Consider the following 130,460-nt stretch of genomic DNA (forward strand, 5'->3'; position numbering starts at 1 on the left):
TCTAAGAGTATTCTAGTCTTAAAGCTTACCTTTAGTAATAAGCAGATTAGGCTGTTCTTTATCTAGGGCCTCTACTATCTAGAATACCTAAGAAGCTAGAGACAATTCTATTATATTAAGAACATAACTCTTAAAGAGCTAATTACCTTATTAATTAAGGAACCTCCTCTATAGATATAGAGGACAGCAGGAGGATTTAGGGGTGCTATAGTAGATAATAATTAGTATACTAAGTATACCTATTATATCTACATAAATGCAGATTACTTTAAGAAGCACCCTAATAAGGCCCTAAAGTCCTAGGTACATAGAGGAAAAAGAGGATCTAATAAGGATAAGAAGAAGTCCTAAGATAAGAGCAAGAGACATAATAAGAAGGGAGGAAAGGGTGCTACAGCAATTAAGCCTATCTCCTCTTCTAATACAGGCTTAGGCTCTAATTTAGATAGCTTATTTATAGGAGCAGCAATTACTACCGCTAGAATACAAAGGAGTAACACTATTATCTAGGATTCTAGTATATTATACTACTTTTTTAACAATAAGTCTTAGTTCTTAGACCTTAAACCCCTAGAAACCCTAATTAGGTTCTCTTAAGCTATTAGACAAAGCATAGTTATATACTTAGGAAGTATAAGGATTATAATAAAGTACAAGGGGAATAAGTTAAACATTACCTTACAAGATGTATTATACTCTCCTAACTCTAATTACAACCTTATCTCGGCAGAGACTCTCTAGCTAAAGTGCAAGGTCTACCTAGACAGGCTATCTTTATGCATTCTAAGGAATAATAAGAAGATAGGCAAGGTTTAGTTTACTTATAATGTTCTAATCCTTTAGAATGCAACTGTCTTTCTCCCTAAGGGGAGTACTAAAGTTGCTTCTATAACTAATAGGAACATATCCTATCTAGCCTTTGCTATACCTAAGGCTAACATAACAAGATAGTATTAAAGACTAGGCTATATAAGGAACAAGATTCTTAGTGCAACAAAGGCTTAAGTCTAAGGACTTAAGCAGATTAACATATCTACACTTAAGCACTATAAGCTATGCAAGCTTGCAAGGTTATAGAGAGTAGTGTTAAGAACTCTAAGACTAATACCTTAATCCTTATTAGATAAGGTCTATATTAACATTATAGGACTAATCTTTCTACTAGACATCTTTAGATGCAAGTACATCCTTATAATTACTAATGCAAAGTTAAGAAGGAGATAGGCTATCTTCTACAAGCTTAAATTATAAGCTGCACAAATTATTAAAAAATAGACTACTAAGACATTTAACTAGTACAAAAAGATAGTTAAGATCTAGTTCTTAAATAGAGGAGGAGAGTTTAATAATAATAATCTAATTACATTTGCAGAGAATAAGGGACTAAGATAGGATTTCTTAGCTCCCTATACTCCTAAGCAGAATAGAATTGCAGAATTATCTAATAAGGTTATCCTTAATAAGGTAAGAGTAATAATAATTAACTCTAGCCTACCTCTCCCTCTCTAGAGTTTTATAGTTGTATATGCAATCTTCCTTACTAACAGGCTAGTATGCCTATTAACTAACAAGATTCCTCTTTAGGAATTTAATTAAGATCTTAATACTAGAACTCTATATATTAATCTAACAAAGGTTAGGAGATTTAGATACAAAGCATATTTGCATAATTAGGGGAGACCTAATTTATAGAAGTTCTATCCTAGAGCAGAGAAATACTAAAATCTAGGATTCTAGGAGAACACTTTAACTAACTATATAGTTTAGAAGTTTAAACTATCTACCCTTACTAGGTTTTAGTATAAGATTATAACCTCTCCTTATATAATATATAATAAGGATAAGGTATATAGCATAATACCTACTACCCTAGACTTCTAGGGGGAGAGTTTCCTACAACTAATACAACCTATTACTATAGAACAGGAAGTCTATACTATCTATACTAAGGATTAAGATTAGGGCTAGGATGCCTAAGGGCAAGATGCCTAACCTCTTACTACTTCTTATCTTTAAGAAGTAGAGAATATATTTAATACTATATAGAGAGAGAGAAACTAAGCCTCCCTTTTAACATCTTAGAGGGAGCAAATATTAGGTTAGGACATACAGTCCTAGGATAACTAATATAAGCAGTCTAAGCCTAATTAGCTAGAGGCTACTAAGTATAAAGAAGCCTCCTAGCTAGCTTAGGGGGAGTATATTTCTAAGGAAACAGGAAGTCCTAAGGGATTCTAAGGAAGTCCTAAGGGATTCTAGGAGCAGGCTAATGCCTTATTAACACAGCTACAATATTAAGTATTAGCAGAGAATTGCCCTAAAAGGAAAGACCTCTAAAATTATACTATAACTCCCTTCCTAGACATTTATATTATAAGAAAGAGGAAAGCAGGGAGAAGCCCTAAGAGACCTAAGAAATTAGGCAATAAAGCAAGTCCTAAAAGCTTAGGCATATTTAGACTCTTAAGAAGTAGAAGATTAGTTATAAGAAAAGACTATAGCAAGATCTAGAAGATAGGACTTAAAGTAACAAATCCTAATCTGTCTAATCCTAAGACAGTTAAGGAAGCTCTCTCTAGATCTAACTATAAGGAATAGGAGAAAGCTATTATTAAGGAAGCTAAGTTACTTAAGTCTACAGGATGCCTTAAATAGAAACTTATTAGCACCCTCCTTAAGGGGAGAGTCCCTCTTATAGGGAAATAGGTCTTTAAGATTAAGGTACTCCTAGATAGAACTGTAGAGAAGTATAAGGCTAGATAGACAGCTAGGGGATTTATATAAAGGAAGGGACTTAACTATATTAATACCTTTGCTCCTACCCTAAGAGCTGCAATAGGGAGAATACTTCTGTCCCTCTTAGTTAATTTTAGCTAGAAGAGGAGATAAGTTAATATTAAGACTACATTCCTAAATCTAAACCTAGATAAGCAGATCTTTATTAAGCTACTAGAGGGAGCTTATCTCTTTAAGAAAGATGCCTACAAGTACATTATATATATTAAGAAAGGACTATATAGGCTTAAGCAGGTAGCTGCTCTCTAGCACTACGATACTATAGACACTCTCTAAAAGCTTAGTCTAATAAGAACTATTAGCGATACTTGCCTCTTTTAAGGGAAAGGCATCCTTGTTCTCCTTTATGTAGATAACTTCTAGATCTTTAGATAGTTAGACTATAAGATTAACAAGCTAATTAAGGGATTAGAGCAGAAGTACACAATTAAGGTTATTAATACTAATATCTTTCTTAGACTTTACCTAAAGGAAGGGAAAGATAGCTCTATATCTGTCTCTTAGGAACACTATTCTAAAGATAAACTTTAAGGACATAGTCTTAGTAATGCAAAGAGTGTTAAGTACCCCCTTAACACCCTCCTTAAACCCCTCTAGGATAAGGGAACAAAGGAGGACTATAATCTCTTTAACAAGATTATTAGGGAACTGCAATATCTGTTAAACTATACTAGACCAGACATTAGTTTTGCTATTAACTACTATACAAGGTTCCTTTAGAACCTAGGACCTTTATATGTTTAGGTAGCTAAACATATCTAGAGATATGTTGCAGGTATAATTAACAAGTGCCTTATATTTAGGAAAACTAAGGAGCAAATTTAGATTAAAGCATTCTTAGACTCTAACTTTGCTAGTAATCCTAGTATATCTAGGTCTACCTTAGGAATGCTCTTTAAAATTGTAGGAGGCCTAGTTATCTAGAGATCTTAACTATAGAAAGAAGTAGTGCTATCTAGCACTAAGGCAGAGTACCTCTCTCTTACTAAGGCAATAAGAGAAGTAAATTAGGTAAGGAACCTTATTAATAAGCTCTAGCCCTTTACCTAGGCTAAAAGCATTTCTACTATCCTTATTAAAGTAGACAATTAATTAGCTATTAGCCTTATAGAAAACTATGCTAACTCTAAAAGATTAAGATATGTCTCTCTTAGGAACTATTACTGCAGAGAACAATATAATAAGGGGAGTATTAAGGTAGAGTTTATAAGGACAGATATGCAGCTTGCAGACTGTCTAACAAAACTAAAATCCCTAAACACTATCCTCTAATATATAGATGCATAAATCTAGCAAAAAGATACTTATGTGTCTATATTAGGCAGCTAACATAGACATATAAGAGAGGCTAATACAGGAATTAAACCTATAACCTTCTAATTTGTAGCTAGAAATTATACTACTAGACTAACTAGCCCTTAATAAGAAAAGGGAAATTACTCTTAAATTTATGCCTTAATACCTATATTCCTACCTAAGAAGGATTCCCTCCCTAGAATTACACTATTTTATTTGTTACAAAACTAAGAAGTATAACACTTAGAATACTTATTTTATTCTTATCTATATAAAGGAAAGGAGGCAACTACATACCTCTACAAAAGCATCTAAGAAACTATAAGAAAAACACCTAGCTAAAGGAAAACTTTTCTATAAAAACCTAAAAGTATTAGAGCATATCCTAGAACCTACAGCCTGCCCCCCTAAAACTACTACTAAAAGACTAAGCTAATTCCCCTAGAATCTTAACTTAAAGCCTAGGAGAATGTTAGTTTCTATTAGGGAAGAAGGGATTTTAAGGAGAACATATATAGGATGCTATGCTACTAACTACTACTTTATCTCTATCTTATTAGAGCTTAACATTTAGCTAAGAGGAGTCTAGTTATAGTATAATACAAATCCCTAAGGATTAGGAGTTATTAGACTAGGGTAGTTTTCTACTAGGAAGGCCTACTTCCTTAGGTTATACAGCTCCTCTATTACTATATTAATAAGGTCTATAGTAAAGAGATCCTTATTAAGCTTAGCTATAAAGTTATTAAAGTAAGCTACAAAAAAGAAGGGACCCTAAGCCTTAATATTTACTCTGTTATAGTATTTATTTATCTCTCCTCTAATAAGTTAATATATAGTCTAATATACTACAGAACTATCTTTGTAGATCTATAGGAGATCTCTACTACTAATAGCTCTTGCTTTATCGATAACTTGCTAGAAGGTTTTCCTAGGGATAGAGAAAGCTGCTCTTCTTCTAGAAGCTATAGCTAGTAATATAGATTATATTATTAATAGCTGTAAGGGATAGATAATAGATTAGCTAATAAATTAGCTAAATAGATAAGAGGTGTAGATTATAAAGTAGAGGAATAAAAAAGCTAGAAGAAGATGCTTTTTAATAAGCTAAAGCCGAGCATTAGCTACGTAGTAGGTAAATACCTGCTATATTTAGGTAATAGACAGCTCGTAATAATGCAGCTGCTAATAGGGGAGTGTTATGGATTATTAGACTAACTATTAGTAAAGTGCACATAACTAGTGCTAAGGCATTCCCACACACAGATAGCTAAAGTAAGAATCTCACACTTAAGATTCTCTCTATATAACAATATATACCTGCCAATCAGAGGTCTTCTTTTACTCAGCTTAAGTCCAATCACACCAGGGTCGCCGAACAGGCCAGGATTTTCGACAAGGACGGAATCAGCAATGGCCCTTGCGAACATGGATTGTCCCGCTCAGTCCGGACGATTCTGGGCTCGTGTGGTGCTCGTACCGGACCATGATGAGAGGGTCCGTCGACTGCGCCTCGATGGTAGTTCCTCTCGATCACCAACCCTCGAACCATCGTGGCGTCTCCCCAAGGACCCCAACCGATGTGAAGGCATGTTCCCGGTCCTTGTCTTTAGCGAAGCTGCTGTGCGCCACAGTTCATATCGAGGCGGCCATATCGTCCGAGTTCCGCGGATGTTGCTCAGAAGCTCTTCATGCACGACACTGCATAACAGCTGTTTGGGGCGAAGTAGATTGCAAGCACACAAGTCCGAAAATCGCTCTCATCTCTAAGCATCTTGATTATGGCTTTCAAGTCGGAGTCCTCGTACTGGTGACTCCTTGTCGAGCGGAAGAGCTTCCTAGACCTTGTTCCTTACTAGCCACGGCGACTCCGAAGTGCACTGACTTGAAGAAGGGGAGAAATCGCTGCTTCCCTGCAAAGGCTGACGTCGGGCGCCCCGCAAAATGGGACCTCGAGACAAGGATGCGCCACACTTTGGACATCGATATAGACGCGACACAAAAGCAACCTTCTAATGCCTTGCTCGGGTGGTACGGTCAGGAACAAGTTTGCTTGAGGAACCGATCAGCTTATAATCCTCCGAGGCCGATCGCAATAATCAGACCACAAGACCGGCGTCCTCCTCCGCCTCGATTTCACCGACACCCCACTTCGCAACATTCACTGTTCATCCCGTCGCGTGCCTCCACGTGTGACACACACCGGTACCTACAGTACACAGCTCTCATAAGCACGAGATCTCTCTCCCGCACAACAACAACGACCAACGCAATCTCACGCTTCCCCGACCTACCAGATCCTACACCAGGGCCGAGATACTTCGAGGACTGAAAGACCATAAGAGCCGCGGCCTACGCGCCGCGAGGACCAGACACTATGGACGAGGCTGGCAGAATACGGCGCAAGGACACCACCAAGGGCCCGCCTCTGCGCATTCTCTGCCTGGACGGCGGAGGAGTGCGTGGCTTCTCCATGCTCATCATCCTGCAAGAGCTGATGCACAAGATCTTCGTGGAGATTCACGGCCGACCGCCAAAGCGAGATGAAATACCAAAGCCATGCGACCACTTCGATCTCATCGCAGGGACGGGTACAGGAGGGTTGATTGCAATCATGCTGGGCAGACTGCGCCTCGACCTGGACACTTGCAAAGAAGTGTACGTGCGCATGACAAAAAGGGTATTTGAGACGGACAAGACCCTCTTTGGTATGCCGCTGAAGTCGACCATGTTCAAGGCAAGTCGGTTGGAAGACGCGATTCGGCAGTGCGTACGGGAACATACCATATCTGACGGAGAGGGCAACGACACCCTCGCGAATGCCACGCCAATGACACCGACCTCAGACAGTTCAAGTCCGTCAACAAGACAGAGAACGATCAGCCAGGGTAGTGATTACAGCAGGATGGGCATGAGTCCGCCAGGTGGTGGCGTCTCATTCGCAGCAGGACGATCTGGCAACCCGAATACATTATTGTACGATACCAGGGAAAACAGAACCAAGACAGCAGTCACGGCAGTACTCGCGGGGTCATCCGTCATCGGGTTGCTACGATCATATGATTCTCGAAAGGAGCCAGCACCCGACGTCAACTGTACCATCTGGCAAGCCGGACGAGCGACTTGTGCGACTCAGCTGGCCTTCAAGCCAATTCAAATCGGCCTTTCCGTGTATCTCGATGAAGGAGCTGGCAAATACAACCCATCGCCACGAATTTTGGATGAAGCAGTACAAAACGAATGGCCAGGCCGGGAGGTGGGAGTATTTGTAAGCGTCGGGACTGGTAAAAGGCCTCCGAACACCAATAAGAAGGACCATGAGTGGTGGGAGGGCGTTCTAGGTGGAAGTATGAGCGACTTTGCGGAAGCGAGAAGGAAGCTCATCGCGAAAATGGAGGGATGTGAGGATTCTCACCAGTTTATGCTCCGTGAGCATCTCAATGCAAGAGGCGTCAACCCGGAGAACTACTATCGCTTGAACTGCGAGCTTGGGGTAGGCGAAATGGCGATGAATGAATGGTACCGGCTCTCCGAAATCAGCACCAACACCAGGGCATACTTGAGCAAGGCAGACGTTCAAATCAAGACAGTGGATGCGGCGGCAAAAGTCGGCAAAATCCACTTTACTAAGGTCAGGTCAGAGCGCGCTGAAGCCAGGAAGCGAGCTGGACACGATGGACCCGAATATGGCAGGTCTGACGGGCAGCCGGATCACTCTCGAGACCACCGCTGGCCGCCCATGCCACTCGAGTCGCCCGCGAACAACTTGGCTGTTGAATTGCCTGGGGATGACCACTTCCGCCCTGGAATGTACTCGCCTACTGATCCGAACTACGTCCATCGGTCAGGGCTTGCCGATCATAAGCACAGCCTGTCCGGCGCCAGCTACGACCAAGATTGGCGTTATCAACCGCGACATGGCTCAAATGGCGGCTATTCCTCCCAACAATATCCACCACATCGACCATCCCAAGACCTTCCTCACAGCCGATATTCCACTAACTCCTACTTGGACAACTCTCCACGCCAAAGTCAGGACTTTCCCCACGCCCAGCAGAATTACCAGCCCCCATCACCTCCTCCTGTGCCGCCGAAAACTCCGGTCACAGGAGGTTTGCCGTATCCGGGTTATGGTGCGCCAGCACCTCTACAGCCAAGGACATTTATGAATATGGGAGCGTTGGGCAGTCATTTGCCGTATCCGGATATAGATGGACCGCCGCCGCCGGTGAATTTGGGGAGTAAACCGCAGATTTCGTGAGAGAATGGTACAAGCTTGCGGATGCTGAGGATTAAAGGAAAGGCGCACAGGTGTGCCAATAGCTTGGAAAAGGTAGTGAGGTTTTATGATACCCAAATTACGAATTATGATCGATCGCGTTCCTGTGGCTCGTCAGTTCGGTGGACAGTTACCTTATGTACATGCTAGGCGTGCGAGTGAATTGCTCAGACATGCAGCGTACCGTAGTCGTACAGGCGAGATGAAAGACACGGTGAATAGGCGTGCAGATGAGTGAGCAGACACACCAAATAGTCGAACAGGCAGGTAATCGAGCAGACATGGTAAAATTGTATAAGTGATTGAGCAGACACGTAAAAGAGGTAGTCGTGCAAGCAGAGTAGCAGTTAATGCTGCTCGACGATGAAAATATCCTACAGACTACAGCATTTCCGCCTCCACAAACCGCAAATCCGAACAATCTCCCAGCTACGAGGATGCGACAAGGCATGATTTCCGGGGCTTAATCAACCACGCAGCATGTCCTCGATCGGAGTGTCTGCCGTAACTTCCGCCATGATCGCGGAGATTAGTATGGAGTGGTGGATGTGAGGCCACCTAGGCATGGATGTAAGCAGAATTGCATCTCCTTTGAAGCCGTCCACAATGCGGACATTTGGTAGTTATGACATACGATGGAAGACGTGAAGTGGAGGAGAAGGAGATCTAGGCCCGCAACACAGCAAGCTTTCATCGAGTCAACAGCTGGTGCCGATCTGTGGACGGTCCGATGGTGCAGAACGGTCGGGCGAAGACGAGAGCTGGAGATTTGGTTGGACGCTGTATTAGTTCTAGTGAGGCTTGTCGTTTACAAGCTGCATCCCGAGGACCCCTCCCTTGTCAGCAGCAAACTGCTCGCTTATGCTGTATGTTTGAAGATCGCTCCCGTCTGATGATTGACGAGGTGTGCGTCGTTCGCATAGACTACATTCCTGACCATCAAGAATAGGTGATCGCACGAAACAACACTGACCACTGCGACGAGTTGACATTCGCAAGACGTCCACAGAGTGAGGTACAAACAACCACCGTTCGCGCGCAAGTGCCAGCCGTCAAACCCTCTTTCACGGCACGCAAGGCACGGTCCGCCCTGTGTGTGAGAGTGAGGGCGTGCGTTCCGTTGCGCCAGCGCCAGCTCGCTGGATACCGACCCAGTGTGTAACAACATCTGCAGGCGACCGTCGCCTCCGCCTCCGCCTTCGCGTCATTCCTCCTCCTCCCACCACCTCTCCCCTCCCCGGCGCATAGCCAGCAAGCGGTCCGTCGGCTGTCTGTGTAGGACTACCTTTCCTTCTCGAAGTCCGCCCGTCCCTCGACACGAATGTGACCGCCACGAGCGAGCGAGATATCCTACCTACCCCTCCCGCGTTCCTCGTCCTCGGTGATTCTCCCGTGCAATCCGCTGAGCCTCGATGGGCTGATGCTGCCACGCGCGCAGCGAGGAGCATGACCCTTCGTAACAGCACTGCGGATGGAAAGCGCCATGGATCCACTGGCGCCGAGTCGTCTCGTTCTGTCGATACCGTGAGAGGCCCGTTCGCCAGTTTCTCCACTGTCAAGGGGCTCGGGAAGCTGCATACTAAGAGGCAGTATGTATTTGTCCGTTTCTTTGTTCGGCCAGGGGATATGCGCGTAGCCGGCGTGGATGGGAACAGGTGGAAGAGCGTGGGTGATGCTGGGTGGGGAATGTCAGTTTCGCAGGAGGATGGTTCAGATGCACGTCTGTTGTGGAAAGATCAGGGTGCTGGCATATGCGCAAAGAGATGAACACATGAGCTTGGGCGGGATCTGTCAGGTGGTAGCCGGCTGCGTGCATATCAGTACTCGAATGGGCGGGATATGAGAGACACCAATGCTAACAATAGCTCATTAGACTCGAACGACAGGACTCAGAGGTCTCGCCGAGCACGCTCGTTCCCAAACCTACCCCAACCAATGCTCGAGGCGACATTGCACCATGGGAGAACACTCCACCCCGAGATGAGCAAATGAGCAAGCAGCCACACATGAGCACACCTCCGGCGAAAGATCGAAATCGAAGACATCAGCCTCCCGCGATGCTCCCGATGCCCGCTTGGGCGACCGACAAGACCGCACAAGTGCCCTCTGTGTTTCAGGGCAGCTTCTTTAGCAATGATTCGAATGACAACATCGGGCAGATCTCGCCTGGATACAACCCTCCGGGCGGTGCAATGGGATTTCCTGGCGACGGCGAGGACAGACGGCCATCGATAGCGAGTCTTACGACGGTCTCGTCGGCAGGGTCCAAGTCGAGTGCGGGCGGCGGGCGTGTACACAAGAAGCTGCAAGGCTTCTTCGGTGACGATGTCACACTGCCCGGTGTGATCAACGATGCCAGCAGACAAAATTCGGAGGCCAGCTCGATTAGAAATGGCGCTTCCTCAGCTCTTGCGTCTGGTGGACAGCCGGGAATCCGGAATAATTCCTTCAACGATGCGATGATGCGGAGCGGACCTCCCAGTCCTTCATTGTCGAGACCGCGAACTCCAAATCCACAACCTGTGAGCGAAGTCACGCCATGGGTAGTCCAGGATCCTGAGGTATGTCAAGTTTGATGTTTGGGCAGGATGGGTCCGCGAGCTCTACTGGCAACAACTGCTGACATCCTTTCCCCTAGAACGCGCCTGATTCCTTCTTCCCATCCGGAACCAGCAACGGCAAATCGTCAAAGAATTCAACCGCATCCCGCCTCCACCTACCGGGTCACAGGCATAATCGGAGTAATGATGAACGGCAATCCGGCGGGTTTCCACTTCGACCTGCAACAAGCCGGGAACAGTCGTTTAGTGGTATGCGAAAGGAGCCCACGCCCACTTCGAGGAGCGCAGCGCTCAACCTGAAGCAGACCAGGTCTATCAGTCCAGCCCCGAGCGAACGTAGCGTTCGGAGCCATCAGACAGCACAGCGTTCGCCGACTAACTCCCAGGCCCCGAAACGATCGTTGTTGGATCGTGTTACCCGTCGACACAAACCACCGGAACGTTCAGGCCCGGAGACTATGCAACAGTCGAGTTCTGTGACCTCCCTTCCAGCTTTGACGCAAACTTCAACAAAGGGTCGATCAGAACGGGCCGATAGCAAAGCCGTATCAAAGCCAATGACGAAGTCCAAAACGGATCTAGCAAGCATGGGTGCGACACCGAGAAAGGAGCATCGTTTGCCTTTTAAGAGCAAGAAGACAGACACGTTCCCGACCGAAGCCAACAGACCTGTCAAAGATCCCAACGAGAGCCACGCTGTGGTTGGAGAAGCGCTGTGGCATCTGGATACGGATATGTCGCATATGGAAGGGATCGTGGACCACAAGCAGCCGCTAATGACACCTCCGACGGGAGAGATCTACGCCGGATGGCCGCCCGAACAGGAGCCTGTAGAATCAACAACGGAAGAAAAGGGTGCGTGGGATGCTCCGGACAGTTGGGCAGTCAACAAAGTCGCCGATGAGAATCTGCGGAGGCTGACGGAACTGGACGATGATGGAAATGTGCCCACCGATGACTCTGGTCCGATGTACTTCATGCGAATATTCCGAGCCGACAGCACTTTCGCTGTCATCTCCGCCAGCTTGAACACAACAGCAGCCGAGCTGATATCGATGATGGCGAAGAAGACCTTTCTACAGGACGAGTTGGACAAATACCAGATTATCATGCGGAAACAGGACACCAGCCGACAGCTTGCGCCTGGTGAAAGACCGCTGGTCATTCAAAAGCGGTTGTTGGAGATGGCTGGATACCAAGAGCAGGACCATCTGGAAGATCTCGGACGAGAAGACCATGGCTACTTATGTCGATTCACATTCTTGCCGTCCAAGATGAGCGGATACTCTAGTCTGGAGCGCGATCCTGGATTCAACAAGATGCAGCGTTTCAACCACATCGATCTTTCTGGTCGCAATCTCATCACGATACCGATTACGCTGTACCAGAAGGCCACCGAGATCATCACGCTGAATTTGTCGAGGAATCTGACGCTAGACATCCCGAAAGACTTTATCCAAAGTTGTTCGCAGCTTCGAGAGATCAAGTACACTAGCAACGAAGCGTGGAGGGTACCGCCGAGTTTATCGCTCGCCACCCGACTCACAACACTAGACATCTCGAACAACAGGCTGGAACAGCTCGAGCACGCGGATCTGCACAAGCTGCAAGGACTGCTCAGTTTGAAACTGTCCAACAACAAGCTCGCCAATGTCCCACCTTACTTTCAGCAGTATCGTGCGCTGCGCAGTCTCAACCTATCCTCCAACTCCCTGACCGAGTTTCCCGATGCACTTCGAAAGCTGACAACTCTGGTCGACCTGGACATCAGCTTTAATTCAATATCCAACATGGGTGACGTCTCGACTCTTGTCAACCTGGAGCGATTATGGGCGACGAATAACAAGCTCTCGGGTCCTTTTCACAAGTCTTTCAGCTCCCTCGTCAGTCTCCGTGAGATTGACGCACGGTTCAACGCCATCTCCAACATCGATGTTGTCTCTCAGCTGCCCAAACTGGAAGCACTCATGCTTGGTCACAACAGCATTTCCCAGTTCGAAGGATCGTTCCATTGTCTGAAGGTGCTCTTCCTCAACCACAATCCTGTCACTAACTTCGATCTCAATTCTCCTGTGCCCTCGCTGTCCGTCCTCAACCTGGCCTCCGCGAAATTGGCACAACTGCCCGACGCTCTGTTCATGAAGATGTCGGGCCTCACGAAACTCACCATCAGCAAGAATCACTTTGTCTCGCTATCACCGAACTTTGGCCTCCTCCAGAAACTCGAGTACCTCAGCATCGCAAAGAACGAACTCAGCCGAATACCACCCGAGATCGGGCGTCTGACCGAGCTGCGGTATCTGGACGTTCGGGAGAACAACCTTGGCATGCTTCCGCCCGAGATTTGGTATGCGAAACGCCTCGAAACGCTCAACGTATCGTCGAACGTCTTGCAGGACTTCCCCAAGCCGGGCTCTCCACTGCCTCCGCTCCCCGATGCGCCTGTGACACTGACGCCCAACACGCTGGTGCCAAACTCAGGCGGTAGTCCCGACTTTGAGGAGCTAGGCAAGCTGGAAGACTTTCAGCTTCGGCGGCCGAGTCAAGTGGCGGGCATGATGAGCACCTCGAGCTCCCCTGGCAGTAACTCGCGGAAAGGGTCTGTTGTGTCGTATCACTCCGGCAAGAGTAATGCTCTTGCCAGAGGCAGTACGGCTAGCAGTGTCGGTACCGTGACTCCTGGCGGTCCAGCTCGAAAAGACTCGACGCTTTCTAGTCGATTGGCGGCGACATTCTCCAGCTCTCTACGACATCTTTTCCTCGCTGATAATCGGCTTGAGGACGATGTGTTCAATGAGCTGGTCCTGCTTCCGGAACTGCGGATTCTCAATCTGTCGTACAATCGACTCTACGATGTACCCACACGCACGATCAGAAAGTGGACACATCTCACTGAGCTGTACCTCTCCGGCAATGACCTCACTTCCATCCCGTCAGAGGATCTCGAAGAAGGGTCGTCATTGAAGGTGCTCCACATCAACAACAACAAATTCCAAGTACTACCAGCCGAATTAGGCAAAGTTCAGCGACTTGCAATTCTCGACGTCGGAAGCAACATGCTCAAGTACAACGTCTCCAATTGGCCTTATGATTGGAATTGGAACTGGAATCGCCAACTCCGGTACCTCAACCTTTCCGGCAACAAACGCTTAGAGATCAAGCCGGCATCACAAGCAACCACCGAGCGCGGTCAGCGAGATTTGACAGACTTCTCGTCACTCATCAATCTGCGCATTCTCGGTCTGATGGATGTGACTCTCACGATTCCTTCAGTGCCTGATCAAGCTCCTGATAGGCGTGTTCGGCTCGCTGGCTCGGTCATCGGCACAACGATGCCTTATGGTATGGCCGACACGCTCGGACGAAATGAGCATTTGTCGACATTGGACATGGTTGTGCCGCGCTTCAGAGGACACGAAGACGAGGCGCTTATCGGTCTCTTTGATGGTCAGTCACTCTCTTCAGGAGGCAGCAAGATTGCCAAATTCTTGCATGAGAAGTTTAAGCACTACTTCATCGAGGAGTTGGAGAAGACGAAGCCGGAGGAGAATCCGATTGATGCACTTCGTCGGACATACCTCGCGTTGAATAAAGAGCTGGCTACTGCTGCGACACAGGCCATCGATGCAAAAGAACATCCAAGCAGCGCGCTCGTACACCGCGGAAGCGTCGTTGGTCCGGAGTTGGGTGAAGACGACCTCACTTCAGGAAGTACGGCTACAGTGATGTACCTGCACGGCATGGAGCTTTACATGTCCAACGTCGGCGATGCGCAGGCTCTGCTCATCCAATCTGAAGGTGGTCATCGACAGATCACTCGCAAACACGATCCTGCGGAAGCCAGCGAGAGACAGCGCATCCGTGAAGCCGGCGGCTTTGTTTCTCGCCAAGGAAAACTCAACGACCAGCTCGATGTCTCTCGCGCTTTCGGCTATGTCCAACTGACTCCATGCGTGATAGCAGAACCGTATGTGAGCAAGGTGGACATCAAAGAGTCCGATGAGATGATATTGCTTGCGTCACGAGAACTCTGGGACTACCTCACACCCGACTTCGCTGTCGACGTCGCTCGATCAGAACGCGCTGATCTCATGCGAGCGGCGCAGAAGCTGAGAGATTTGGCCATCGCATTTGGCGCCACGGGCAAGATCATGGTCATGATGATTGGAGTGAGTGATTTGCGCAAGCGAGAAAAGGCGCGCTTCAGGACCCATAGTATGAGCATGGGTCCTTCTGGATCGCCTGATGACTACTTCACCACCGTACGGAAAGCCAAGCGTGGCCGTGATGCAGTGGGAGACTCGAAGCTCGCACGTTTGGATCAAGAAGTCGATGCGCCGACGGGTGAAGTTACGCTCGTCTTCACCGACATCAAGAACAGCACGATCTTGTGGGAGACGTACCCCATCGCCATGCAGTCGGCTATCAAGATGCACAATGAAGTTATGCGTCGCCATTTGAGGATCATTGGAGGATATGAAGTGAAGACGGAAGGTGATGCTTTCATGGTCGCTTTTCCCACCGTTACGAGCGCACTTCTGTGGTGCTTCACGATCCAGAGCCAGCTGCTCGAAGTTCAATGGCCGCAGGAGATTCTCAACAGCGTACACGGCGAGGAGATGCGCGACGGTGACGGCAACCCCATCTTCCGCGGTCTCAGCGTGCGCATGGGAATCCACTGGGGTCGGCCGGTCTGCGAAATCGATCCCGTCACCAAGCGCATGGACTACTTCGGCCCTATGGTCAACCGCGCCGCTCGCATCGAAAGTGTCGCCGACGGCGGACAAATCTGCGTCTCCTCCGACTTCATCCAGGAAGTCCAACGCATGCTGGAGTCTCACATCGAATCCGACCGCAGCACCTCCACCGGCTCGGAAGATACCCTCAACGACGACATCATGTCGCAGACCATTCGGCGTGAACTCCGCTCTCTCAGCAGTCAAGGTTTCGAAGTCAAAGATCTCGGCCAGAGGACTCTGAAAGGTCTTGAGAACCCGGAGTACATCTACCTCATGTACCCGCACTCCCTCGCTTCGCGACTTGTGGTGCAGCAGCAGAAAGCGGAGGCAGAGTCGAGAGCGCATATTGCGAGTGAGAAGGAGGCGAAGAAGACGAGGAATAGCCAGTTGACGATCGACACGGATAATGTGTGGGATCTGTGGAATGTCAGTTTGAGGCTGGAGATGTTGTGTAGTACGCTGGAGAGTCCCGGGGTGAAGTCTTTGCGGGCACCGGAGACGGCGTTGTTGGAGAGGATGAAGCATGGGCAAGGGGCGGGGGAGATCACGGATCGATTTCTGGTGAATTTCGTGGAGCATCAGATTAGTAGGATTGAGGTGAGTTGGCACCCCTTGTGGTGAGATGATGGTGATGGAAGTGCTGACCTGATCTGCAGACGTGCATCTCCACCCTTGCGATTCGCAATATGATCCGGCCGTTTGCGAAGGGTATGCTTAGCCAGGCTTGTCCGATGGAGGATATCCTGGGCGACTTGACGGCGCAGTTGAGTGAGTTGAAGACGTTGAAGGCGGCGACGGCGGCAGATTAGTGAGGCAGTCGTCGGATGCCTGACTTAGGAGGTGGTTGATGTTGATGGAATTTCGCTGCTGCTGCTGCTGAAGAGCCGGTGCGTTATCGGCTTCGTAGCGGCAGGCCCCGTACTACGTTTTGTACCAGTATTCATTCTTGAAGCGCAAAGAGGGAGTTGCGTTGCGCTTCACTGCTTGCTTGCTTGTATTGGGCACGATGTCACGATTTGGATGATGGGAGCGTTGGAGTTGTTAGGGGTTATTTATTGTTCTTCTTCTATCTAGCTGATTTTTGTGGAATACCAGACTTTATTTGATTGATTGTCTGGCGCTCCATAGTCGAGCAGTGGAGATGATGAGTTTTAGTCTTGGGCTGATGTCTATGATTCTAGTCATCCTCCTCGCGCTCGTTTCTCGCGCCTTTCCTGCCCGGCTGAAGACCTCCGGCCTGACGAGAAAAGAGCAATCATCTCCTTCTGACCACGCTGAAGTTGCTGACTGAATTGAATTGCAGTCGAGCTCAGCTTCTTCGCCGAGTACCCGCAATACTCAGTCCTCTCTCACAGTCTCCTCCGCAGCGGACCTTGAGACGAATCCACCCTCGATCATCTTGGCGGTTATCTGCCCGGTGGACCTCGCGAACGAATGCGCGCACCTCGCCTCCACAAGGCAGCATGTTGTGACCAGCAAGCCTTCCATGGCCTCCACCGGGGCGTGTGCACCTGGTCCCATGATGCCTGCCTCCGGTGCGCGGTTGGAATCTGCACCTCCACAGACGCAGGCGTAGAAGAGACCGTCTCTGAATCTGATGACGATTTCGGTGCTGTTGCCATATTGGGTGAACGAGGGGCAGGCGACGCGCAAGTTTGCGAAGATCTGCTTGCGAATGCCGTCCATCTTGATGAAGTGGTGGCTAACGATGGTGGTTAATTTTGTGGCAACTGATGGGCACTGAGAAGCTTTCGTACCTGTTCTTGTGGCCTGGTGGGGACTGGTCTCGCTTGTGTGTGTTCGCGATGTGTGTCAAGTTGAAGTAGAGAGGCGGAACTTTTTCGAAGGAAAAGGACGGGAAGCAAAGCGGGTCTGCTGCGTTTGCAGGCGGTGTTTGCATTGTTTGCATATGACACATCCAGGGCACCAGAAAGTCTGTCCCAGAAAGTTCCTCAAGTATGTGCGACAACTAGTTCATCTTCTCCTTGATAGTCAGGGGTGAATTTGGGAATCGACAAAGTACTAGAGGAACGATGGCGGCTTTTGCCAGCGTAGAGCTACGGGTAGTAGAATGGCAGAAAGATGACATTCAGGGGCTAGCTCGTGCTTGAAGGACTAGCTGACGCACTGACTTTCCTTCCCGCCGATTCAAGGGCGCCTTGCAGTGTCCTCGTATCAGCCCAGACACAAGGCCTGCTCAAGTGTTCTATTTCATGACCTTCCGCTCCGAAGCATGACCCAATTTTGCTGTACGCTGGCGTTGCTGTAGGCTGGCGTTGCTGAACGATTGCGCTTAAGCTTGAAGCACACCATAGCAATCAATAAGCCGTAAAGCATCCACTCCCGTCAATCGTTTCGCCTTACTTCTTGACAGACGCCTCAAGGTCTCCACCCAACTTCGCATCCATCATCTTAGTGGTGATCGTAAGTAGCGCAGCAAGGGCTTCTGAATTGGAGTCTCGACCTGGTCCCTTGATGATGACCTTGAGTGGGAACCTGGTGATATCGATGATGAAGGCAGAGGTCGTTTGACCGGGCGGATCGCGGCGCAGAAGGGTTCCTGTGGATGAAGTGATGACTTCGAGGCCTTCGTCAAGCCGAGGAAGTGAAGGGTGGACCATGCGTATGTTCGCGGCGATTTGGTTGCGGTAGTTGTCCATCGTGATTGATTGCGGCTGATGATGGTGATTAATGGATGAAGATGCCGGAAGGTGGATAGGAACGGTACTTTTGCTTGAGCTTGATAGCCCTGCGTGTATCTGCTTTGTCTTGACAGCGGTGGTGCTGAAGGAAAGAGTTCACATTTTCAAAAGAGGAGAGAAAAGCAAGAATGCGGTGTTTGTAGAAAGCGTTTGCATGTGACACATGCAGGGATTCGTGAAGGCTGGCCAGAGAATCGTCTTCAAATGGGGCATGTTGAAGGAAGCAAACTACGCTCAGTCCTCGTTGTGAATAGTACTTAGTGAGTCGATACTGAGGGAGAGTCTTGTGATTCGGTTGAAGACCTGGCTATGATAATCGACTTCGAGCTTCGATGAACAGGGAAGCCAAGACAGAGACTTCTGAATGCTTGTAGTCTGTATTCTCCCAATCCGTGTAAAGAGTCAGGAACTTCTTTCGCGTCCCGAATGCCGCTTCACCGACACCAAGCAATTTCGTTGCCACGTGGTATTGCATCGCTTGCTGTCCCGGAGCATGCTATCACATAGACGTAATGCCTTCAAAGATCCTTCATGATCCCAGTACTGAGGGTCTTAGACACAAACCCCTTGGGCGAGACGTAGCTGTATTGCGTTGCTTCAATCTTTCTGAAAGCACCTCCGTACTTGAGCGCAACCAGTTCCGAGGTAGTCTTCAGCAGACCCTCCATTGCAGCCACGGCCGAGGTCGACTGCGGTCCTTTGATGTGTGGATAGAGTGGATCGCTGACCGTGCAGAGCCAGGCGACGTGGTGGTATCCGTCGAACGAAGTGATGATCTTGATGCCTGAGAGCTCGAAAGATGGGCGAATGACGCTCATGTTCTCCATGATCTGGTTGCGGCAGTCGTCCATAATCGTGATGGCTTGTGGCTGATGTTCGCTGTTAATTGATGATTGGCGCCGAGGGATGGAGGACGGTTCCTTTGCTGGTGTTGGAAGATCACGCTATTCCGCGGTGTGTCTCTCCGATTGTCGTTGTTGGGAAGGGAAGGAAGTCGAATTGGGAAGACAGAAGAATCGGAAATTTGTTAAGTGCAGGAACAACGCGGTATGTAAACGAAAGCATTGGCATGGATCGGCTCGGGCGGTCTCCTGCGCAAATGTTTGAGATCCGTCACTTCTCCCCCAACTCCGGCTCCGCAAAAGACGACTCCAACACCAAACCCCCATCTCCCACCTGATGGCTGAGTTGCGCCTCAAAATCCTTGATAGCGTCCTTACATCCGAGAGCAACCAGATCGGACGTCATCTCCAGCAGAGCTTCGACGGCTTTCTTGCTTGAGGTGCTGTTGGGACCTTTGAGGATTGGAAGTGGTGGCTCGCTCCAGGAGAAGACCCAAGCGTTGTAGTAGACTCCTCCAAAACTTGCGCGAGCGGTGATGACTTCGAGATCGTTGCCAGTACGGGTCAGCGAGGGGCGGATGACTTTGAGGTTGGCGAGGATTTGTTCGCGGCAGGTGTCCATTGCGGTGGTAGCTGAGGTGTGTTCGTTGGTTGCGGTGGGAGGTCGTTGTGGTTGCAGCGGTGTTGGTTCAAGTTGGAGGAATCGTTGAGCGGAGAGTTTTCCGAATGAAGCAGCAGTGAGCTGGTGACTTGCATGTGATAGAGACAGCGCATGCTCGATAGTTCTAGTTCGATTATCACATGCAAGACGCTGCTGAGTCCAGATGCGGTGCTGAACAGGCTCACTTGCATGTGACAAAGCGCGGGCCTCTGGACTTCCATCTTCTTCTCGCCATGACTGGCAAAAATATATCGAAGCGCCATTTCACCGCTCCTACCACATGACAAAACGGATCATCTTACTTCCTTCTGCAGCTTCAGTAGGCAAAACGGAGCTCCAGCCCTTTCCGATGTCCACGGAGACAGGACAAAAAGAAAAACCCCGGCATAGATGCAGGTGGGGACAACCAAACCGGCAAGACAGTTTTCAGTTAGATTCGAACATCCACGGGTTCGAAGTGAACGATCCATCGTCTCGCTGTAACCATTCGGCCGTTAACGCAAGTTCTGAACCGCGGAAGTCTTGAGAACGTACGCCGGCGGGACGATTATTTAGGTGTGCAAGCAGTGAGGCGACTTGGTGAAGTGAGCGGAGCGCGGAGAGAGAGACGTTTGCTCGGAAAAGCTGATCGATACGTGGCGGACTCTTCCTCTCTAAAACCACCACGGATAATCATCTTCCGAGGCGGGTACATCCAACGGGTTCTGCAGCGCCGCTTCGATCACCGCCGTCCTCGTGGCGGGATTCTTGGCCGCGTCGAAAGCCTTTTGCCTCCTCTCGTTCAGTTCATTGTACAGCTCATTGGCTTTATGTTGGAACCAATCCCCTCGCGTCCAACCATCCGTCTCTTTTGGATCCAGGCCCGACTCTTGAGCGATCTGATCTGCATATTCACCCGGCTGTTCGTCAACGTTACCGTTCTCTTCATACCACTGTTTCCACAATCTCAGCTCGTGCGTCACGCCCCGCCACGCCTCGCCGATGTCAAAGTACTCCATGTACTCGTCGGGCGACATGCACACATCGTACACCTCGCAGTAGCAGACTCGCGGATCCGGACAGAAGATCAGGGAGCCGTTGTTCATGATTACGTGCCAGATGTATTCGAAGATGCGTCCGACGATGAAGCTGGGGTGCTTGCTCTTGCGCAGCCAAGTTCGGATCTCGATGTATCTCTCCTTGGGCGTGACCCGAATTTGATCTCTGGAGACGGCGAATTGCGAGCAGCATGGTGTCGACAGGACTTCAGGTATAGGCTCGGATGGCCAGAGCTCTTTCCAAGCTTCACGGACTTGCACCTCTTCTGGCTTATTGGGATCCTCCACTGTCTCGTTGAGGTGGATATGCGTGGGACAGCCGGGATGCCAGTGACATCGAAGGCTGACGTAGCCGTCCCGCCGCACTTTTTCGAGGTTCAAGTGACGCACCATTTGAGAGGAGGACATCTCCAGGATGAAATTGTTGTGCCAGGCGGCTGGGTGGCCGTGCATGAAGATGGTGACTTCGGGGAGCTTGTCGTACATGTCGATCATCCAGGTCAGCCAGACCATTGCTTCGTGGCCTTTGTTCTCGGGGACGTGAAATTTGGCAGAAGGGTCGTCGGCTACGTAGATCGCTGTGTCGAGTTGGGTCTTGTTCTTGAGGAGATCGCCCAGTTCGTTGTCCACCCAGGACATGTCGTTTTCCGCTATCGTCGCTAAGACAAGAGTCGCCTTTTGTTTGGATAGCTCCGGCTTTGCTGTGAGTGCTGGGCCTTTGTGGACCGGCTTGTCGCTTCCTGCTTCAACATATTCCTTGGGCGTACTCTCCGTAGCAACTTCATGCCAGGACGCCGGAGCGATATTTCGAAGACTGTAGTTCCCTCCATGAAAAGTGGCCAGCAATAGTATCGTCGTCAAGACTGCCGAAGTCACCACAAAAGCATTTAACCGGATCATCGTACTGGCGACGCATCAACAGAGGTGTAGACTGGAAACATGGCAACATGTCCTCCGGCGATTTTGTTCCCCTCCAGAGCAGTGAGAGACCCTAGCAGGGGCCGCATAAGCACCGTCCAAGTCATCAAACCCATGTTGAACATCCTAGACGTTGCTCAATCGTGAGGGCCGGCATTGACATGGCTTGCACTTGCACATGCCATCCATCGGAGACGATCGCCATCGCTGTCGTCAGTGCTCGCGTCAGATTCCGTCTATTTCACCACGCGGTTTCCAGTCCGTTTCGGCAGACGTGGACGCTTGAAGAGCCCGAACGCGTGGTGTCAGTGTGCCGATTTGAGCCCGGCAAGGATTCCATGTTCGGCAAGACGCGACATCTGCGACCGGGTTTCATGGTCAGCACGGTCGATGATGCACAAGTAATGCCGTATCGCATGGCCCACCGCTGCAGAAGACTGGCCTAAAAAGGTCGAGGACTCGAGGTGTCGTGGGTGGCCAAGCTTCTCTCAATTTCTCAAGCTTCTCGCGTGGGGTGTGTAAATTTGGATTCCGATGTCGAATTCCTTGACCGCAATTGTGAAGCGTCGCAGCATTGACTCGTGGACCACTCATCGCTCCAAGAGAGATGGAAATGTCAAAAAGTCGTATACGGCAATAGCTGAGGTGTCATTGACAATGGTGTAACATGGCTGTGTCTTAGATAATCTGACGTCGCTTCGTCTCCTCACTCTAGCCGAATCTTTCCCCCGTGCGAGAGCTGACCGCACAAGCTTCTAAAATTGGTATCATAATCAGCAACACGAAGAGAACATGATCAGAACGCCATCCGGCTTCAATGCAGAAACCCTAGTCTTCGGGATTTCCTGCATCACCTCCCACAATTTCTTCATCCGGCTTATGAGTCTCTGCCTGCCAGTCGCCAACCCGCTCCTCGCCCTCCTCATCAGGGTAAATCTTGACCTTTTCAGCATACTCTCGGATATTCGAGAATATCGTATCTTGCACTAAGTGTCCCTTGCCACCCGCTATCCGCAAGATCAGATCGTTGAGCGAGGAGCGGCCGAGAATATCGACGTGGTCGGCGGTATTGGGTCCGCCGCGAGGGTTAAAGCGGTCCGGTTCATGAGGCATCTCATAGGCGATGATGGGTATGTTCGCTGGGTTGTAGCGTTTGAGCTTCCAGCCTTTGTTGCACATGTATCCGGTGGAAAGCAGATTGACAGTGCCGTCGCCCTCTCCCATGATGACGCCATGGTCGCTGAAGCCGTCGGAGGATGTAACACCAGTGTCTGGAGATGTCAGTAAGTTGAGATACACCGAGACTGCATGTACATACCGATCGTGGGGAAAGTAGCGTTGTTAGATGTATCAGTCTCCTCACGGTAGTAGTAGGCACGCTCAGTCGGCTTGCCAATACCGTAGAAACAGAAGATTTTCATGTTGGGCGCCAGAGGTAGTCTCGTCTCGAGAGGGTTCATCCATTTTGCTGGAATCTTCTCGTTGTCATCGACGACTTTTTTGCTGTGAGCGACACCCTGGCTGTAGCTGCGTTGCGTCGAGTCCTTGTACCATTCTTCCGTCTGGGTGAACAAATACGGAATCGAATCGCCCACAGTCAGGTTCCTCGGCGTCAAGGTGCCGTTGGACTCCTTCCAGCTGATGAATTTGCCGTATGTGACATTCTGTCCCGGCTGATCATCCGGCGCTCCAGTCTCATCGCCCCAGACGGCATCTCCGCCGATTGGAAGCATGCTGCTGATGCCGGGCATTGCACGGAAGATCTCGGCTCGCTCTTGTCGGGACAAGAACTTTTCCAATCCGTATACAGCAAAGGCATTCAGTTGAGCCGTATCTCTCATCTCGCCGGAGAGCACTGCAGGCACTCCTTTGGTGGCACCGAGCATGCACCCGGAAATGTTGATCCAAGCCTCGATATGGTCGTCCACCCACGAAGAACCTCCATTTCCGTAGCCCTCGGCCTCGACCCAATGAAAGAAGTAGAACAGGACTTGAGAACCCATGGAATGTGACAGCAAAACCGCCTTCTCTCCCTTGATCTGCTTTGCAACCTCAATGTGATTCTTCAACCGTGTAAAGTACTGGTCCCGTTTCTCATAGTTCAGATAGCTCATTCGCCAGTCGTATGCAGCCGTGAAAGCATTCGTCGGATCGTAGCCTATCGTCGCCAGATTCTCCAGAATCTTGTTCCAAATCCAGTATCCCGTGATGAAGAAGTCTGCAGCATCAAAGCCTTGAGCGGCACGCAACTTGATCCCGGGTGGATCCATTCCCGTCGTCTTGTCCAGCATGATATGCCTCTTCCAGCTCGGCTTGTCAAGTATAAGTGCTCTCATCATGCTCCATGATCCCCACAGTCTCTTTCGGAAGTATTGTCTCGACTCGTCTTCTGTGCCCCAGCTCTCCAATCCTGTCGATATGACCCCGGGAATCATAATCACCGGGTACTTCGCCACGATTCCATCTTTCTGTGCATGAAGTCCAACGGCGAACGAATCGTAGTCGACGGCTTCTTTCTCGGAAGACTACATTCAGGAAACCTTTGGTCAACATCAGCGCTGCCATGAAACAGCACGGAAGATTCATAACGAATTTGGATATCCTCTCACCTGCATATTCTGCACATCACGAACGAGTCCTTTGGGAAGCACATCGTATAGATTGTCCAAGTTCATGTCCTCCAGTCCCGCCAATTCAACAAGCTTGTCCAAGCCTCCATCTTTGCTCGCAAAGAAGCCTGCAACAACCAGTCCGAACAGTCCTCCCAATGCAAATATCCAGGCATTCCTCCTCTTCGAATTCTTGGGCTTCACGTTCTTTCGCAGTGCGTCCAGCTTCTCGTTCGATATGATCTTGAAGGCATCTCCGCCAGCTTCCTTCGGCGCGGGCGCTGGGCTCGGTTCGCGTGAGTCGTCGGGTGTGTCGCCATCTCCGCCAAAAATCCGCCGTCGCAGGGTGGACATGATAGATGAAAGGGAATCTGGATGCGACAGGATAAATCAACAAAGAAGCACGAGGGCAGGGCTGCGTTGTTTCGAACCCGACTGCTCCGAAAGGCTAGCAGAAAGTTTGACCAGGTTCCTGATCGGATGACGGAATGATCAGCCGCGTTTAGTGCGCCATGCGATCCGAGCGTCTTCTTCACATGCAAGCTCCGTTTTGGATATTCACCTTGATTCTGACATTTCCTCTTCCGGCCTAGACGACTACCGAACCACGACATACATGCTCCGCCCGATATCGCCCAGTCGTCGACCCGTCTTCCTCTGCGATGGCTGAGGCGGTGACTGCGGCCGTGGAGAGCAACATCGAGCAGGAGTCCTCCAGCAAACCAACGAAACCATCTGCGGCGAACCTCCGCTACATCTCCTATGGATACGAGAGAGAATCCCCCTTCCTTCCGGCGATCAAGCAATTGATCTCCAAGGATCTCTCCGAGCCGTATAGTATCTACGTGTATCGATACTTCCTCTACCAATGGGGCGATCTTTGTTTCATGGTGGGTTCTGACATGAGCTTTACTTCATGGACAATTCGACTGAACCATGTCTTCTAGGCTCTTGACGAGCAAGATGAACTCATCGGAGTCATCGTCTGCAAACTTGAGCCCCACCGTGGCGGTCCCATGCGAGGCTACATCGCCATGCTGGCAACCCGCTCAGAGTACAGAGGGCAAGGGATCGCCGGCAAACTAGTGCGAATGGCCGTGGACAAAATGATCGAAAAGGATGCCGATGAGGTGCGCACTCCTAATTTCCACGCAAGCAAAATCACTAACGAAGCCTTCAGATCGCCCTCGAAACCGAAGTCGACAACATTCCCTCCTTGCGAATCTACGAAAACCTGGGCTTCATCCGCACGAAACGACTACATCGCTACTATCTCAACGGCAACACCGCGTATCGACTGCTGCTGTATCTCAAGCCTGGCATTCCGTTCATGAAAACGCTGCCGCCGGATTATCTGCCGCCCATGGATGATGGTGATGGGAGGTATCATCGAAGGGAAAGTTGGGAGAGTGAGCAGGAGTATTCGTGGCAGAGAAATATGGCGGACTTGAAGCTGGGGGATGTGCATGGGGAGTCGCATGATGTTATGAGATGAAGACGATGAATCGGTGATCCCTGGTTATCGCTCTGTTGCTAGAGCGTCGTATTGACATACTCATGGCGCCTGTCAAATTGCCCTTCTGAATGTTCTGTGCATGTCCATAGTCCGACTTGCTAATGCTCCTTTACTTGGTGAGAACGGCGCCCTGTAGTGGAGAGAGTGTGCTCGTACCGCCAATTGCGACCCATAGTGGTAGGTGGACAAAGATCATGCCGGCAGACCACGCTGGTCGTCACGCTGGTCGCCACGTTTCTGGCCCTTCGAAAAGAGACGCAGCTTCCACAGCTTTCGCTTCTCAGCTTTCACTCTGTTCATCTCCTCCTTCTGCAGATCCCTTGCCAACCAAAGCAACACCGCAGTGAACAATCCAACGCCAGCTAGCGTCACGAAGAATACCCAAATCGACCGTGGGCTTTTATTAATCTCGCGAACATTCATGCCAAACACCCCCGTCACGAACGACAAGGGTACATAGAGCGTCGCCAGTTGGAGGAGACGAGTACTTCGCTTGGCATCCTGAATACTGGTCAACTTAACCGCTACACTCATGGATGCGAGGCCGGGCGAGGCGAGAGACATGTTACTGCCGCGATGTTGACTGAGTGCCATAATTGGTGTCTAAATCAGGCTTGAAGTGCATGAGGATCGAGGCGCTGGCAAGGCTGGCGTTGCACAGAACTGAGAGCGAATCGAAGTTGGGGCTTTGGCGAGCGGGAAAGGAAGGAGGGAGGGACGACTCCCATCGACCTCTCGTTAGCCTTGCTTATGCCACTTCAGCGGAGTCAGGTCCGTCTGCTTCTCCGAGGGGTCTCTCATCCGCACATGACGGAGCCGCTTTCAGACATGGAATGTTTGTGGAGAAGGGAACGCTTCCGGACTTCACGAGACAGATATTCACCACTTCCGAACCATACCAGTACACGCTCGCTACAGTTCGCCCGTCCTTCTGTTTGTTTCGCATAATTCCAGCAATCGCGATCAGGAACAATCGCATCTTCCTCCTCTCTCGCCATCCGACCAACCAGGCTATCAGCTCCCCCACCACGAGCAAGACAGCTGAGTGCTGAAAGACTTCAACAAAGAAAGGCGTCGCCAACATGGCCTCGCTTGCGGGCAGAGGCCGTGCAAAGATTCGCGCACCGCGACGGGTAAGCACATGCTTCTTGCGAGCTTCCCTGACATTCACTTCATTCACGAGCTTCTGGTAGCTTGCCTACAAGCCGGCATTGCGCGAGCACTTTGAACAACAACATACACCAATACGAAGACACTCGCTGACATGGCTTCTCGCCGCCAACAGGGACTCCAAGCCGATGTCGATTTCGAAACCACATGGTCCACACTAGAGCGCGCATTCAACGAGATCCACACAAAGAACGCCTCTGCGCTGTCATTCGAGGAGCTGTACCGCAATGCATACAAGATTGTGCTGAAGAAGAAGGGTGATGAGCTGTACAATAAGGTGGTGGAATTTGAGCAGACATGGCTCGGCCAGACTGTCCGGCCGCGCATCGTTCACCAACTGCCGCCTTCGCTGCTTCTGACAGACGGCTCTTCGAAAACACTTGCAACAGAATCAGAACGTCGGGTAGCAGGTGAGAGCTTTCTACGGGCATTGAAGCAGGCATGGGAGGAGCATCAAGTGTGCATGGGTATGCTCACGGACGTGCTAATGTACATGGTAAGCTACAGTGTCACTTCAAAGGTTGGAATTCGTGTTACTGACTTCTTGAAGGATCGCGTGTATTGTACCGACCATCGTAAACCCTCCATATACGCCAAATCAATGGGCCTGTTTCGCGACCAGATCCTCCAATACCCCGTACGACCGAACCTCCCAAGCCTACTTGATATCCTCACGAGCACGATCCTCGATCAGATTCAGATGGACCGCGATGGCGACAGCATCGACAAATACCTCATCAAATCAAATGTGTACCTGCTGGAAGGTCTGTACGAAACGGACAACGAAGTCGAAGAAGCAAAGCTGTACTTGCGGGCATTCGAGGAGCGATTCCTTAATGACAGCGCAGTTTTCTACCGGGAGGAAGGCGAGCGGTTATTGAAAGAGTCAGACGCCGGAACATATTGCAAGCATGCGAAGAGACGGATCGATGAAGAGGTTGATCGGTGTAGGACGACATTATCAGAAACCACTTCTCCGCGGATACAAAAGTTGGTGGAGGATGAGCTGATCAGACACAAGATGAAGGGATTGATCGAAATGGACAGCGGGGTGCAATACATGGTCGACAACGATAAGTTTAACGAACTTCATCTGGTGTACGACCTGGAAGCCCGCGTGGATCCGCGCAAGCCGGAGCTCACCAAAGCCATTCAAAAGATCATCGCAGATATGGGTGGGAAGATCAACAATGCGGCAGTCGCAGCTGCACAAGCTCCGCCTCCTGCGCCAGCATCAAATACAGCGCCGGCAGTTCCAGGCGGTGCAAAACAGATCAACCAGCAAACAGCGGCTGCACTACAGTGGGTGGAGGATATCCTGGAGCTGAAAGACCGATTTGACAGGATTGAGAGGACATCGTTCAACAACGATCAAGCCATCTCGACCGCACTCACCCGTAGCATGGGTGAGAACATCAACAATTTCAACCGAGGTAGCGAGTACATTTCACTCTTCATCGACGATAACATGAAGAAGGGCATCAAAGACAAGACCGATGTTGAAGTGGAGCAAATTCTGGAGAAGGCCATCATTCTCCTGCGATATCTCCAAGACAAGGACATGTTTGAGACCTACTACAAGAAGCATCTCTGCAAGCGCCTACTGCTCAACAAGAGTCAGAGTCCAGAAGTTGAAAAGCAGATGATCAGCAGGATGAAGATGGAGCTCGGCAACAGTTTCACGCTCAAGCTCGAGGCCATGTTCAAGGATATGAACCTGAGTGTCGATCTGACCAACGACTACCGCAAGCAAGTGGCCAAGTTGGGAGACGTGGACCGCTCGCGCGTCGATCTCAACGTTAACATTCTCACATCAATGACCTGGCCGCTGGAAGCATTCCGTGGTGGATCCGAAGAAGAGAACGAATCCAAAGCACAAATCATCTACGCTCCCGCACTCGACCGCGTTCGCGTTGGCTTCGAGCGATTCTACACTGACAAGCACTCCGGCCGCAAACTCACATGGCAGAGCAACATGGGTACCGTCGACATGCGCGCCATCTTCCCGAAGTCCAAACGCGAGAATGGTGCTCTTCGCACGCACGAAGTCAACTGCTCCACATACGCCTGTTTAATCCTGCTCCTCTTCAACGACAATGCCTCGACCGACTCGACCACGACTCTCACCCTCGAAGAAATCCAAGCCGCGACCAACATCCCCATGTCTGCACTCACCCGCAACCTCCAATCCCTCGCCGTCGCGCCCAAAACTCGACTCCTCACCAAAGAGCCCATGTCCCGTGAGGTCAAACCCGGCGATCGCTTCAGCTTCAACTCCTCGTTCGTCCCCAAGGCGATCAAAATCACCGTCAACGTCGTCTCTGCAGGCAACAAAGTTGAAGGCGACACCGAACGCAAGGAAACCGAGAAGCGGAACAACGACTCCCGAGCTTTCGCGGTGGAAGCGGCAGTCGTGAGAATCATGAAGATGAGGAAGACATTGAGTCACGCCGAGTTGCTGAATGAGACGATTGGAGCGTTGAACTCGCAGTTCAAACCGGATGTGGGCATGATCAAGAAGAGGATCGAGAGTCTGATTGAGAGGGAGTACCTTGCCAGAATAGAGGAGGCGCCGGTGCCGAGTTATCGGTATTTGGCGTAGTTGCAGATCGGGAAGGATGAGTGCGTTCGAATTGCATGGTGTATGGTGTTGTTACTTGCTGCGCATGGCGATGTGGACGAATGGATTCACTCCTACGAGATACGAGACACTTGCATGGCTGCATTCACAATGGGTGGGGAAAATGGGACTTTGAAGCATGGCGTTCTGAGAGGGGGCGGTTGACGAAGGGATATCGTCGATACATTACCTTTCCAGTAGGACGAAATAGCTAGGGCAGAAGACAAAGCACAGCAAAGAAGCAGTCCAAATATTGAGGGCACGTCACGTCGCACATCGCAGTACCCTGTTCCATCATAATCCGAAGAATCATAGGAACAGAACTCATGTTTCGCCCAACCGGCAGATACCCCAACAAAAATGTCGCCTTACCGTCAACATCTCCATACCTCCAATCTGCACCGAACAATCGAAGCTGAGAAAGAATGAATGGAAAATCTCCACAAGGCAGTTCAGGCCGGGACTTGTCATTCCACGTGCCGGATGCAGAAAATACCGGTCGTGCATTCTTTTCGAAGTGATCAGTGAAGGGATCTGGGAAGCGCGACGTTGGGAACATCGTGAGGTTCGGATGTGGTGGGGGGGCGAGAAGCCGGAATGATGTGGGATGCCGGCTTTCTATTCTTGAAGCCGCGATGTGATTTTTACAAGTCACTATGAGCTTTAGATGTCGAGGGTTGATGGTCGCGTTTGCGATTCGAAGCAGGAATGACGAGCGAGTGTTTGTTGATGAATGATGAGCTGTCGTTCGATGATGCGACGAACGCCGTAGGGACCACGGCGTCCATCTGCAAGCCGCACGCTGCAAACGGCGCAGCACATGGCTAACCCGCCCGGCTGCTCGATATTATGTGCCGTGCGACGCGGCACACGCGCACGTTTGCGGCGGAGAAAGACGTTGTGGAATCCACAGAGGCAATGTATTTGTGAGAGGGGTGCAGGCATCGTTGGTCGCACGGTACTTTCAGCTGGTTGAGCGGTTTTGTCTCACGTGGAGTCTCTCACCTCAGTCTCGTACCTGGCGATGTCATCAAGTTCAGAATTTCAAACGGATAGGAGTTATTAGGAATAGCAAGCAAGGTTTTGAAGGAGGTCTGGAACTCAGCGAGCAAGCGAGGTGTCTCCGATTCAAGAAGACCTTGCTGCTGGTGGAAGTCGAGAGTCAAGTGCATGTGTCTATCGTTTCACACCACGCGGAAGAGCAGCACCGCACACGGCAGGGGTCATCCCTTCTTATAGAATTTGCGTTTGGGCTGCTTTCGTGTTCGTGTTCACCGATTCTAGACTTTTGGTCCACATGGAGAAGGCAGGATAGATTAAATGGACCAGTCGTTTATGGTTGCTGTTGGACTGTGCGAACAGCATTCCGCGCGCACACTGTAAACGACGTGGCAAGTCTCACGCCCGTGGTGTCAAGGTGCGTCAGGTCTGGTTTTGGTGTCCTCGGACAAGAGCTGTATCCGATGTCGCAACCGCAACGTGACCTTTGAAGATCGTCGTAGCGATGAATCGGACCCCAATAGCACCATTTCGTTCTCCTGCATGGCCATGAGGGAGAAGGCGGTAAGGCTCAAGCGACGGCCATCAATATGCAGGTACGGGATCGTGGATGACCAGCATGTTGATTTTTGCCTGCAGATGCCATCTCACCGCACCGCCAACTATTGTGGAAAAATTGCTTCATTGGCGGCTCTGCGATGTCCGTTTCTGCGGTACGATCATACATTCTCGCGTGGCATGCGGGACTTTTTGTCACTTCGCGTTTCAGCTCTGGTCGGTTCGCTGCAGGCGTTGGTCCTCCGTGGTGGGGCGCTGCTTCCGACTTCTCGACCAATGCGCGTCGCGAGATGCACTTTTCTCGTGTTTCTGTCGTTCTATCGGTCCCACGTCACGACCGTCATCACCATCGACGTGATCCCTCTGGGTATTTGTGTAGGCGCCTGGTGTCTCATACAGGCCGGCCGTCTCGCCTGAAATACATACCACAATCTGACAGGAGGGAGACAGCATCATCTACACCAATGAACGATTGCCGAGACAGACACCTCAATAATCGGAAGAACATCTCGTATATCCCTGGGCGGCGACTCGATTCCCGCACTGCCGGCTCTCAGGAACAGGAGAAAGATCGGAGAGTTGTACAGCCGCGGAAGTGCGAAGCGGGATCAGCAGTGGATGCGCTCCTTCCCGTCTTGGGTCGATGGCCTCTCTTAGCGCCGAGAGCCAGTCTCCGCTTTTTCTCCTGTCGCGGACTTCACCCCTTTGGTCTCCGCCTTCTGCTTGCGTGGCCAACGAAACACCGACCGAAAGTCTCAACTGACATCTGTGTGGTGGTCCACTGCCGCCAGCGGGATGGACGGCATGAAACGCATACAGTAGTCTATTCACCTCCTTGGGTCTCCACAACGCTCATCCAGATCTCTGATCCTGGTCCACAGGTGGGTGGATGTCGTGCGGCACTCGTGTGCCTGAGTAGCACGACGGCGCAGCGCTTCCTACGGAGGCACGCTCCCGTCACACTACTACACACCTCCCTTTTCTTCCGTATACACGCTCTGCTTTCCCTTTCTCTCCCTTCTTCCTCCTCTTCTCCGTCTGTTCATCTCGTGAATACCGTTCCCAGGCTCTCATTGCTGTCACTCTCCTTCGAGCATTCGCTCATTCCATTCTCTCGTCTTCGGACATCCCACCCTCATTCACCACATCCAGCAATCATCGCCCTGGTCGGCCATCTCGCACTCTCAGCGCTCCAGTAGCAGCTTCAATCGAACTCACGACTTCCAACAGTACATTCAGCGTTCACGACAGCTTTTCCAACCAGATCACAATCCGAACGACCACAACAACAACAACCATGTCGCCCATCTCCAAATTCACCGTCCTGGCCCTGGCCACCTCGGTTCTGGCCGTCCCGTTTGCTGGCAACAACCATGGCCATGAGCACGCTCACCTCCACAAGCGACAGGCTCCTGCCGCCGCTGGTGGTGCTGCTCCAGCTTACGGTGCATCCTCGAGCGTCGCCAACGCTGTCCCGGCTACTTCCTCCGCTGCTTCGGCCAATGTCCCTGCGACGTACGGTGCATCCTCCAGCGTCGCCAACGCTGCTCCGGCCACCTCTTCCGCCGCGTCTGCCGTAGTGCCACCATCGTACGGTTCATCTTCCAGCGTTGCTGATGCGGTTCCCGCCACGTCGTCTGAGGCTGCCGGTACCGCTCCAGTTTACAGCTACTCGCCCGAGAGCTCGTCTTCTGCTGCCAGTGCCGTGGTTCCTACCACCTACGCTTCTTCTTCCGCGTCTTCCTCCGACACCAACGCCGTGGTTCCATCCGCTTACGCTTCTTCGTCCTCCAATGCCAACGCCGTGGTTCCTACCTCATCCGGCTCTTCGAGCAACGCTGGCTTCACTTTCGCGCCAGTCAGCAGCAGCTCTGCTGCGGCCTCTGCTCCAGCGCCGTACCAGTCATCCAGCGAGGCGGCTGCGACAGTGCCAGTGCAGTCTGCCAGCTCCGCGGCCGCTACTATGCCAGTGCAGTCTTCCACTGCCGCAGCAACCGCGCCAGCCACGTACCCAGCTATGTCCAGCTCTGCGGCCGCCAATGTCCCAGCCGAGACTAATTCGACCTCCATCAAAAGGGTCAAGACGACTCGCACCACGACTGTGTTCACGACTGTATACTTCACTTCCTCCGACGCTCAGCCCGCTGGAACTCAGCCCGCCGCACCTCAGCCCGCCGAAACTCAGCCCGCTGCTGCTCCTCCAGCATACTCTGTCCCCGCTTCGAAGAACGAGAACTCACCTGTCAACAATGCTCCAGCCAACGCACCAGCAAACGCACCAACCGCGGATTCTCAGCAGTGCGCCGCCGTCACCATCACCGCGACTCAGAAGGTGACTGAATACATCACCGTCAACCCAGCGGGCACCACCGTCGCTACTTCTATGGCTTCTGCTCCGAGTGTCGAGATTACCTCGACTGTGTACAACAACCCTATCAGCCAGGCCTCCGCTCCGGCTTATGAGGCTCCTAAGAGCAGCGAGGCTGCGGGTACTGCACCTTCTGCTCCAGCATACAATGCTCCCAGCTCGAGTGAGGCTTCTGGCAATGCACCTTCTGCACCGGCGTACAATGCTCCCAGCTCGAGTGTGGCGGCTGCCACCGCACCTTCTTCACCAGCATACAATGCTCCAAGCTCGAGCGAGGCTGTTGGTACTGCGCCTTCTGCTCCAGCATACAATGCTCCAAGCTCGAGCGAGGCGTCTGGCAATGCACCTTCTGCCCCGGCATACAACGTTCCAAGCTCGAGTGAGGCTTCTGGTAACGCACCTTCTGCGCCCGCATACAACGCTCCCGTCTCCAGCGAGGCTGCCTCTGCATCCGCACCTGCGTCCAGCGCACCAGCCTCTTCCTCCGAAGCTTCCGGCGCCTCTCCATCCGGCCACGTCCCCATGGACAAGGGCTCCAACAACAACAACACACCCTCCTCCTCCTCCTCCATCTCCTCCTCGCTCGCATCCGCCACCGCCTCCGCTCCAGCCAGCTACCCAACCAGCAACTCCTCCACCTCCGGAGGCAAGCGCGGTCTCGCCTACAACGACGCCAGCCTAACAACCTGCTTCGCCGACTCCTCCGAAATCACCTGGGCCTACAACTGGGGTTCCTCCCGCGACGGCCTGTCCTCCAACCTCAAATTCATCCCCACCCTCTGGGGCGACCGTCAAGACTTCACCTCCGTCTGGGACGCCAACGTCCAGACCGCCATCGCCGACGGCGCCGAATACGTCTTCTCCTTCAACGAGCCCGACCACGACGGTCAAGCTTGTATGGCTCCCAGTGACGCCGCGGCCGCGTATAAGAAGTACATGAACCCGCTCAAGGGACAGGCGAAACTTTGCGCGCCGTCGGTCACGAATGGAGGGGGCAGTATGGGACTCGGGTGGTTGCAGTCTTTCCTCGACTCTTGCGGTGGGGAGTGTGCGGTTGACTGTTTGAATGTGCACTGGTATGACGCCGCGAGCAACAGCGCGTACTTCAAGCAGCATGTTCAACAGGCGATTGACATGGCTGGTGGGAAACCGGTTTTCGTGTCGGAGTTTGGTGCGACGGGAAGTGATGAGGAGATCTCGGCGTTCTTGGAGGAGGTCATGGCTTGGATGGATGGCAATAAGGATGTCGCGGGGTATGCGTACTTTATGGTCAAGGATGGGGATCTGGTTACGGGGACGGAGCCGTCGGCGTATGGGAATACGTATAAGACGTATACTTCGTGAGGAAGTAGGCTTGCGCCGAAAGAGGATGACGACCTACCTGGCTGTGCTGGTTCACTGCGGGTTGAAGAACAGATGAGAAGAAACAGAAAATTGGAAGGGTTCGCAGTAGCCAGTCTGTGGGACTTGAACGAATGGCTTTGATATGATGGATTTTTTGGACTTTGGATTCGTTTTTTTTTTCTTGTAGATTCGATCGTTGTTTTGGGAAGCATTGCCTGGCATGGATTGGACGTCGGGCATGGCGATTGTATGTTCTTCTTGATCGACTGCTGTAGACTGTAGTTCTGAATGTATGAACCCCTGGTACATATGAAAATGATTTGGATGAGAAATGTGCTCCTCTTCTACCTGAGTGACAAGAGTATATCGACATCAATCTGTCTTCTTTGTCGCTTGTGCCGTGTTGTATGAGAAGTAATTGGTGAAGACGGTATGGTTGTGTCTCAGTCTCACCACCGAAAGTGCGCTGCCTGCATTTGGCGGTCGGAGCTACGTAGCCTCTCCCAAGCGCTGTTCCTCAGACACCTCCCGACGCAAGATCAATCAACTTTTTTCAACAACACAAGGAACACACTCAATTCAGCACATCCTCCACACTGCTTTGGCGGAACACGATCCCTCACCGTCGCGATGCGTATCGACCGACAAACATCACCGCTCCTCCCCCTCCTCCTCTCCGCGCCGCTGGTTCACGGCTTCTATCTCCCAGGTAGGCAACAACTCTCCCAATACCACACCTCTCCCTCTAACCACCATCCACAGGCATAACACCCACCAACTACAAGCTCGGCGACCTCGTCCCTCTCACCGTCAACCACCTCACCCCGACCCAAAACTCCAGAGACACCCAAATCCGATCCGCCTTCGCATTCGACTACTACTCCCCTCAATTCCACTTTTGCGCGCCCAAAGATGGACCTCAGGACATCTCCGAGTCGCTGGGCAGCATCCTATTCGGCGATCGCATTCAGACGTCACCCTTTGAACTACACATGCTGAAGGATGAATCATGCCGCGCCGTATGCAACGAGGTGGAATTCGAACCCACAGACGCGAAGTTTGTCAATCGGAGGATTATGCTGGATTATAACATGAACTGGCTGATCGATGGACTGCCCGCGGCGCAGCGGTATTCGGATCCTACGACTGGCACGGAATTTTATCAGCCTGGTTTCGCGCTGGGGGATTGGGATGGCGAGACGGCGCAGTTGAATAACCATTACGAGATTGTCATTGAGTATCATGAGGTGCAAAAGGGGCAATATCGCGTGGTGGGCATCTTGGTCGACCCGTACTCGAGGAAGAATGCGAAGAAGACGGGTAAAGGGGATGACCTCGCGGCGAGCGGATGTGGACAAGGACCGCCGTTGGTGTTGTCGGAAAAGGGCAAGACCAAAGCGACGTGGACGTACAGCGTCGAGTGGAGACAATCCGACACATCTTTCGCGACACGATGGGATAAATACCTCCACGTCTTCGACCCGAAGATTCACTGGTTCTCCCTCATCAATAGCGCGGTGATTGTCATGTTCCTCATCGGCATGGTCTCCACCGTCCTCCTCCGCACTCTCCGCAAGGACATCGCACGCTACAATCGCCTCGATCAACTCGGTCTCGACGACCTCAACTCCACCGGCGTCAGCGTGGAAGATGGCATCCAAGAAGACTCCGGCTGGAAACTCGTCCACGGCGACGTCTTCCGCCCACCACGGCACTCCCTCGCGCTGGCCATCCTCGTCGGCAACGGCGCCCAACTCTTCATGATGGCCGGCTTCACCATCATCTTCGCCGTAGTTGGCTTCCTCTCCCCCTCCAACCGCGGCTCGCTCGCCACCGTCATGATCCTCTTACACACCCTCTTCGGTTGCGTCTCCGGCTACGTCTCCTCCCGCGTCTACAAATCCTTCGGCGGCACGGCCTGGAAAGCCCTCTTCACCCTCACCCCCTGCGCCGTCCCCTTCATCGTCTTCGCCACCTTTTTCCTCCTCAACCTCTTCGTCTGGGCCCGCGCTTCCTCCGGCGCCGTCCCCTTCACAACCATGCTCGTCATCATCCTCATCTGGTTCCTCCTCTCCGTCCCCCTCTCCCTCGGCGGCTCCTGGCTCGGTTTCCGCCAACCCATGTCCGACCCACCCGTCCGCACCAACCAGATCCCCCGCCAAATCCCCCCTTCCACCGGCTACCTCCGCTGGATACCCAGTATGCTGCTCGTCGGCGTGCTCCCCTTTGGCGCCATTTTCGTCGAATTATACTTCATCATGTCCTCCCTCTGGAGCGCGAGGATATACTACATGTTCGGCTTCCTCTTCCTCTCGTTCGGCTTGCTGGTCGCTACCACCGCCGCGGTGAGCGTGTTGATGATATACTTCTTGCTGTGTCAGGAGAATTATCATTGGCAGTGGAGGGCGTTTGCGAGTTCCGGGGCCAGCGCGCTGTATGTTTTCGCGTACAGTTTGCTGTATTGGGCGCGGATGTTGAGTTTTTCGAGTTTTACGGGCGGGGTGGTGTATTTGGGGTATAGTGTTTTGTTGAGCTTTTTGTGGTTTTTGTTGAGTGGTGAGTTTTGATTGATGTCCTGTCCTGATGATGTGGGTGGAGTGGCTTTTGCTAACGATGGGACAGGGTCGATCGGGTTTTTTGCGTGTTGGGTTTTTGTCAATCGGATTTATGGGAGTATTAAGATTGATTGAGTCGGTCGTGGAAGGTGGGAGCAGGTGGTTTGGGAGGAGGGGGGAGAGGAAGAGGGAGAAGGAGAGGAGTAGAAATGTACGACGGAGGGAAAGACTTTGAGGGTATGTGTACTGGATTATACATATGACAGGAGAGACATCGTCGTCGTCCTTCTATCTGCTTCGGATCGTCTATCCCATGCCTTGGAATCTGCTTTCATCCCTCTCGATCTCTCATCGGATCGACTACGACATGTGAGACCCTTTTATTCAAGCTCTTACAATCAATTAATGCCCTCCTTCCTGGAGTCGGATATGGCCATGCCGCTGTGGTGCGAGGATATCAGATCAGCAACCTTGACCGGAGTGAGGAGTTTGATCATCGGCTTTTTTGATCGGCGTGCGAGGAGGAGGAGATAGATCAACAACATGTTCCACCGCGCAAGCAAAGCAAGCAAGGCAAGTTTCGCGTTGAACGATTCCACGATGAGTAGGACTTGCGATACGATTGGTTGTGATGTGGAGGAGTGCAAGCTGGCGCGCAGGTTTGAACTTTGTTGTGTTTATGTTGGAGTATGGGGAGCATAACGAACGTAGGTACAGAGGGTGAGGTCGATTATGTTCCCTTTATTTTCTTCTTCTACGTATTCTTCGATTTTCGATGTCTTAAGGTCGACTCGTTTACTTTCTATTAAATCCTCGCCAACCCACCATAAGATTATTTGAATCAATCGTGGTGTCGAGACGAGGTGGCCTGCCTGGGACGAAGAGGTAGATGGGAGGGAGGGGGAGTGGAAGTGCGCGACTACAGGAAAGACTTCGATTGTAAGGTATGTATACGGGACTATGCATATAACTGGGAGGACGTTTGTCGTTGTCCTTTTCATAAGAATACAGCCTGATCGTCCCGGCTTTTGTATTCGGCGATAGATTGATATATCCATTTCGCGTTATACTCTTCGACACGACACCGTTATCGTCACCGTCTCATATCTACAGCTCTTCGCTGACAACCATAATGGGCATACAGAGTGAGTTTCATCACGTTTTCCTCCATTTCTCTTTCTCTTTCTCAGCTCGCACCGCACCGCATCGAGCAGCGCCAAGCTGTCAGGACCTCACCATCATGAGCCCCTACACTTCCACCAGACAGCAGTGTCAGAACCAGCAATCGTCTCGCACCGGATGGGTCCCAGCCAGTGCGTTTCCCCGATCTGGAAAAGCCTACGCGGAAGTGCTACCAATCGCTGAAGTCTAAGCTCGTCGACCATGAGGACGTGGTGGAGAATTTGCAGTAGAGTTACATGCACGCCCGCGAATGAGAAGAATGGAGTGTGTTTCATGTGGGATTTTGTTGGGGAGAACGCTGGTATCGATCTCTCATGAGCGAGTCCAAGTTCACGCCGTGTGCTGAAGGGCATGCTGTACAATATCCCGCACGACAGGTCTGCTGGTCGTATGGGCGATGTACGGAGTCGGTGCAAGTTTGGCGGCTTCGCTTATGCTGGATGAGATCCCGGGACGGTTTGATGGGATGATTCAATGGCCGGGGAGTGCGGAGATCAGGTTTTGGGGAGGGGATTTTGGCGGATGCGAGGAGGGTGGAGGAGATTCGAAGGTAGGCGACATCGATGGCACGGCACGAACTGCGTTGCAGTCCTCGTTCGGTCGGACGACATACTTATCTACCGGAATACCTTCACTCCTTCACCTCCAACTTCAACTCCCTATCCTCCAAAATCGCCCCTGGTTTCGCCGGCATCATCGCGCCCTTGGGTGGACTGCTCTTCGCCTTGAAATCGTCGCAGATTTGCTCCATCGTTACCCATTCTACGCCTTCGAAAGTGTTGATCTTTTCGATGATTCTGCTACTCGTCAGTGGGTACCCTCACCATCGAGCATTCGGCTTGTGTCTATGTATCTCACCGTTCCAACATCATCAGTCCATGCGGATGCCCACACACATCCGGGTGCACGGTGACGGGGAAGACGAAGTCGTCGTATTCGCGGTAGAAAAAGGTGAATTGGTCCATCCAGAGGTCTTCGACGTCGCGGGGGTTGACCCAGCCGTGGCTTGAGCATCGTCAGTCAGCATGGGACTGGTTCCTGTTGGGTTGGATGGTATTCACTTACGAGTTGGATGCTTTTTTGATGAACATCATCGGTGGCTAAACATCAAAGGGTATAACGGTCAGCGATCTTCGGACTACACAGCAATACAGACTTGAGACCTGTAACAGGCCGGGCTGAGACAGTCTCAGGCGCCGCAAGTCTTGCACCCTTCAGAGACTTACCAGGTCGTCGAGGTACCAGGAAGAGGGAATTTCAACGAGGCCGGTCATTGTGCCGCCTTCGAGGGGCTATTTGCTACATCAGCTTGGATTCGTTGTCGTTTGCAAGATTGCAGTACCTTCATCCAGTGGTCGGGGTGTTTCTCGTAGTCTGATCAATGTCAGCGCCTGGAGGAGGTCGTTTACCAGGCTTCGGACTGACCGATTGGGATCCACTTGTCGCCTGTTCGTAACCAATAGCATTGGCAATCGTGGTGCGAGAAGGAGTGGTCGTATTCGAGGCCATATTTGAGCATAAGTTCCGCACCCTGGACAACCATCGGTCAGTCTACGCAGTATACAGCGTGGATAGCACTACTAGCCTCTTGACTAGACTCCCACCAAGGTGCTACCTTTACAGCTAACAGTCAGCGTCGTTCACATGGCCACATCAACGATCGCAGGACATACCATGCCTCTCGGCGGCTTCCCTCCCTGGAACTCCTTGATCAACTTGTAACACTATTCACACGATCATTAGCTCCTCCCAGCACCGACGACACTCACGCACCTCCCTACCTTATCCATAATAGCAGTCTGCTGCTCCAAATTCATCGCCACCGGATTCTCATGCGAGTACCCATGCAATCCAATCTCATGCCCCGCGTCCGCCACCATTCGACACTCCTCGGGGAACGTCTCCAAACTGTGGCCCGGGATGAAGAACGTCGTCTTGATCTTGTACTTGTCGAACATGGTGAGCAGGCGACGCACGCCGATGGTCCCGGCGAAGAGGCCCCGGGATATGTCCGAGGTGGAATCTTGGCCGCCATAGGAGCCGAGCCAGCCGGCTACGGCGTCGACGTCGACGGAGATGCAGGCTTGGACACCTGGGAGGGAGGAGGATTAGTTGAGGTGGTGTTGAGGGATTGGGTTGGAGGGAGGTTGTACGTTTCTTGGGCATGGTTGCTGTTTCTGTGTGTATTTCGAATTTGATTTTTCTTTCTTTTGATTCTCCTCTCGAAGATCCCGTAGGTAAGCAGTATTGGTCCAAGAAGGTATGATCGCAATAGCAGGCGTTCCAATGGCTTCTTTATAGATACCGACAACCCCTCTTCCCTATCAATCCCCCAGATGGTGGGGCAAGCGGATAAAAGGTCCAACGAGGGATTTCTACTCCGCATGACGTCTCCTTGTCCTTGTCATTGACTTCACATTGGTCGATGAACCATATCTGTAAGGCTGTGTCGATACGATAGTGCTGACATCCTGGAGCTACCGAAGATAAGAAGAGATCGCACGTTACATGCTGCCAGGGTAGAACTAAGAGGTGGCGTGAGAAGACCCAAGTTCGACAACCAAAACCTTGATCGAGCACCCATGAGCTGGTGCTTTCCTGAATGAGAAAATCACGACGACTACATTCTCGCCAGATTGGCAGGAACAAGTCACTTGAGCCAAAGGCCGCTGGATATCTCAATCACACCTGCGATCTCTCGGAGATAACGCTGAAGCAATCTTCGGCGAGCGACCCTTCCCAATATGAGTCCAGTCTGAACGCCTCCCCCCAATGAACTCCATGGCCCGTCCATTCTCCTCACTATGGCCACACCAGCCTCCTCCAGAGCGCCGTCTACCTTCGACCCAAGTCCTCAACACCTACGAACTCCTCGAACAAATCCTCTCCCACCTCCCCATGATCGACCTCTTCGCCCACCTCCGCCTCTCCAAATCCTGGCGCTCCATCATCCTCCGCTCCACCCGCCTGCAAGAAAACATGTTCCTCACTTACCCCTCTCAACCCATCTGTCCCGAACCCTTCACCTACAACGTTCAAGTCTACTGCTGCTGGAACAAAGGCCAAACATGCTACCGCCTCCCCAGTCTCACCTTCAATCCCGCCACCTCCATGATCGCACCCTACAATATCAGCGACACGACTTCCCCCATGGCGCTGCGTCAACCGCTGGCGAAGTTTCGCGTGCATCAACATCTCTTCGCTCGCTTCACGATTGAGGATATCCCCGACTTGGAACCTGAGGATCGACCTTCGTGGCGAAGGATGTTTATCACGCACCCGCCGCTGAGAGCTGTGGACTTTGAATTCTTTGCGAAAGATGATGATTTTCGGAGGTTGGTAGTGTTGTGGAATCCGGTGGGGATTACGTTTGGGGATCTGATTGATGGGAGGTGGAGGATGGCGAGGGATTATGAGGCGACGACAGGGAAGACGGCGGTGGGCGAGATTGAGTGCTCGTTTCATTTGTTGCATCCGCAGCATGATCCCATGGAGGAGATTTGGTGAGTTACATGGCGGGCGTTGTGGGTGATCGATCGTGATGGATGAAGGTTTGGCGTGGGAAGCGGGATTGGCGTGGCGTATTTGGAACTCGTCAATGTTCTGGCCAGGAAGAGTATATGCATATAGGTTTTACAGGACGTCTGCACCATTGCTTTGCCTTGTACACTGCTTCTCCTTCTCAGCATCGAGACATGTTCTAAGCGCGAGCGCCAAGGATAGCGATCGAATTGAGCAGCCGAAGGTCTGGGAATAGATAACTTATAATTCAGTCCTTTCTGCAAACCGCAAAAGCAGTGTTGCAGATGTGGCTTTCAATAACGCGAGAAATATACTACCGAGCATAGCGATGCCTTTGGCGGGGCGCTGCGTTGATCTCGTCTGCTGATAGAAGATTTGTTCCGCGCACGCGGCACCTTGGAGACATCCTTGCCGCTAGATCACCGTCGAGCCGCTCTCGTGAATTCGACAGTGGCCCGGAACATGCTTGAATTTGTCTCTTCAAGAAGCGTCAGTACGACTGGGTCACAGCCAGTGCAGTATGCAGTGGACGATGTGATCGCAGTCGAGTGGAAATCGCCATTCGAGTACACCACGCTGGTAATCTGGCAAGGGCTAGATGACAATGGAGCCTGGGGGTGAGGACTCTTGCAGGCACGATAGCGGCACACGATCGCCGTTGGAAAGATGTGCGCTGAAGGAGCGAACAGCCAACATGAGTCGTAGCAAAACGACACTCAGTTGGCGGGCTGCTCGGATCGTACCAGTGCCGGTGAATCGTGGACTGCACTTCCAATTGCAGAATGGCGACCGACCGAGCGACAGCGCGGCATGCAAAGCGGACGGTCCTTCAGTTGCCATATCGGTTCCTGCCAGCCAAGCTGTCGACAACTGCACAACTCGCAGATGTTCGTTCGAAACCGCTGCAACGCCGTCTTCGAACTCGAACAACATGGACTTGGCCATCGGTTTCGGAGTCGGTCTTAGGGCGGCATTCTGCTTCTGATCGCACTCGTCCTGGCCTGCTTCGCAAGGCGGCGTTGTCGAAGGAAGACGGCAGCTCGCCTGTCTCATGCTGCGCTGATCGACGAGGAAATGCTGCGCAACTATTCCGAATCGGACTCGGGCACGAAAGTGGCGAGCGCAAAGTCGGCATCGTGGTTCAGACCCTTCGCCTTCGAGGAGGAAGATCGCAATGTCAGAAAAGAGCGGGAAAATCTCTTTGGTCGTGGCGAGATGTCTCAGAAGCTGCCCGAACGTTCGCTAGCCACGCATCGTGGGTAGTTGTGCTCGTCGTCCCGTAGCCCGTATTGACATCAAGCTCATGGCCTCATCTGTTCTCGCACATCCCAGACGAGTACCCTCTCATCCCAAGCGCATGTTGAGCACCATCCTTCTGCTCCAAAAAGACACCAGTCTACGCCCATGGCGAATTCAGTGTGGTTATCCATGCGTCCAATTTCTCTACCCATGCCAGCTCCGCCGCCACCCTGATCTACATTGCTGCCATCTGTCCAGACGCGACAGCTCATATCGTAGCTGGCACTGAGAAGGACGTCGCTGAGGTGAGGACTCCAGCTGATTTTGCGTACTGCGTATTCATGTCCAGTGAGGAAGTTCACTGGTCCAGAAGGCTGCCGCAGATCGAACGTCCGGATCACTCCGTCAACACCAGCCGTTGCGAGGATCGAGTCTCGATACTTGTTCCAATCGTGGGTGAGGCATTCTGTCGGACCAGGACTGCGGTTCACATAGCCTGGAGACGGAACCTTGGGAGGAGCATGGATCGGGATGGCCAACGTCAGGTGATTCTGTGCGCTCGGCTTGCTTCTCAGATCATACACCCGCAGATGAGAGTCTCTTGAGACACATGTGACAATCTGCGGGTGATGCGGACTGTACTGCGCCGAATACACGCACGAATGAACCGGTAGAGTCACCAAGCTGTCCTTCCTTTCCGGTGTCCAGATCTTGACCGTGCCGTCCCAACTTGATGACAGGAATGTCGACTTCTCGATCAGGTTCCAGTGTACGGAGAAGACCTCTCTTCCATGCTCTTGCCACCCTGCCACCGGGAACTCGCCCACTCCAATGTCGAACAGCTTGATGCTTCCATCTCCACCTGCGGTGAGGAGCTGATTCTCGTGCTGCTCTGACCAAGCTACGTCGAAAAGGCAGTCCTGAGTCTCGAAGAACTTCTCGCACACAATTCCATTCTGCGTGAGGTTCAAGATGAAGAGGCGTCCGTTCCCAACCAGTCCGAAGTTGGCTCCGGCACTCACGGCCAGACGGCTGTCGAAAAAGGGCGAGTATTTGACGCTGTATGGGTTGAAGCCCGCGGTCCTGAACTCCAGCATCGTTTCGAATTGGCTGCCCTTGCGGCAAGGAGGGAAGAGATCAGATTAACATTATACAAAAGTGTTGATGGGGTGTAGAAAGGCCGAGCAAGCTCTCATCGACCGAGGCGTCGCGATTATTGTGAATTTGTCTAGCGTCCGGACTGTTTATCGTTGGATAAAAAGACCCCTGCAAGGGCCAATATCAACGTCTCCTTTCGATCCATCACCACTCATCCTCCTTCTTTCATCTTCTTCTGGTGGACTCAATGCTCGATTCATAATACCCAGCAACATGTCCAGCGACACTGTATCCTCTTCAGCGCGAGGAGCCGGGTTCCTCATCCTCCTACAAATCTCCTCCCGGGCCCTCACGTTCGCCCTCAATCAAGTACTACTGCGCTTCCTCTCCCCAGCACTCCTCGGTGCATCGGTTCAACTGGAACTCTACATCATCTCCGCGCATCACTTTGCCCGAGAAAGTCTTCGCGTGGCATGTCAGCGTCAGCCGGAAGGAGGTATTCAAGCAGCCATTAACCTTTCCTATCTGGCGATTGCTGGAGGCTGTCCGATTGCGTTATTCCTCGCACAATGGTATCTGAGTACCAGCTATCCGGATGTGCCATATTTCGTTGAAGCTCTGCGGATCTGCGAGCTGGCTGCAATTGTGGAACTCTTCTCGGAACCAGCATTTGTTGCTGTGCAGCAAAACATGCTCTACAAGACTCGAGCGGCAGCAGAAGCATCGGCTGTTGTTGTGAAAACATTCACCACTGCAGCCATCGTCTTCTGGGGCCAGCACAAGGATATTGAGCTAGGAGTGCTCCCATTTGCTGCCGGCGAGCTGGCGTATTGTTCCATTCTCACTCTCGTCTACTTGTGGCAGACTGTGCCTGTAGCACGGCTGCAGAAGTTCTCTCTTTTGCCGCGCGTGTTCAGCTCGAGGTGTGTCGAATTGCCGCCTCTCACAGTAAGCTTATTTCTGATTTCATTTGCAGCTCTGAGAATCAGTTTGTCCTTGGTCTCTTTTCCAAACCCCTGCTGAACCTCTCCGTCTCACTGTACATTCAGTCCGGCATCAAGTATGTTCTGACCCAGGGAGATGTCATTGTCAGCACGGCACTTGCCTCTCTTGAAGATCAAGGAATGTATGCATTGTCTGCCAATTACGGCGGGCTGATCGCGAGAATGGTCTTTCGTCCGATCGAGGACAGCACAAGAAACATGTTCGCGAAGCTCTGCGCCCCTACCACTACTGTAGAAAGTGAGAACAAGAAATCGGACACGAAATCGGACAAGACATCGAAGAATACGGCATCGAACGTAGCGCAGCCAACCGCCTCTCTCGCTCAGGCTGCCACGATTCTCAGGGACATCCTCCGCATCTACACAATATTCTCGCTCATCGCCTTCGCCGTGGGACCATCTGCAGCACCGCTTCTGCTGCAACTCGTAGCAGGATCACGCTGGTCAGCATCTGGAGCCGGAGAAGTGCTCGGAACATACTGCTATTGCATACCGCTCCTTGCAATCAACGGCGTCAGCGAAGCCTTCGTCGCAGCTACCGCATCGACCAAGGACCTTCACTGGCAAAGCATCTGGATGGGAGCTTTCTCGGCAGGTTTCGCGGCCAGCGCATACATTTTCTTGCGAGTGCTCGAGCTCGGCGCGAATGGCCTCGTGTGGGCGAATTGCGTCAATATGGGACTACGCATTGTGTTCAATTTTTTCTTTGTTTCTTCGTACTTCAAGAGGAACGGACAGGTTGGTCACCGCCATACGGCACGTTCGCAGACATGCGACAGAACACTTTCTAACAGACTTGGCAGGACTTCAATCTTGTCGACATACTTCCCAATCCTTATGCGATAGCAGCAACGGCAGTCGTACCAAGCTTACTTGCCCGGTCCGGCAGCCTAACTGCCCAATACGGCTTGCTCGGAGATCTCGTGCGTGTTGGCGGTGTGGGTGCGGCATTCGCGTTGTTCGTGTGAGTTCTGTGCGTTGTGATCCAAAGGACTACGCAGACTGACAACAATCTTCCAGCGTTGCAACAGAGCGTCGTTTCTTGCTAGATTGCGTGCGAAGAGTCCGATCATAGTGCTCGCAGTTCAGTCGTGAACAGTTGCTGAACGAAAAGAATCGAAGAGTACGTGCAATCCCAAGATGCACCCTCATTTGCTCCCGAAAATCATTTCACTGTCAACCTTGGGACGGCACTCCGTGTCTCTCTTCACCCAAGCCTTAACACCAAGTCTTCACATACGTCTCCAATATATCCTGCATTGGAGCTCGTTTCTGGCTCGCTACCAAAGGCGCATCACAGTCAAATTGGCTCTTTTGATTGGGTCGTATTCGATAGACTGAACCTTCGGGCTGAATCCGGCCAGTATTCGGTCAGCCAAGCTTCGACGATCATACAACCTTCGGCTCATCGACCGAGGGAACCTTTCTTCACCGTCTCAAGAAATTCTTCTTCGTTTGCTTTCGAAGTGGATATAAAACTCCATCGGCGTCGCGGAAACAGGAAAAGAACGAGCGACGCCCTCAGCTCACCCACCATGACATAGTACTGACACATACCTCTCACGCAATCAGGACCACACGATTGTAAGCTTCGCAAAGCCTGGCGTCATGGTGAAGCTACTGCCACTGGGCCTGACACTATTCCTGAACGCTCGGACGATGGCTGCATCAGCACAAACGGACTGTTTCACAGGCAGTCTTGCGGACTTCGCTTCCGTTGCCAACTACAGTCCAGCGGAAGCATTCTGCGCCGAAGTACACCCCGAAGCATTCGAAAATCGAACGGTCTGCTCGTCGACCTCTGCCGCAAGCAAGCGCTATGTCAACACCATCGAATCCCGGCACTTCGACACCAACTCAGATGACTGGGACCAGGTCCAACGATCCACCTACGAACAATTGACCCACCAAGACCCTCCCACCTTCGAGAAAGTATGCAAATGCATTGGACTATCCAGCAATGCTCTGACCAAGACAGCCACCTGCTCCTCCTCAGCGTACTGCGACACCGAGACCGAAACCTGCAAGTCCAAACGTAACTGCCACAATCCCGCCCGCTGCGATGCATCCAGCGTGTGCCTGAACGAGAACTCCCAGACCTGCTTCTGCCATCCAGATACTGACGATGCAGAGTCCGGGTACTGCATGGGAGGCGGTCCGGTTGACGAGGAATGCCCGGATGTGTATGAAGACTGCACCTCGAATTCAGACTGCGGAGGCGAGAGAGTCTGCATTTATGCTTGTTGTCGTGAGGAGCCGTTCTGCGTTAATTTGGGGTATTATGGGTGAGAATTACAGAGCTCCGTTGAGGCTGTTCAGGAAGCATATGCAGAAGAAAGGACGATTTGAGATGAATCCGTCCTGAACGAAGCTCACGACCACTTTCGCACACGAAAGATGAAAGACGAACATGGTATGAGGCACCGAACTCCTCCCTTTCCCTGAACCGGACTAGATACACCCCCGAGCAGCACGGTCGCCGGATGTGCTTCAGCATTTATCCGGCCCAGCCTTTTAGACTGCGCGGACTCGCCATATGCCCGATACCATATCTGATCTGGCATAGTAAGGCTACTCTCGACCCTTGGAGTATTCTTCTCCACAAGAAACACGCTATTTCGGGCGCAACGTATACCGGTATTCTTGGCACCGAACCCAATGGTTGGAGCACTTCCCACGGTACCACAGCTCCAAATTTTTCACCATCCTGCGCGGGTTGCAGATCGTCGACATTCAAAAGGATATACTTCCCGCACACTGCTCTCGCAAGGACTTCTCCCCCTTCTCTCCCTTCTGTGATGGGATTCGAACACTTCCCTTGGATCTCCCGCTGGCTTGAGGAAGAACGTGGATCTCGACTCACTTCACTTTCCCCCCCGTCCCCAACACCAGAGGAGCGTGCTAACCATCGCGCGCAACGTCGAAGCGCCATCGCCTTCTTCGACCCATCGATGCCGGACTCGGCCACCATCGCCGCCAGTACTGCCGGTCCGATTCGCAGAATGCAGCACTCCAGCCTGTACAACCGTGTCGCACGTCCCGTTGTCGCTCCTTTGAGTCTGATCGAAGACTACGACGAGGCCTACGCCAGTGCTAATCCTGGAGAGCTGCCGCCTCGTCTCTACGAGCGCGTCACCCGCCGCGAGCGCCAGTTGACCTATAAACCCGGGCAGAAGATCACTTTCATGACTCTGCCGCCTGAGATTCGTAAGGACCCTCCGAGGGCAGAAGACTTGCAGCGGTCCGAGATTGTACCTCTCGAATCACGCCAGCAGATCTCCCTCTGTCCTTAAGCTCACCACATGCGGACTCTTGCTAACCCTTCCACCCTTGCGTCTCAGGCAATCACATCTACGACTTCGCCTACGCCCAGTCCGCATCCACTCCCCTCAAAGACCTCAAACTCCCGCGATCCCTTCGCGTACCCGGCATCTTCACCGAAGCCATCTCCTTCTTCTTCGCCAACACGCCCGTCAGCATGGCCTTCCGATCGAACTGGTGTGTTCGTTACCAGCACTTGCACACGCCAACACACATCCGCTACCCCAGCACTGGTATCGTCAAGCTCCCGAGCCTTCTGCGCCGCAACATGCGCATTCCAGAGCAAGCGGTGCGATTCCGCGAGTTGAAGTTCGACGTCCAGTGCGCTTGCTGCTCGCATGCCAAGACCGTGTGTATGATGGGATTTAGAGTTGTGGCGTATGGGTCGGAGGACGCTTCGGGGTCGATGAAAGGGTGGAGGATCGAGGCGAAGCCGATTTCGGTGATTGTGGAGGTGGAAGAGTTCTGGGGACATTTGTATGACAAGGTGGTGATTGGGGTGGACATGATGATGGGGGTGGCTTTGCAGCAGGCGAGGATGATTGAGCTGAGGGAGGGCTTCAATGGGTTCTCGGTGCGTGATATCCAGGATTTGGCGATGTGTTTCCGGGACGAGTCGGAGAATCCAAGGCCGTTGGTGTTGCAGGAGGGGGAGGTGGTGGAAGAGTGGGATGATCAGGAGGCGGCGTATTTGCTGGATGTTTGAGGGGATCAGACCTGGTGTGGTGTTGGAGGGCCGGAAATTGCGGCCTTCATGTTTTGGTCTGGTAGAAGACGTCGCCTTTCATCATGATTCTTGCGGTTCGATGGAGTAGAGCACTAATAATCTTGCCGTTTTCGAATACGCTTCCGACTTCCACCTTGCCGCTGGCGTGGGCTACGACGATAGATTCTTTGCCTTCAGAGTTGACGGCGGTCATCGCTGGGATCGTTCCTGGTATCCTGCACGCGGCGCCTGTTGTCGTCAGCATATTGACAACAATCGATAGGAAACGCAGAACACTCACCCAGGTTCAGTGCCAGCGTCAACGGCACAGCTTTATGCGGCTGCTGCATACTCAACGCTCGACACACGATATGCGTCCCGTCCGCAACGGCATCAGGAGTCGGCTTCGACACAAGCACAACCTTCGGCACACTCTGCACATCCGGATCCAGTCCCATCATTCGTGTCCCTTCCCGCCGAATGAGCTCCAGTCTCTCCATGACATCGACTCTTTCCTCGAGCATAGCAGGCTTGATGTCTCCAGGTACACCGACATCCTCCGCCCTGACAAAGATACCAGGATTGGCTACGTCCACCAGGCTCGCTTGAATCGTCTCTCCATCTGGAAGCACCAGCGTGTCCACCGCATTGCCCGTCGGCAAAACTCTGCCAGTCTTCGCACCGCCCGGATCACGGAACTGCAGCGTAATCCGAGAACCCGTACCGGGCACGCCATCGATGCTGTAATCGCCGACTGGATCGTAGACTCCATCGGATGAGATGTCGAAGGTGACATGTACTACCTTAGAAGTGTTCGTGTTGAAGATCTTCACGGTGACTCTCTTTCCTTCATTCTCTCCCTCCACTTCATATTGCACAATATGCTGCAACATCCCTTCGTCAGCAGCCCACGGCGCAACGATAGCTGACATATTCCCGCAATTTCCCGCCATGTCCAGGTCGCCATCGCGGATGCCAACCTGCACAAACGTGTAGTCCAAGTCCACATCTTCCCGGTCTGACTTGGCTACTATGCAGATTTTCGATGTGGACGAGATGCCGGAACCGATACCATCTAGCTGACGACCATAAGGGTCTGGAGAGCCCACGGCTGCGGAGAGAATGGGTTGCCAGTCTTTGATGTCTGTGGGAAGGTGGTGTCGGTGGATGAGCAGGCCATTGGAGGTGCCGCTGCGGACGAAAGAGGCGGGAAAAGAGGATGTTGCCATTTTTGAGTGTAATTTGGAGGCTTCGAAGAGGGAGCGGTTCTAAGTCTGGGAAATGGGATGGGATCTAGGATGAAGCGGACGGAAAGTCCTGGCGCTGGAGAGCAAAGCTCGCCATACTGAGGCAGTGGACATCGTCTCTCGTTCATCAGAGCATCCTGTGTCGAAACTTTATGGTGATTCTGTAAGCTGTATTCGCTGGCGATGTCGGACATAATGTTGATCGGATCGGAAAGGTGAGGAAGGTGAACCCCTGGACATATTCCACGGGGAAGGTTGAGCCGGAGAAACTCTCGGGTGCACTTGCTTCGTCTGGGACTGCCTGAATAGGAAATATGTTCTAGCAAGATGAAAACACAAACGACTCAGACGAACAGTGTGCTAGAAGGATCTCAGCGGGCACGAGAGACTCTGATGTGAAGCTCTTGGTAACGATTCGACGATCCAAGTCAGTTCGAGATGCGTGATGCATGGAGCAAACAGCCTCATTCAATGTCTTCGTGACTTCAAGACCCTATATATTCCCAGCTTCACTTCCCAACGCGGTCCAGTCTCCCAATCCACCGAACGTACCTCGGCTACCCAAAATGAACGCCCCACCAACCTACATTCCCCCTCTGACCGGCCCCTCCAACTTCCCCCTCTGGCGCCTCCAGATGAAGGAAATCCTCCAACCACGCGGTCTCCAACCCTACGTAGACGGCACCATGCCCTGTCCTTATCGCCCGGCAGGCCTCCACAACGCAACCTTCGAGAAGACGATCGATTATTCGCTCTGGGCGAAAGCCGATGGCCGAACGAAAGAAGTGCTTATTAGGCACGTCCATCCGTCGATCGCTACAGCGGTGGGGAAAATGCCGAGCGCGAGACTGACCATGGTGTTGCTGGAGCTGTACTGCACCAATACTCTGCAGGATGAGGGCGGACTTCGATTCGGAAACAGCGTCAACCCGCTGGATGTGCTTCGTCAGCGAGGCGAGGCGGTGAAGGAAGGGAGGAAGGAGCCGTGGCCTGGTGTGGAGCTCGTTGCGATCAGAGAGGGGAGGAAGTGGGTCAGCAAGCCGGCTGGAGAGGTTGTTGCAGAGAAGGAGCTGAGCTTGCAGATCTATGAGGCTGGGTCGTGGCATGGGCGGCAGAAGGGGTTGGCTGAGGAGATGGAGGAATGAGTCGCTTCGCGAAAAGTGTCGAAGGTCGAGTCGTTGTATTTGCGCCATCCGACTTCAGGACATGCAACAATGCATCATGGCTGAGCACTCAATCAGTCGTCCTTCATTTTCACCGCCGCCGGTCCATCGCCATGTCCATGTAACCACTGCGACACTTCCAGTGCGAACAGACATTCGCCGTCCGGTAGCCTCGCGTCGAACTTGCAAGTGTACATTCCGCTGCGCATGGTTTCGCCAAAGGTGCACATCGCGTCTGCAACGATGTCTTGTCTATTCCCGACGAGAAGCTGATCCTGGACGCCGCCGTCGGCCCAATCGCGAAAGATAAGATGCATTCCAGCGCCATGAATTGAACGGAGAGAAACAGTAAATGTCTCCGAAGAGACTTCGCCATTCGCAAAGTTGCCTTCCATGGTGCATTTGATCGTAGCGTCCGCGAGGACCGCATCGTCAACTTGGGCGCCAGGCTTCCGGGCGTTTCGAGGAGCGACTTCGCCCTGCATGAACACGAAGAAGCGACGATCCCTAAGCAGTCAGATCAGCGAAGGTCTGTCTCATGGTCTCGCAACTTCATCAGAGAGCTGCGTACAATGGAGAGGGCGTGGGAACGATGTCTAGGCGTATGATGCTGAAGATTTGGTTGGCTTCTGGAACAGGCCCATAGAATGCATCGTTGTTCCCTGGCACCTTGATCTTCTGCTGAATGTCAGTCATGGCGAGAAGTTGCCGCTCGTTATTTTGTTCTCCACGTCCAGAAGCCTCAACGATTCAAGTAAAGATAAGGCGGGAGGAAGAGATCTAGCTTGTATATGCAGTGCCGCCTCGTGTCATCTGCGCGGTTCCTGAGCGGCACAGTCCTTACCATGTGCTGCAATGAGCCAATGGTTTGCCGCTGAGGACACATATTCCTACTTTTGCATCATCGAGGTATATGCAAGGCGAAAGGCCTATAACAAGCCTCTCTGCGTCATTATTTGACCGGCGCTCCTGGCCAGCTTGATGAAAGCTTGCAAATGCCTTGTCGATAAGAGGTGATGTCGGGAAAGGCTGATCAAAGTGGTGGAACTTGAAGGAGGTGGGGCAAGCAATGGCCAAAAGTCGAAGTTTGGGGCCATTTGGTTGTATTTGTGAACGCGCGTGGTGGGCAGGTCTTTTGTTGGAGTCTCGTTCCAATTCAACTTTGCGTTGACCGTCTTCTCCTATTGACTGATGCGTTGTTGAGGAAGCTGAACAGCTCCGCTCCAAAGAATCCCGTTCTCTCTCGCCTACGATATATGAAGATGCTGGCATGACACGTGTATGAGACTTGAGCCTCACCAAACCGCGAATCCCCGTACCTGTCGAGCCAGATGTCCTTTCAGATGAGCAGTCCGGCTGCTTCGCCATTTGGGAACCCGAACGACAATCGACCGAAACCGAACCGAAACGCTTCTGCTCTTCATCCTCAAGTCGCTCCATCTCCGAGAGGATACCAGCAAGGTGTTGCAACGCCGAACAATCCTGCTGGAGAGAGCTATTTCCCGAATCAAGCCAATATGGCTTACCAGCAGCCAGGCTACGGCCAGCAACCTGGCATGGGACAGCAATCGCAACAATCTCAATTCCAGGGACAATACAATGGACAGCCGGATGTTGGTGGCATGACTCAACAAATGGGCCAGATGGGCATGGATGGAAGGGCACTCACACCGCAGCCAGGCCGGAGGAGAAAAGACAGACATGCACATCATCAGATTGACACGCCAGTGGGAGGAGCACAACAAGGCTTTGGAGGAGCACCAGGAGGTCAATTCGTCAATGGGCAGGCGCAACAGCCAGGCGTAGATGCAGCCAATGCGCCGTGGCAGCAGACACCACAGCCATGGCAATCGCAACAACTCGCGCCGCCTGGTGGCCAGCCACAGCCTGCGCATATTCCTCCAGCAGGCACGCCGATAAGTATGGGCGCCGGTCAGCAGCCAGGTCCAGGAGGAGCCACCCAAGGACGAGTCAATCCGGACCAGATCCCGAGCGTGCCACTCAGTCGCGACACGGCAGCGGAGTATTACAAAACTTCAGTTTATCCTACGATGGAGCAGCGTCTACCTCCGCCCGCCGTCGCTCCGATTGTCGCGTTTGACCAAGGCAATTCCGCACCCAAGCATGCCCGATTGACATTGAACTGCATACCAAACTCGCAAGAGCAACTGGCAACGACTGGCATCCCACTCGGTGTTGTCGTGCAACCACTTGCGAAACAGGCAGAAGGCGAGACCGCGATTCCCGTTCTGGACTTCGGCGAGACTGGACCGCCACGATGCAGACGATGCAGAGCCTATGTCAATCCATTTATGGTCTTCTCGAACGGCGGGAACCGCATGACTTGCAATCTTTGTGGTCACCCTAACGAGGTGGCTCCAGAGTATTTCGCCCCTACGGACCCATCTGGTATGCGCGTTGATCGGCAAGCTCGACCGGAGTTGCTGCTGGGATCGTGCGAGTTCTTGGTCCCAAAGGAGTACTGGTCGAAACCACCAGTTGGAATGCGGTATCTCTTCCTTCTGGATGTCAGCGCTGAGAGCTGTGCTCGTGGATTCTTGAAAGCAATGTGTGATGGCATACTGGCAGCGCTGTACGGCGACGACCTCGAAGTTGACACCGCAGAAAACGGGGAGTCAGAAAACGAGGAGAAGCCTCCTCGACCGACCAAAGTTCCAGCGGGTGCAAAAGTCGGCTTCATCACCTTTGACAGGGAGATCCACTTCTACAACGTCGGTAAGGAGTTGGCTGCACCGCAACAGCTCGTGATGCCAGACCTGGAGGATCCATTTTCGCCGATATCGACCGAATTTCTTTTCGTCGATCCCGGCCAAAGCAAGTCCAATATTGTCAAATTGGTCTCTCAACTACCTGGAATGTTCGAGGCGATCAGACATGCAGAGCCGGCTCTTCTACCATCACTGACAGCCGCTTTGACTGCGCTTGGCGAGACCGGCGGCAAAATCATCTGCAGCTTGGGTAGTTTGCCGACATTTGGACCTGGCCGGCTTACAGTCCGCGACAAGGGAATGCAGACATCAACCAACGATCACCCAGAGCAAGAAAAAGTGCTACTCCGGACGGAGAACCAAAGCTTCAAGAAATTGCAGGCAGATATGGTCAAGGCTGGTGTGGGTGTCGACTTCTTTCTCACATCACCAGCGGGCGGCTACCTTGACATCGCCACTGTTGGCACGGTCGCGGAGAAGACCGGCGGCGAGACCTTCTACTTCCCGAACTGGGCGTATCCCCGAGACATCCTCAGACTCCAGAAGGAGATCAGCCATACCGTGCAACGAGACCAAGGGTACGCAGCGCTGATGAAGGTGCGATGCAGCAATGGCCTCCAGATCGCAAATTACAGTGGCAACTTCACACAGCATACGTTCGGCGCAGATCTCGAAATGGGATCTGTGACCGAGGACAGCGCCATGTCCGTGACCTTCACCTACGATGGCAAGCTGGAGCCTCGCCACGATGCCCACTTCCAGTCCGCCCTGCTCTATACCACCACTTCCGGTCAACGACGAGTACGATGCACGAACGTGGTCGCCACTGTCTGCGAGAATGCCCGTGACAGCATGCGCTTCGTTGATCAAGACGCAGTTCTCTCCGTCCTCGCCAAAGAAGCTGCTTCCCGCGTGCCCGACCGATCCCTCGCCGAGACACGCCAGTGGCTGCAAGACAAGACGACAGAAATCCTCGCCGCCTACAGAAGAAACCATGCCGGTATCCACCCTCCAGGCCAACTCGTCATGCCGGAGAACCTCAAAGAATTCGCCATGTACGTTCTCGGCCTCCAGAAGTCCCGTGCCCTCAAAGGCGGCAAAGAACCTTCCGATCGCCGCATATACGAACTTCGCACTCTCAAGGGCATGGGTGCTGGAGAGCTAAGTCTTTACCTCTACCCTCGTATCCTCGCACTACACAACCTCGATCCATCCGAAGGTTTCGCCGACGACAATGGACACCTGAAGATGCCACAAGGCGTGCGCGCCAGCTTTGCGAATATCGAAGAAGGCGGCGCATATCTCGTTGACAACGGTCAAATGCTCATACTCTGGCTGCACCAAGCTGTCAACCCGAACTTACTTGAAGATCTCTTTGGCGAGGGTCTCGATGCGCTTGACAAGCTGGATGCGAATCTCAACGCTTTGCCCGTGCTGGACACGCACCTCAACGCTCAGGTTCGGAACATTATGCTTGCACTCGAGCAGGGTACTGGCACCGGTCGTGGGTCGAAGGGTTTGGCGATCCAGCTTGCAAGACAAGGTCTCGATGGCGCAGAGTTCGAATTCGCGAGGTTGCTTTATGAGGATCGTAATGGCGAGGCGAGTAGTTATGTCGACTGGCTAGTGATGTTGCATCGCGGCGTGGGCACAGAGGTAAGTTTTTGACACACCGTTTCTTCCCTACGAGATGGGATAGCTGACACATATCGCAGTTGAGCGGACAGAAAGCTTCCAAGGGCGAAAAGTCTTCGGCGTTTACGGATACCATCTCGAGTATCACGAGTAATGTGCCGTCGTGGAATAAGTAGCATTGAAAACCCGGCGGCGCATGGTGTATGACGGATGATGTTTGAGTAGCGCGGCGTTTTCTGGTGGTCAGAAGCATTGGACGAGCATATAGCGAGAGGATGTGGGACGTCGAGTATATAACAGCGGCTACAAATGGAGAAGGCTGGCCGTTCAGCTCCGAAGTGAGGTCGGCATTCGTATACGAGCAGGCCACGACCCAAGTGCTCGATCATCCCGTCCCTTGGGTGACGTGACGTGTCCTCCGGAACGCACCAAGTGGGTCGCGGGAACCGTGGGAATGATTTCATAAGCCCTCTTTTTTTCTTGTCCCGGAAGTCTTCAGAGTAAGCGATTTTTGTCAGCAAGTGTCTAGACTTGTCGGACTTCACCTTGTCATGCTCTCTTTCTTGGAATGAATATATGAGCTCGGTGGTGTCCCGGACGAACTTCACGACGTTTCAGCTTCCTCTTCTTCACATGAAAGACTTGGCTGAAGAAGGACTAGCGCGCTGCGAGGTTTGAAGCTGCGTGCTGGGGTGGTGATCTTGGACGGCGAGGGATATATCACTTTTGGGAAGAAATCAAAATCACGACAAGACAAACGGAGCGGTACGTTCAACTTTCACTCTATCTGTCCCGCACGGCATATCTTCAACCCTTCACAACACCTTCCCGCGCGCTCTTCAGCGACCTTCAAGAAAAACACCGAGTTCAACACTCCACCGTCCACACCCACGCCACCAACAACAACACCAAACAATGTCTTCATCCACCGGTCCTCCCTCTCCCTCCTCCCCACCACACACGCGCTAACCCCACCCCTTTCAGACTTCACCTCCGAAGACTCCTCCACCACTCCGCTGAGCGTCAGCTGCGTAGCCTGGGAAGACAACTCCCACACCTACGACATCCAAGAGGGCCTCGAAGCGATGAAACTCGCGCTCGCGTCCGATGCGGCGGAGTATAAAGCCGAGCAGGAGGCGCTCGCGGCGAAAGTGACCGAGCAGCGAGGAGGGGATGTGGGTAAGGAGGTATGTCATGGGGGTAAGGAGCAGGGGGTGGAGGTGAGGGATTTTGCGGTTTGGAGGGAACCGCCTAGGGAGAAGGAGGGGAAGGGGAGGGGAGGGTTGAGGAGGTTGAAGGGGAGGTTGTCGGGGGCGGAGTTGAGGGGTTGATGGGGTGGGGGAGGTGGGAGGTGGGGTGGATGGGAGGGTTGGGGTTGGTGGCGATTGATGGTTTTGCGAGAGTGATTGATGCTACTGCTGATGGTACCGCGAGTGCATGGACACGGGTGCGTGGATTGCGCTTAGGTCCGTCCATATGATCAGGAAGGGTGGAACATCGATGCAGCGACTCGAGCGACAGTGATTCGGAAACATGGGCTCAAAGGGCCGAGACGGCGTTCAGCGTGTGGCGCATGAGCGAAAAGGTTTAAGAGAGAAACAATGCATGAGAATACGAACAACAAGCTCAATTGGCATTCATGCCATATTCAACATCAAACACATCCCCTTCATTGAAGAAGTCCACCAATAAGAAATTGGGCCGTCTCTCGTAGAGTTCTCGACATTGAACAGCGTGTAGTCCTAATTCGCCCGTGTGGAAGCCAGCGCCGTTTGTGGTATTGGCGTATGTTGCATTCGGGTATCGAAATCCTTGAGACCAAGTATCGCGATCAGCGGAAATTCTACGACGCAAGCTGGACAATCGATTTCACTCACCAAAGAACTTAGCATACAAGAAGTGATTCACAATGGACAGCCGGTTGGGAATGTAGCCTCTTATCCACCACGGTCGATCGGGTATGCAGGAGTACTGATCAGGCGCTTCGATACCGAAAGGCGTAGAGAAGGTGTAGCTCAGTTCCGAAAGGAGGTATGGGACCTCGTCTTCATCGGTACCGCTCGAGAGGAATGTCACGACTCGCTGATTCGTGCTCACCATCTCGGCGATTGTAGGCCAGTCTTCCACTCGCATGTTACCATACTTTCTGTTCGCCGGTGGGACGTAGGACATTCGATCGAGGCCTGTTTCGTAGTACGCTCTCACCCAATGACGAAGGGGTACGCCGACGTTGACGAAGAGCAGGGTTACGATCTCGTGAGGGTTTGCTTCGAGAAACGTTCGGACGGTTGTTAGGTGGTCGTAGATGCTCCCTCCGTCCATCAACGCGCAGTTGAAATGACAGAGGCGTATGTCTACGGTGCCATTGGGATCTCTGTGGCCTTGTGCTTGGAGAAAGCGAACCTGAACGTGCGGGCCTTAGCCCGAGGTCCGTGGGGCATAGCTGAGGCTGCTTCACTTACACCAGACTGCAGCTGGACCGAGACATTGAAGTACTGATTTCCCGACAAGGAGTAGCCGTTCTCTGGCGTTCTCAAGGCGGCCGAATCGTGAGTTCCGATGAATGTCTGTTCAGAATATCTGGCGTGGTAGAGAGCTGGAACGGGAGTCCTCGAGCCGGGTCTTTTGGGATATGGCAGTTCGTCATTGTCGAAGAGCCATATTGGCAACTGCGCTCCAATAGAGACCTTGAACACAAAGAAGGCAATGAACAGCGAGAAGAGGTGCATTGTCTGACGGTGCTCTCACTGTGCTGGCGGTGAGCAGGAGCCGTCGGTGCGTCGTCATGCTTGTGCTTCTAGAGCTTCGATGGCGAGTCATGCCTTGCTTTGTCATCATCCATCGACCTTTCCGCTGTTCGATTCACAAGGACGCGTCCGCTTCCTCTACCACACCGCATCTTGGCTACGACAGCACACCACCATCGTCATGGGACTTGCAAACAGCCACGTCAATCTTCCCGGCCATGCCGCAACTCTGATTCCGGGAGTCATGATATTGAGGCATTGCATGTTGGCGCAACGACGACAGCGTGCACTGGCCTGCGTTCCTCTCTACCTCAGCCCCAATTGCATGCATCTTACCGCGGTGAATCCCTCAGCCTTCCGCGAGCGATGAGACCGCAGCACGCACAGCCTGTCGAGAGGTCTCTATTTCCCTGTCACGACAATTTGCGGTTCCCGGGTTCTGGGGTCCGGAATATTCGGAATTGGAACCTCTTCGCAATGAACCCTGCCACTGCCAGTTGTTCGATGATAATACACTGCTTCTTTGAGATGATTACAGATTGCGAGCGCCCGAATCGGCACCGCTGAGATGTTTCTCAAGATAGCAGGCCTGAAATCCGCGAACGCAAAGGCGGTCAGTCCGTAAACATGCTCATAGATCGCCCAAACGGTGAGTGTATACGACACAACCATACGCGGGATGACTTCTTTCGTGCATAGAGAAGCTATTGCTTGCCGTCGATCTCTCCAGCGATATCCTCTTCGGGCAAGTACCGACGTTTCTTGACCTCCAGTTCGGCAGTGCCGGTGATCTCTCCAGGGCGCATATCCTGGTTTGTTTCGAATCCAGGATGAACTTTTAACGTAGAGAGCTGGTCCCGGATCGCGTCAGAGTAAAGCTATTGAGGCTCACCCGCATGATGCCTGCGGGATGAGACGGATCGTCCTCGCACCGCCGTGGAGATAAAACTAGACGGTTTCCATTTGGACCAGCTTTCGTCGAATACTTGCCTGGTATTCGAAATTCGCAGAACACCCGACTTGGACTTCCAACCCCCGATCTATACCACAAGATGACGAAACGACCGAGTTGGTACACGATTGGGGTGGCCATCTTCGCCGCCACGGGGACATTCTTCTTTGGCTTCGACACTGGTATCGCGACGACTACTATTGCGCACGACAGCTGGAAGGAGTACATGAAACATCCGCCGCAGGCACTTGTTGGCGGAGTTGCTGCCATCTACGTTGGCGGCGAAACGGTTGGAGCCATTCTCCAGACGACTGTCGGTGATCGGCTGGGGCGCATTCGATTCATGCAGCTGGCAAGCATCATCGTAACCATTGGTGTGGTCATTCAGACGGCTTCACAAAATATGCCCATGTTTTTGACTGGCCGCGGAATTGCGGGAGTGGGAGTAGGCGCAATGGTTGGCACAGTTCCTGTCTATTTGAGCGAGATTGCTGCACCGCATCAACGAGGCCTCGTCGCCGGAATCAGTGGAATCGGAATTGCCTTTGGAACCATGAGCTCTAATTGGGTTGGCTTCGCGTGCGCCTTTGCACCCTATGGCCCTGTACAGTGGCGCTTACCACTGGCCACGCAGATCCCATGGGGCGTCCTGCTTTTCATCGGCCTATGCACCTTCATGCCTGACTCCCCACGCCATCTCATCCGCAGAGGCAAGATTGACCAAGCCAGAGCCGAATTCGCCAAGATCAGACGCGACCTACACTCGCACGAAGCCCAGCATGAGTTCAACCTTTCGGTCGCGCAGATTCAATTCGAGCAGAGACGAGAACTCAAATCTTACCGCGAAACGTTCAAGCTCTTCCGGCATCGGATTCTCGTGTGCATCGGCGTACAGCTGATGACCTCGCTGGTGGGATCTGCAGTCGTACTGTACAACCAAACTATTCTATACAAGAGTATGGGCCTTCCGGAGAAGACTGTCATCGCCATGGCGGGCGTCTATGGAACGTTATCCTTCATCAGCAACGTTCTCACCACTCGCTACCTGGCGGACCAATGGGGCCGGAGAAAGATGATGCTCACGGGATTGACAGGCATCATCATCACTCTGACTTATACCGCAATCATGCAGCACGAATTCCAGCACACAGACAACCAAATTGGCAAAGGCTTCACGGTCCTCGGACTCTTCCTCTACGGCATCGTATTCTACGGTATGCTGAACAGCACGACCTGGACCTATGGTGCGGAAATCGTCCCCGTCGCCTCGAGGAGCAAAGCCATGGGTCTAGGAGCGGCATCGCATTTCATCGCCAACGTTGCGCGTAAGCAAACGAAGTCTACTAGTGTCGCGGTGAACGCAGCTGACTCTCCATTTCCCAGTGACCGAAGCCGGCCCGACTGCTTTCGCTACCATTCACGAGAACTACTACTACGTGTTCGTGGGATTCACGGCTTTCTTCCTGGTCGTTGGATACTTTTACTTTCCAGAGACTAAGAATAAGACGCTGGAGGAGGTAAGTTCCACCACCGCGAGTGACCGATTCCAATTATCCGTTTCGCTGACCCGAGAATAGGTGGCTGCTGCATTTGGCGATCGTCTTGTGACGCTTGGGGAGCCGCTGGTGTCGGCTGAGGAGAATGTTTACGAGAAGCAGGCTGTTACGGAGGAGGTGGAGTCGGGGAAGCATGAAGAGCGACATTGAACTAAAGCCTCGATAGATGAGGAATGCGAGGGTTCTTCTCGTTCGGTTGCTAAGTTGCAAAAGCATAACAAACACTCACACAAGAGCGAAGGAACTCATGGAGATGTCCGACTCTTGGAGACTCGCGACTGCCTTCCAGACGCATAGCAAGGTCCCATGACGACCCACGCTTCGTGTCTCTTCTGCAACATCGGGAATCCTAGGTTTGCGGCTAATATCGCGAGACCATCGCCCTGAGGAGTCGCCTGCGGCCCAAAATCCGAGACGACATTATTGCGTTAGGAAGGGACAGCGAGTGCTTGCGGCCCATCGCACCGCTCGGATATAGCGTGGATACACACTTTTTTCAAGTACTTCTAGGGCAAGCAAAGCGTCTCGTAGGTCTTGCTGATGTACCACTCGCAGCTGGCTGAGTGCGCCTTTTGTCGGGTCGTCCGTTGGACCCAGCCAGACCAGAGTCCGGCTCACAGCTTTGTAGTTCTGTCCCATCATTGCCACTTGATGCTGCTGCTCGCTCGTATCGGCCTGATCAACTCCTCGACGGCGTGCTGGCGAGACCCATCAGCATCGGAGCCTACAACTTCGATCCATCTTTCTCCTCCTCGCCATTCTGCTCGGCGCTCTTCGATCCTCCAACAAACACATGTTTGAGATCGCCGCTGCTGTTCTCGTGCCTTTTCGAGCCATTCTCTGTCGGTAAACTCTCATTCCTAACTTTGCTGTCATGCCACTTCGACAAGTTGAGCGTCTCGTCGACTTCCCTTGTGAGCTTGTCGATCTCATGGCCCAACTCCTCGTCGGTGTATTTCTCCTTCTTGCCACCGGCGGCCATCTTCTCCCCAACATCAGTGTCTCCATCTTTCGCCGTCGCGGTCCACAACACCTCCAACTCCTCTGTCCATCCGCACGCTTCTGCCAATTTCCTCACCCCATCATCGCAGTCTCCCAAAATTAGCACATCGTCTGACCTCCCTCCAAGACCGCCCACTCTCTCCTGATTGATCAACACCCTCGGCGTGTCATCTCTGCACATCCCGGGCAGACTCGCAAACGGCTGTACTGTCAAACTCGTGCCCATGACAATACACAAATCCGCTTCTGCAGGCAGTCCTCGAGCGGCGAAGAATTCGGCTGGTAATTGCTCGCCGAAGAACACAATCTCCGGCTTGACCAGGCCCTTACACTCATAGCACCGTGGTATAGTCTTTGCGTTGATGTGTTCACGGATGTCGTCGTCCGGATATGAGGCCTTGCACTCGATGCAGCTCTGCCGTGCGAACGAGCCGTGAGCTTCGATGATGAGATCACCCGGGACGCCAGCTTCACGATCCAGAGTGTCTATGTTTTGCGTGAAGTGTTTGAGCAGTAGGCCCTTGTCATGGAGGAGTTTGATGAATGAATGTGTGATCGTCGGGCGGAATTTGCCCGGATAGAGTTCGTGGGCAAGGGTGTAGAATGGCTCTGGTTTCTCACGGAAGTAGGAGATGTCGAAAACCGCTTCTGCGTAGGGGAGATTGAGGCGGGCGAGGTTGGCGTAGAGTCCTGTTTCTGGGGAGCGAAAGTCGGGAATGCCTGCTGAGGTGGAGATTCCGGCGCCGGTCATCACGACCACTTTTTTGCAGTGGCCGGATTTGATGTATGATGCTAGCGCATCGATTGTGCGGCCGGAGAGGGTGGATGGCGGGATCGACTCGTCGATGGGAGAGCTGCCTTCGTTGCCCATGTTGAAGATGCGGCCGATGCTGCCTCGGGAGGAGTTCTTGGGCTTGGTTGTCCGCCCTTTTGGTTGCGGTGGGGTTTGTGTTTGCGGCCTATGGCTGCGAAGAGGGAGCGGAGGAGATTTCTCGGTGTAGGAAGTATTTCTGTCCTCTCAAACTGATAGAAGAAGTCTTGGTGACAGATGAGTCGATGCCGTGATTCCAGGCAGCGAGTTCGTGACTTTGTTGGATGAAACGCAGGGGCGAGGAAGCCAGATCTTCAAGAGCTTATCAGCTTGATTCTTTCTGTGCAATTCACCGAGAGTTCGAATTTGCATGTGACAGTATCCGTTAGTTCAAGGTGCTGTTTAGTGAAGGAGTTGCCACCACCAAAAGGTGCCATTTCCATTCACTCAACCCGGATTACGTCAGAAAGCTTGTAGTCTCAGGCGCTCAGACCACCTCGCTTAACGGGCCTATTAGCTGCAAGCAGCTGGCCCTACTGTAGGTAGTCTGAGGGTCCAGACGCGCTTTTTTCGTGATAGAGCGCAGCATTAGTATGTAAACACCACCAACATACAGTGCAGCATTAATAACGGCTAGTAGCGACGATAGCGACACTAGGTATAATATTCAAATTTCGGACACTATAACTTTGTACAACTAGACCTGCTAAACAACCTCCTGCTATCTATTTATCTATACCTCCTTAGTAGCGACCTCTAATAGAGCTCGCGTACCTCGCATCTTAACGACGCGTTTATATAGTAGGACGCGAGCTCTATCAGAGGTCGCAGTTGGCGACCAATGCTAACAAAACTATATCTACTAGAACCGCACGCGCTCCCTCTACAAAGTTACAGTCCCCGATTCTCTAATAGCTCCCCCGAAGGCCTGCCGTAGACAACTAAAGGTCGCTAATCCCTAATCTTACGCTAGCGATATCTCGAGTAGCTTTAGTACTAGCAGCACTGGACAAGATAAGAACAGTATAGGGACGTCGGTCGTCGAGGAAAATCGATCGCAAGAGTAGTCTCCTAGTACAGATATCGAGCGTATAGCTGCCCTACTCGACTAGTTCGATAGGTGCCCGGGCAACGACGACGGTAGTAACAGCAGGCTTTCGGACGTACCTAGTAACTTCGACGATGCAGGAGGGCTTTAGGGTGGTCTGCAAGCATCTGTTAAGGCGTCCGAGGAAGATTTGTCTATATAGAAGGTCCTAGGTAGAGGGGATATAAGGATCTATTTCGCCAGGCGACGCGAATAGGTAGCTAAGATAACCGCTGCTCTGTTACGTACGCTAGTAGAGGTTAATAACGCAGGCATAGAGAAGGTCGTACTTTAGGCGCTACATAATGTATAGCGGCAAAACACTAACCCGGAAGCTGTGCGTTCTACCTAGCTCGGTCCGGTAGGCGCTAACGGCAAGCTAACCCTCGAGATACCTAAAGACATAGTTAGCAGTCTGTTTATGCTATCGCGCCGGCGGGCGTTTCTTTAGGTACGCAATGCAATTAACCAGGCGATCGACGAGCCTATCCCTATCGACAGCGGGCTACCTATAACTACCGCTTAGCAGATGCATTTAGTTCAGCAGGCAGTGCGACTCCTCCTTCCCTACCACGCTCGCCTACCGCAGGTCCGGGCACTCTACCAGCTGCTGTTTAACAACCGAGATCTTATCTAGATCGCTGCTACGTCCGCAGGCAAAAGCCTCGTCTTCTAGGTATAGCCTATTATCCGCAACAAGATGTCGATCCTGATCTTGCCCTTAAACCAGATTAGCAGGGAACAGTTTAAAAGGATCGAAGGCATAGGAGGCAAGCTAGTTGCACTAACACATAATACGAAGGCTAGTGCTACAGCGGACGACTAGAAACTCCTATATTCTAGCAGGTGCACCTACTTAATGTTGTCTCCAGAGATAGCTATGTAGTCCTAGTTCCGGAAGCTTATAACAAGGACCGACGTGCGGAAAAGGCTAGGAATACTCGTCTACGATAAGTTTTATCTCGTCTACTAGTAGGGCATTAAGGAAGGAGGATTCCGGAAATAGTATACCTAGCTAAAGAACCTCCGGACTATACTTCACGAGCGGGTAAAGTTTTACGGCTGCTCTGCGACGCTTAACACGTCCACTCTGCTCAAATGTTAGGAGGCGGCCGGGTTCGACCCGGACACTTAGCTTATTCGCGATCTAATCGATCGGCCGGAGATATCGATACAGTGTTATGCTATTCCGGACGGGATGCTAACGAACTAGCGGGCGCTTCGGTATCTGCTCGCAGACCTAGTCGGCCCGGACGGCGTTGCCAGACCTTAGAGCGTAGAGAAGACAGTCGTCTTTATTAACAGCCGTGCCGGCATCTATGCCGCTACTGCTAGTCTCCGGGCCTATATCTAAGTAAGGTATCCTAGTTAGCTAAGTTCGGACGAAGTACACCAGCTCGTAAGGACTTACTACGGCAGGACTGTAAGGAGGACTCAGGCAAATGTTATCCGAGAGTTCCAGAAGCCCGACTCCCGCATCCGCATCCTTCTAGCTACTAAGGCGCTTGGCCTGGGGGTTAACTTACCTAACATTAAACGCATTGTACAGTACCGACTAGCTATGAACGGCACTATACGTACTATTATCTAGCGTGCTGGCCGCGCAGTCCGAGACAGTCGAAAATAGGGAGCTAGTTCGTTTACGTTCCTACATAATCTATAGATGCTCGGTAATCGGGTTGTGTAAAGGCCGCCGGACTCTCAGGTCCCTACGAGATGGCAGAGCTAAGTAGACGACGATACCGCAACGCCCACGAGCTCTGACGCTAACATGGATTGCCTGTCAGACGCTGGTTTAGATATCGATAAGCCTCTTTAGGTTAGCTAGTCGAAGAAAAAGAAGGGTAAACTAACGAATTAGCAGAAGCGCGACAAGATAGATAGATGTGTCTAGAAGTTTGTTAACGCTTGTCCGCCGAGCAGCACGTCCTTTCTACCGTCTTGTCGCCGCGTTGCGGCACTTGAGTTGTTTTCCGAAGTACCTAGGCCGGTAGTAGGACGTATCTGTTACGATATCTGCTCGCCGGCGTCCGCTCTACCTTCGGATTATATACTCGAATAGGCGACTGATCTAGGTACTCGTACGGCGGCAAGCATTACCCAGCCATACCTTAAGTCGATCCGCGATAGTCTAATTAAATGGGAGTCCGGAGCCGCTCGGTTATACTACAGCAACGCCGTCTTTCCGGGAGTTCCTGGGTCTCTACTGCCTTCGTATATGGTTAACTACCTCGCCAAAGCGTATAGTATAGAGGACGCGCTACCCGATTTCAGCTATAGCCGGATCTAGGGACTCTATGTAGGTATCGACTTCATAGTCTCTTCTAAGTTATACGACATGCTAGCACCGCAGTTGTCGACCCTACGCAAGGTCGCGGAGTCCATTAAAGCCTAGCGGCTACAGGAGCTTGCGACTAAGCGCGAGGGTCGGGAGAGGGAGCGCTAGGAGGAGCGCTAGCGCCAGCAGCTCCGACGAGAAGAGGCCTCTTCCAGTCGAGAACGGGATTGTTTCGCAGCCTCTTAGGAAGTAAGGTCTACTAGTGCTCCGGACCCTCGTATTGTCGCCTTTACTACTAGCAGTGCTCGTTCGGTCCTTGCTCGTACACCCTCCCCGGTATTGCCTACCTCCTTAGTTGTTACTAGTTCCAAGCGCCGCTGAGGGAAGGCGAAAGCTCCTCCTCTGCCTGCTCCCGGCCTGTCTGCTAGCGCCCAGCCTCTACCTCCTACAGCAGTTCCCAGCCCTACGGCGGTAGGCTCTCGGAAGGGCAAGAGCGCGGCTTCTAGTCCTGTTATCGCCCGAGCCTCGCCGGTGTGCAGATTCGGCACAGAATTGGATCCTAATCGTCGAGGCTCTCGTACGCCTACTCCTATTTCTCCAGCATCCTCCGAAGCAGCCTAGTCGCCTATAACTGCGGAAACATCTCGAGGCAGGAAGCGGGTCGTAAACGGGGTTTATTAGCGGCATCGACTCGGGTAGATCAATAGTTATGTAGATAAGCTAAATGGAGAGAAGAGGTAGTCGGCGCTAGGTGGTTTGTTTTGCCAAGAATGCTGAGTCATGAGTGTATTTTTAGCTACTAGGCTCTCAGTCAACATCACCTCAGTTAACACTGTCGTCGACCTCATCTCAAGCTAAGTTAATATTAATATCTTACAATATGGATCAACAACAGTCAGCTTCCAGTTCTCGCCGTATACGTAGTCCTCGTCCACCTGCCCCCTAGTCGCCATCTAATTCGCCCGAGGGCTCGCCGCCACCCACGACTAAAGCCAGCTAGCAGACGAAACCCAAGCCGACTAGGAGGAAGAGAGGGAACAACCAGCATAGCGACTCGAAGTCCGCTCGCGAGAAAGTAGACTTTATACTATAGACCATTCGCGGGCAGCACCTGTCGTTCGAGGACTTCCTAACGCTTTATGTAACAACTAAGAAAGAATAGAACATACCTAACTAGGGCGAGCGGGCGGCTACTAGGGCGGCAAAGTTGGCACGGATTCTGCAGGAGGATAAAGTAGTAGAGTGCATCGCACCACATATATCTAATAGTAAGTAGCTGAGTGCTGCGAGTCTGGCGAAAGAGCTCGAGGATCTAAAGGGACGGAAGGTAAGCAATATTAGCACGTATAGGTTCTGTTGCTAAGTCTATATAGGAATTCGGGTCTTAGGACAGAAAACTGCCCGCAGAAGAACTGGATTATAGAGACGCGGTAGCAGCTATAGGTTAGTACGTCCTATCTATTCAGGCTCTCGTGAAGGAGCTCTTAGGCTTGCCGGCAACTTAGGATCTCTCTAAGCCAATGCTCCGCCGCATTAGTCTTATTTCCAGTATGCTTCTACGCATAAGACATCCTCGATCCGGGAACTAGTTCGCTATGCAGTTAGGAGTGTACCTACAGAGTCAAGGTGTCAAACGTCGCGTTCTTGCGGTCCTAGCTAGACTAGGTATATGCGGATACCCGAAGAGTATATACTATTGCAACCGGATGCTCCACGACCTAGCTGCTGGTCGCATTAAGGCATTCGGCCGGTCTAACCTTACCTATAGTATATTCGACAACCTGGACTACTTTGCCCGCGTCGGCTAGCATAGCTTCGGCAGGCGGGACGTCCTAAAACATGTCACTACCGCAAAATGGTTCAAGAGCATCGAGGTGCTACGCTTAGGCCTAAAGAAAGAACTATTCCGAGAGGACAGGCCGCTTTAGCTACAAGACATCCTAGATAGCCCGGGCAACCGGCACGACGCTTAGCAGAAGGCGATCTTACTCTACTTAATCGCAAGCGCTATAGCAAGGGTGTATCTAGCCGACGTTGCACAGGCATTCGGTGTCGAATCTGACGATTCTGTTTTAAAAAAGAAACCGAAGAAGAAGAAGAATGTTAGCCAGGACCCTAGTATTAGTAGAGATACCGCTACCGGTAGCGAAGCTAACCCTAACAGCATCGACTAGACTAAAGTAAAGGGCTTCCCTCAATTCCCGGCTTTTAATCGCATAGTAAAGCAGAAAACTATTAGTACTACTATAAATCTAATCTACGAACAAGAGGGCACGACCGAAGGCACTTATAACGTTATAGAGAATATACTAGAGGAGCAACTTAAGCTTAGGGAATTGTACGAACAGGCTGTTAAAGGACAGAACGCGGACTAGATCTGCCGCCCTAGTAATTTCGACTGCTACGAACGCCCTCCTACTACTTAGACCCAGCCCTCTACTAGGCAGACCTAAGTGCCCGCTCCTCTAAATTAGTCGCCTACAGCTAATAACTATCGTCCCGGCACACAAATTCAGCCCCCCTCCTCGCAACATCAGCCGCCTACCTCGCAAAGCTGCCCTCCTAGCTCACAATATCAGCCGCCTACCTCGCAAAGCTGCCCTCCTAGCTTACAATACTAGCCGCCTACCTCGCAAAGCTGCCCTCCTAGCTCGCAATATTAGCCGCCCACCTCGCAGAGTCAGCCTCCTAGCTTATAGTACCAGCCGCCTACCTTACAGAGTCAGCCTCCTAGCTTACAATACCAGCCGCCCACCTCGCAGAACCGCCTCCCTACGCTACGGAATCCGCCTCCTACTAGTCGAGACTAGCCCCCTAGTACTCGCAATCGACTACCTACGGACGGAGAACGTGCTAAGGACGACGTTCTGCGTGTTTGACGGCTGGTCGAGGACTTTACGGGCAGTGCGTATAACCCCTCTAGGTATATTCTACTAATGTACGGCGATCAGCTCTCCGTAAGTAACATGCGGACGTGGCTAAAGGAGTCCTAGGAGAATAAGGACGATTTTAACCGCATGCAATAGGTACTACTATTGCCTAGGCTCTTCCACCTCAAGATATATCTAATACAGGCAATCGAGAACAATTTTAACGGCAGAGAGGGCTGCCGGGCTAAATCGTCACTCCTGGTACACCGGGAGATAATGGAGCGGAAGATATGTCCATCATTTCGTATCATATGCTCAGCCGGGCTGTTAAATATGCGGACATTAGCCTGCTGCGTCGAGTCGTTAACCGCTGTATCCTGATCTTCCATGCACGCAGCCACAAGAATTACGCTTTCATTATGCTGTAGATGAAATGGCTAACCGATTCTAAGGCGTCAGATCCGGTGCTGCAAAGAGCGATGCTGGCAAACGGGTTCGTAAACATAGCGGGTGCCGAGGACAGTTAGTTCGAGATTAACCGGGCAAACGAGTTCCTTAATTAATACCTAAAGACTCTTATCAGCAGCCGCCGCAATAGGACATTCGACGTCGAGAATTAACTGGAAGAGGCAACCCTCTTAGTAACGCATACTAGCTATCTGCGAGAGGTTATAGAGGCTGGCTTCGGGGAGTCCACAAACACAAAGCACACGTCCCCAAAATCAGTTAAAGAGGTGCATGCTGTCGCAGCGGCATACTAGGACGAGACGTTAAAGACCAAAGAAGTCGATCCGGATCCTAACGTAGTAGCCCAGTTTTACGCTATAGACCTGTATACTATAGGTATTAAGAACCTAGTAACTCTAGTTAAGAATGTCAGCCGTCTAGAACGCTTTAATAAGAACGTAGTAGTTAAAGGACAACAGATTGTATAGGCCGACTAGCCCTTATTGTCTGTTAGCATAGAGCTTCCGGACCCAAGGACGGACCCTTACTTACAACGAGCGGTAGCGACCGACCTAACACCTAGACTTATTATGTTATCCTAGGATCCAATAGACGGATACGAATTAGAGCTTTTACAACAAGGCGAGGTAGAGTGATGTCAGTCACTTCGCCAGTCGCTACGTACTACACGGGAGCAAACCGGGCGTAGCAGGGCGCTGTTATACGCCTGCTATCGTTAGCTGATTCACCGAAATTCACGGGCATTAATTGTGTTAACTACACAGGTGCCTCCTAGTATATCTACCGCCCTATCGACATTATTACTCGGAACTCTTCTATCCACTAACAACATCTCGACTCCACTTTATCATCCACTTCCTTATCTACTCTCTTGTCCACTTTATCTACTAATCAACTATCTCTTCTATTACCCACCTTCGCGAACGCACGCGAACTCGAATACTAGCTTACTATAAGCACTCCTACGAGCAGTAGAAACCTCTCGGGTCTCTAGCGACCAGCCGACTTTGGCGAAGCCCCACTAGGCACCAATTAAGACCAGTACAACGCGGCATACATCTAGATATAGGCGAACTAGTTCAGCCAGCCAAAAATACGGATATCAGAGCTCGAGGTAATAGCGTTCATCGTCAAGCTTTATAGCGTCCTCACATAGGAGGATAGTGCCATACTAGATCCACTTAAGAGATTCATACCCAGGTTACACGCCTCTAGCAGACCGCACACCGAACTTATGCTTCTCCTCGACAGCCGAGCCGACTAGGCGAAGCTTATTCCCCGGGACAAGATCGCTACGCGTATGCGCGGCCGCAACGATTTCTACCTATATGTAAGCACCACTTCGCTTTCTACGATCCTAGCCAGCTTTATAGTGGGTGCCGAGCGCATAGGCGAGCCGGAGGAGAAGGATAGTTAACGCGGCTGCGACTAATGCAGTCCATACGATAACCAGAAAGGCTTCGTTAAAGGCTGCTACACATTCCCGGCGCCGGATAGTTTGTCTAAGCTCTAGTCGGGCGCGTATACCAACTGCCTGCTAGACGGCAATAAGAAGGGATGTAGCATTAGCAGAAGGAAGTTATCGCGAGTTTACGACAGGCTAGCATCTAAAAACACGGCCAATACGTCGACTAGACAGCGCAACGATCCGCTATTAGCATTACTTAGACGCGTCCTGGCCGAAGTTAACATTACAGACATCTTCGACGGAGATAGTGTCCCAGATGCCGTTAGCTATCCTACTTCGAACGACTCTATCCTACGAGAAGACTGCATAGTAGGTACACTTAACATTCCATTCGTCTTTAGCTAGTACGATACTGCGGAGGCTTACGTCGGTCGGATGGAAAGTGCAGCGGCTAAGACTGCAGAAGCATGTCGGACTGCTATCAGGAATGCCGCCATAGCTCGAGACCAAACTAAGATAGCCGCGGCCGAGGAGAGACAGGTGTCCTTATCCGGATCTAAAGACTCTATGCTAGTGTTCAGCATGCCGAAGGCTAAGGTCCGAGAGCGCAAGCAGTATAGGAGCACGAGATTAGAGCGACTAACTCAAGGCAGGAGGGTTCCTGTCGACGAGGACCGTTCTAGGCGCCGCTCGGATCGAAAGAATTTGCCCGGCAGCTTCGGAGAAATAGACGTCAAAGATGAAGACGATCTAGTCGTCCCTTCAGCCTAGAAATCCGGAAGGAAGAAACCAGCACTCACCGACCTGTTTAGCAGCCCCGAGCCGGAGACTACGCTAGCGAAGAAGCAAGCTTTAATAATAAGCAACATCTTTAGCAGCTTGCTAAGCAGTCGCAATAAGAGTCGCATAGTAACCTAGCCTTCCTAGCCTCGCGCCTCGCAGCCGCCTAGGCGGAGGGTCTACAAGCCGCGACAAATTTCAGACGAGGAGATGGTCGACGCCGGAGGGGACCGAGACGTTACTATAGAGTCCGTGCCTACGGGCACTATAAGGCCCAGCAGGAGCAACAAAGTAGACAAGAGTAATCGCCGCCGTAAGCGGTAGTTAGATAGCTACACTAAGACACTAGAGCTTGCTTAATTTATAGCGCCTACACTGCTATTTTGGATTCGCGTTTTGCTTTATTACCTGCGTAGCTGCTATGCTGCCGTCCTATCGTTAGGATAGCCCTACAGGACTAGCGACCGCTTCTCAGCATTTGTTTAGCGCATTGCGCCTTGGATTTTACAAACGGCAGTCGCTCCAACACGACATACTAATCAGCAATAGACCACAAGCCCGTTATTAAAGGTCCGTTCGCACCTGTCGTTAGGATAGCCCTACAGGTCGACAGCAAGTTGCCAGATACATTCTTCGAATTAAACCTTAGTATCCCTATTAGCTATCGCCTTATATTACTCAGGTGTTGCGTAAACCTAGTAGTGTCATAAACAGGAGCGCAGCTTCTTCATCCGTATTATACTCATTATCCGAGCTACTATAACGCCGGAGTCCAGGACTCGCATCATACCCACGCTAAAGTAGGCGGGCCTAGTACATATACACGGACTAAGGAGTCTAACATAGCCTCGAGGCTCGTAAACATGAGAGGAGCCATAAGACGAGGTCTGAACCGTAGACCGGAATGAATCTTAGATCCGGCTATACCGCACACCTCATAATTCCTAGTACTACTAGAATAGCCAAAGTTACTACTAAGTCCTCACTACCGGAGCGAGGCTAATAAGCTATATAACCGACTTTACGGCTAAGATCTCACTGCTAAAGTAAGCCTGGTAAACTATATAACCTAACCGCGACGATAAGTGATATCGTGCTCCCTAAACACCCACGTGCAAGGCGCGACAGCAAACCTATCACGCGCTGTTATACGCGCAGGAGGGGCCGCGTGGTAAATTCACGAGCCAGCTGACGTACTAACTAGCCGACTCGAAAGCGGTGATTGTGCTAGCTGCACAGAGGGCAACCTGCGTATATCTACAGCCCTACTGACCTCGTTTCTTAATCTTCTTTCTCCATCCTTCATTAACCTCCTTCCCCTTCTGCCTTCCTTACATCATCTACCACATCATCCACCACACTATCCATCACACTATCCATCACACTATCCGCTACACCATCCGCTATCGTCCGCTTGCGTCGAGCAGGCCACCATTCGTGACTACGCTGCCTCATCAGAAGCAGCCATTGTAAGCTCATAACTTCCTAACATTCACCGCGATTTATAATCTAAAGACTAACGAGACTACAGCACTACCGAAATGTCCGAGACTCTAGGAAAACGCGCGAAGATTATCCGCGACGGTCTCGAGCGCCTAGCAAGCTAGGGCAATGCGCTATCTAGAACAGACTAGTAGGAGTACGAGGCCGTTATAAGGTAGCTGTAGAAGCATTAGTTCGGCTATAAGCGAGTCGAGCACACGAAGGAGAGTATCGCGGAGTTTATTAGAAAGCTTTACTAGGCTCTGTTATAGGAGGATAGAGCGGCGGTACAAAAATGCAGAGAGTTCATTCCGTCGACTTATGCAAATAGTCGCCCTTATAGCGAACTAGAGTCTATCCTGGATTCTTTAGCAAGCTAGGCGAGGCTCATTAGCCCGCAGGAAATTGAGGACCGTCTACGCAGCGACATAAACGTTAACCTATAGGGAAGCGCTACGAAGCTTAGCGCTATCCTAGCTAGCTTTATAAAGGGTACAAATGAAATAGGCGAGCCAGACGATAAGGTAGGTTAACGTAGCTGCAACTAATGCAGACTATCTTTAGACGCAAAAGGCCTGGTTAACGGCTGCTTTACGTTTCCCGCGCCAGACGGCAAATCTCTCCTCTTCGGCGGCGCCTGCACGAACTGCCTGCTTAATAGCAGTCACTACTTATGTAGCATTAGCATAGTCCCGGTGAAGAAGCGCGTATCGCGTACGAGCAAAGGTGGCAAGCGAGAAGAAACTCAGCCGTTATTATTGCTAAACAGAGTTACCTAGCAAGTGCGCATTAGCGAGATCTTCGACGATAGTGCTAGTATCCTAAACTCCGTTACCTATCCTACCTTAGACGACTCTATCCGGGTAACTAACCGCATAGTAGGTATACTAAGCGTTCCCTTTACCTTCAGCCGGAACGACGATGCTACTACATACGTCAGACGGATTAAGAGCGCATTAAAGGACAGAGTAGAGGAGTATCGGTCGACACTACGTAATTAAGAGCTCCGGAACTCATCTAAGTCCGATGCTGGAGATGCTTAGTCGATAGGATCGGGCATTTCGAGGCTAAGAATAAAGACTACGAGTCTAAAGAAGAAGACGCCTCGGAGGATAACTAGTAGGATAGAGGAGGAGCTAGAGGAACTAAGGAGGGAGCCTAAAGACTTCGCGCGTAATTAGCGCTGCATCACCCGCTTACAGAGCACTACCTAGCAGCCCTAGGCAGACGAGATAGAGGTAGACGATTAGCTAGTAAGCCGCCGACGTCGTCGCCGCTCTAAGAAGACTTCCCAACTCTCGCTAGAGTTTGTACAGGAGGACTTAGATAAGGATCTCGAGGGGATCTAGACGTCTAGCCGTCCCCCCTTTAAGGACGGTAGGATAGTTAGTTCGAAGGTGGATAAGACACCTAGCAAGAAGAAGAAGGGTAGTGTTTTCTCGGACATAAACTTGGGCTTAGGTTTCAGCCCGGATCCCAGCGCAGAACTAGAACCCCGGACTAGAGCGATAGGGATGTTCGACAGGTTCCGTAGCCGCAGCAGCTGCTTAGTTACGCTATAAAGTGCAGTAAAGCCTCGCACGGCGGAGGCACCAGCTCGTCGAGCATACAAGCCTTAGGATCAGGACACGCGCATAAAGGATCTCGGTAAGGACGACACGACCCAGGACCTTACTAACACGTCTACTAAGGCAGGAAAGCAGAAGCGCCGCGAGTCTAGCCAGGGCGGTCGCTACCGCGACCGCTAAGAAACGGAGCGACAGGTACGGATAATGGGAGGGCACTACGGAGCATACGGATGTTTTAACTTAGATTTCAGTACTTTTATTGCATTTACTAGCATCGCGCTGCGACTTTAGCAGAGCAGCATCGAACTTAGCCCGTCGTTAGGATGGCCCTACGGGTAGAGCGATTGCTAAGCGAGCATTGGATTTTACGCATCGCGACTCCTACATAAGATAGGAGTAGAGACGAGACATAACACGGACGGCAGTGGACTGCAAGTCCTAACATCGCTGTCTAATTCCACCTATCGACAGGATAGCCCTACAGGTCAAAAGCATGCTTACAGTTAAGTCCTTTTTAATACAACCCTAGTGCCTTTATAACCCGAACCGTCTTATTTACTAGTGCTCTAGCAAACGTAAGGCTCCCTTTTATTAAACATTGCTATATGACAATAGAGTTCGCCGTAAGATTATAGAACACGCGAGGCGATTGCTATTCTTATAGCACTTTAGCATAACTATTCATCAGATGAGACCGGCAACGTGGATAAGTCGACAGCTACGTACGAATAGCAATCAGCAGCTGACAGAATTCACTAACGAGATGCTAACGTTACGCCGCGTAGCCAGGCGACCGAATAGCATACAAAACAACCCCGTAAGAGCCCCTAAGACTTCTCTCGAACACCAACATTAACAACTATTAAGCGAGACTAGTAAGCATGCCTTAGCTGCCCAGGCAAACATCCGAACTATACTAACATTCGCCAGACACTATGTGCTTCTCCTTAGACGACTAGTTAGTCTATCGTGGTGTTAACCGCCACCCGAAGCAAGGTCTGCGAAAGTTGCGCGCCTTCCGGAACTACTTAGAAGAAGAGCGCCAGGCGCAGCGGCAGGACGAGCGCATAGCGCAAGAACAAGACTTCAAATCCGCATACGATCTTCTAGCACGGCGCCCATCCGACAACCGCGATTAGTCGCGATACGGAGGCTTAGGATACTATGTAGGAAGCTCTAACTACTACTATATAGATAAGACACAAGAATCACGTTCAGGACAGCGTATGGAGGGGAGGCTAGGGATAAGGCTAGATAACGGACGTAATACTAGAGATGCTAGGCGGACGACCCGGAATCTATGGCCCGCTCAAGTTAACAACCCGTTTATAACGCGGCCAGCGCCTCGCAGCACAGCGCCGTCGACTTATCGCAACATAGGACAGCATCCCTATATCGAGACTGTAGCAACTTAGTCGAGTACACGCAGTCGCTCCAGCCGACGACCAAGAGCTTATTAACCGCTATTAACGAAGCAGAACCTAGCGGATTAGCAGAGCAGGGCGGCAGCGATTAAGGCCAAGGAGGAACGCGCGCGGCAGCGTCTTACTATAGCGGACAAATAACATAGTACTAGCGACGGATATAGGGGCGCAATAGACACAGGCATAGTAATTTTAAGCTTTTGGCATAAGAATCCAGCTGCGATACTAGTTAGAAACTAATACCCCTACTACGCACGACAGCAATAGAATTACAGCATAATTTTTACAGCAGTGCAATTAGATCGACATGCAGCTTCTTATACATACCTTAATTATGCGATAAAAGTGGTTTTGAATTTTCGATGTCGCGGCGCTGCATAGCATCACCCAAAAACGCTGCTGGGCCCTCAGACCCTCTCAGGCGAGGCGCTCGAAGAGGTTAGTGCTCGCCAAGAGGGTCTGTGCTTCTGAGACTAGAAAGCTTGAGCTCCTCAATCTCCATCCTCACCACATTGCGAGCTTTACGACCTCGCCATAAACCCGAGTTGGTGCCATTTCGCGAAGCAATTGCTGGAGAACCACATCGCTCTGTGTCATACATTCTCATTCGAGCGTTTGACAGCATGAGTCCACGGTATACAAGCAGGTAAGTATACAACATTTTCCCACAACCCTAAGCCCTCGCTGGTGTTCTGACTGCTCCTATAGCTCCCCTCTCCGATTATGGATAACAGGCGATGAAGCAGAATTCGACCCTACAGTCCTGCGACAATTTCATGAAGAAGGTTTCGAAGTGACTTACCTGCCTTTCCAAGGCGGCGGCAAAGCCTACGAAAAACAACTGCAGCATCTGGCCGATGACTTGGAACATGGTGAAGTCTACGGCATAGTCGGTAAGCTCGAACACAACCCCTCCCTATACAACATCGAACGACCTGTCTTAATGCTTGTTTGACAGCATATGGCGCCGCCGCCTCAACTTGCTTGACCTTTCACATCTCTCCACAACCCAACCTTGCCTGCCTGATCGCCTACTATCCGACTGAACTCACGCATCCCCTGACAAAGTACCCACCACACTTGAAAGTCCTGTGTCACCTCGCTGCGACTCAGCCCTTTGCGCCAGCCTTTCAGTCATACACGTATTCCGGAACGCAACCTGGATTCGCGGAGCACGATGTGGATGAGTATGACCCTATCTCCGCATCACTCGCATGGACGCGCACACTGGGCACTCTGCGGAAAGCATTCAAGGTTGATGTGGATCTCGAGCCAGTCAGAGAAGCGCACCTCAGGAGTCTCTTTGCGTCCGGCGATGCGAAAGCAGCATTGTCAAGCATGACGACGATGGACGAAGATGTGTTTGCGAATTATGTATCCACGATGACGGGCGGGACTGGACGGGAAGACTTGTTCTTCTTCTATAGAGACTACTTCCTTCCTAATCCTCCTTCTCTGGCGATCAAGCTTGTCAGTCGCACGATCGGAGTGGATCGCATAGTCGACGAGATGGTCCTTTCATTCCAACACACGCAGGAAGTTCCTTGGATATTGCCCGGTGTGCCTCCGACGGGCAAAAAAGTGATAGTAGCAATGGTGAGCATCGTGTGCGTGCGTGGAGGCAAGCTGGTGCACGAGCGGGTGTATTGGGATCAGGCGAGTGTGCTCGTGCAGGTCGGTCTGCTAGACCTGACGCTCGTGCCGGAGAGTGTCAAGAATCAGGGACTGGAGAAGCTGCCCGTTTGTGGAGCGGAAGCCACATTGAAAGTGCTTGACCAGGAGAGCCAGCCGACGAACGAGCTGATTCCAGACTGGGCTATCGACGGAGAAGCGGAAGAGAAGTCGCTTCCTGCCAGACCGAAGCAAGCCGCGACGATGAGACGACGAGCAGATGATCCATGAGCGAGACGGTGATCAGCTTCATCCAATAAACGTGCAGGTCGGAAGGCGGTATTCTGGCACCTCCCAGTATGACCGGCGGATGCCCTTCCACGAAGCGCCTGGATCGTCCTCTCCCTTGAGGTTGGGCACTTGAAGGACCGTCCATTCGACATCGAAGCCGGCTTCTTTCAGATGCTCCTCTGAGACCTCGGTGTAGACATCGTAGCAGATCTGACGATCCGCTCCAAGACCGTTATAGAAGCCAAATTTGCCCTTGCTATCGAGCAGAGCGATGACATGCTCCTCAAACAACTCCTTAAGATCAGAATAGTCTTCAGCGTACGTGTCATAGTACATGGCATCCAATACAACACCCTCAGCAGCCAGCTTCGGTAGCACATCCTGCCACCTGCCCTCGCAGACCCTGACGTTCTTCTTCTCGTACCAGCCGGTCTCGCGCATTTGCTTCATAACAGCCGGGTGTGCCTCAACGATGTAGTGCATTTCTGGCTCATTCGCGAGGAACATGGTATCCACAATCCCCATTCCATGACCAATGTTCATGGTCCGCAGACCCTTCTTCGGGCACAGCTTATCCGCAGAAGCCTTCATGATCTCCGTCTCCCAGTCCATCATGACAGCGTTCTTGTCGGAGTCGAGGAGGCGGCCAGGCGAGTAGATCAGCTCCGAGCGGAGGTAGTCTTCGTTGTTGACATTAGGGTTGGCGAGCTTGACTTCGGATTGCTCGCCGTTCTCGTCGGTCTGCATGAGCTCTGGTGCAGCGGATTGGTTCGGTGCGGGCTCGAAGCCCTCGACTGTGCCATTGCTTTGTCCATTTGTCGCTGGCTCCACTCCGTTCTGACCGCTTGGAGTCGGCTCAAATCCAGCAATTGCATTGTCATCCTCCATCTCTTCATCTTCATCCTCGTCCGCCAATGGCGCATACTGGTCGAGTCTGCTAAAGAGCAATTCCGCCATGACACCCGCTGTGACCATCGCTCGGTACAGCTTCTTCAATCCAAGTCTGTGCGCAATGCATCCCGGAGTCTCATCGTTCTTGTCCAGGTCGTTCCAGATTGCGCCGTTCTCGATCAGCAATTGCACAGTCGCAAGAGCAGCGTCCTCTTCGAGAGCATTGCTGTGTACTGCGTCTCCCTCACCCTCCACACCAGCCTCCTCGTTCATGTCGGTATCGGCTTCACATGATGCGATCGCTGCGTGGAGAGGAGAGAAGCCAGTTTCGGGATCTTGAATTCTTGCCGATCCAGTCTTGAGAAGCTTTTTCAATGCTTCGTTGTCGTGGTTGGTTGCGGCGAGGAGGATTTCGTCGTTGAGGGTGTTGGTATCGACGGCCATTGCCGGGTCTTGAATCGCTTCCGACATGTTGTGTTCTATCTGTGTGAAGAGTTGTGGTTTTGCAGTGCGATTGTGAAGATCGAGTCTCTCTTCAAATCTTTTGGAGAAAAGTTCCCCCGCTGGTCAGGGTCTCGAACCAGACCCACTTTAATTCTTCCAACGCCAGAAAAAAGAAGCTGCCGAGGATTGACTTCCGAGAACACTCACACATCTACAACACTCACTCCATCATGGCCAAACGACAGCGCGAGGAGGCGGAAGCCGTCGCTGAACTGAGCGACACCAGCAACAAGAAGCAAAAGCTCAAGAAGGACAAGAAGGAGAAGAAAGAGAAGAAGGAAAAGATTGCCGTCGAGGATGCTGGTCAGGACACTACAGAGACGTTGTCCAAAGAGGAGCGCAAGGCATTGAAGAGGGCAAAGAAAGAGCAAGCAAAATCTGGCGCAGAAGAAACACCATCAAATGGTCAAGACGATGAGGCTGCGGCAAAGGCCGAGAAGAAGGCTCGCAAGGAAGCAAAGAAAGCCGCCAAACTCGCCAATGGCGGCGCATCGGCGGGAAAGACAGAGGACACCGCTCCCGTCAAGACAACATCCTCAGCCAAAAGCGTGACCAAATCCGAAGCAGAAGCCTACTTTGCAGACAAACAAATCGGCGTCGAAGACTCCCAAAACTCCTCCCTCAGCCCCATCATCTCCTTCGACACCCTCCCCTTCGACGAACCCACCAAAAAAGCCTACTTCTCCGACTTCAAAGAACCCTCTCCCATCCAAGCCGCTTCCTGGCCCTACCTCCTCGCCTCCCGCGACCTCATCGGCGTCGCCGAAACCGGTTCCGGGAAAACATTCGCCTTTGGAGTGCCCTGCATCAACCGCCTCCCCAAATCCGGCAAGCACATCCAAGTCTGCATCGTCTCCCCGACCCGCGAACTCGCCTTGCAAATCCAAGAACAAATGACCAAACTCACCACCCCCCGCGGCTTGAAAGCGACCTGCATCTATGGCGGCGTCAACAAAGACGAACAGCGCCAAATGATCAAAGGCTCCTCCATCATCGTCGCCACCCCCGGCCGACTCAACGACTTCCTCCAAGAGGGCTCCATCGACCTCTCCCACGTCAACTACCTCGTCCTCGACGAAGCCGACCGCATGCTCGACACGGGTTTCGAACAGGACATCCGCAAAATCATCCTCTCCACCGCCCCCTCCGCCGACCGTCAAACCCTCATGTTCACAGCCACCTGGCCCCCGTCAGTCCGCGAACTCGCCTCCGAATTCCTCCGCGACCCGGTCCGCATCACCATCGGCGACAACGCCAGCGGCGAGCTCCGCGCGAACATGCGCATCGTGCAAGAGGTGGAAGTCATGGATGAATTCGACAAGCAGAATCGTATGCTGGAGGTGTTGAAACAATATCAATCCGGGAAGAATAAGTCGGATCGCATTCTCGTGTTCTGTCTGTATAAGAAAGAAGCGACGAGGGTGGAAGAGACGATAAGAAGAAGAGGGTTTAAAGTCGCGGGTATCCATGGTGATTTGAGTCAGGATAAACGTACGCAGAGTTTGGCGGCGTTCAAGTCGGGTGAAGTCCCACTCCTCGTCGCTACAGACGTCGCTGCGAGAGGACTGGACATTCCCGCCGTGAAGCTCGTGTTGAACGTCACATTTCCGTTGACGGTGGAAGACTATGTCCACCGAATCGGCCGGTACGTTCCCTCTCCCCTTTCACCCTCTCAAATCCTCAATTCACTAACAATCTCAACAGAACCGGCCGCGCAGGCCAAGCCGGCCGAGCAATAACCTTCTTCACACAAAACGAAAAAGGTCTCGCCGGCGCTCTGATCAACGTCCTCAAGAAAGCCGAACAGCCCGTTCCGGAGGAATTGATGAAATTCGGCACGACGGTGAAGAAAAAGGCTCACGATGCTTATGGAGCGTTTTACAAGGATCCGGCGGATATGAAGAAGGCGACGAAGATTACTTTTGATTAGATTTGGTAGAGGTAGAATGAACAGCATGAGTGAGACATAGATACAATGAGTGCGCGTCTGTCAGAAGGGCAAGATGGCTTGAGTTCGTGACCGATGTCCAGCACGCTCTACTCTATCCCAGTGCGACTTTTCCCCTCTCATTCCTTCTCAATTGTCCTCCCTGCTATTGCATCTCCTACTCCCCCCTCGCCTCCTGCACATACTCACACATCACCTCCGCAAACCGTCCCGCCCGATCAGGATCCTGCATCGCCGTCTGAATCCCCAAAATGATCCTCTGAATCCCCACTCCAATCGTCTTCCCCCCCGTCGTCTCCTCAATCTCTCCAATCGCCCTCTTGATCCCTTCCTCGTCGAATTGTCCGCTTTCCCGCATCACGACCGCCAACTCCTGTTGACTTTGTAAATTCGGAACCGCGATTTGCGCTTTAAACGACAGTTGCAATTGTTGCAGCACCGTGCGCTCGGAGGTGGTGGCGAGGATGAGAAGCGGACGGTTCTTGGGTGGTTTCTGTTCCATTAATCCCTTCAAGGCGGCGAGGACGGCGGAAGAAAAGCGGGGTCCGACGGGAACCCAGTCCACGAGCAGTTCGATATTGTCCAGCACGAGGACGTTGAGCGGGGACTTGTAAGCGTCTGTGAAGACTTTGCTGAGAGTTTGGATTTTTTGTAATTCGTTCATGCCGACCATGTCCACCGGACGCACGAGTTTGATGAATGGGAACTCGGAGAGGAGGGCGATTTTTGCGGCCAGCGCGGTTTTGCCGCTCCCTCGTGGACCGTGGAGGAGGACCGAGTGTAAGCGCGTGGTGTTGGTGCGGACTTGCTCGACGAAGTCGCGGCCGTTTTTGAGAATCTTGTCGACTTGTGGGCCGAAGTGGATGATTCCGCCTTCGACGCAGTCATCGAGATCCTCCTCGCTGACGCCGAAGAGGGGCTTGACTTCGTCCAGCGCGCCGAGGAAGTCGGACATGCCGATTTTCATCGTTTCGATGTCGTCGGATAATGCGGCGACCGTGCCGCCTTTGATGTGCCGTTGGAGAGCAAAGGAGGAGGCGGATTTAACCAGGCCGGAAATTTCCGCGCCGGAGAAGTTGCGCGTGAGACGGGCGAGTTCGTCGAGGTCTACGTCCGGGCCGAGTTTGTCGTTGTCGGACATTTTGGTCGTGTGGATTTTGAGGATTTGGCGGCGGCCGTGTTCGTCCGGGAGGGAGATTTCCATGTGGACTTCGAGACGGCCGGAGCGGAGGAGGGCTTCGTCGATCATGTCTTTGCGGTTGGTCATGCCGATGAGGAGGATGTTGTTGAGTTGTTCGACGCCGTCGAGTTTGGAGAGGAGTTGGTTGACGACGCTGTCGCCTACGCCTGTGCCGCCTCCGGCGCCGGAACCTCGTTGTTTGCATACGGCGTCGAGTTCGTCGAATATGATGATGTGGAGGCCGGACTCGTCGCCTTTTTCCTTTTGCTCTTTTTCTGCGTCGGCGAAGAGTTTGCGGATGTTCTCTTCGGACTGACCGACGTATTTGTTGAGCACTTCAGGACCGTTGATCACTTTGGGTTCTCGTGCGTTGAGCATCTTTCCGATTTGTCGTGCAATGAGCGTCTTCCCTGTTCCTGGCGGGCCATATAGCAGGATTCCTCGCACGTGCTGAATGCCCAGCTTCTCCGCCAGTCCTGGAGGGAATATACGAGATGCAAAAGCTCTTCGAAAGATATCGCTGAACTCCTTGTCCAACCCACCAATACCCATATCTTCAAACTTGAAGTCCGGTCGAATGACCGAATTCGCAGCCGGCCTCCTCGTAGACCCCTTCAACTGAATCGGCGATTTCGCATCTTTGAAGAAGTTGATCGTAGTCTCCGGGATGAGTATACCCCTCGCCTGCGGATGTGTCTGCTGCGCTCCTCCACTCGATTTCAAACTCGCCAGATCCACCAATTCGACCGTCCTGACTGTGAGCTTCATCTTCGGTCCACGGAAGTCCAGCAGGAAACTCTGCCCAGGTGCGAAAATCTGGTTTCGAAACACCTTGGTCACCGCGTCCGCCAGCTCATCCTGATCAAAAGGCGGTGCACCCGCAGGAGCTTTCGTGCCCGCATATCCAATCTCAATATCCATCGCTCCGAGATAACTCTGTGCTCCTTGTCGGAACGGGTCGAACATCTCCACCTCCACGACATCCGTGACAGCTATTCTCATCCATGTCCGTTGGATCTCGTTCAGACTGATTTGACCTCGTGGGAAGCCTGGCAGAGGCCGAGCGTTGAGCACGAATTGTCCGTTAAGGAGGAGATGGACGTCATTGCCGTCGGGAGAAGGGCGGATGTCTTCTTGACTGACGGCGCAGATGTTGGAGTATGTTAGGGCTTTGTCGGGGGATTGGACGGGTTGGAGGCGCATTCTGGCGGACTGCTGGGGTGGTGGTGCGCGGCGAGCGTCGTATTTGGGTTCTTGGTCGTAGGTGGGTTGTTGGCGTGGTGCGGGTTGGCGTTGGCCTGGAGGAGGCTCTTGTCGCTTCCCGAAGAGGGCGTCGCGGTTGAACATGGTGGTGGTGTGTGGAATGTGGAGGAGTAGAGGAGAGTTGTAGGACCAAGGGAGTTCGTTCAGGGAGGCGAGGTCAGGTGACAGTATATCTTGCAATGTATGAGCGAGCCGTGTGTATTGTAAGAAGCTGAACTGCGCCACAGATGCCCTCCCCGCAATCGTGGCGGTGCTTTTGCCTGAGGTTGAGGTTGTCCTGCTTGTCGTCTCGTTCTTCCAAGGACGATCAAAACAACAACTTCGATCCTGGACAAGACATCTCGTGCTATCCTCTACACCGGACGGTACAGCTTTCATTGCACAATGCGGGAACGGCGACATCCTTGATACGAAATCATTCGAGCAATGGACGTCGACTCCCTGCTCGGCCAACACGAAGCCTACGATTCGAACGACGGGCGTTGAGTCTTTGACAAGAAGATGCTATGCTGTGCGGCGATCATGCCCAGCAGTCTCGAGTATGGAAGCAGTCGAAAGGCCATGAACGGGTAGAATCAAGAATCTGAGTGAGTCGAAGGCGGCTCCGACGCATGTGCGGTTGTCCCTTTCCGCACGAGACTTCCCAGGACAGTACTGGACACGCCTGACGGAGAAAGCAAGAGCGTGTCATAATCGCATTCACGATCCTCTTCTGGCGCTGAATCTTCCGGACGCTACTCGATGAGTCAATGATATGCTTCTACACATGGCGCCATCTCGCATGCTGGAAGGATGCGAAGCTTCTGGCGAGGATATACACGGTAAGATGGAGACAACATCGATATGGCCTGAGAAGGCTATCGCTCATCAATATCGTCCTCTACCATTATTCTCACTCAGGCCTCCTCCCCCAAACCACCACAAAAGGAAACCACATCCCCTCCCTCGCCTCCGTCGTCCTCTCCACCTCCCCCATCATCTCCTCCTTCCTCCCATCCCCCTCCAACATCCCACCCATCATCTTCAAAATCGCCGCCCTCCACGCCTTCCTCCCCTCCCTCAGCACGTCCCTCTTCCCCTCCTCAAAACCCTTCAACTCCACATCACAAGGCAATCCAACCAGCCTCTTCTCAACACCCTCCAACCCCACCTCCCTCAAAATTTCGTCCGCGCGGTTGAAAGTCCCCATGTCCAAACCCTGTCCTCCGCGGGAAGGGGGAGCTGTCATTTTCTCGAGAGCGAAACGTGGCCATTGCCAGTTTTCTGTCTGGGATATCGGTTTCATCGTCGAGGAAGAAGAGGAGCTAGGAACATCCCCCAAGTAAAATTCCCACTCCGCAATATCCTGCATCTCCAACACCCCACCCGGCTTAAGCAGTTTCGCTACAGCCTCAATATACCCTTTCCAATCCTGCATTCCACTAATCAGCAGTCTTGAAAATACCAGATCAAAACTTCCCTCCTTCAATCTCTCATCCTTCCCATCCGCGAGGAGATGGAGAATATTCCCCTAGATAAACTCGAGGTTAGATAGTTTATTAGTTACGGCGATAGGCGATAAGTCGACCTTATAGACTTTTATAAAGGGAAAAGTCCGCGCGAAGAGCAGGGAGTTGGAGGCGTTTACTCCGCAGCCTATGTCGATGATTTTGTGGATGCGAGAGGGTTTGACATGAGAGGAGAGGGGTGGGGTGCCGAGGAGGGCGAGGAAGGCGGCGTCTTGGGCGAGGAGGCGGGAGCGTTCGGTTGAGCTGGAGGATGGGAAGGGGGAGGTTAGTTGGGTTGGCGGTGTTGTGGGTGTTGGAGGTGGTGGGTTCTTACTTGTAGGCGAGGGAGTAGACGGAGCCTTGTTTGGCTGCTGTGTCGTCGTTGTCGTTTGGGTTGTTTGCCATGGCGTTCAATCTTGCGATGCTGTCGAGAAATATGTTGCGAACTCAGAGAGGGGTGGATCTTGTTCCGACTTCGATTGAGTCTTTTCCAACCGGCCGTGGCGAGCACGAGGTTAACACATATATATCTCCTCGCCTCCCCTAGTCTTTCTCCACATGTACGCCATCGAGAGTCACCGTCTATCGGACTTGATATGTAGCTGCTCAAGCTGCCCTCACTACGAAACTCAAAACAGAGCTCTCGTGGAGCTTCTTCGAAGGGTAGATACGAAAGTTCAAGTCTGGCTGATGATCATCGCGCTGATCTTCGACTATCCTGACGCCGAGACATATACATCCTTCCCGTCGTAGACTGCCGGTCGATCGCCAGGGTCAGCGTTCGGTGTACGGCTTCCGAAACGGACTGTGAAGATGGCGGACTGATTTCTAGGCAAATAGAGAGGAAGAAGAGGTTTCCACTTGTCGACGGGATTGCGATCCGACTGCTCGACTTCAGCGACCCAGGAAACGGGTTGCAGGTCATGCATACATTGACTAGCCAAAAGACCTGCCGTAACCGCCAGCGGCCTCCTCCTCCATCTACACTCGAGCCCCAACCCTCATCACCACCACTTCCAACCATCTACTCCGGCTTCCTCCCCCAAGCCACCACAAACGGACTCCACATCCCCTCCCTCGGCTCCAACGTCTCTTCCACTTGCTCCCTCACCTCCCTCGCCTTCTCCTCCTCCACATCCTTCGTCGCCGTCTCCACCATCCTAACCAACACATCCCTCCACCCATTGCGAATCACCCTCGCAGCGTCCCTCTTCCCCTCCTCCATGTCCTCATCCGGACCCCTCGGAATCCTCAGCGTCTTCTTCTCACACCCCACCAGTCCCAACTCATCCCGCATGATCTCATCCGCGTGATTAAACGTGCCCAAGTCCAATTTCATCGGTCCCATCATCTGCTTGAGCACATACGAATACCACTCCCAGTCGTCCGTCAACGGCCGCGGGTCGTCGCCGAGGTGGTACGTCAAGCCCGCGATGTCGTGCATTTCGAGCCATCCGCCGGGAGCGAGGAGATGGGAGACGGAAGTCATGTAGCCGCGCCAGTCGGTCATGCCGGCGATGAGGAGGCGGGAGTAGACCAGATCGACGGTTCCCGGAGCGAGACGTTCATCTTTGCCGAGGAGGTGGAGGACGTTGCCCTCGATGAAGGTGAGGTTGGAGGGTTTGTTGTCGATGGAGACGGGACTGAGGTCGATGCCGTAGACTTGGGCGTTGGGGAACTTTTGGGCGAAGAGGAGGGAGTTGGAGGCGTTGACGCCGCAGCCGATGTCGACGACTTTGCGGATTTTGGAGGGGTCCAGTGGGCAGAGGGGTGGTTCGCCGAAGAGGGTGGTGAGGGCGTCGTGTTGCTCGATGAGGCGTTGGCGTTCGGCGGAGCTGGTATTGTCAGATCGATGTCAGAAGTGAGAGTCTTGGACCAGCTCACTTGTAGCCGAGCGAGTAGACGGAGCCTTGTTTCGCTGCTGCGTCCTCAATCTTGGGCGTGTGAGTGGAACTGTGAGATTCGGCAGTGGCGGTGGTCGCGGAAGCCATGTTGAAGTCTTTTTGATGGTGGTAGAATTGAAAGATTTTGAACGTCGAGAAATCTCAGTCACTTATTACTGTTCATGTACAAATACGAAGTGCGGTCAGAGCAGTACATATGCCTGTCCTCTGCACACGCACGCAACGGCAGTCGCGTCTGATGCATGGAAGGGTTCCCTCACCACGAAACTCAAAACAGCTTCCATCGGACCAACGGAGCTGCAGTTGAGTTCTCCTTGACAATGCTTGTCCACGCAGCCGCAGAGCCGGAGAGGTCATAGGGCATGACACGGTGGTCACTGGTCAGACCGTCAGACATTGCTCTTTGAGATCGACATGGCTCTGACGTGGTGCTTCTGCATGTCCTGAGGGTGCTAGCCGCATGGGAGCACTTGGAGTCCATGCTAATACTGTACAGACTGCCGGTCGATCCGAACCAGATCACCGCTCGGCCTCGGGCAGTCCCTTAGAGACCGAAAAGAGCGGTGGACTTGTTCGGTGCCTCGGAATGGCGAGATGGACTAGGATCTGGGGTTTCGAGTCGGCTGTGAGCGGATGGGGCGGCTGTTGGCAACCAAGAGCAAGAACCCATTGGGACTTGCCGGGGTCCAGAGGCCAGTAAGTGGTAATGACATTTGTCGGTGTAAGCACCGATCGGCGGCAATTGGCTTCATGCCTGAGGCCAGCATGGTTGAACAGAGTTTCAGTGTGAGTTAGGTAACATTTCTTTCGTGAGGTGGAGGAGTGAGATCAATGTTGGTTGGCACAGAAAAAGGCCCTTCCTTTGTTCATCATGAATGTGCTTGAAAGAGGTGGAGGGAACTGTCCGTTCTCGTGCGAGGTGATGATCAATGCACCAAAAGACCTTCGGCTGTCAGCAAAACCTGCGAACCGTGGAGGATAAGGTAGGTAGGACGATTCGTCAGCGAGCGGTAGGTTGCAGTCAGTCACAGGGTGTTCGTGGTCCGAAATGTTGAATGTCATGACAAGGAGTGTCGTTGGCAGCGACGAGGAGCTGGAGCGATGAATGGAAGATGGCCCGACTTTTGATGCCTGAGGAAAGATATTGACGCCTGAGGTGTCATCATGTCGTCGGCTCGGCTCGAAGGCGAACGGCGCCTGCGGCTCACCAAGGTAGAGTTCAGTGAGGTCCAACTTGACATGTCTGCCCTGGGATATGAGTTAGGTTGTTCAACGGAGGAGTAGAGGCGGGCAAGAAGATACGGGGCACAAACAAATCTCGCAGAGCCTTGCAAGTACGTCAAGAGTACGATTCCAGCATTGTATTGTCGGCTTCGAATAAGTATCACGATTGCCAGCCAGGTCTTGCGTCACTCGTGCAACCCTGCCCTGTCGTGTTCGAAGCCCTTCCAGGAAGCTTCTGCGAAACAACGCATCACATCCCACGTCCCGTCTTCCCATACACCGGGCCTTGGTCTGCTCCGCCCGCCGTCTCGCATCCTGAAGACTTCCACCTACAACCACGCCTACGACCTGATCTTCATACAACAATCCAAACATCAACAAAACTCGAACAAACAAACGAGCCAACGCCGATCTTGACCTCGACCTCGACTTCCTCGTCCCGGGTCCCGCAATCGATCAGCAAACGCAACGACGGGAGTGCATCTGACCAAGAGTAACGCCTGACTGGACTGCCGTACCCATTCATTCGATACCTTACCTTCAAATCCATCGGCATCGCATTCTCGCCTTGCTCTTGACATTCACCACCGGCAGCTTCCTCACAGCTCGACCCGTGTCATCCGGTGAGTCGGCTTCTTTCCTCAGGTCGTCACTTCACCAAGGAAGTCAGCACTTTCTTCATACACATGCGCCACGTCAACGGAAGCCATCATTGCTCACTCTTCCTTCTTCAATTGCACGAGCCTTTTGCGCTTCATCAATCAATTTCTCGACACACCTCGACCACTCCACACTAACAACTCCACAGATCACATCCACCAACATGCCCTCCTTCGACGAAGCTCCCCTGCCCAAAGGCCGCCTGCTCCTCGTCTCCAACCGTCTCCCCATCACCATCAAGCGATCTGATGAAGGCCACTATGACTTCTCCATGTCATCCGGAGGTCTCGTCGCTGGCCTGTCAGGACTCTCAAAATCGACCAAGTTCCAGTGGTACGGCTGGCCTGGTGTTCAACTCCCCGAAGACGAAATTCCACACGTGAAGCAGCGCCTCAACGACGAGTTCAGCGCCACACCCATCTTCATGAGCGATGACCTCAGCGACCGCCACTACAACGGCTTCTCCAACAGCATACTCTGGCCGCTCTTCCACTACCACCCTGGTGAGATCACATTCGACGAGTCGGCCTGGGACGGCTACGTCGAAGCCAACCGCCTCTTCGCCAAGGAAATCGCCAAAGATGTTCAAGACAATGACCTCGTATGGGTCCACGACTACCATCTCATGCTTCTTCCCGCCATGCTCCGTGAGGAGATCAACAAAGGTCCCAACAAGCGTAAGAATGTAAAGCTCGGCTTCTTCCTCCACACTCCATTCCCATCCTCCGAAATCTACCGCATCCTCCCCGTCCGCAATGAGATCCTCCAAGGTGTCCTGCACTGCGATCTCATCGGCTTCCACACGTACGACTACGCCCGCCACTTCCTCTCTTCCTGCGCCCGTATCCTCGGCCTCGCCACCACGCCCAACGGCGTCGAATTCCAAAACAAACTCATCTCCGTCGGCGCCTTCCCCATCGGCATCGACCCGGAGAAATTCGTTTCCGGCCTTCAACAAGAAAGCGTCGTCCGCCGAGTCGAAGCCCTCAAAAAGAAATTCGAAGGTGTCAAAATCATCGTCGGCGTCGACCGCCTCGACTACATCAAAGGCGTGCCACAAAAACTCCACGCTCTTGAGGTCTTCCTCACCGAACACCCCGAGTGGATCGGCAAAGTTGTGCTCGTGCAAGTCGCCGTTCCCTCCCGCCAAGATGTTGAAGAATACCAAAACCTCCGCGCGGTCGTCAACGAACTCGTCGGCCGCATCAACGGCAAATTCGGCACCATCGAATTCATGCCCATCCACTTCATGCACAAGTCCGTCTCGTTCGACGAACTGGCAGCTCTCTACTCCATCTCCGACGTCTGCCTCGTCAGCTCCACCCGCGACGGCATGAACCTCGTGTCGTACGAGTACATCGCCTGCCAACGCGAGCGACACGGCGTTCTCATCTTGTCGGAATTCACCGGCGCCGCGCAGTCCCTCAACGGTGCATTGGTCGTCAACCCCTGGAATACAGAAGAATTGGCCGACGCGATCCACGACGCGGTCACGATGGGCGACGAGCAGCGCGCGATCAATTATGAGAAATTGGCGAAATATGTGGGCAAGTACACGAGTGCGTGGTGGGGCGAGAGCTTCGTCAGCGAATTGACGCGCATCAGCGAGGCGGCGGAGAAAAAGGCGAGAGCTAAGGAGACGGAGGAGGCGGTGTTGAGTGATGAGGAGAGTGAGGCTGGGAAGAACGGCAGCAATGGCAACGGTGGAGGTGACGGGTTGCCGAAGAATCATCATACGCCATTGGCGGATCCGGAGGGCGGTGCTGCTGCTGAGGGCAAGGGGGATGAGGATAAGTACGAACCGCTGGAGCCTGGGTGTGGTGGGATTGAGAAGAGCAATACTGCATAGACCGAGGATGGAGATGTCATGGTTGAGGGAAATGGGGGGATGATTTTGAGAGACGAGATTTACTAATTTTGCATTCTCAGGAATACTGAGCAAGACCATGACGATGAGGATGACGGAGGTTTGGCGTTGCGGGTGCGTTCGAGGGGTGTGGATGGTGCGGAGGAGGATGGCAATGGTGAGAAGGGTGCCGCCGCGAATAGTGCTCATGGCGCGAAGGGCCCGACGGGCGTGGAGGGTGGGAAGAGTCGTACCAATCAGGTTACGGCGAGGTGGGAGGCTTGAAGGAGTGAGCTGGGAGGTGGGGTTGGTAGGACGGTGTGTGTGGACGGGAGAGATGGGTTGTGACGAACCTGATGCGATTCCGCAGGCCATCATCTCGCCTCATATGGCAGCATGAAGCGTGAGCGTGAAGCCGAGGCGGCGAGGTGAATGGTAGTAGTATGGTGAATGGTAGTAGTATAGATGAGACGTGCCTTACGATTCTATGGTCGAGATTCTCCTTTGGGATGGCAGGGTTTCTGCTTTGGCTTCAATGAGAGGCTGCGTGCTTCGTTCCCTTGGAGACTTCATTCAGGTTGTTGACAGGAATAGTTCTGGCCAGTCTATGCAACCTCTGCGCCATCAATATCGTAGTTGGCGCCATCATGCACGAGCGGTACAGGTCACAGAAAAAGCGAGCCTAATCGCGCGCAGCCAGCAAGTAGACCGGCACAACAGTGAAAGTGTTGATATCGTATCCATTTTCCATTCAATCTACCTCCCTCGTCATCTCTACGCTTTAAACCTCCCCTCAAACCCCGCCCTCTTCTTCGCCTTACTCCCTCCTCCACCACCACCCTTCGGCGCCGCCCCTCCATTCTTCTTCTTCCCCTTCCCGCCCTTCTCCTCCCTCCTCTTCGCCAGATTCCCCTCCCTCTTCTTCTGCTTCATCTCCTTCCCGTGCACCACCGCATGTTCCCTCTCCTTCCACTCCTTTTCACTCTTATTCTTTCCCTTTTCCTGCCTCTTGAGCGCTTTCTTCAGTAAACTCGCGTCGTCGCGGACGCGTTCGCCGTGGGCCCGTTTCTTCGCGTTGAGCCACATGTCTTTTTCGGCGATGTCGGCCCGTTTCGCTGGGTCGAGGGAGGAGAGGCGGGCGGCTTTTTTCTCCGCGGCGGCGAGGGCGGTGCGGGGGTCTTGTGGGCCTTTCTTTTTGCGCGGGTCGTGGAGGTCGGTCAAAGAGGCGTCGGCGGCGGTGCCGTCTTCAAAGGCGAGGCGGGAGAAAGAGAAGGAGTTGTTGTCAGAGGTCGCTGGGCGGGGCGAGTTGCGGGAGAAGACGTCTGGACTGGCCGCGGAGCCGCGGAGTTGGGCCTCGCGTTTCTGGGCTTCTTCTTCTTTTTGTTGACGGCGGAGGTCCTTTTTGTGGGCTTTGCGTTGTTCCTCCTTTTTGCGGCGTTGTTCGAGGAGTTCTTGTCTCGATTTGGCGGGTTTGCTGCCGTCGCCGTCGGCTTTGCGGCGGGCGCGGAGTTCTTCGATGCGTTTGCGGAGTCGTTCTTGGAGTTCGGCTTGGTCGATGTTGGGGAGTTGGATTTTCGGGGAGGATGTGCCGGAGGTGAGGTCGGTGGGTTTGTTGGTGGGGAGGGAGAGTTGTTTGGGGATGGCGGGGAGTGCTATCTTCAGGTCGGCCTTGGATGTTGTTGATGACTGCTTTTTTTGTGTCAGCTCCTTGGTGGGCTGTTGTTGGTTTGTGACGGACGGCGGTGTGATGGAAGATGAAGAGGATGCTTCGGAGTGGTTGGTGGAAATGTCAAAAGCGGGGCTGTCGACCTTTGGACTGGTGGGTGCTGATGAGGCCTCTGCTGCATCGTCCTCGTCATCTTGTGTGTTGTCCTCCTCGTCCGAGTCTCCCAGTCCTGATACTTCCAGACCGTCCATATCCGTGGGATGTGCCATCGGTTCCGCGTCCTCTTCGTCATCGTCATCCTCGGACGCCTCTGCACCAGCTTCCGCAGCCCGCTCAGCCGACGCCTCCGCGAGGTCTGTATCCTGCTTTGCGGCCTTTTTCGCGCTTTTGCTGTCCTTCTTCGCCGTCATCTTCGCCTTCTTCTTTTCACGCTTTTCCTTCCTCTTGTCGGCGATTGCTATGCGTTTGGCAGCAGCGGCCTCTGGATCCAGCGCTTTTTTCTGCTTCTTGGCGTTTGAAGGTTGTCCATTCGCAGTCTCCACCTTTTGCTTGTCGCCATCGATATCTTCCTCATCGTCCATGCCCAGCTCTCGCTTGCGCTTCTTCTCTCGCTCTTTCATGACGTCCAATGCGGTTTTCTGGTTGGCGGGGTCCAGTTTGGCGAGTTTCGCCGCCTTCTTTTGCTCCTTCGTCTGCTTTTTACGGCTCCATTGTTCGCTCGGATCGAGACCGTCGTCGACTTGACTGCCGAAGTATTGTCGTGCGGGTGTGAGTGCTAAGAGCGATTCGAAGGCTTTGGAGTGATTTTGCAGGCGCTCCTGCGGGTGGCAAGTTAGCAGTGAAAAAGAATTGCGATTTGTGGGGTGAGATGTACCTCGAGCCCTTCCAGTGGATCTTCAGTGTTCTCCATTGTATTGGATGTGAGATAAAGTCGGGTTGTGGAAAGTGAGGTCTGTGTCGGTCAGAGGTCAAGACGAAGTTGAACGAAAGAGAACTTCCAGGTGCCAAGAGTTCACTCGAACTCCAATTAGAGTTTCATGATATCCGAATGCGAGCGGCTAGTTTGCAAGGGTCCAACGCGTGGGAGAAAGTCGCGTCTCCCAAATTCGACAACTCATCTCGAACAACATCACAACATCCGGTCTCGAGTCAACCATTGCGCAACAACACATCACAGCCGCCGTCTGCCACTTCTGCCATGGCCACGATTGCTACGTGATCGCACTTACTTCCCATTCTGACATTTCTCCCTAGTCATGTCAATCCTCAAGTACTTTGGCCTGTCAAGTCTGCCTCGAGGCCGCTCTGGCGGAGACGATGACGAGAACGATGATGAGAACATCACAGTCGCGCAGCCGGCGACATCAATCAGTACAAACACTCGCAAGCGCAAGGCATCCGGTTCTGTCAAGCTGAACATTAATCCTGCTGCGCATGTGACATCCAAGGGTGCTGTACTGCGGGAGCTCAGTGATGCTGAGTTCAACAGTCTGACGAATGGTCGAATCGCTTTTGTCGATCTTCAACAATCCTCCTCCAAACGCCAAAAGACGCACCTCAAGCCTCTGAAACAAGCCCATCACGTTGCAGCCTCTGCCACTCCTCCCAAAGCCCGCGCCGATGCCCCAAACTCTCCGCGCTTCGACTCCCACAGCCCTCCGCTCGAGTCTGAGCCTGCAGTTGGCAGGCGACCCAGGCGTTCGACTGCTGCGAGACGGAGCTACGTGCTGGAAGTTCCATCCTCTTCCGAAGATGAGCTCTCCGCTCCCGCTTCCATTCGGCGCACGACTGCAGTGAAGCGCAAAGCTGCAGCAAACACAAACAATAAGCGCCATGTCTCTGACGATGACTTCGGCGCATCTGACGACCACGATACAATGTCTGACTCCGAGCCTGAAACAGACAACATGGAAGGAACAGATGAGAACGAGTCCATCGCATCCGAATCGGACGGCTCCTCCACATTAGCAAAGAAGGCAGCACCCAAGGGCAAGGCGAGATTGACCGGAACCGCCCCCGCCACGACCAAGCCTAAATCCAGCAGGACGAAGGCTACGCGTGTAGGCATGACAAACCTGCTGGCTCGTGTTACGGACAGGGAGATCAACCTCAACCTCGCTCCTCGATCTGCCATAGACGAGATCTTTCTTGACATGACCAACAAGGCCATCTCTCGCGGACTCGGCCAGGCTGTAGCCGCAATCGGAGGACGTCCACTTCGTGTCGCGACCATGTGCTCCGGAACCGAAAGCCCTCTCCTCGCCTTGGAGATGATCCGAGATTGCCTAACCCTCATCTCGCCCGACCTGAAGCTTCAAGTGGAGCATCTATTCTCAGCCGAGATTGTACCATTCAAGCAAGCATATATCGAGCGAAACTTCAACCCTCCCGTGATTTTCCGCGACATAACGGAATTGACCAGCGTTGTACACGACGAAAGCCCAGAGGCTACAACTGCCTACGGCGGCATGATGGCTGTACCCAAAGAAGTTGATATGGTCATTGCGGGCACGTCATGCGTCGATTTCTCCGGCTTGAACAACCGGCCGAAAGGTCTGGAAGATGGCGGTGAATCTGCAGACACGTGGAATGCTGTGCTGTCTTACTGTAGAGCTTTCCGACCTGCGATCGTCCTGCTGGAGAACGTCTTGGGTGCGAATTGGGACAAGATGCTTAAGGACTACGAAGGACTGAACTACGAGTGTAGTGGAGCGACTGTCGATACTCGATCATACTACATCCCGCAGGTACGCCAACGTGGCTACATGGCATGTTTCAACAAGAACGCCCCAGGATTCACCGAAGGCGCAGCAAAGCGATGGGTCGCCAACATGACCGCCTTCCAGCGCGCAGCCAGCTCTCCGGTGTCTGCCTTCCTCCAGCCTAACGACCAAATCATCCGCCAGCAGATTCGCAACGATGAACCCTCTCGGGAAGTCGACTGGTCGCAGTGCGCCGTCACTCAGTCAGAATATCGGCAGGCCAAACGTCTTGGCTACGCCAGACCGATCACGCACTGGTCTGAAAGCGGCTCAATGCTTCCACCAGATCACGGTCACCAAGCATGGTTCCAGAAACAAGTCGAGCGCGTCCTGGACACTATTGACGGAGCCGTGCTGAGAAAGGCTCTGCCTCCAGCCATGTACGACGCTCGATACAAGAGCCGCATCTTTGATCTCTCACAGAACATCTATCGGGAGACGGACCATCGTCCTTTCGGCATTGCTGGCTGTGTCACTCCTAGTGGCATGTACTTTGTCACCGACCTCTGCCGTGTCCTTACCTCCGAAGAGATGCTCAAGCTCCAAGGCATTCCGCTAAGCAAGATCTCCTTTACCACCGAAACACAAGCGGAGATTCAAGATCTTGCAGGGAACGCTATGTCAAGCACGGTCATCGGCTCCTCAATCCTCGCTTCGATCATCGCTGGTCACGGAGCACTTGGTCATGAAGCCGACAAGTCAACATGTAACGTCGAGCCAACGCCTCCGGTGCGGCGCGTCCTTGTTGGCAAGGCCACCCGAGGGGATAGCCAACCTCATGCGGCGCTCGATATCCAAGCACTGCTCCGGATCGCCGAGGCATCTATGCGACGGTGCTATTGCGAGACGGAGTGTGGTATCGCGGAGAAGCCTATCCAGCAATGCACCGACTGCGGGCACACGACCTGCACGTCCTGCGGAGGCAACCCTGCTCATAACTATAGGCAGCAAGACAGGGTCGATCGCTTCCTACCGGCTACATTTGAAGACCACGTCCGATGCGCAATGCCGCTCCGGCTGAAATTGACGCAACTCGCGATTCCAATAACTAGCGATGCTGCCTACGACGAAGCATTCAAGCACGCGCTGCGAGACACGTTTACGTTCCAGCGTATCCGACGAACTCACTGCTGGACTATTTCCTATCGATCAACTGCGGCAATCTTGGAACTCGTAGTTGGACGCAACGCAGAGTGGCGGCTCTATGCCGTTCCGGACAAAGAATTGCCAGGCAACAGCAAGCTACGGAGGCTTTTGCTGCAGCCTGTGGCAAAGAGTGTCGTTGCGGACACGCTCTGCCCGACTAAGTGGATGTGCAGGACGCCAAAGAAGGCCAGCAGCAAAGTCACCCTTTCAGGTAGCGGCAGGCAGATCGCATCCTGGTGGTCGCGCAACGGGATGCCGGACTTTGTGAACCATCGAGTGTGGGAGTTTCTTACAATCAAGAGTCACGACAAGCTTGTCAGCAGCCTGACCGGGAAATATCAATATCTCCCGCGGTGCGGCAAAGCGTGCGACTCGCTGTACAAGAAAGTTGTCGGAAGCGACGACGAGCCGACATTTCTTTTCCTAGACCCGACTCAGACTGGAGATCCGAACGACGACTCCTTCGTCTTTACGACCAACATTGCGATGCTTGAGCAGGATGAGGTGCGCCCCATCCTCGGTCGTATAGCTGCTACATGGCGACCTTGGCCGAACTCAGGCAACCTCGCGCTCAACGCCAATGCGGAGAAGGCAGATATCGTGTTCGACGAGTCCTGGAAGCCGTCCACGGGCTCATTCACTACTGTAGAGAGTCGGGTCGAGATATCCACAGCTAAGGACAGTCTTGCGGTGTCTTCAAGTTGTTCTGACTTAGAAGTGCTGGTGGCTTGCACCATGCCAACAAGCGACGCTGGTAATGTTTTGAGCGGTGGTCATCTGCGAGGATTCTTCAGCTCGAAAGATGCCGAGTTCTTCAGATCCCATGCTTGGCTGTTCGAGGAGATGCGCAGACAGCTGAGAAGCGTTGGTAGCGACTGGAAGGGCTTCCAGGACTTTGCCGTCCGGAATCGCTGCCTGACTTGTGCGCCTGCGCGCCCGAAGCTGCAATGGACCTGGGCCGACAACGGTACTGATCTGAGGCCATACGAGGACTCCAAGTCGGCAGCGCTCTATGAGCGACGCATCAAGGATCGTCCTGAGCCCGTTTCGGTCATTGTCGATCGAGTACAGAGCGGCAATGCGTACACGTTCAGCCTGGGCGTCGACGCCGTCACACTCGCGCATAGAGCTGGGGCTCGTCTTACGGCAAGAGGTCCGGTGCCAGTCTCGTACTCCTGGAGGTTTGTGACAACCGCGCCGCAGACTTTCAAATTCAAGCCATTCAGTATCTCGGACACGCGCGGTCTCGCACCATACTCTGGCCCGCTGGACATGACGATCAGTCTGTTTCCCAAGCAGCTGATGTCTCTCGCCTGGATGCGTCAGCAAGAAAAGGGTGTTCCCTTTACGATTGACGAAACTGAAGAAGCGGTCATCCCTGCGCTGGGCTGGCGAGCTGAGGCACGGGCGCGCACTGAGCTGATCGTTCGCGGCGGCATTTGCGCTGACCATCCCGGTTTCGGAAAGACGATCACCAGTCTGGCACTTATTGATGCCGAGTTTCTTGAGCAAGGACAAAAGACTATCTGTGAACAGTTGGAGGAGAAATCGCAAGGCTTGCTCAGAACTGCCGCGACCCTCATCATCTGTCAGGCATCACTGGTGCAGCAGTGGGTTGACGAAATCCAGGAAAAGCTTCCATCGTACAAGGGCCTCGTTCTGGCCATCAAAACCCAAGGCGACCTTTCGAAGAGAACGGTCTCCGGATTTGAGAAGGCTCGCATTGTCGTGGTGAGTAACGCTGTGCTCGTCAACCCCTCGTACATCGAACGACTTGCAACATTCGGTGCCGTCCCCGCGCCATTCACACTCAACAGTGGACGTCAGCTATCACAGTGGCTCGAATTCGCTGCCAACCAGATTCCGGACCATCTGAAGATCTGGCACGAGCAAGGACTGCCAACACTGCGTAAGCATATCAAGTCCAAGTACGCCGAGAGAATCAAGGATTCGGAATTCAACTCTTACGTGCCGTCGAAGCGCCTCAAGGGCCAGGCATACGTAAATGGCAAGGCAAAAAAGCATTGTGCTGCGCTAGAGAAGAGCGTCGCGAACGACACCATTTCTACCGACAGCGTCGACGGTGCTCTTCTTCAGCTTTTCTACTGGAACCGCATCATCGTGGACGAATTTCACCAGAACGACCCCAAGATTGCAGCCGTCATCAACTCGCTGAAAGCTGAGAAGCGATGGGGACTGTCCGCGACGCCACAATTGGAAGATTTCTATGAGCTCGCACAGATTGGCGCTCTGCTAAACGTGCCGCTACCGATCGGGAGTGACTCTCGAGGACTGATGAAGAAGAGCAGTGTTAGGGAGTTGAGGAAAGACATGACCAGCTTCGAGTTGTTCGATGCGATGCGGCAGACGGCCACCCATTCTATGCACCATCGGATCTACGCAATGGACCAGAGATTCCTCGATACCTTCGTGCGGAGAAACCTCATGGCCGGGGCTGAGTTTCCAATTCAGCAGCATCTTGTCCCAGTGACATTGGACCTTGACCATCGAGCGCTATTCGCTGAACTCTGCCAGCATCTCAACTCGTTAGCTATGAAGATCAGGAAGGGAAAAGGCGCCTCAGACCGTGAGGTGCGTTTCAGAGAAGCAGTATCGTCTTCCTCCACGGCAGAAGAAGCGCTCTCTAAAGTTGCTGCCTACTCTGATCGATCGACGATCGGGTCTCGAGACCTTGGGTTGCAGAGTATTGTCAACGATCGTTTAGCCAAGTACGACGACATCCTCGAGCACCAGATTCCCGTCGCAGTTGCCCAAGCTAAAGGCACGGAAGAAGACATCTTCGCGAAGTGGCTGGAACGCCTCCAAGATGGGGCACTCGGTGACCGCGATTTGATCAACACGATTCTTCCCATTGCCAAGCGCGAGAAAGGCGTCAAGGTCAAGAAGAGCGCTGCCGCCACGATCGATGAAGACGGCAACAAAGTTAAGGGACAGGGTCAACGAGCGCTCACGGCCGACCTCAATGCCAAATGCGAGCAGCTGTTGGTTGAGAAGCGCTCAGCACGCTACATCGAGAATCTGCTGAGAGTATCTACGTCCGAAAAGCCTCAGCTGCTATGCGAGCGAGATGACTGCAGCCAGAAGTGCTCGAAGCTCGCCGTGTCGGCACTCTGCGGTCACAAGGTCTGCCACGATTGCTACAAGGACATGAAGGCGCACGAGATCATCAAGTGTCCCGGCGACGGCTGCAGCGCTCCGATGATGGACTTTCATCTTCTATGGCCAGGACAACAGTCATCTACCATCACAAAGTACGGCGGCAAGATTGAAGCCGCCCTCAAACTGCTCGCCAAGATCCAGCAAAAGGGCGAGCAAGCAGTCCTCTTTGTGCAATTTGCCAACCAGCTCGATGAAGTGGAGTACGCCCTGAACGAGACGGACATCTCCGCCGTCGTCGTCAAGACTACCGCGCAAGCCGGGAACCAGATCAAGGACTTCCGTGAATCCGACGGCAAGAAGAAGAAGACCGTCATCGTGCTCAACGCCTCGGACGAGACCGCGGCAGGCATCAACCTGCAGAACGCAAACCACGTCATCTTCCTCTCTCCACTGCTTCGGGAGACTCAGTACGGCTACGACTCCACGATGGCGCAGGCGATCGGCCGGGTGCGTCGTCACGGCCAGACGCGGGAGATTCACGTCTACCGCATCTTCGCGACTCACACGGTCGATGTGGACATTCTGGAGCGGAGCGAGAAACGCTTCGATGCATTGACTGAGCAGGGTGCGAAGGAGATCAAGCCACCGGCGGGTGGATTCAAGCTCAACGAGTTCGGCGAACCGAAGCCGGAGCGCACGCAGCTTGTGATTGAGAATGGAAAGTTCAGTCTGCGGCCGCAGAGTTGGTTGGTCGCGAACGGCAAGGGCAAGGATGGAGATGTGGATGTGGAGAGGGTGAAGGTGAAGAATCGTGTGTCGGGCTGGGAGGACTTCAGTTCTTTGGTGAAGTTCAGCAAGACTTTCACGGAGGATGATGAGGATTGAGTGCTCGGCTGGAGGTGCCTGACTAGAGCATGTCCAGGTGCACGAGTGGTGGATGATCGCAAGTGGCAGGAAGCCGATATAAGAGAAGCTCTCTGTGCAGAGATGTTTTGCACAGAAGGACGATGTTGTCCCGGGACACGGTCAGCGGAAGACTTGTAGGATACCACTTTGAATTTCGCCGACTTCAGCCTTAATGCTTTCGTGAATCAACAAGTCGAAATGAAGTGACCACAAGCAATCTTTGATGCACAAACCCGAAGGTGGGCAGCTAACAAGCAGTACTTGAGAGAGTACGCAGATCCTGTCGCTGTCTACCGCTCGCTCATAACTTCACTCAATCTCACACTCGCCACCTCAAACAACATGCGGCCACATCAGGACCTTCTCCAAATCGGTCGTATCCCTCTCCCATCTCTCTGCACGCTCACTGACCTTGTTCTCCTGCTTCGCTCCATCCGCTCCGTAGTCCTCATCCATCCCCAGCTTCTCTGCTTCTATTCCAAAACTCCGCCGGATCACTTGGTCCTGCTGTCTTGCGATTTCTCGGTGATCGTCACATGAGTCTCGGAAGTCCCGGTGGCAGCAGGGACAGAAGGGATAGGTGTATTCGTATTCGTAGGCGGCGTAGTTGAAGGGGGGAGGTGAGGAAGGCGTGGAGGGCGTGGAAGGCGGTGAGGAAGTGAAGAGCGATGGTGGCTTCGTTGGCATTGAACGTGGTGAAAGTTGTTGGTCTTGGTCTGGGACATCACCGCTGAGAGTAGGTGAGGCAGCACGGGACTGTGCAGTGTAGGCAATTTGTTTGCTCGGAGAAGTGCCCCTAGGACGATGTTCTGTCAGCTGCTTGCGAGGTCGGTGAAATGGAGAGAGTGGATGGACGTACATGTTCAATTGATTGTGTCTGCTCGAAACTGAGGTCACTCTGCCGGATGGGTACACAGCGATCGCATGTGGCTTGGAAAGGAAGTGAAGCCGCGGAGCAGTCCGATCGAGCTTTACATACTTGCTCCCGGGAGAGATACGTATTCATCGATGCATTTGATCGTAGATCATGAGATCAAGGATGGTATCGCATCCACTTGTTGACATTCACTCCGGCCACTTTGTGCTGTCCAAGTCTGCAAGATGTGGATGAAGTTCTCTCTGCCAGTCTTGACCATCGCGGCTCGAATATTCGAGTTTCCGGTCGTCGAAAGCCATTCCGGATTGCCTTATACTTCAAACCGGTGTAATTCTGTCCCATCCTCATCCTCGACGAGAATGGTTCCTTTGATGTCGCCACGGGCCATGGTTTTATGGTACTTGATGGACTGCACGAGTTCGTCCCGCTTCGACGGGCTCCCGTGTCCAACCGAGCTCACGACTTTCCATAGGAAGGAAATTGAGCTCGGGGCATCGTTGTCGCCTTCGACACATGCCTGATAGGTCGCTCCTTTCTCAAATTCGATCACGTGTCCGTTGTTGTTGAGGTCGCACGGGTAGTTGGCAGCAGATTCTACCCCGTTGCTGCTGTTCTGGATATAGCAGCCGTCAACGTCGTTCGCGTTGGTCGTTTTGGCAAATACGATTGTGGAATACACTGATGACGTGTGGCTCAGTCCCAAATTCAGTCCTCCGGAACAGCCGATTCCGTTTGACTTTCCAGGTGTTTTTCGTCCTTTTTTCGTTGGGATCTTCCTGCATGCACAGTCTTGGAATAGGTTGTCGCTGTCCTCTGTGGGTAGGCAAAAACTGGCAGTTTCTTGCCTGGGATCGCATTTTCGGTCGTAGGGACCGACGTACTGCTGGCCTGGGTCTGGATAGGTCCGGCGACAAAGGGCTCTGAAGCTGTATGGCCCTGTGCACTGGCAACTCCTGGTTGCCCATGTTACCCGGCTGAAAATGGTGCGAACATTCATCTCCTGGCACACATTGACATCGATTGCGCTTGCGAAATCCGTGTTGATGATTTGTTGATGAGAGACCTTTGCGGCCAGAAGAATGGTGAACAACAGTGTTGGTGCGAGCATGATGACGATTGTCCGCGGAGTGTAAGCAACTTGGTGCGTGTGTGAGGACTGCTTCTCGGTGAGACAGAAAAAGACTGAGGTAGGATGGTATCGACAGATGAGGGTCAGAAGGTAACAATTCGGATCGTTGAAGGACGGAGTAGAGGAGGAGGATCTCCTCAGCTATATACATGGTCACTGCCAGGTCCTATTACCCCGTCCTTCGGCTCTCTCGTCATTCGCAGGATTTTCTGTCCATTCTCTACCTGTCGTCGGAAACTCAATCGAAGCCCTTCCAAGGAAGTGATCGAAAACTTTGCGGGCTGACATTGATGGCTCGGACAGGCCGGCGGCCAGGTTCAAGGACTGGCCGCGGATTATTCCTTCGCGGACAGATGCTTTACGTTGAGATTGCCCCTCCTGTACAGGGTTGAACCCACTTTAGACAGGCTTCGCACGACAACTTCGACAACGCGGGGGCGGTGAGCGAGTGGGCAGCAGGGCATCGCGGACCATGGATCGCATGTCAAAACACATGACATTGGCGACATTCGCTTTAGGGACGCTGCCTTAGCGGGTGTTCCTGAGTCCAGGACAATAGAACGTTTCAGCAGAGGTTGTCGGTTCACGAGCGACAAGGTGGCAATCCACAACAGGAAGGTAACTAACTACACATAGTCTGCAGGTTGTCGAGGCCGCTCTACGTATGGAGCGGCCTAAACAACCTCGACAACCTCTTAATATAGTTAGTAAGGCCTATGAATCGCTAGTTTACCGTTATTAGTGTAAAGCTAAGAAGCGCTATCTCGACTATACGCTCTCGCGTAAGGAACGCGCTCTTACTACCGTCTATCGCTGTCTAAGCTCTTACCGCGTTTACGTAATAACATAGATATCTAGTAGATCGTTTAGTCGGTCGATCCTTATATTAGAGTACCTTCTCGAGAGCCGGCTCCTTCGTAGACTCTAACCCTTACGCTAGCCCCTCGTAAATCCGTAACGCCGTTCTCGTTATAGGGGGGTCTAACACTAGCGCCGGAGTAAGAGGCTATTCGATAAGCTATAGAGTAGCGTTAGCGTAAATAGCTTCTATAAGGGTCGAGCTAGCCGGTCGTAAAGCGATCTATCGAGTCTACCGCCGCTCCGGAGCCGGCGCCGCTAAAGAGGAAGAAGAAGAGCTAGAATTAGCGTATAAGGGCATAAGCATCCGCTCTTACCGCCGATAGTAGCGCTATTAGTAATCTCGGTAGTAAGGAGCTCGGCTCTCGTAAGCTACGTAAGAAGGGGTTAACGGATAAGGAGTAGTTAATCCTTATCCGGATATATATAGATAATAAGGACGCTATAAACGATAGCTTTAATGCGGTGCTCGCCGTCTAGTTTAAGTAGTAGACCGGCGTCGACTATAATACCCTTAGCCGCGTAGTAAAGAAGCTTAAGGACGAGTAGAAGAAGCGCCTTACGGCATAAGGTAGCGGCACCGGTAAGGAAGATAAGACGAGTATATCGATAGCTATAAAGGAGTAGCTAGAGGTTAGAGCGACCGTAGATATACGTAAGGAGCTTCGCGCTGCCTCTATAAAGGCGATAGTTAATAAGACGTATAACGCTTAGCTAGTAAGGCATAATATATTACGTCGTTAAGGGTTAAAGGATAAGCGTCGTAAGGCTCGTAAGGATAGTAGTAGTAGTAAATCTAGCTCGGACGACGGCGGCGATAAGGACGCTAAGGGTAAGGTTATAGATGTTAGTAAAGACGAACGCTTTAATACTATACCGCCGCCGCCCTCGCGAACGATAGGGCTAGCTACGCTAGGTACTCGGTCGTCCTTATCGTTAATACTAGGCCCTCGACAATCGTTATCGTCGACACTAACGCCGGCTCCTTTAACGGTAAGTATATCGTCTCGAGTAAGGGGTGCGAAGCGGCGTAGGCTAGTAGACGATAGCAACGATATAAAGGGTAACCTTAACAAGCTTATAAAGAACATAAATAAGCGCTAGGGCTCTAACGCTCTCGTTAACTAGCTCGTCTAGAGTATACTAGACTTAAAGCAATAAGTCGGTATACTTACGACGTTAGTTAAGAAGGTAGTGCCGGCCGTTAAGTCGATAAACGAGCTAAAGGCGGCGTAGTAGTCGTATAGTAACTTTAATCCGAATACTTATCTTAGTAGAATTTAAGACCTACCCTCGATAGTAAGAGCTCGATAGTTTATAGTCCGAATCGGCTAATTCCGAGATATATAATAGCGCTAAGCTTATATAAGAAGCTCGTTACGTCAGATCTACGTTACCTTATATATTAGTAGAGAAATATAGTAGTAGTGTTAAAGGAGTTCTTAAATATATTCGAGCTTGTTTAAATTCGAGGGTCCGGCGCTTAGCTTAGCTCTATTTACGAGATAATTAATAACGTAACTATTCCTACACCGATTAACTCTATTCTTTTTTACTAATTACCGACGATACTAAAAAATACAACGCGCTATATAAAGTAATAGAAAGATGTTGTTGTTAATATATTATATTAGATAGCGGTGAAAATTATAAACTTTCGGGTATAGCCGCGGCTACTAAGAATACTAACTTTAAAGTCGTTAGAGCTAGATAGTCGGATTCTACGGTCGTTAGACGTAAACAACGATGTCGCCGAGGCTTAGTTTTAGTATAAATCGCTACTAGATTAATCGCTAGCTTTATCGTCGGTTACGGAGTCGTAGGGGTCCGGTTAATAGAGGTACTCGTATAGCCTAGGGGGTAGAATATTATATTTCTTACTCGTTTAGTTATGCCCCTTTATATACGTATAGCAATTAGTTAATAGTATAGCTACAATAAAGAACGAGCTAACTACTTACTTTCTAAGATATAGGCTAAGCTTAAAGGTGTTGTATGTCTACTTACGGGTAGTCTCTCTAAAGGCGTGTTCGACGCTAATCCGGAGACTCGAGAGCTTCTTATTAAAGCGCTTCTACTCGGCGGTAAGATGTCGACGACCGAGTAAGTACTTATAGGGAGCTATAACACCGAAGGAGCTAAAATAGGTAGGGTCGCTATATAGGTAGAGCCGTCGCCGGTTACGACCTTCTACTATACGTCTTAGTCGTCGGTTAATACCGGATTGTTTATATATAAACTAGTCGTTCTTACTACCGTTAAAGGGGCCTATAAGGCTTAAGATTAGACCGTCTAGTGTTATAATAGCCTAGTATTTATAGCTATAAGCCTTCTTATAACCGCTATATTACTTCCGCTAATTCTCTCCTAGAGTTTAGAAGCCTTAAAAGTAGCTATCTACGAAGCCCTATATCTATCCTTCTACGCCGGCGTCCTTAATAACCCTCGCGAAGGTCTTTAACCGTTCGTAGCTCCGGAGGCGTAGATACTATTCGACGAGGGTACTATAGCATTTAGTAAGATAGTCGACGGTGTTCGTAAAGAGGGTAGAGCAGTAGGAACTAGAGCGGCCGAAGGCCTCTACTACGTCGGCCTAGCGATGTAGATAGCTAAAGCGCTAGAGCGTAACATATAGGGCTATATAAGGTAGAGGTTAAAGGCGTCTACGGAACACAATTAAGTCGACATTAAATGCCTCGTTTAGCTCTATAACCTCTTCCTTCGTAAATCTAAACATAAGGTTAGTTAGCTCTAATTAGCTAAAAGAGGTTAGTTAGCGGCGGCGACGGTAACCTTCTAAAGTCTTAATTTACTACCGACCTTCTTCCTTCTATTAACTACTACTACTACTATCGCGGACTAACCTTATGTACGTCTTAAACTAGCTCGTAGGCCTATAGTCGATAGACTACTCGATAAACAAGTAATAAGACTCTGGCCGCTACTATAGTAGCGCCTTGTCGAGTCGATAAAACACTACTAATGCTATTACTAGCACTAACAGCTCGAAATCCTCCTCCGAATCCATCGTTAACGGACGTCTACTACTAAAGAAACGCGGTATACTAGTTAGAAACGCACTTAATACGAGGGTGACAAGAGCCAAGAGATATTGCACGGATCACACGTGTTTTTTACGCTATACTACATTTACGCGATCACGCTATTGCTCTATATAGTTTGCCACCTTGTTAGTGGTTGTCGGTCGTAAACCGACAACCTCTGCTGAAACGTTCTAATGGATGTAACTCCAAGGAGTTTGACACCACTCCGGACACCGCCGGATAAGTCGTCTGTCACTTGGCCCATCCTCGTGGTCTCTACTTACGGAACGATCACGAGAGCTCACATACAACACCTGGACCAAGGGCAAGGAGTAGTGCATACAGTCCATTGCCACAGCCGCTCGTTACTAACCTCCTTTGGCCGCTGTTGCAAGGGCTCGTTGTCGAATCGATTGGTAGTTATGTTGTCGGTTAACACGGTACATAGTGGCTGCAAGGGAGGTGTAATTGACCGGCATAGTGCTAGCCTTAGCCGGCATAGTGCTATAGTTACCGACATAGTGCTATAGCTCGGTTAAGCGGTTGCAAGGCTCTTAAACACTCGCTTCTGCAGTAATTACTAATATACTAGATATCGGAAGGTCGGTGCGCAGAGCGATAGCATTTACCTTACCTTAGTGTGCAGTAGCTGGTGTTTAGCTTAATAGCTTTATATCGCTGTTTAATAGCGTGTGTAATCTGTTATATATAAGGCGAATTCGCTAGTGTTATTGCAGAGCTGTTAGTTTTAAGAGCGTTTTGACAGCGCTTCTACGGAGATTACGGAGATTTAGCTCTACTGCGCTACTGCACTAAGGGCGACAGGTGCTAGGCTAGTAGCATATATATAGGGCGCAGAATTAGTGTAGAGCAGTATATCCATCCCTTCTATTGTCTTCGTTGTTACTATGCCGTACGTTAATCCAAACTGCTCGTTCTTAAGCTCTAGCAGCTCTAACGCCTTCGCACCGGCAGTCTACCCCCTTCTACCTCGTCGTATTAGTTATCGTCCAGTGCTTGCTAATAGCATAGTTAGTCTACGCACGTTGCTATAGCCAGCTCCGGATACAGAGCTAGTAACTCCTTAGCGTTCGTTCTTCGAGCCGGAGGTGGTAGACGACGACGACGAGCCGCGCGGTCGTAGACTCCTTCCGTACGCTATTCGCACTCGAATTAAGACCCTTAAACGCGTTGCCGGCTGGACGTTGCATCGCATTGCTGCCGCTCTTAGTAAGCTATATAGCATTATTCAAACTATTACCGCCGAGGCAGCAACACTAGCTCGTCGTAGACTCTATAGACTGCGTTAGTTCGGCACCCCTATCGCTAACAGGATCGTAGACTACGTTACTAGCGGTGTGGAAGGTCGTCGAGCGACCTACTAGTAGATTAAAGAGAGGCTTTAGCTGCTATGCTCTGTTAACACTATTCGACGCAGGCCGGCGACGAGGAACACCTGTACGTGGTGCCGGCTACGAACCTACGACGACATCGTCGTCGTAAAGCCAAGTTTCCTCCGGAGGATTGGAGAGGCCGTCGATCCCTCTTCCCTTACAAAAACAACACGACCTAGAGGTACACCTCCCCTCGAAACATAAGCTACAGAACAACAGCACGATTCGAACGAATAGCTCTCTACGCTACGAACAAGAAGAAGAAGAAGAAGAAGAGGTAGTCCACTCTGTCCTATACGCGCACCTCCTCGAAATCCGAATCGAAATCGCATGTCCCTTCTCTAGTAGAGACGTCGTTGCCCTCGAAAGGAAGCATACATGTACTTTAAAGAGCTGGAACTCGGTAGAATCTACAACTCTGCGATTAACCTGCGTAGCTGTATACGTTTAGAAGCGGTATACAGTTCTACAAAGGCATATTAAGGACAAGAGAAGACAGCGGGTTGGATAGCTGCTTACGTAGCTGCTTGCGCAGCTACGTCGCTCCTGCACTGCTTTTTGCACTGCAATGCATTTCCTCTCTCTTTCGAATTCGCAGCGTGCGTGCGAAGCAGAAGGATTCGCTGAAAATTCTGCAAAAAGCTTAGCGCGAAAATTCTGTAGCCTTAGGCCGTAGCAACACTCGTTTAATTTCCTTTATCTCGCATTTGTTTAAAGTCCTTTAGCATTGCCTTAGGCACGGGGTTTCCCCTAAGGTTAAAGAATACCGAAGAATTTAATTGTAAATAGATCTACTGCCTTGCCCTTAGGGCAAGGCCGTCCTATATAGTCTTGGACTCCGAAAGGACGTAAATGGAACAAACAAACAAACAAAACAAACAAACAACTATTCGACGCAGACTTAATAAGCGTAGATACTAGAAGCGTATAGCTCGCCGAGCACCGTTCCTTAACGCTAATAGCCTTAACTTAAGACCTTAGTTTAGCTAGTAGTGTCTAGATTATCTCGACAACAACCGCACCTTCTTGTTTGGCGATAGAGCTGCCTTTAGCAAGGGTAGCAGCAGCAAGGTGCTCGTTATTCGTCGTGCTAATAAGGCGTTCGATCTAGACTACCTTAGACCACGATATCGCCGCATTAAGAGCTAGTTCGTCTTCGCACTAATTAGCGGCACTAAGAAGTTAAGGATCGTTTTCTAGGAGCTAGCATAGGGCAACATTACCGCCGCCGGCATAGCCGAGCATGTGTTACTAGAGCTGCATCGTTTCTGGCGTAAGATCGTAGACTCGGAGGCTAAGGAATCAGCTGCTAGCTTCCGCAATAACTAGTTTGTCGACGAAGGACGCTTCTCTTATTTACTACCTCGTTAAACAACACCTAGAACTCCTACACCTGTCGACGACCTCGTTAAAGAAGCGCAAGTGCCTGCTGCACTATTGCTAATGCTCTGCCTTAATAGCGCGGCTGTTCACAAAGTAGCTACGTTCCGTAGCTAGCTAGATATCCTCGGAATTCCTTATGCTCTTAACGTGTGGCTAGCGAACTCCCTAGACCTTAATCCAATTAAGAACCTGTGGGCCTTGCTGAAATAGCGCCTTAACTACAACTATCTATTGCCGTCGTCGACTGTAGTGCTTAGACAGCAGATTTAAGAGGTGTAGGATGCGGTAACTGCGGCTAAGATTAGTCGAATAACGGGCTCGTTTAGAACGCGTTGCGAGAAGGTGATCGCTCGTAAGGGTCGCCACACGGGCTATTAATGCCGCTAATTCGAATAGGAATGGTTTCGTAATAGTAGTAATAGTAGTTGTAGTGTTATAAGTGTTCGAAGTTAAGCTGAATTCTCAGCCGTCCAGTCTTTCCTGAATTTGCTTTGTAATCATAGATAAGGTCAAATAACACGCGCTTATTAGCTCGCTTAATCTCGTACAGCCTCGTATTGCGGCCCGTGTCAGTGAATGATAGTCAAGGGCCCTTGCACGTGACAAGGGTGGAAGTGGAGAAACGAGCGGCTGCAGGAGGTGACTGTAGCCCTTGGGCATGTCACCGGCCTTTCCGCGCCAATGTGATCTCTTCATCGACTGCCGAAATGTGCTCAAGCAGGCGAGATAGACTTTGTCGACCGTTCGCGCTATTCCTGCATGCAGGACACAGGATACAGCGTGTGAGCGCATCGGACGGGTCACTGTTCAATCCTTGCCCAAAAAACTATTGGCTTGATTACAACGGCGCGGACCAATAGTGCCTAGATATCAACCCTGGGGCCTGCAAGTACGCCAACCAGCGGTGACCCGTCCGATCCGCTCACATGCTGTACAGCTGGCCAGGAGCCCGGCCATAATTTCGAGTGCAATCATATGGTATGACTGCATTTGGAAGGAGCAGCGACGATGGCGCAGCGAGCACGCCAGAGCTCCTCGATACTTGCCAAAAGACGGCTTCGACTGAGTTTTCGACGTCGGCAGCACCCTGGCCGTGAATGATCCTTGGTTCACCTCGCTGGGGATGATCTATCTGTCCTCACCGTTGGGCATCAAGATGTCAGATGGATCGGACTCCCTCGATCCGTAAGCTGTTGCGCTCCTCGAAGCGGTCATACCAGCGACTCCGAACCAATGTCGTCTTGACAGAATGTCCATACTTGCCTGAACAAGGCAGCGACAAGGTCTCCGAAAGCTAGCGCTGCTTCCCGCATGCAGCACAGGGACTGTAGACACCGGCGAACTAACGCACAGGTCCTGTCAAAGAAGCAAGATTTTGTGGCCTGTCCGTGAACGGATTGCTGACACTCCACGATCATCAGTCCGTGCTTACAAGAAGAGCACATCGATTGAGTTGTCGGCGTCAGCGCTGTTCGCTGGACCCAAGCTGCACAGCACATGATGCGATCGACATGCAGGCTCAAAAACGCCCGTAGGTGAATTGCCAATGGAGTCATAGTTAGACTATGAAGCTTCAGTAAGGGAACGAGGTTCGAGAGTCGGACCCAAACGCACCCATTACAGTGTGTTGACACATCGGAGTGGTCACCCATTCTGCAGGCTCAGGGGCTGTCCCGAGTCCCAATTGGCTTGAGTTCCAGGACGGTGACCACTCCGATGTGCCAACACGCTGTACAGTACTATCGATTCATACTCAAAGAGAGCCCAGACCACGCTGCGACAAGGAACATCCTTCCTGCCTGGAGGCTACCTGCACCGCCCAGGAGATCTCCATTCTTCACATACTGTGCCCCGCCATTGATACGAAGGAACTGTAAGAGCAGTATCTATAATTACTGTCCGCGCTACTGCTGTATGCAGGCCGTACCTTGCGATGACTCTGGCCTGAGCTCGATGATCTTCAATTCTGGTTGATACGTCTGGAGGCCGGCTTCTAATTACTGAGCGCACATACTACTAAATCTTGCACGGACCGAAAGCACGATGTTGACCTCGGCCGCTGGAGACAATGCCAGCAATCCCGGATCAATACAGCGAAGTTGGCATATAGCAATGGAGCAGTAGCCACTGCTTCACCGCTCAAGCTTTGTCTCATGCACACAGGGATGGTGCTGGAAGCCTTCCATCAATATCCGGAGCGCGATCGTGTCAACAACGTGCATTCATTCGATTACGATGACACAGCCATGTATGATACAATCGAGTAGCAGCGCCGGTGGTGATCAACCGCTCTTAGTCGCTGTTGCAAGGGCACCGCCAGGGTTGGGGGTCAGCCGTGCGCAGTGATTACAAGGGATATACCAGGTACGGAGTAGCCTTTCGCATGGCATTTCAGCGCTTGCAAGCCTTTTGGCATGCTCTAGAGCCGTATACCAAGGGCATCTTGCATGAGACATGGTTCCGGTGGGTCACCATCGCACTGGTGAGGTGATTGTATGAGGGGTGAAATTACACTTCCCTGCTGTATGGACAGACCCTGTAAGCTAACGCGAATGGTCCACTGACAGGCCTCAGGATAAAAACTCACCGCATGCGAACGCATCGGAGTGGTCATCGTTCAACAACCCCGGTCTGCGGAGGTGAGTCGATTCATCCCTGGGCATACTCGTGTACCTGTAAACGAGGCTTCGATGCGTTCGTGTGTGCAGTATGCGAACGTATCGCAGTAATTACGAAGAGAGTAGACCAATCCGTCCAATTGGCTACAACACGCCTGATTTCTGCCTGCAAGCGTCTGTCAATGTCGCACTTCAACATCGAGCTGCCACCTTCCGTTCCGGAACGCAGCGGTTTCTACACAAGGGTGCCCTTGTGCCTGCAAACGAGGCGACCTAGGCGACCCATTGTGTTAATTGAGTAGTGCAATGCAGGGGTGAACTTCAAGATTGAGAAAAACCATGTGTTTCTTGAGGTTATCGACCTAAAGACTATATAGACGCCGTGATTCCAAATACCTAAAAGGGGTTAGGGTCTTATCGCTAATATCCTATAATATCATATAGGACACTAACTACGTAATTAGGCTGTTAGAGTTAATATCCCTAGTCTTACCCTATTTTATAAATTAACGCTAACAGATCGACACACCCCCGAGATCCGTTTATGTTATACTAAACGATCTTAACGCTCGCTCTCCTTACTGTTAGAGTCGTCGTCCGTACCTTCGATTTCGGGGTCCTTCTTTGGCGGTAGTAGAATGTTAATAAGCGCTAGGGCGGCGGCTTAACGACGGCGTTAAAGTTTAAGAGATTCTAGCTCGAACTCGCCGGATCCGCTAGCTATAGCGTTGAAGACAGCGGCTCCTTAGCCTCTTCTACGTTAGTTCCCCGCTATCGCGGTTATAGCGTCCTCCTCGGCGTAGGCGTCTCTTATTATCCGGTCGGGAGTAGTAACGTTGCTTAATCGAGGTCCTTTAGGCAGAGGTAAGGGAGCGACCTTCCTAGCGTTGCGGTTTATCTTTCTAGTCTTCGATTGCTTAGACTTAGTGTTAACGCCTATTACGTTTTCGTCTTCGTCCTTATCTTAGCGTTTACGTTTCGCGGGCTTCTTAACCTTAACGGTAACGCCCTTAGTAGGTTGCTTCTTTGCTAGTGCCTTCCTCTTAGTTAGCTTAGGCATAGGTGTAAGCTCCTTCTCCTCTTCGTCGGAAGAGTCGTTAATAGGCTAATTGCGTCGTAGGCGAGCTAGTAGTCTGGAGTAGTACGGAGTAAGGTAGTTTTCTAGATCGTTATCTCCTTTAGACTCTTCGTCGAGGGCGTCTAGGGCAGCCTAAGCGACCTATCTCCTCTTTTTACGTTCCTTAGAGGCCTTAGACTTGCGATTATGTTCTTTTACTATCTATCGTATAGTCTTAATGTCTAGGATCCGGTTGTTTCTAGCATCGGCTTTAGGCTTATTTAGGGTTTGGTCGTCCTAGGTCGGCGTAGCGTAGGCGCGAGTGTAGTTTTTTAATATCGTGGACGTAGCGATAGGGTCGATGCTTTTAATAATTCGATCCTTTCCTTCGCCCTTAAAGGTGTAGAGGGCCTCTAGGTCCTTAAGAATCTAAAGAAGTCTAGGGTAGTAGATAGTAACTCCGCTCTTAATATCGTTAAAGATGCGTTTAAGCTAAGTAAGAATGTCGATGTACGGGACGTTAATAATAAAGGGAGCTAATAGGTAAAGTTTTGCTAAATATAGCGCCTTAAACTCCTTTATACGGTCGATCGAGTTAAGGAGGGTAAGTAGGATAGACTTTAACTACCTCTTAGGTTTTAACTTATTTTCCGTAACGTCGCGTTAGAGTACTCCGTCTTCTCCTTTATTCTACCGGAACGCCTGCTCCTTCGTTACGCTAAAGTTAGTAAACCGCCTAAATTCTCTAGAGAAGTCGTCGAATGCATTTTAGTAAGTCTTAACGATCTTATCGGTAATTTTGGGTTGTTTGTCTAGAAGAGTTGTAGGCCTCTTAGCACTCTGCTACCTACTAGTTATGCGTAGGGTCTTAGGAGTGCGAGTTAATTTCTTCGTTAGGGTCTGCTAAGGTTAGATCTAACGACGTAAAGTCTCTATTACAAAGGTTCTACGTAAGGGGCCCTAGTTAAAGTTACCCTTTCTAGTCTTCTTCGCAGAGATAGGGTCGACTTCGGATCCATCCTACAACTCCTTCTTAATATTAGCGGCTTTAGACTCGGCCTCTTTAGTAGCTTTGTGTTATTTCTCTGCCTTCTCTTCTACTTTCCGGATAGCTAATTCTCTTGTTTGTTTGTTTGTTTGTTTGTTTGTTTATTCCATTTACGTCCTTTTGGAGTCTATGACTATGTAGGACGGCCTTGCCCTAAAGGCAAGGCAGTAGATCTATTTACAATCAGAATATTCTGTATTCTTTAACCTTAGGGGAAAACCCCGTGCCTAAGGTAGTGCTAAAGGACTTTAAACAAATGCAGAACAAAGGAAATCAAATAAGTGTTGCAGCCTAGGGCTACAGAATTTTCGCGCTAAGCTTTTTGCAGAATTTTTAGCGGATCCTTCCGCTTCGCACATACGCTACAAATTCGAATGCAAAATTCGAATGCAAAGCAGCTGTCTAACTCGCTGTCTTCTCTTGTCCTTAATATGCCTTTGTAGAACTACATGCCGCTTCCAAACGCATATAGCTACGCAGGTTAATCGTAGAGTTGTAGATTCTACCGACTGTTCTAGCTCTTTAAAGTGCACTTTTCCGTAGAGGACCCGAATCTCTAGAGGGAAAGAGGTGCAATTTCGGTTCGGATTTCGAGGAGGTGTGCGTATAGGGCAGAGTGGACTGCTTCTTCTTCTTCTTCTTCTTCTTGTTTGTAGCGTAAAGGGCTATTCGTTCGAATCGTGCTGTTGTTCTGCTGTAGCTTGTATTTCGAGGCGGATTTCGAGAAGGATTTTAGGCGGATTTCGAGAGGTTTTCGAGGAGGTTTCTTCTAGACTGTCTTGGTTTCCCTTCCGAGGAAGGTACTTACAACGGCCACCACGTAAAGGTGCAGTCTGTTCGGCCGTCAGCTAATTCTCTTGCCTTTGCGTCCTAGTATGCTGTTAGGTCCTCTTCGGTTAGGTAACTATTCGTTCTTAGCTTTATTTCGTATAACTAAATAGCTTTAAGGTCCCTAGCTTGCTAGGCCTAAAAGGCCTTATCCGATTGTCCGGTAACTAGATTAGCTTAATAAAATGTTATAGCGTAATTCTTAAACTCCTTTTTGTCGAGGATAACTGTTTCTTAAGGAGGAGCGTTGTCCTTATTTGGGACTTTAGCTCTAGCTGCTGTAGTATCCTCCTGTGTGTTCCTATCGTTTAGGACTTGTGCGCTTTAATCCGGTATCTACGTATTGCTTACTACGCGCTAATTAAGGTAGCGGTGTCGGAACATGTCGTCCTTATCGCTTAGTTAATCTTCGGCCGCTAACAACTCGCGGTTAACTGTAGCTTTAGCTGCTGCGTCGATTGCGTCTTCTTCCCTTAGATAAGGCTGCGCACCCTACTAGTTGTCCTAAACTTTATCTTGCGTACGAGCGGTTGCGGCCTTAGCGGTAACTTAACGTAGCTATTCTAGAGTAATTAAATTAATAGGAGTGTCGACGCGCGCGTTCGGGTCGTTAGCGTCGATGCTCGACTAGTTGTCGCCTATCGTAGAGGTGGTTTTCGAGTATTTTCTCGACTTCTTAGCTAATTTAGGGACGTTTTCGAGTACGTTAAAGTCTAGAAGTAGTGCCTCGTTCTCGGGGTTAAGATTGTGCCTATTTCTAGTGTTTACTATTGCGATAGTGCTACTATGCAATGTTAACACCTCTACTAATACACATCGACATCCGCACTTCCATTGCACACCCAATATTGACCCGTTTATTACCAAACACGCACTATTCGAAAGCCCTTATCAAGGCCGTTCTAACGAACCCGCATTTACCCCGCTGCCCTTAAAACCTACGCCGCTACTGGAGTTTAAAGATTTACCTTGTTGCCCCCTTTAGGGTGCAAATTTTGCTAAACTCCGGGATTTGGCCCCCACCTCTAAAACCTTATTCCGACCTTACCTCCCCTACACTCGGAATATTCCCTGTTTAGGGTATTGCATAAGGAAGGTTTACAACCTGTACTACAACACTTTAACATACTACAACACAACTATTACGCCGCCGATTCGGACGCCGTGTAGCCCGTTTAAAAGCCCTCGACGAGAGCTTTTATTCTAGCTATCAAACGCCTGATTTAGTCGAATTTTAAAAGAGCTAAAGGCTAAACAAGAGTAGTATTCCTAGGATACATAAACATACATATATACTTAGTTCTCTCTACACTAGAGTTACCTGTTGTCCTACGCCGCCGAGAGAGGAAGCTAAAGGAGCAGTATAGTTTAGTAAGGACGAATTTGCACCTCTAGGGATTAGAGTAGTAGTACTAGCTATATAGCTAGATACTTTATATAGAGTATAGGCCTACCTTTCCCTAGAGACAAAGGTTGTCCCGAACCTGCTACAGCTACCTGCAGAACGCCTCTAAAGCCTACTACAAAGACGCACGTTGCTGCAGGCTAGAGTACTTCCTAAAAGCAGAGGTATATTTATATATCTCTTCTCTCCTCTTTAAAGTATACCTTCTCCTATACTCTTATATAGTAGGGAGAAGAGTACCCTAGTATCGCAAGTAGGCTAGGACCCGAACGCGATTAGAAATAGAGACGAATAAGCAGCCCTCTCGGCGTAAGACTGCTAAGCCTCTTTTTAAACAACAAATAACAACAACAAGACAATGTCTACTAAGACGGAAATAACAGACGCAAGCTTAGCCCCTTAGACTCTAAAAGCTACGGCTAGAGGGGACGAGGAAGTTACGTTTAAGTCTCTTAAAACCCTGCCGTTGCCGGAGGAACTACTAAAAAGAACCGGTATTCCTTTCCTACCTAGGAAAAGGCAAAACCCCTTTGAATTCAGTATCTCCCCAACTCGTAGCCCTTCTCTCGGAAAGAAACAAACACTCTCTCGCACGCCCGTGAACGAGAAGATCCTATAAGCCCGACAGCTACTAGTCGAAGCGGCGGGGGATCTAGGCGGGTTTCTAGAAGAACAAACCCGGGTTCTCGACCTTCTCGAAGTCTTTCGGCACTTTACCGAGCATACAGACTTTAGGATAACGTCCTAAATCCTCGCAAAGCAAGTCTCGAACCTAGAAACGACAACAAAGAAACTAGTAGTGTAGTGGGGAATATCGCACTGTCACGTGTGGTCTGTATCTAGCTTTAGCTTCGTGTGCAGGTCGGAGGATTATAAAGACACCGACCTACAGAGACACCACCCTACGCACATGAGGCCCTACAGTACAGAGCACTTAATACTACCTCTTTTGCCCCCCCTACCTTTTACTCTAATTGTACAGTTTACCGCCCTTTTTGCCCCCTATGCTACTCTATACGTCTGCACTACTACTATCCGCGGGAGATCGGAACCTTTGGAAGTCCCCCCCTTACATTTTGGTAGACGATGTAAGACTCCTTCCTTCGCGAAAGCGGAGAAGGAGGATATACAAAGGGTAGGTAGCAGTGCGGAAGTGCGGAGCAGCTACGACCTCGACAACAGCGCCGGTCGCCTTTCGAGTACTTACGACGCATACGACGAATACCCTCCCTCGAAGAAAGGATTACGATATACCTCTGCCCCTTAGCTAGGGCAGTAGGCTTAAGTACCTAAGTTTAAAGTCTAAGTTTAAAATACAAAGTACCTTAATGCACAAATCGCTGTGTGCACATTGCTGGATCTACTACCGAATACACCCCAAATACACGAACACACGAACACACATATACATTCCCTATACCCTACCGAGCTGCACACCCTACGCCGAGCAGCTCGTCGATACAGCCCTAGAAGGAGAAGGAAGAAACCGAGGGAGCAAAAGATTACATAAAAAAAGGGACACTAACATCGTATAGAGGCTCGGTATAACGCGCTCTCGCACTAATGTATGCAACCGCGCTACCGGACTCGGATGCAAGCCCTTAAAGCGCGACGCTATAGCGGAGAGCATATCGACTATAATAGACGCGATTTAGGGTAAAAAGAAGCCTCCTAGGCCCAAAATCGTACTGCTATAGCTTTTCCTATGCCCGACTACCTGCCGGTAAAGGTAAGCGAGACGAGCGGCGACCGCACCTGCCGAGGCAGGTACGCCAGGCGTGCGGTAAACCCTATACGAGGCGCTCGTAAAGAAAAGAAAGAGAAACAGGGTGGAAAAAGAGCCCTTAAGTACCTGGAAAACTTCACCGGTCGCGGTAAAAGTTATAATAGACATAATGGACATTGGAGATTATCGCTCCTACACCTGTACGAGCGACTACGCTACCGAGCTTAGCTGCACGCCTTTGAAACGCGACACTACTACGGAGATGATATTAACTCTAGCGGATGCAAAAATAGGGTGAAAACAAGCCTCCTAGGGCCAAAATCGTACTACTATAGCTTTTCCTATGCCCGACTACCTACCGAGGCAGGTAGGCTAGGCGTGCAGCACAGCCTATACATAGCGTTCGTAAAGAAAAGAAAGAGAAACAGGGTAGAAAAAGAGCCCTTAAGTACCTGGAAAACTTCACCGACCGCCGTAGTAGCTATAATAGACATGCTAGACATTAGAGAATACTCGGTTACGTAAGCCGTCCCGTGCTCTCGATAGAATAGCTATAAGAAACGAGACTAACCAGCTATTATGGCGTGGGCGTCGCGAATACCCTAAGAAACGTCGCCCTATCGCACCGATCGTCCGACCGCTCCTTGGTATTGCTTTCCGAGGCAATAGCAGATGATATCGCTACGAACCCGGCACTGGAACTAGGGAGCACATAAGCCCTGCCTAAATCTACCGACACTAGGTTCTCGGTACGAGAATGCGATGTGTAGTTCTCGGCTCTAGCTGGCTGGAATAGTCTAAGAGGTGCGACCTTTCGAGGATAGGATGTTTCCTAGACTAAATTAGGAAGAGGGTCTGGTAAACAAATAATACCGAGCTACAGACCCTAGACGCATCCCTAGTCCTTATTTCCCTACCCTGGATTCTTCTACACCGCACGAGGAGCGATCCCGCCTTATTCTCGAGTTTCTGGATACTTAGCCGTCCTACGTGCCCGGAACGTACGATTACACCCTGCCCGCACTAAGGAGACTATCGAATATAGCCCCGGACTATGTGTAAACAGCATAATTAGCTGTAGTGCACTACCAGCAGCAACAATGTTTCCTAGACTAATAGTCTGGCAAACCCTCGAGAGCTTTAAATAGCCTACTCCCGCCGCCCCGGTATCGACGACGACTTGCTAACCTTTTCCTATACGCCTTCCGAACACATATCTGCACTCCTTACTTCCTATTTCCCTATTTGCGACACTAATCTGCACATCGCTATTACGATGTCTCCTAATAACACTCCTAATAACGGCCCGGACGGACCCTCCCGTCGTAGCTATCTTAATACTCCCTCGGAGATTCTCCGCAACACCCTAAGTACTGGCGAGGCTTCCGGAACTAATAGCCCTATCTAGGCACCTTCCGATGTACGCGCCTTCCGCGATAGTAATAGGATTCTATTAGCTCGCTTTGCGACTAATTCGACTAAAGGGTCGACTAATAAGGCTCTTCCTTAAGCCGAAGGGATTGCTGCTATAGCGACCTATAGTACAGTTCCCGCTCCCTAGCCTGCTAACATAAATATTGCAGATCTTGTTACTGCCCTTACCGCAGCTACTCGCAATAACAGAGCCCCTACTTACCGTAGTTGCGTACCCTTCCCTAGAGAGCCTAGTACTCTATCCTTCGACAGCAAGGATGCCTCGACTTTCTTCTAGACTATAGCCGACTTCTTCGATTCGTACTTTAAAGGATTACGCACTCCTAATAGGGAAAGGATCCGACTTGCTGCTCGACACTCGGTGCTAGATGTTCGAGCTTAGCTTAAGAGTCTTTTAGGCTTTAATAGCGAAAACTACGAAGCTTTTAAGGAAGAGGCTCTTTCCTACTATCGGTGCTATAATAGCTAGGTGTATAAGTATAGCCTCCCTTTCCTCGAGGAGCTATGCGCAAAGGAAAGAGTCTAGGATGTCTCCGGACAGAAGGATAACCTACGTTAGTACGTTATAACGTTTAAAGCGGTCTCGAAAAGAATACCTCTTAAACAGTGCAACGAAGTCGCTCGATACTACCTCTTCCTTAAAGGCTTGCCCTCCGAGGTAGGACAGGAAATTATAAACAAGCTCGAAGTAGACGTCTCGAACCTAGCCTCCTATACTTAGCTTCCTCTATTGTACGATGCGATACTTAAGTACGTTATAAGCCGCATAGCTTACTAGGAGTTGTACGGCAAGGGCAAGAGCCAGGTTACTAGCTAGCTTGTTAACTAGACTAAGAAGAGGTATCCGAAGCTGGATACATCGAACAATAGAGTCTAGTCGTTACGCGTACTAAAAGAGAAGCTGCCGGACATAGAGGACCTATCTAAAAAGCTTTCTAAGATAACTATTGCTAAGATTAAGCGTACGAGAGCTGAGAGAAGTGCACGTGTAGCTGTTAATCCACCTAGAGACTTTCCGAAGTCTTATATAGCTACGCTGCATACAGATAACACCCCTAATTCTCTAGAGTACTACTCGTACAATGTCGCTGGACCTGGACTAGTGCCCTATTAGTCGTCTAGCAGCTCGAACCCCTTCTACTAGGAAGCCTCTAAGTATACATGCTTTTATTGCTTTAAACCCGGTTATAGTGTTCACGAATGCAAGTATATAAACTACCTCCTAAGTGCGGGCTGGACATACCGCGACAGTAAAAAGAAGTGGTATATCGGACGAGAAGGTAATATTAACAGACGAAAGGTGCAGTTCAGGAACTAGCCGGATTAGCCTAAGCTCCGGATAATAGCTCCCGCTATCGAGAAAGCATAGGGAAGGGCTATTACCTAGCCTGCCGATGCGAATATCGAGGATGCTAAGAAGTACTAGCCAGCTTATAAACCACCTGCAGCTGCCTTTGCTCCTCGGACATATATACTAAGTACACCTCTTAACCCGGCACTTGTTCCTAGCCCTGTTCCACCGACCTCGAAATCTGCACCCTCGTTACTAGCTCAACCTAGTTACCTAGGCTAAGGCTTAGGTTCCCCTGCAGGACCCGCACTAGCGACGAACATAAATAGAAACTAGTGCAACATCGTTGCTAGAAGTACGGTTCCTAAGGATCTAGTGTATATTAATAAGCGAGACCCCCGTGCCCCCTATATAAATCAGATCTGTACTAACTCTCTGTCTGCGAACGCTGCGACTAGGCTAACAAGCACAACTAAGGGAAAGGAGCTAGCCGCCAAGCCGAGCAATAATACTAGCCGTATTGTAAAGCCAAAGAAGACAGTGTCTATAGAGATCGATGCCCGCAAGATCCCTAACACGGAAGAGTACATAAAGGGAGTCGAAGAAGGCTCGCAGTCGATACAGGGCACTCTTACTAGTAATAGTGCATTTAACACCGGTAACCAGCCGCAGTCCGCAAACGACAGCCAAACCTAGGACCCTACTAGAAGCATAGATCTAGATCCTACCCCTCCTTCTTAGGGCTTCGTTAACCCCCCGCTGCTAAAGAAAAAGAAGAACCAGAAGCCTACTACAACTAGAAAGGGTGCTTAGAGAAGGGACATTTACCTTCGAGAGCGACTTAACATAGAAAAGGTGCTGCTCGACAGGATACTAGCGCAGCCGTCTAATATCCCTGTTAGGGAGCTTCTCGCTACCTCGCCTGCTATAGCTAGGGGACTTCTTAAGCGCTATGCTCGGAACTAAGAAGACTTCGCAATAGCTACTAAGGAAGCCGGGCTATCGATTATCGTTAAGGAGGATAACATTGCTACTACTGCAGCATACTAGTACGATATAGATAAGCTGCTTCGTTCTTACGGGGTGCGAGTCGAGTTTAAACTTAGCAGTGCTACGGCTAAGCACATCCTACCCTCTGGATTTTATGCATGCAATAGGTTCGTAGAAGAGATAGAAGACGATAACCCTACTTTCCTCGGTCCTATAATTAAGGAGCTATATGTTACAATGCCCCCGAGACTAATGCAGGACCTGTACGAAGACCCTAAGGACGCGAGGTTGTCCTTTAACGACCGAGACTATGTTATTATACCCTTACCCGTTATAGAATGCATTGTCGGTCCGAAACGACACAGGGAGCGTCGTGCCATAATTAACGAGGGATCTAAAGGGAACATCATAAGCTAGTCTGCAGTAAAGCGAGCGGGTGTTAGCATACGCACCTACCGGCCAATACAGATGAATACGGTTAGTAGCTGTGCGGATTTCCTAGGTATTACAGAGCGGGTACCGATCGAGGTTATAGGTGTCCTTACCTACTCGTCGTTTCTTATTGCACGGACTGCACCTTTCCTTCTTAGCTGACTATAGACTAGACAGGTGCGGCTTAGATCTATAAACTGCGACGACGGGTCCCTCGAGTACATAATCGCGACACCGGATAGAACAACGATTACCTTTACTAGAGTTAAGGGATACGGAGACAGGTACGGTCCGACCGAGGCATTCTACACAACTAAGCCCGAGGAGTCGGGAAACGAGTAGGCTACCGACACCCCGGTAACGCGGTAGCATTATTCAACTATCCGGAGGATCACTTACAGTCGTCCGGAACGAGACTACTAGTCGAAGTCGACCCGAAACCTTTCCTAGACCCCGGGTCTAGCAAACATTTCCTTAGCACCTAGGATAAAGTAAGGGCTTAGGACGAGTTCCGGACTATCACCTCGACAAAATACACTATTAATCCCTCGGATACAGTCTGGGAAACTACCTCACAAGCTCGAGTAGCGTCGCTAATTATTAAGTAGGCGGATATTCTCTAGTCAGATCACCTCTAGCGAAAAACGGAATAGGAGGTAGGATCCGCTCCGAATGCATACACTATGTACAAACGCAAGGCGGACAAGATCAGACCCGTTAATAGTAGTATTCACGACACTAGCAGCAAGCCCCCTAGTGGTACTTTTAACTAGCGGCAGAGATGTCTTAAAAATGAGGCTAAACTTACACCGAGCACGCACCCCTAGGACAACAAGTACCTTATCCCTAAGTTTTCCGACATCGAGAAGGGTTCGAGACTTACCCCTAAACGCATAAACAGCTTCAAGACTACGATCGAACTAAAGCCGAAAGAACTCGAGCTTTTTCATGCCTATCTCTTCCGACGAGAGAAGTCTCTTGCTTAGGATTTCTTACATATCGGTCGCCTTAACGAGGATGTTTCCCTACTAGTAGAGATCCGCACGATTCCGCACAAGGCCTAGCAGTGCAAGAACTTCCCTATCCCCGCAGCCCTTAAGAAGGTAGTAATACAGATGGTTAGTAAGCGAGCCCGTAATAGAGTAATCGAGCTATCCTATAGTATATACCGGAACCCCTGGTTTATCGTACAAAAGAAGCCAGACAACCTAAAGCTACTAAAAGCTAAGGACCCTATGCTAGAAGGGGAGAGTGTCTAGGAAAAGAAGGAGGAGAAGAAGTACCGACTTATTAACTCAGCTACAGAAGTAAACCGTGTCACGCTAAGGGATGCTAACATGCTACTGGACGCAGACTCCTTTTCCGCAGACTTCGCAGGCTGCACTACTACCTCGCTTATAGACCTCTTCTCTAGATACGACCAAATACCCCTAGCCGAATACTATCGGGACCTAACCTCCTTCTACACACCGCTCGGGCTGTTTAGGCACACAGGGATTCCTATAGGCGGAACGAATTCGGTCGCTCAGTTCCAAAGGATTATAACTACTATCCTTTAGGAGCATATAAATCACCGAGCTCGCCCCTTTCTAGACGACATTAGAGTTAAAGGTCCACGCACTACGTACGATAACGAGGAAACCGAGCCCGGCATCCGACGTTAGGTTACGGAACATATTACGAACCTTAACATAGTCCTTGCCGATATTAAGAGAGCCGGACTTACTATATCAGCTCTTAAGTCGCGATGGTTCTCGACAGGGGTACTAATTGTCGGGTATGTTTATAATGTGCATAGCCGTTACCCTAATAAAGCACGAGTCGTTAAGATTACCGAGTGGCCTGCTCCAGACAACCCTAAGGAGGTTCGAGTATTCCTAGGCGTAGTCGTGTACTTCCGGATCTAGATTAAGAAGTATGCACAGGTGTTAGCTCCGCTGTACAATCTACTAAAGCCTAATATGTACTAGTGTTAGACCGCCGAGCATAACGCATCGATAGAGAAATTGAAGAAGGCTCTTGTTACTGCACCGGCTCTTAAGACTATAGACTACGTTTTAGGAGGACAGATTATCCTTGCTATTAATACATTCGGGGATAGGTTCGGAGCAGTCCTTATGCAACGAGATATCGACAACTACAAGACAAGACACCTATCTCGGTATAAAAGCGGCATCTAGAAGCCGAACAAGCGAAAGTTCGATACTAGGAAACTTAAGTATCTCGGTGTTTTAAAGGCATTAAAAAAGCTAAAGCACTATCTCTACGGTGTTTACTTCCTGCTTAAGCTAGATGCGAATACTCTAGTCTATTAGTTAAACCGACTACCGACCGACTTGCCTAACGCAGTAATAACAAGGTAGCTTTTATAGATACGACTGTTTAATTTCGATGTAAAGCATATTCCCGGCCGACTGCACACTACTGCAGATGCGCTGTCTCGACGACCGCGTACTTAGTCTAATAACATTAACAAGGAGCATAAGCAGGACTACGAAGAAATAATTAATAGCACGCTATATGTAGTATACGCGAATCGTGTCGAGGCCGAAGAGATTACCCCTACTCTAGAAGAGGAGCTTGTTTAGAGCAGTATTAACAGCTTCCTCTCGGACTTCTACCGCGATATAGCATACTACCTCCTAACCCTTTAACGACCGGTAGGAGTAAACAGGAACAGCTGGTATGCCTTTAAGAAACGGGCATCTCGCTACCTAGTTAGGGAACGCTGCCTATAGTATTAGAAAAGAATTAACAAGCCGCTATACAGAGTTATAGACAAGGAGTCTAAGCAGAAGTCGATTATCCGTACCCTTTATAGGGACCCTACCTCCGGCCACAGAGGGCGTAAAGGGACCTACATAAAGATCGCTTGTCGGTATTACTAGCAGGGCCTATATAAGCAGGTCCGAGATTTCGTCGGAAAGTGCCCTAAGTATCTTCTTCGATCGTCTAGACTAGCGAGTATATCGGAACTACACCTAAGATACAACAGCTATGTTAGCGAGTCGTAGCATATGGACGTCGTTTATGTCGATAGCTCCGGAAGTATTATTATAGCTAGGGAGTCTCTCTCTAGATAGCCGGAAGGAAGGATCGTAAACAAGGGGCAGAATTAAGGTGTAAGCTTAAGGCAGGTCGCGAAGTTTCTTTTTAAAGACGTCTTTTCACGCACTAGAGCCTATAACCGGATCTTCTTTAATAGAGGGCCTAAGAACTACGGCGATATGCCTCAGCTGCTAGCTTAAATAGATACAAACCTTAGTCGTGTGTCCGCCTACTACCCTAAAGCGAACGGTCTAGTCGAGCGTAGACATCCCAACATCCTGGACGTCCTCTTAAAGTGCACGCAGGGCAAGCTAAAGGGCTGGAGATCCTTTTTCTACGCAGCACTATAGGCAGACCGCACTACTATTCGCAGGTCTACGGGATATACGCCGGCAAGTCTTTTCTATGCATTTAATGTCGTCCTACCTATTAAGCTACGGTACGACACTTAGAAAACGATTAACTAGAAGATAGTGCGTACAACTAAAGACTTGCTAGCCGCTCGAGTAAGGCAGATCTTCTGCTCTAAGAAGGATGTTAGAGAAGTTACCGCCCTATAGCGTAGGCTACGAGATGCCTAGAAGGAGTACTAGGATATAAACTATAATGTCGACAACAAGCCGCTTAAGAAGGGGCAGCTCGTGCTGTTAAAAAGAGGCGAGCGAAAGTCTACCTACGAGAAGCTGTCCTTTCGATAGAAGGGGCCCTACCGAGTAATAAGTATAAGCCTAGATACCGGTACCTACAAGATTGCAGAACTGGACGAGGCAGAGCTCTAAGGCACATAGTCTAGGGACATGCTTCGGGTAGTCCCTACAGACTACCTCGAGCATGTTAATAAGCTCGAAGAGCTAACACGCGGCGACTTAAACCCTAAATGGTTTGCAAGTGTTAAGAGTAAGGATAAAGAGCCGGCATTACCTTAGGGCGACGACCCTGCCGCTAAACAGTACAGAGAACCTGCTCCCGGACCTCCGAACATCGTATAGGGGGTAAGGGAATCCTTACTGTCCCCGGAAGAACGATTATAGTACCTAAGAATCTAAGTGCGGCTATAATTCGTATTAAAATGTTTCCTAGACTAAGGGTCTGGCAAACATAGCGACGGATGCTCTCGGCTTACTATAGTTGTTTCCTAGACCGGTAGTCTAGCAAAGGCTCCGCTCGCTCTCTCGGGCAAACATTATTATTACCCAAAGAGACACACACATTTCTTTGTGTTAAAGTGAGCTCTTTCGCTTACAACAAGACCCCCGGCACGACCTTATCTCCGTCCTCGCCGCTATCCATCTAATAGACCGACACCGCCAAACTCTTCCGCACTACAATGACTAGCGCATTCACGAAGAACAATCACGAGCGAGCAGCTGTTATTGTTGCCTCCTGCCGGCGGACATCTTTTAAAAAGGCTGGTGCTGCCGGATAGGCCCAGTTGTTTGCCAGACTATTTAGGGAAAGGGGTCTAGTAAACATTTGCGAAGGATAGGACATTGCCTAGGTGTCTCTGCTAGCTACGACTGATCTACTATTGTTCAGAGCGTACCAAACATACGTTCTCTACCCTAAAGGGGAGGGAGTTACAATTTACGAAGCTTAGTTACCCTTTCGGATATTTAGGGGCTAGGCTACCTTTTTCTGGACAATTATGCACATTCTGCCACAATTACGAGACTGCTAATGCGAAACATTTACCGATATAACAATTACCGACACAACAATTACAGGCCTTTCCTAACAATTACGAGCTCTTCTAACAATTACGAGCACAAGCACGCATACAATTTACGAACTAACAATTACTAACACAACAATTACCGATATAATAATTACAGGCCTTTCCTAACAATTACGAGCTCTTCTAACAATTACGAGTACGAGCACGCATACAATTTACGAACAAGCAAGGGACCCGCTTTCTGCCTGCTCGCCCTACTTAAAAGCCTTAATCTTCTCTACACCTCCGACTTCCCTACAACATCTACTATATCTTCTTTCTTTCCTATCTCCTTGCACCTCCCCTAACGACTCCTTTTCCTCCTAGACGAACCTTATCTGCGTCCTCGCAGACCTTCGACCTAATTAAACACTATCTACGAGCCCCCCCTCGACATACTTACTAACCGAGCGCATTAGCGCATATAACACACATACTAACCGAGCGCATTAGCGCATACAACACATATACTAACCGAGCGTATTAGCGCAAAAACAGCTTCGAAACGATACGAGCGCACCGAGCGCACACAACACACCTTAACAACGAGCGCAACTGCGCATACTACTACCGACATAGACAACATCCTAGCTCGCCTCCGGAGCGCTCCCTTAACAAACAATGAAGAAATGCGTATAGCCTTCTCGACTACATAGAACACTAGAGAGCTAGGAAAACTCGAGAGTCTCCTTAAGAGCATACTAGACGCGGACCGCGAGCGGGTAGTGTTAGACATCGTTAATACCTTAGAATTAGGATTGGAAAAAGCAGCAGAGTTTGTAGCAGGCATGTAGGATTTCGTGCGGATAAACCGGGTCCCTATTACCTTAGGAACCGGGAGGATTACTAGACAGGACAGTATTGCAGCTGCTTATCCGAGGCTGGTAGCGGCAGCTACGGATAGTAGGAGGACCCGCAACCGCAAGAAGGGCATTTATAACACCCTTACAAAAGAATAGGGACAGGACGTAATAGATGCAAACCCGGAACTGAGGCAATACGTGTACAAATCCGAGAATATAGCAAAAGAGATTCGAAAGCTGTCTTCGAAGTACAAGACGTAGTCCGATAAGGGTACGATAGTAGCTATGCTTGTTTTACGAGAATACATTCGTCGGTACAGTTAGGGCGCTGGACAGGGACATGTGGATCCGAGAGGGACTAAGTATACTACTAAGGACTTCTTTACAGTCGCTAAACTAGGAGGAATCGATCGCCCTACGCAGGAGCAGATTAACATTGTGCGCAACACGTACAACTAGCACATAGATAGTCGTAGGTAGATAGTGCCCTACAAGCCTAAGGGAAAGGAGAAGGAAATTGCGTCTGGATCCAACACTTAGAAGCAGATCGAAGCACCTCCCGCTATAAGCACGCGGTCCAAAACTAAGGAAAAGCCAGCTAATCTCGGCAGTCTTCCTATCCGCGGTACTCCTTCCGAGAGTGGCTCCGGCCGCCCCTAAACACTATACTCCGGCAGATCCATTTCTAGCCCTAGTCTCGGAGGGAGTATCTACGCGTCTCCTATTGTTCGCACTACGGGAAGGGCTCGTTCGGTAAGTTAGGCAGTAACTAAAACACAGATTGCTCTCGGCATGCCTATTACGGAACCTACGAACACGACCTGTAATTGCAAGAACGCCTTACCTTAAATCATCGCTACGATTAATAGCCTAAGGAGGCTTCCGCTTTCGCAACGCCTTGCTACCCCGAACTAGCTATTTCGATGCCTGCAGCTGCTATATCCGGACAGTACGAAGCTAAAGGATAAGTGCACGTTCCTATGCTACAACTATGCGAGGGACCTGCTTCGGTACTTTGGAATTAAGGTAAAGACCGGGAATGTAATAGCAAAGAACAACACGCTCTTTAAACTTACTACCCTTAAGTACGATACGTATAAGCTTAGCTAGCTAAAGACAGGTTCCGAGACGTACAAGATGTAGTTTAAGGATGCTCGTCCGTCTCGACTATCGGACTTCCTTAGGCCGTACCGCTTCGACAATAACGTTCTACGCAGAGAACTCGGCCAGCTCAACTTTAACGGCTTCTTTAACAAGGCTCGCCAAGCGATGTACTTAACGGCCGGTTAGGAGAACGAGTTTAAGAGAAATGGCACGCTCAACATTCCCCTCTTCGCGTAGATCGGACAGGACAAGGCCCTTTGCAAGATTATTAATAAGGAAATAGATATGTACTTATAGCATTAGCGCGAAATTAATAGCTAGCCTAACTACGGATGGCTTCGCACGATGTGCTACTCTCAGATCTAGCAGCTTATTCGCTAGGACATCTTATACTAGCTACTATATGTTCTTCTGCGAGGTAACTATAAGCACCGGCTGGTGTCGTACCTATACTACGCCAAAAGCACTAAGAAGGGCGATAACACTACCTTTAAGCACATCGACCTTACGGTTAGCCGCATAGTCGAGGAGAATCGCGGTATTAACTAGATTCAAGGTACGGTCTCCTTAATAGACGAGGGCAAGAAGGACTGCACGGTGCTCGTTAAGAGGATGCACGAGAAGGAGATCTTTTAGGAATAGTACTAGTAGATAAGGGCTAACAACTGCGCAGACAGAGCAGTACAGAAGATTAATAATACGGTGCTACCGCAACACTTCCTAGATTGCTATAAGCTTAAGTAGGAACACGTTCCTTGCAAGGCATTTAATGTTCGCATTACAGTTCCGCATCTGCTACATAGTGTCGACACTAAGGCAGAGACCGAACGTCGAACGATTCTTCCCTAGTTCGTAGCTGTGCATATAGATAGTTCTCTCGAATGTGCCGAAGCTAGTAACTAGGAGATGCTGCGCAAAGCTTATATAGACCTGACCGCCCCCGACAAGACACCCTCCGGGCTTATTAACAAGTACGGCAAGATTCCTTACGCCTTCCCTACGGCTATGTCTTTAACACC

The 130,460-nt window shown here is 51.4% G+C and overlaps 28 protein-coding genes across 28 annotated transcripts; 15 read left to right on the plus strand and 13 right to left on the minus strand.

Annotated features, from left to right (window-relative positions):
- Positions 1-6,186: 6,186 nt before the first annotated feature.
- Positions 6,187-8,353, plus strand: MYCGRDRAFT_110012 (uncharacterized protein; the record flags this gene model as incomplete). Its single annotated transcript, XM_003851596.1, has 1 exon — positions 6,187-8,353. The coding sequence occupies one exon, from the start codon at positions 6,470-6,472 to the stop codon at positions 8,351-8,353; it is 1,884 nt and encodes a 627-aa protein (XP_003851644.1).
- A 2,210-nt stretch (positions 8,354-10,563) lies between these two features.
- MgCyr1 (adenylate cyclase protein) lies at positions 10,564-18,280 on the plus strand (the record flags this gene model as incomplete). The annotated part of the gene is made up of 6 exons (XM_003851597.1): positions 10,564-10,932; positions 11,010-11,268; positions 11,319-11,373; positions 11,471-16,268; positions 16,328-16,479; positions 18,244-18,280. 6 exons carry the CDS (start codon positions 10,564-10,566, stop codon positions 18,278-18,280), a joined length of 5,670 nt encoding a protein of 1,889 aa, XP_003851645.1.
- Positions 18,281-18,891: 611 nt separating this feature from the next.
- MYCGRDRAFT_94146 (uncharacterized protein) lies at positions 18,892-19,837 on the minus strand (the record flags this gene model as incomplete). The annotated part of the gene is made up of 2 exons (XM_003851653.1): positions 18,892-19,242; positions 19,550-19,837. 2 exons carry the CDS (start codon positions 19,835-19,837, stop codon positions 18,892-18,894), a joined length of 639 nt encoding a protein of 212 aa, XP_003851701.1.
- A 974-nt stretch (positions 19,838-20,811) lies between these two features.
- Positions 20,812-21,612, minus strand: MYCGRDRAFT_25111 (uncharacterized protein; the record flags this gene model as incomplete). Its single annotated transcript, XM_003851652.1, has 1 exon — positions 20,812-21,612. A coding segment is annotated over one exon (801 nt), but the record flags the coding sequence as incomplete, so codon positions are not given.
- A 1,047-nt stretch (positions 21,613-22,659) lies between these two features.
- On the minus strand, positions 22,660-24,813 carry MYCGRDRAFT_73528 (uncharacterized protein; the record flags this gene model as incomplete). The annotated part of the gene is made up of 3 exons (XM_003851651.1): positions 22,660-23,102; positions 23,150-24,356; positions 24,441-24,813. 3 exons carry the CDS (start codon positions 24,792-24,794, stop codon positions 22,660-22,662), a joined length of 2,004 nt encoding a protein of 667 aa, XP_003851699.1.
- Positions 24,814-25,183: 370 nt separating this feature from the next.
- Positions 25,184-25,806, plus strand: MYCGRDRAFT_28226 (uncharacterized protein; the record flags this gene model as incomplete). The annotated part of the gene is made up of 3 exons (XM_003851598.1): positions 25,184-25,330; positions 25,388-25,570; positions 25,621-25,806. Coding segments are annotated over 3 exons (516 nt in total), but the record flags the coding sequence as incomplete, so codon positions are not given.
- Positions 25,807-27,038: 1,232 nt separating this feature from the next.
- Positions 27,039-29,728, plus strand: MYCGRDRAFT_73531 (uncharacterized protein; the record flags this gene model as incomplete). Its single annotated transcript, XM_003851599.1, has 3 exons — positions 27,039-27,089; positions 27,242-27,622; positions 27,677-29,728. 3 exons carry the CDS (start codon positions 27,039-27,041, stop codon positions 29,726-29,728), a joined length of 2,484 nt encoding a protein of 827 aa, XP_003851647.1.
- Positions 29,729-33,748: 4,020 nt separating this feature from the next.
- On the plus strand, positions 33,749-35,015 carry MYCGRDRAFT_100614 (uncharacterized protein; the record flags this gene model as incomplete). The annotated part of the gene is made up of 1 exon (XM_003851600.1): positions 33,749-35,015. One exon carries the CDS (start codon positions 34,194-34,196, stop codon positions 35,013-35,015), a length of 822 nt encoding a protein of 273 aa, XP_003851648.1.
- A 590-nt stretch (positions 35,016-35,605) lies between these two features.
- On the plus strand, positions 35,606-37,705 carry MYCGRDRAFT_73536 (uncharacterized protein; the record flags this gene model as incomplete). Its single annotated transcript, XM_003851601.1, has 3 exons — positions 35,606-35,724; positions 35,778-37,571; positions 37,638-37,705. The coding sequence occupies 3 exons, from the start codon at positions 35,646-35,648 to the stop codon at positions 37,703-37,705; spliced, it is 1,941 nt and encodes a 646-aa protein (XP_003851649.1).
- A 1,617-nt stretch (positions 37,706-39,322) lies between these two features.
- Positions 39,323-40,964, minus strand: MYCGRDRAFT_60394 (uncharacterized protein; the record flags this gene model as incomplete). Its single annotated transcript, XM_003851650.1, has 10 exons — positions 39,323-39,549; positions 39,611-39,757; positions 39,818-39,852; positions 39,979-40,044; positions 40,095-40,126; positions 40,178-40,283; positions 40,317-40,367; positions 40,426-40,476; positions 40,534-40,844; positions 40,906-40,964. The coding sequence occupies 10 exons, from the start codon at positions 40,916-40,918 to the stop codon at positions 39,384-39,386; spliced, it is 978 nt and encodes a 325-aa protein (XP_003851698.1).
- Positions 40,965-41,181: 217 nt separating this feature from the next.
- MYCGRDRAFT_110017 (uncharacterized protein) lies at positions 41,182-42,509 on the plus strand (the record flags this gene model as incomplete). The annotated part of the gene is made up of 2 exons (XM_003851602.1): positions 41,182-42,255; positions 42,392-42,509. The coding sequence occupies 2 exons, from the start codon at positions 41,525-41,527 to the stop codon at positions 42,507-42,509; spliced, it is 849 nt and encodes a 282-aa protein (XP_003851650.1).
- A 1,014-nt stretch (positions 42,510-43,523) lies between these two features.
- MYCGRDRAFT_73544 (uncharacterized protein) lies at positions 43,524-44,631 on the minus strand (the record flags this gene model as incomplete). The annotated part of the gene is made up of 1 exon (XM_003851649.1): positions 43,524-44,631. One exon carries the CDS (start codon positions 44,608-44,610, stop codon positions 43,576-43,578), a length of 1,035 nt encoding a protein of 344 aa, XP_003851697.1.
- Positions 44,632-44,884: 253 nt separating this feature from the next.
- Positions 44,885-46,583, plus strand: MYCGRDRAFT_73547 (uncharacterized protein; the record flags this gene model as incomplete). The annotated part of the gene is made up of 4 exons (XM_003851603.1): positions 44,885-45,538; positions 45,595-45,846; positions 45,922-46,353; positions 46,419-46,583. The coding sequence occupies 4 exons, from the start codon at positions 44,885-44,887 to the stop codon at positions 46,581-46,583; spliced, it is 1,503 nt and encodes a 500-aa protein (XP_003851651.1).
- Positions 46,584-48,438: 1,855 nt separating this feature from the next.
- Positions 48,439-49,244, plus strand: MYCGRDRAFT_110020 (uncharacterized protein; the record flags this gene model as incomplete). The annotated part of the gene is made up of 3 exons (XM_003851604.1): positions 48,439-48,822; positions 49,011-49,113; positions 49,181-49,244. The coding sequence occupies 3 exons, from the start codon at positions 48,567-48,569 to the stop codon at positions 49,242-49,244; spliced, it is 423 nt and encodes a 140-aa protein (XP_003851652.1).
- A 444-nt stretch (positions 49,245-49,688) lies between these two features.
- MYCGRDRAFT_43194 (uncharacterized protein) lies at positions 49,689-50,871 on the minus strand (the record flags this gene model as incomplete). The annotated part of the gene is made up of 2 exons (XM_003851648.1): positions 49,689-49,891; positions 49,944-50,871. The coding sequence occupies 2 exons, from the start codon at positions 50,869-50,871 to the stop codon at positions 49,689-49,691; spliced, it is 1,131 nt and encodes a 376-aa protein (XP_003851696.1).
- A 584-nt stretch (positions 50,872-51,455) lies between these two features.
- MYCGRDRAFT_94158 (uncharacterized protein) lies at positions 51,456-52,034 on the plus strand (the record flags this gene model as incomplete). Its single annotated transcript, XM_003851605.1, has 1 exon — positions 51,456-52,034. One exon carries the CDS (start codon positions 51,456-51,458, stop codon positions 52,032-52,034), a length of 579 nt encoding a protein of 192 aa, XP_003851653.1.
- A 61-nt stretch (positions 52,035-52,095) lies between these two features.
- On the minus strand, positions 52,096-52,557 carry MYCGRDRAFT_81367 (uncharacterized protein; the record flags this gene model as incomplete). The annotated part of the gene is made up of 1 exon (XM_003851647.1): positions 52,096-52,557. The coding sequence occupies one exon, from the start codon at positions 52,535-52,537 to the stop codon at positions 52,127-52,129; it is 411 nt and encodes a 136-aa protein (XP_003851695.1).
- Positions 52,558-53,701: 1,144 nt separating this feature from the next.
- On the plus strand, positions 53,702-56,449 carry MYCGRDRAFT_73550 (uncharacterized protein; the record flags this gene model as incomplete). The annotated part of the gene is made up of 1 exon (XM_003851606.1): positions 53,702-56,449. One exon carries the CDS (start codon positions 53,702-53,704, stop codon positions 56,447-56,449), a length of 2,748 nt encoding a protein of 915 aa, XP_003851654.1.
- Positions 56,450-58,042: 1,593 nt separating this feature from the next.
- MYCGRDRAFT_43397 (uncharacterized protein) lies at positions 58,043-59,145 on the minus strand (the record flags this gene model as incomplete). The annotated part of the gene is made up of 3 exons (XM_003851646.1): positions 58,043-58,227; positions 58,294-58,819; positions 58,879-59,145. 3 exons carry the CDS (start codon positions 59,143-59,145, stop codon positions 58,043-58,045), a joined length of 978 nt encoding a protein of 325 aa, XP_003851694.1.
- A 1,586-nt stretch (positions 59,146-60,731) lies between these two features.
- MYCGRDRAFT_100618 (uncharacterized protein) lies at positions 60,732-63,544 on the minus strand (the record flags this gene model as incomplete). The annotated part of the gene is made up of 2 exons (XM_003851645.1): positions 60,732-60,779; positions 62,705-63,544. 2 exons carry the CDS (start codon positions 63,542-63,544, stop codon positions 60,732-60,734), a joined length of 888 nt encoding a protein of 295 aa, XP_003851693.1.
- A 14,023-nt stretch (positions 63,545-77,567) lies between these two features.
- MYCGRDRAFT_14038 (uncharacterized protein) lies at positions 77,568-78,637 on the plus strand (the record flags this gene model as incomplete). Its single annotated transcript, XM_003851607.1, has 2 exons — positions 77,568-77,742; positions 77,808-78,637. Coding segments are annotated over 2 exons (1,005 nt in total), but the record flags the coding sequence as incomplete, so codon positions are not given.
- A 78-nt stretch (positions 78,638-78,715) lies between these two features.
- Positions 78,716-80,120, minus strand: MYCGRDRAFT_100619 (uncharacterized protein; the record flags this gene model as incomplete). Its single annotated transcript, XM_003851644.1, has 2 exons — positions 78,716-79,503; positions 79,594-80,120. 2 exons carry the CDS (start codon positions 80,111-80,113, stop codon positions 78,770-78,772), a joined length of 1,254 nt encoding a protein of 417 aa, XP_003851692.1.
- Positions 80,121-80,300: 180 nt separating this feature from the next.
- MYCGRDRAFT_73558 (RNA-dependent ATPase) lies at positions 80,301-82,076 on the plus strand (the record flags this gene model as incomplete). Its single annotated transcript, XM_003851608.1, has 2 exons — positions 80,301-81,791; positions 81,851-82,076. 2 exons carry the CDS (start codon positions 80,317-80,319, stop codon positions 82,074-82,076), a joined length of 1,701 nt encoding a protein of 566 aa, XP_003851656.1.
- A 175-nt stretch (positions 82,077-82,251) lies between these two features.
- On the minus strand, positions 82,252-84,477 carry MYCGRDRAFT_86671 (uncharacterized protein; the record flags this gene model as incomplete). Its single annotated transcript, XM_003851643.1, has 1 exon — positions 82,252-84,477. One exon carries the CDS (start codon positions 84,475-84,477, stop codon positions 82,252-82,254), a length of 2,226 nt encoding a protein of 741 aa, XP_003851691.1.
- A 952-nt stretch (positions 84,478-85,429) lies between these two features.
- On the minus strand, positions 85,430-88,015 carry MYCGRDRAFT_94167 (uncharacterized protein; the record flags this gene model as incomplete). The annotated part of the gene is made up of 5 exons (XM_003851642.1): positions 85,430-86,047; positions 86,165-86,288; positions 86,359-86,448; positions 87,083-87,859; positions 87,909-88,015. 5 exons carry the CDS (start codon positions 88,013-88,015, stop codon positions 85,430-85,432), a joined length of 1,716 nt encoding a protein of 571 aa, XP_003851690.1.
- Positions 88,016-89,975: 1,960 nt separating this feature from the next.
- On the plus strand, positions 89,976-91,727 carry MYCGRDRAFT_86672 (uncharacterized protein; the record flags this gene model as incomplete). The annotated part of the gene is made up of 2 exons (XM_003851609.1): positions 89,976-91,463; positions 91,662-91,727. 2 exons carry the CDS (start codon positions 89,976-89,978, stop codon positions 91,725-91,727), a joined length of 1,554 nt encoding a protein of 517 aa, XP_003851657.1.
- Positions 91,728-95,423: 3,696 nt separating this feature from the next.
- Positions 95,424-100,940, plus strand: MYCGRDRAFT_19839 (uncharacterized protein; the record flags this gene model as incomplete). Its single annotated transcript, XM_003851610.1, has 1 exon — positions 95,424-100,940. A coding segment is annotated over one exon (5,517 nt), but the record flags the coding sequence as incomplete, so codon positions are not given.
- A 651-nt stretch (positions 100,941-101,591) lies between these two features.
- On the minus strand, positions 101,592-102,264 carry MYCGRDRAFT_94170 (uncharacterized protein; the record flags this gene model as incomplete). The annotated part of the gene is made up of 3 exons (XM_003851641.1): positions 101,592-102,014; positions 102,118-102,156; positions 102,238-102,264. 3 exons carry the CDS (start codon positions 102,262-102,264, stop codon positions 101,592-101,594), a joined length of 489 nt encoding a protein of 162 aa, XP_003851689.1.
- Positions 102,265-130,460: the final 28,196 nt, after the last annotated feature.

This window comes from Zymoseptoria tritici, chromosome 6, assembly GCF_000219625.1.
Source record: "Zymoseptoria tritici IPO323 chromosome 6, whole genome shotgun sequence".
Lineage (NCBI taxonomy): Eukaryota > Fungi > Ascomycota > Dothideomycetes > Mycosphaerellales > Mycosphaerellaceae > Zymoseptoria > Zymoseptoria tritici.